The sequence below is a fragment of the Watersipora subatra genome, chromosome 9 (assembly GCF_963576615.1).
Source record: "Watersipora subatra chromosome 9, tzWatSuba1.1, whole genome shotgun sequence".
Lineage (NCBI taxonomy): Eukaryota > Metazoa > Bryozoa > Gymnolaemata > Cheilostomatida > Watersiporidae > Watersipora > Watersipora subatra.
In genome coordinates, this window is record NC_088716.1 from 25,353,036 (window position 1) to 25,480,237 (window position 127,202).

The 127,202-nt window shown below is 34.2% G+C and overlaps 2 protein-coding genes across 2 annotated transcripts; both read left to right on the forward strand.

The window, feature by feature from the left end:
- Positions 1-7,470: 7,470 nt before the first annotated feature.
- On the forward strand, positions 7,471-103,398 carry LOC137404931 (uncharacterized). Its single transcript, XM_068091159.1, has 10 exons — positions 7,471-7,500; positions 9,048-9,236; positions 9,388-9,477; positions 11,115-11,373; positions 12,877-13,040; positions 20,874-21,062; positions 21,214-21,303; positions 22,947-23,069; positions 102,768-102,903; positions 103,214-103,398. Exons 1-10 carry the CDS (start codon positions 7,480-7,482, stop codon positions 103,396-103,398), a joined length of 1,446 nt encoding a protein of 481 aa, XP_067947260.1. The 5' UTR covers positions 7,471-7,479.
- Positions 103,399-117,445: 14,047 nt separating this feature from the next.
- Positions 117,446-121,512, forward strand: LOC137404932 (uncharacterized). The gene is made up of 5 exons (XM_068091160.1): positions 117,446-117,520; positions 118,912-119,100; positions 119,252-119,341; positions 120,735-120,993; positions 121,304-121,512. Exons 1-5 carry the CDS (start codon positions 117,500-117,502, stop codon positions 121,510-121,512), a joined length of 768 nt encoding a protein of 255 aa, XP_067947261.1. The 5' UTR covers positions 117,446-117,499.
- Positions 121,513-127,202: the final 5,690 nt, after the last annotated feature.

A 127,202-nucleotide genomic window follows, 5' to 3' on the forward strand; every position in this document is an offset into this window, starting at 1 on the left:
TAGAAATATTTTACAGATTAGGCTATAGAACAAGCATAAAACAAAAAAGGCAACAGTTAGCCACTAAAATCAAATAAATAGTTTACCATGAAAATTATAGTGTTTAAAATACCTATCTCTGCTAAGAGAACAGATATTAGGTGGAAAAGTGCTAAAGCAGCTAGCAATGATATTTTCAAAATAGTTATCAAGTATGTTGAAATGATTTGAAAAACTTTAACTGCTCTGTAAAAAACGAGGACACAAACCATGAAAGATCATGACCTACATCTTGACACCTGTATAAAACATTTATTTTATTCAAAGATTGTTCTTTTGAACATTTTCATTATATATATACTAATATATGATATATATTATTATACTTATTATGACATTTTATTAAATATAGGATGCTCTATTATGTATATAAAATAAAATTTACCATCCTATATTTTATTAAAATGTAGGATTTATATTATAATTTTTATATAATATATATTTTATTAAAATATTTTGTTTTATATTTTATTTTAACCTATATTTCATTAAAATACATGATGCTTTAAATTAAAAAAAGTAGTTTAAAAAATACACAAACCTAGGAACCTTGATAAAAAGGTGGGATTTTCTGGACTAAAAGATTTTGACGTCATTGCATAATTTAATCGTGAACCAAATATTTTCTTTTCATGTCATATTCTTTGTCTAAATAGTTTCTTTCAATTTGATCGTGTTTCAACATTTGATCGTTTATCAAATTACAAATAAAAAAGTCTCTTCTTTCAACATGGTATTTTTATAGTGTTCGTGCCCACAGCACTAAAGATGGCAATCATAAGCAATCAAAATGGAAGGCAATAAAAGCAGTCTAGACACTTCATGCAATCAAATACAGAGTTAATTGTTGTGTTGTGTTTAGTTTGATATTTATGTTCTGCAATACTCTTCTTTGTGTCTGAAAATACATACACTGTAAAAAGTCATGTGTAAAGTATAAACCTGGTGGGCTCTTTCAAACATGTTATTATTAATGTCGTTATTATAATTGTTGTTATTATAATTGTTATTATTACAGCATGTAGTTATTGTAATAATTATTATCATTACTTATCTCACTGTTGTCAAAAGTCAGTGCAATAATATAGGTATTTTTTATAAAGATAATAAAGTTGTTTAACAAAGCAGTGAAATAACTATCCGGCTTCAAGTAATAAAACCATAGATTTTAGTATGAATGAAGATAAATGATATCATAAATAATAAGAAAACAAGATTAGATAATTTCAGGAAACAGGAATTATAAAGTAAAGTGTGTCTCATTGTAATATTCTAATCAATGAGTGACTAGTTTTAATATAATAACAACAATAAACATTAAATAAGCCATTGAATATATACTACGCTAACTTCTCATACACTTCATTCAACACCTATCAAGTATTCAGTCTCTTTTACAGGGAATTCGTATCATCAGGGCACCAGGGAACAAGGTTTGTTACGTGATTCCTGTAGGAGTCAATTCAAACTCTCATCAAGGGTTTGAGTCTTTTCTCTATAATTCCAACCACAGAGCAGTTCAGGTTAATGGCTCAGTAGAAACTGATGTTGAAATTTTACCTGGAAAGATTGAGGACACCAGTTTCATACCTGATGGAGCTCATGATGAGTGTACCAATGGCTACCGGTGGATGGTCATAACAAGTTCTGCATCAGCTGGTAAGTAAGTACCTTGTGTTCGTGCCTTTTGGGTAGTGACTACTCTCACCTGTATTGTCTTTTCAGCCTTATATTACACTGTTGTCTCATTCAGTACTTTTTTAATGATTTAACCTGGTTCGACTTTTCCCACGACCAAACGAGCGGAGCAAAGTGGGGGAGTTTTTATGATAAATGCATGTGCACACAACTTACGAAAATTATTCATCAACAATGACACGAACCCTTGTCAAGAAATTTCATCAACAAATTTAAGCATCGGAATGTAAAGTCGTTAAAGTATAATAACGTTACAAAACATATTTAAACCTATTTAAATATGTTACCAAGTCTTTGTAAACCTTCGATAATATCTTAAAACTTACCCATCTGATCGGATTATACACAAATAGACAGATTAATTTGGACGAATATCGCCACAAAACGCTTGGAAAGCTTGGTTTAATAAAAGTTAAGACCGGAAATTGAAACGCCGAGCGACAGATAAAAGAACGATAAAGTCTTGCGCATTTCACGAAAAAATAACGTGCAATTTTCACCAGTCTATAGCATTGTCGAATTGCCGAAGGTTTTGGCAATTAACATAGGAGTACAGAAATCGTTTCATTTTTGCCGATTTCAACTTTTTCATTTTCATTTGCCGACACATTTGAATACTTTCCCATTCTAACTGATGTCCAACGCAGTATAAGTAAAGCAAATGACGATGATATTTTTTAACGTTTCTTATGAGATTATTACAATAATTAATTATAAGTTTGGATGACTACAGAACAATGACTACGTAGTACAGACTTTCTAAAAATCTAACGCAGTGCAGTGTAAGTAAAGGCATGACGATGATATTTTTTCTAACGGTTCCAATGAGATTATTGCAATAATTGATTATAAGTTTGGATGACTACAGGACAATGACTACGTAATACAAATTTTCTAAAAATTTATATAAATATCACAACTTCGTGATATTGTTAGCTATGCCGTTTTGAAATTTAAACAAAATTGTGCATTGATTTTTTATTATTACTATAGGGCCTATAAATAATATTGGTCATTCTAATAATATCAGTGCATTTTACTTCTAATATTGGCCAATATTGCATTTCTTTTTTTACAGGAGGAGAGATATAAACATATAATCTTTTTCTTTCATTATTGCTATTTGTTGTATATAATAACACCCACACCCAGTACATTACAGCTACCATTGCAGTTATCCTATTTGACTGCTAATATTGCATTTCTCAACCATCAGTACCATTTCTTCTTTCCAATATCACTTTGGTCGTGGGCTGTATGACAGGGGAATTTCTAGTCTATAATCAATCTTTTTTTCTTTTTCTTAAAGTTTCTCCTTCTCATGGTTATGCAGCTTAAATGCTTCCAATAATAATAATTCTCCATATTGTCGGCTAGTTATTTTTAATACTTGAAATCATGATTTTAGTTTCTACATTCTAATTTAGATTTCTATTAAGTTTGCTTCACTATTTAAGAGTTAAATCTTTTTGCAGATAATGGCAAGGTAAAGAGGGAAGCCGAAGATGGACTTGAATGCACATACTGCTATCTTTTTCTTTCCTACGCACTAGGCAATGGCTTATACGAAAGCTGCTTCGAAATCGCCGAATTTGACTTTTGTTATCGTGTCTACCTAGAAGGTGACCGACCGGACTGGGTAGTTGATTCTCAAGATGAATCCTAACCATTGGCATGTCATCTAAGAATAGTTGATTGTCAAACCATAACAACTATTTGATTTACGTTGTGAGGAGATACCATATTATTTTGCTAATACTAATCAACATCAATTTTTGCATCCAAATATGCTTTGACACTTTTCATCTGATATTTTCTTATAATGTTTAACTTTTATTTAAGCTTGTGATAAAATGCATGGTTTCATTGCATGACCGGTTCACAATATAAAATGACAAATTTAACTGTCATACAGTAATCAGAGTTTCATAACTGATGGATAATTTTAAATAAATAGTTATTCTTGAAATATGTTGCGTATTGGCAGGGCTGAGCATTAATGCTAGCAATCACTGTGAAACAAATTGGTTGAATACAAACTTAGATTTTATCGGATGCAATAGAAGTTGGCTGTGTATTATCAGATACTGTAACTGTTGACTATATCTCCTTATTTACACTAACAATTGACTTTATCTCATCATATACTGTAACAATTGAGTTTATCTCATAATATACTGTAACAATTGACTTTATCCCATCATATGCTGTAACAATTGACTTTGTCTCATCATACTCTGTCCCACTTGACTAGGTCTCATCATATACTGTAACACTTGACAATATCTCATCATTACCGTTACAGATTACTATATCTTATCATATACTGTAACCCTTGACTATGTCTTATCATATACTGTAAAACTTGATTATCTCTGATCGTATAATGTAGCACTTGACTATATTTCATCATATACTGTAACACTTGACTATATCTCATCAAACCCTGTAACACTTGATTAAATCTTATCATATACTGTACACTTATCTTGATATCATCATAGATTGTACTCTTGACTATGTCTTATCGTATACTGTAAAACCTGATTATCTCTGATCGTATAATGTAGCAATTGACTATATTTCATCATATACTGTCACACTTGACTATATCTCATCAAACCCTGTAACACTTGACTATATCTTATCATTTACTGTACACTTATCTTGATATCATCATAGATTGTACTCTTGACTATGTCTCATCATATACTGTAACACTTGGTTATATCTTATTATAAAATGTAACACTTGGCTATGTCTTATCCCATCTGAACACTCTTTTTAAGCAACAGCATTGCTTTTCAGGCTAAAAATCTTACATCTTGACATCACTCAAAATATTGTCATGTCACTCAGTATTTACAACAGCTTTTGCGCTGACACTATTCATGGTAAGAATATGGTGCTATCATGTCTTGTTTCAGGTGTCCATGTTTAGTGTAGCTAAAGCGCCATTGTCAACCTGCAGAGTCAGCAAATTGCCATTCATGACCACAATTCAACTTCCTTAATTAAAGCAAAGAATAAATAAGAGTGTGTCTAGAAAACATGGCAATTTGCAGCCGTTAATACTGCAAAACAGCTATTCTGTGCAGACAGCTGTGTTCACCTTATAATAAACCATGCTACGTGACTGCAAATTGTACAGTCATGTACATGATCTATGTTGTACAGTCATGTTCACGGCTGTATAACCATATACATTGACACACACATTTATGTACATGCACATTTATGAACATGCACATATATGTACATGCACATACATGTACATGCATGCACATATACGTCGACTTTTGTCAAGAGGAGATCGTGACTGGAGTCCAAATTTCTCGTATGTGCGTCTAATATGTAGGCTCACGGAGTCGAGCATTTGAAAGCACTTTTACTGAACATCCAGTTGGGCATCAATATAATATCATCAATATTCTAAAATCAAAATGGGCTTCAAAAATGGTAAAGTTAGCAAGGTTCACAGCAAAGTCCAATATGACAGGAACATGTAGATGTTTACGCCAAGTTGCAAGTGTAAACATTTGCACCATGGAGTAAACATGTAGATATTCAGGCTGAAAGATACCATCTTGAAGAGTATGGTCAGCTCCAAAATTGCTGCTGTGTTAGGCAAAGAACTGAGCTTGGTGCAAGTCAATGGGTTTGGCATATAAGAGGAAACTTTCAGCAGCCGTCCAGGAGTGAGTCACCATTTGCCTCACCTGATGTCTAAGGTTTGCAAGCTGCCAATAAAAATAAATCATGGTTATGAGCAGGGTTGGAAAAAAACACGGTTTATATGAAAAAACCGCAAAAACCAGGTTTTTTTGGTTTAAACTAGTTTTTACGGTTTAAACCGGTTTTTATGGTTTTTATAATTTTACCAAGGTTTTTTGCAATTTTAAGTCTAATTAACATCACTTACTATAGCTGCATGATTGAGTATTGAACATACTCAATTTCCATCCAAGAGGTGGATGGAAATGGCTCCTTTTAGCTGATTATTAGCTGAATGGCTGACTTTTTGACGTTTTACGGCAGATTATTTGAGCAGGTAACACTTGTGACAGTTTTTTGCTTATGAAATAAATATTTTATTCCTATGCACAGAATACCAAATCACTCTTATGTGTTAGCTATAACTTATCATTTGTCAACTTAAGGCCCGTTTTACTCTTTGTAGGTTCGAGCACCACCTGAGACTGTCATGAGTATAACTTTCTAAAATAGGAACTATGATGTGACAACTCCTTTGGTTCTTCGAGTTCGCATGACCTCACCACGCACTTGCCCAACATTTTAGTAAATTCTATCAGAAGGTATTGTTACTTTTGTATCATTTGTGATTGTTTTTGATGTTTGAGATTATCTGATTGCCGGGATGTTTCAAGAATAAAATCGATAAAATTTGGTCGAAATTAAAACGCTCAAATCAAGTTAAAGTGTGATTATTAAATCTATATTTGCAAAGAGACTGACAGAATAAAGACTTGTAATGCTGCAACTTGAACATAATAGCTGATATCAACTAAAGCGCAAGTTCCTAACCTGAGGTACAAGTATCCCTGGAGGTGCATTTCAGAAATCTAGGGGTACAATACAAGTTATAAGCCTCATGAACTTTGGGTTTGTTTGGCTTCCATTATTAATAACTTTGTTGAAACCACTACTATATAGCTACTATTGGTATCATTTTTAAAGCCAATTAGTTTTGCCATTCAGACAAACTTAGGCAGGAATTATACGTTACTTATTACGATTGTAAGTAGACAGAGCCGGCTCAGCTGGTAGAGCTTTGTGTCATGGCAAAACGTCTAGCTGGTAGAGCTTTGTGTCATGACATAATGTCTAGCTGGTAGAGCTTTGTGTCATGACATAATGTCTAGCTGGTAGAGCTTTGTGTCATGACATAATGTCTAGCTTGTAGAGCTTTGGTATGATTTTTCCTTCTGAGTGTTTTAACTGCGATGAAGTTTTGTCAATTTGATTTTTGATATCCTGGCAGTCAGATCACCTCACAAATCACAATATATCATATAGATATATATTTATATATGTATATATATATATATATATTTATATAAATTATATTAAGAACTGAAAACTTTTAAAACATTTTACAACTTAAAGTTTCATGGTTGCTACCATTCATCAGGTAAAATTAAAATGATTTGAAGCTCATATGGCTGATATGAGTTATGACTACTTTATGACTACTCATGTCTGTATAAGTTCGAGTGTTATATCGGTAGGATGTAGTTCTGTCATGACTAATTTTATTAGTGTTTATAAAGCACTATCAAAACTCTGACAGAGAGAGCTGTCTGATTGAGGTGTTCTTCTTGATGAACTTGGAGAGCAAAAGATTCTTCTTGTTGAGAAACTTGGTATGATAAAAAAAATGTATTACTCTAATAACTTTAACTGGCATAATGAGGTAAGGGATACTTATTTGACTTTTTTTAGTCAACTGTTCTGGTTATGTAGAGGTCTCTGATTATATACACAGTAAATTAAAAATACCTACTAATGAGATAATGCGCTTGACAAGAGAAGAAGACTGTCAGTAAAACCTGATGTAAGCTCCAGCCAATCGGATGGGAGTCCAAGTAGCATAATAAGCATAAATCATTATCCAGTATTAACATGCCATATATAGTAGAGCCAATCTGGTTGAGTCCTTCAGGAGTATAAAATTGTAGGTCATTTGATCACTGTTCAGTTTTGTGGTAAACAGCCTGCAGGATGGATGGTGAAAAAAACTTAGTGAGTATTCATATACTATTTTATTGGCAATAAATTTATTTCAAAAAGAAATGTTTACCAAATTAGTTTGCAGAGCAATCAAAAAAGGGCAACAGCTAACCAATCAAATAAATGATTCATCCCATCGGACATAATCAGCGCGAAGTCTCAGATTTTAGCCTTCCACAGTAAAAATTTTGTTACTTGTTGTTTGCGCGGTGTTTAAATGAAAATAATAAAGTTGTTATGATATTGCCTCATGTTTGTTATGCTTCTGATTACGTGTTCAGAGGTTTCTTTTCAACATACTTATTTATGTATAAACTATGTATTATGCAAAATAGATTTATAAGTGAAAACTAATGAAGCCAACAATAGTCTTAGAAAAATAAGTAAATAAATTCAATATGTTTAAATGTATTTATTTGTTACCTTGTAAAAATCTTTTTTAAAGCACATGAATTATATAACTTTTTTATTAAATAGGTCAATACATCAGCGCCTTGGCTTTCAAATGAGCCTATATTCAATACACAAAGAATAATAGAACTATGAAAAACAGGCTGTCAAAAGTATGTCCTGCAATAAAAAAACACATGGTTGCGGTTCCAACAATGTGATGACATAATTATTATTTAGCCTTAGGTAGTCAATCTCTTTCGCTGCCACCGAGGCTGAACTTTTCTGTGACAATCGGTGCTGTTAAACCCAAAGAGCACTAGTAATAAATTAGGATTCTAAATAATCAACAATGCTCGGGGATCATGCTAACGCCCGACCAATACAAACACATATCTGAGTTAATTAATTATGCTTCAATAAGTATACTGTCTTTGATAAAGGTAATGACATCACATTGATGAAATTGTAACCTGCAGTTGCGTGGCCCTAGGACTATATGTCAATCACACTTTTGCGAGATCTTGCAATGCTTGAAATTAATTAGTCTGAATCGTGCCCCTCAACATCACAGTAAAAAGAGAGGGCTAGTGCATAATATCATCGGTAAAACATAGTATGGTGCTTGGAATCTGAGTTATTTATCATAGAAATAATATGTACATGGAAAGCTAATAACACTGATTCATTTTCATTGGTTTGGTGAGGTTCAATCGGACCATACAATTTCATTTCATCTTAGCCTGCAAAAAGAGGCTTTTGTTTCATTGTTATATATCATACTTTATTTTATTAATAAAGAGTTCATCGTTATCCTCATCTGGACTTTTCCTACCTTCGCCTGCTACCACCGTCATTATCGTAGTTGATAAATATAAGCGGTAAGCAATAAAATTAGCGGTAAGAGCACACAACATCGAATATGAAAATTGTGGCGTCACAAACTTTGACCCTATACCATTGAACATTTATGCGGTAAAGCTCTGGGGAAATCATATAAACATCAACTAATGTCTGTCTCCCCATCTTAAACAATCGCTCATTCGAAAGCCTAGACTCTTATGTATTAAAACATATGATAAAAATATTATGTAATTTATGTGCTTTAACATAGAATAATGGTATCGATTTGTGAGCTGAAGAAATAAGCACATGCATATTGTCTTTAGATGGCGTCACAGAGGAGCAAGTTTTCCTTCCAAGGTTTGGCTTTGCTAGTACTAAGTTTTCTACTAGCTGGCACAGTGGGTGGTCTGATCTACTTATCTATCCACGGCCAAGCTAGTTGCCAGCCTCAGCAAAAGGCTAAAACTGTAGACATAGAAGCTGATGTGACAGTAACATCTGGAAGCAATGAGGTAATCAATACTTGAAAGATGTACAATATGACTTCACAATCTCAGTATTTCACACTAAAACTAAGCATAGATTAAGTTATATGTTGTAACAACTATTTTGAGTGCAAATGCTTCTGAAACTTTATTCTAAATGAAGAGTTACACTTGTCAGAAAGAAGAACACATCAGTTACGACCAAAACTCCAGAGTTGCTTACTACAAGGGAGCTGATGGCTCTTTCGAAGTTGATGACTTTAACAAGGTAAGTTTTTAATTAAGATCAATTATTTGATATATATTGATAGGTAACTTTATTGACAGTAATTTCACTTCAAATAGAAATGTTTTACAGATTATGCTATAGAACAATCATAAAACAAAAAAGGCAACAGTTAGCCACTAAAATCAAATAAATAATTTACCATGAACATTATAGTGTTTAAAATACCTATCTCTGCTAAGAGAACAGATATTAGGTGGAAAAGTGTTAAAGCAGCTAGCAATGATATTTTCCAAATAGTTATCAAGTATATTAAGCCGGGAGTATATATTAAGCTGGGAGTGGTGGTGCACTTATGTAGTCCAACTACTCGGAAGCTAGGTTTGGTGGTTTATAGTTATAGTTTGAGCAGTTATATTTTCAAAATAGTTATCAAGTATGTTGAAATGATTTGAAAAACTTTAACTGCTCTGTAAAAAACGAGGACACAAACCATGAAAGATCATGACCTACATCTTGACACCTGTATAAAACATTTATTTTATTCAAAGATTGTTCTTTTGAACATTTTCATTATATATATACTAATATATGATATATATTATTATACTTATTATAACATTTTATTAAATATAGGATGCTATATTATGTATATAAAATAAAATTTACCATCCTATATTTTATTAAAATGTAGGATTTATATTATAATTTTTATATAATATATATTTTATTAAAATATTTTGTTTTATATTTTATTTTAACCTATATTTCATTAAAATACATGATACTTTAAATTAAAAAAAGTAGTTTAAAAAAATACACAAACCTAGGAACCTTGATAAAAAGGTGGGATTTTTTTGACTAAAAGATTTTGACGTCATTGCATAATTTAATCGTGAACCAAATATTTTCTTTTCATGTCATTTGCTTTGTCTAAATAGTTTCTTTCAATTTGATCGTGTTTCAACATTTGATCGTTTATCAAATTACAAATAAAAAAGTCTCTTTTTTTAACATGGTATTTTTATAGTGTTCGTGCCCACAGCACTAAAGATGGCAATCATAAGCAATCAAAATGAAAAGCAATAAAAGCAGTCTAGACACTTCATGCAATCAAATACAGAGTTAATTGTTGTGTTGTGTTTAGTTTGATATTTATGTTCTGCAATACTCTTCTTTGTGTCTGAAAATACATACACTGTAAAAAGTCATGTGAAAAGTATAAACCTGGTGGGCTCTTTCAAACATGTTATTATTAATGTCGTTATTATAATTGTTGTTATTATAATTGTTATTATTACAGCATGTAGTTATTGTAATAATTATTATCATTACTTATCTCACTGTTGTCAAAAGTCAGTGCAATAATATAGGTATTTTTTTATAAAGATAATAAAGTTGTTTAACAAAGCAGTGAAATAACTATCCGGCTTCAAGTAATAAAACCATAGATGTTAGTATGAATGAAGATAAATCATATCATAAATAATAAGAAAACAAGATTAGATAATTTCAGGAAACAGGAATTATAAAGTAGTGTGTCTCAATGTAATATTCTAATCAATGAGTGACTAGTTTTAATATAATAACAACAATAAACATTAAATAAGCCATTGACTATACTACGCCTTCTCATACACTTCATTCAACATGTTTTAAGTATTCAGTCTCTTCTACAGGGAATTCATATCATCAGGGCACCAGGGAACAAGGTTTGTTACGTGATTCCTGTAGGAGTCAATTCAAACTCTCATCAAGGGTTTGAGTCTTTTCTCTATAATTCCAACCACAGAGCAGTTCAGGTTAATGGCTCGATAGAAACTGATGTTGAAATTTTACCTGGAAAGATTGAGGACACCAGTTTCATACCTGATGGAGCTCATGATGAGTGTACCAATGGCTACCGGTGGATGGTCATAACAAGTTCTGCATCAGCTGGTAAGTAAGTACCTTGTGTTCGTGCCTTTTGGGTAGTGACTACTCTCACCTGTATTGTCTTTTCAGCCTTATATTACACTGTTGTCTCATTCAGTACTTTTTTAATGATTTAACCTGGTTCGACTTTTTCCATGACCAAACGAGCGGAGCAAAGTGGGGGAGTTTTTATGATAAATGCATGTGCACACAACTTACGAAAATTATTCATCAACAATGACACGAACCCTTGTCAAGAAATTTCATCAACAAATTTAAGCATCGGAATGTAAAGTCGTTAAAGTATAATAACGTTACAAAACATATTTAAACCTATTTAAATATGTTACCAAGTCTTTGTAAACCTTCGATAATATCTTAAAACTTACCCATCTGATCGGATTATACACAAATAGACAGATTAATTTGGACGAATATCGCCACAAAACGCTTGAAAAGCTTGGTTTAATAAAAGTTAAGACCGGAAATTGAAACGCCGAGCGACAGATAAAAGAACGATAAAGTCTTGCGCATTTCACGAAAAAATAACGTGCAATTTTCACCAGTCTATAGCATTGTCGAATTGCCGAAGGTTTTGGCAATTAACATAGGAGTACAGAAATCGTTTCATTTTTGCCGATTTCAACTTTTTCATTTTCATTTGCCGACACATTTGAATACTTTCCCATTCTAACTGATGTCCAACGCAGTATAAGTAAAGCAAATGACGATGATATTTTTTAACGTTTCTTATGAGATTATTACAATAATTAATTATAAGTTTGGATGACTACAGAACAATGACTACGTAGTACAGACTTTCTAAAAATCTAACGCAGTGTAAGTAAAGGCATGACGATGATATTTTTTCTAACGGTTCCAATGAGATTATTGCAATAATTGATTATAAGTTTGGATGACTACAGAACAATGACTACGTAGTACAGATTTTCTAAAAATTTATATAAATATCACAACTTCGTGATATTGTTAGCTATGCCGTTTTGAAATTTAAACAAAATTGTGCATTGGTGTTTTATTATTACTATATAAATAATATTGGTCATTCTAATAATATCAGTGCATTTTACTTCTAATATTGGCCAATATTGCATTTCTTTTTTTTACAGGAGGAGAGATATAAACATATAATCTTTTTCTTTCATTATTGCTATTTGTTGTATATAATAACACCCACACCCAGTACATTACAGCTACCATTGCAGTTATCCTATTTGACTGCTAATATTGCATTTCTCAACCATCAGTACCATTTCTTCTTTCCAATATCACTTTGGTCGTGGGCTGTATGACAGGGGAATTTCTAGTCTATAATCAATCTTTTTTTCTTTTTCTTAAAGTTTCTCCTTCTCATGGTTATGCAGCTTAAATGCTTCCAATAATAATAATTCTCCATATTGTCGGCTAGTTATTTTTAATACTTGAAATCATGATTTTAGTTTCTACATTCTAATTTAGATTTCTATTAAGTTTGCTTCACTATTTAAGAGTTAAATCTTTTTGCAGATAATGGCAAGGTAAAGAGGGAAGCCGAAGATGGACTTGAATGCACATACTGCTATCTTTTTCTTTCCTACGCACTAGGCAATGGCTTATACGAAAGCTGCTTCGAAATCGCCGAATTTGACTTTTGTTATCGTGTCTACCTAGAAGGTGACCGACCGGACTGGGTAGTTGATTCTCAAGATGAATCCTAACCATTGGCATGTCATCTAAGAATAGTTGATTGTCAAACCATAACAACTATTTGATTTACGTTGTGAGGAGATACCATATTATTTTGCTAATACTAATCAACATCAATTTTTGCATCCAAATATGCTTTGACACTTTTCATCTGATATTTTCTTATAATGTTTAACTTTTATTTAAGCTTGTGATAAAATGCATGGTTTCATTGCATGACCGGTTCACAATATAAAATGACAAATTTAACTGTCATACAGTAATCAGAGTTTCATAACTGATGGATAATTTTAAATAAATAGTTATTCTTGAAATATGTTGCGTATTGGCAGGGCTGAGCATTAATGCTAGCAATCACTGTGAAACAAATTGGTTGAATACAAACTTAGATTTTATCGGATGCAATAGAAGTTGGCTGTGTATTATCAGATACTGTAACTGTTGACTATATCTCCTTATTTACACTAACAATTGACTTTATCTCATCATATACTGTAACACTTGACTTTATCTCATCATACTCTGTCCCACTTGACTAGGTCTCATCATATACTGTAACACTTGACAATATCTCATCATTACCGTTACAGATTACTATATCTTATCATATACTGTAACCCTTGACTATGTCTTATCGTATACTGTAAAACTTGATTATCTCTGATCGTATAATGTAGCACTTGACTATATTTCATCATATACTGTAACACTTGACTATATCTCATCAAACCCTGTAACACTTGATTATATCTTATCATATACTGTACACTTATCTTGATATCATCATAGATTGTACTCTTGACTATGTCTTATCGTATACTGTAAAACTTGATTATCTCTGATCGTATAATGTAGCAATTGACTATATTTCATCATATACTGTCACACTTGACTATATCTCATCAAACCCTGTAACACTTGACTATATCTTATCATATACTGTACACTTATCTTGATATCATCATAGATTGTACTCTTGACTATGTCTCATCATATACTGTAACACTTGGTTGTATCTTATTATAAAATGTAACACTTGACTATGTCTTATCCCATCTGAACACTCTTTTTAAGCAACAGCATTGCTTTTCAGGCTAAAAATCTTACATCTTGACATCACTCAAAATATTGTCATGTCACTCAGTATTTACAACAGCTTTTGCGCTGACACTATTCATGGTAAGAATATGGTGCTATCATGTCTTGTTTCAGGTGTCCATGTTTAGTGTAGCTAAAGCGCCATTGTCAACCTGCAGAGTCAGCAAATTGCCATTCATGACCACAATTCAACTTCCTTAATTAAAGCAAAGAATAAATAAGAGTGTGTCTAGAAAACATGGCAATTTGCAGCCGTTAATACTGCAAAACAGCTATTCTGTGCAGACAGCTGTGTTCACCTTATAATAAACCATGCTACGTGACTGCAAATTGTACAGTCATGTACATGATCTATGTTGTACAGTCATGTTCACGGCTGTATAACCATATACATTGACACACACATTTATGTACATGCACATTTATGAACATGCACATATATGTACATGCACATACATGTACATGCATGCACATATACGTCGACTTTTGTCAAGAGGAGATCGTGACTGGAGTCCAAATTTCTCGTATGTGCGTCTAATATGTAGGCTCACGGAGCCGAGCATTTGAAAGCACTTTTACTGAACATCCAGTTGGGCATCAATATAATATCATCAATATTCTAAAATCAAAATGGGCTTCAAAAATGGTAAAGTTAGCAAGGTTCACAGCAAAGTCCAATATGACAGGAACATGTAGATGTTTACGCCAAGTTGCAAGTGTAAACATTTGCACCATGGAGTAAACATGTAGATATTCAGGCTGAAAGATACCATCTTGAAGAGTATGGTCAGCTCCAAAATTGCTGCTGTGTTAGGCAAAGAACTGAGCTTGGTGCAAGTCAATGGGTTTGGCATATAAGAGGAAACTTTCAGCAGCCGTCCAGGAGTGAGTCACCATTTGCCTCACCTGATGTCTAAGGTTTGCAAGCTGCCAATAAAAATAAATCATGGTTATGAGCAGGGTTGGAAAAAAACACGGTTTATATGAAAAAACCGCAAAAACCAGGTTTTTTTGGTTTAAACTAGTTTTTACGGTTTAAACCAGTTTTTATGGTTTTTATAATTTTACCAAGGTTTTTTGCAATTTTAAGTCTAATTAACATCACTTACTATAGCTGCATGATTGAGTATTGAACATACATATTAATTTTGGAATCATCTGTTAAAAATGGTACTGTGGGAGTTGTTAAGGGAAAAAAGAGAGAAAACATATAGAAATTTCAGAATGAGTCTTAAATCAAACATGATCGATGAAATACAGAGCAGAAGTCTTATCACATAAAGTGAATATTGTACATACAGCTCTATGTATTAGTAGGAACTTTAATCCCAGTGATTAGTCATGTGGTAGTGTAGAGCAGAGCATAATGCAGATGCATTGCTAGTGTTTGGAGCAGTGGCAGATGACTCAACTTCTATCACCTGAGTACTAGCATCACTGTCTGAATTGGTGTTTTCAGCTTGACATTTTGCTACGTGAGCTTTAAGCCTATCTGCGTGATCTCGCATTGCGACAGCACACCTATTAGTTTGCCTTAAAACCTTTGTCTTTCAAAACACAACAAACTCGTTAAACTGAATTCTAACAATCCAACGACTTTGGCTAGTGCCCAATAAATGAAATATTAGTTTGCAAACTTAAAGCTTTTGCCCAAAAGGACTTTATTGTTTTAATTTCTAATTATAAGCAATCCTTTTTCACTGGCCAAACTTAAGAAAGTATTCATTCATTATTAGATATGATGTTTGGATTATTAAAATTTACATGGTTTTTATATTTCATCAGTAAAGAGATCATCATATCACTTGATAAAACCAATTGAAAATGAAATCCGCTAATTCATTGTTGTGCCTGGATTTCATGTAGTTTCAACTTGAGCTCTACCATCAATTTACTACTATGTCCTAAATAAACTTCCACAGCTGATAATTACATATAATTGCATTTCTACTGCACATGAACCACTGGGAGCTTAAAATATTATGTTTTTCACAAAAAATAGTAAAAATACCGAAAATCATAAAAACCGGTTTTTTCGGGCTGGTTTAAACCGGGTTTAAACCACTCGGTTTAAACAATTGGTTTAAACCGTGTGGTTTAAACCATTTGTTTAAGCCAACCCACTGGTTATGAGGCAAAATTACATTGGAAAAGATGAATACCTTGAGAATAGCTAGTTTATTGTACATGAAAAACTCTAATTGCTTAAAGCTATTTATGGGTAACATATAGTTGATAATAAATTTCTTTAAAATTCAAAAAAGACCACTGCTGTTGACCTTCAAAACAGGTCTGCTACAATTTACAAGTGTCACCTAGTTCTTTGACACAAATAGGGAAGTTCTCCTTTCAGTGTGTGACTTTAGCGTTTTTAAGCTTACTACTACTAGTTGGCAGTGTGGGTAGTCTGAGCTACTCAAATATAGATTAGATCACCTGCATTGACGTATATATCCAGAAATTGTCAAATGGCCAGATAGCTTAGGCTGTGGGCGCAGAGCCTGGTTTGACTGTTTTTGCCAGTCAGGAAAGCACTAAGCCTTGACATTGGCATTGTTGGCTAGACATTAAGCAAAGATAATAGATTGGTGTATTTCTAACTGTAAAAACTTGAAAAATCTTATACCCACGGTCTTCGTAGACACCATTTTTTTTTGACTGTGTAGTAAGCAATTACAGTAAAGTACGTTAAGTGATTAAATTGATAATTTATATTATAAAAAGAGCCAACTGTCTGCTTGTCTGTCTCTCTGTCTGTCTGTCCGAAGCCCTGATTGGATGTTTGGTAAAAGGATTAAGCTAATTAAGGAAATAGTAATTGTATTTGTACACTCAACTATCAGCTTCGTACACTGAAATGGTAACTGGTATACCAATTGTTCACCAAGAACATGCACTAGCACTTTAGTGTCCCCACGCCTCGTGAAAATTTGTCATGTGTAATAATTATGTACAAACTTATTCTTAGTTTGGAAAGATTGTTGTGTGGTAAAGATGGTAACACACTTTGCTTAAAGCTGAGCATTGCGGTTTGATTTTAGGAGACTGCAATCTTTTTTTACAATGCTTTTAACGTGGCTTCCAAGAGGTGGATGGAAATGGCTCCTTTTAGCTGATTATTAGCTGAATGGCTGACTTTTTGACGTTTTACGGCAGATTATTTGAGCAGGTAACACTTGTGACAGTTTTTTGCTCATGAAATAAATATTTTATTCCTATGCACAGAATACCAAATTACTCTTATGTGTTAGCTATAACTTATCATTTGTCAACTTAAGGCCCGTTTTACTCTTTGTAGGTTCGAGCACCACCTGAGACTGTCATGGGTATAACTTTCTAAAATAGGAACTATGATGTGACAACTCCTTTGGTTCTTCGAGTTCGCATGACCTCACCACGCACTTGCCCGGCATTTTAGTAAATTCTATCTGAAGGTATTGTTACTTTTGTATCATTTGTGATTGTTTTTGATGTTTGAGATTATCTGATTGCCGGGATGTTTCAAGAATAAAATCGATAAAATTTGGTCGAAATTAAAACGCTCAAATCAAGTTAAAGTGTGATTATTAAATATATATTTGCAAAGAGACTGACAGAATAAAGACTTGTAATGCTGCAACTTGAACATAATAGCTGATATCAACTAAAGCGCAAGTTCCTAACCTGAGGTACAAGTATCCCTGGAGGTGCATTTCAGAAATCTAGGGGTACAATACAAGTTATATGCCTCATGAACTTTGGGTTTGTTTGGCTTCCATTATTAATAACTTTGTTGAAACCACTACTATATAGCTACTATTGGTATCATTTTAAAGCCAATTAGTTTTGCCATTCAGACAAACTTAGGCAGGAATTATACGTTACTTATTACGATTGTAAGTAGACAGAGCCGGCTCAGCTGGTAGAGCTTTGTGTTATGGCAAAACGTCTAGCTGGTAGAGCTTTGTGTCATGACATAATGTCTAGCTGGTAGAGCTTTGTGTCATGACATAATGTCTAGCTGGTAGAGCTTTGTGTCATGACATAATGTCTAGCTGGTAGAGCTTTGGTATGATTTTTCCTTCTGAGTGTTTTAACTGCGATGAAGTTTTGTCAATTTGATTTTTGATATCCTGGCAGTCAGATCACCTCACAAATCACAATATATCATATAGATATATATTTATATATGTATATATATATATATATATATATAAATTATATTAAGAACTGAAAACTTTTAAAACATTTTACAACTTAAAGTTTCATGGTTGCTACCATTCATCAGGTAAAATTAAAATGATTTGAAGCTCATATGGCTGATATGAGCTTCAAATCATTTTAATTTTACCTGATGAATGGTAGCAACCATGAAACTTTAAGTTGTAAAATGTTTTAAAAGTTTTCAGTTCTTAATATAATTTATATAAATGCTCTATTTTAATATTGAGCACTCTCTTCTAGTGAACTGCAACCTTCTTCTTCATCAGTATATATATATACACTGATGAAGAAGAAGGTTGCAGTTCACTAGAAGAGAGTGCTCAATATTAAAATAGAGCATTTATATAAATTATATTATATATATATATATATATATATATATATATGGGTACATAATTCAAACACCCTTATGACCCTTATGACTACTCATGTCTGTATAAGTTTGAATGTTATATCGGTAGTTCTGTCATGACTAATTTTATTAGTGTTTATAAAGCACTATCAAAACTCTGACAGAGAGAGCTGTCTGATTGAGGTGTTCTTCTTGATGAACTTGGAGAGCAAAAGATTCTTCTTGTTGAGAAACTTGGTATGATAAAAAAAATGTATTACTCTAATAACTTTAACTGGCATAATGAGGTAAGGGATACTTATTTGACTTTTTTTAGTCAACTGTCCTGGTTATGTAGAGGTCTCTGATTATATACACAGTAAATTAAAAATACCTACTAATGAGATAATGCGCTTGACAAGAGAAGAAGACTGTCAGTAAAACCTGATGTAAGCTCCAGCCAATCGGATGGGAGTCCAAGTAGCATAATAAGCATAAATCATTATCCAGTATTAACATGCCATATATAGTAGAGCCAATCTGGTTGAGTCCTTCAGGAGTATAAAATTGTAGGCCATTTGATCACTGTTCAGTTTTGTGGTAAACAGCCTGCAGGATGGATGGTGAAAAAAACTTAGTGAGTATTCATATACTATTTTATTGGCAATAAATTTATTTCAAAAAGAAATGTTTACCAAATTAATTTGCAGAGCAATCAAAAAAAGGGCAACAGCTAACCAATCAAATAAATGATTCATCCCATCGGACATAATCAGCGCGAAGTCTCAGATTTTAGCCTTCCACAGTAAAAATTTTGTTACTTGTTGTTTGCGCGGTGTTTAAATGAAAATAATAAAGTTGTTATGATATTGCCTCATGTTTGTTATGCTTCTGATTACGTGTTCAGAGGTTTCTTTTCAACATACTTATTTATGTATAAACTATGTATTATGCAAAATAGATTTATAAGTGAAAACTAATGAAGCCAACAATAGTCTTAGAAAAATAAGTAAATAAATTCAATATGTTTAAATGTATTTATTTGTTACCTTGTAAAAATCTTTTTTAAAGCACATGAATTATATAACTTTTTTATTAAATAGGTCAATACATCAGCGCCTTGGCTTTCAAATGAGCCTATATTCAATACACAAAGAATAATAGAACTATGAAAAACAGGCTGTCAAAAGTATGTCCTGCAATAAAAAAACACATGGTTGCGGTTCCAACAATGTGATGTCATAATTATTATTTAGCCTTAGGTAGTCAATCTCTTTCGCTGCCACCGAGGCTGCACTTTTCTGTGACAATGGGTGCTGTTAAACCCAAAGAGCACTTGTAATAAATTAGGATTCTAGATAATCAACAATGCCGGGGATCATGCTAACGCCCGACCAATACAAACATATGTTCCGGGTTAGTTAATTATGCTTTAATAAGTGTACTGTCTTTGATAAAGGTAATGACATCACATTGATGAAATTGTAACCTGCAGTTGCGTGGCCCTAGGACTATATGTCAATCACACTTTTGCGAGATCTTGCAATGCTTGAAATTAATTAGTCTGAATCGTGCCCCTCAACATCACAGTAAAAAGAGAGGGCTAGTGCATAATATCATCGGTAAAACATAGTATTGTGCTTGGAATCTGAGTTATTTATCATAGAAATAATATGTACATGGAAAGCTAATAACACTGATTCATTTTCATTGGTTTGGTGAGGTTCAATCGGACCATACAATTTCATTTCATCTTAGCCTGCAAAAAGAGGCTTTTGTTTCATTGTTATATATCATACTTTATTTTATTAACAAAGAGTTCATCGTTATCCTCATCTGGACTTTTCCTACCTTCGCCTGCTACCACCGTCATTATCGTAGTTGATAAATATAAGCGGTAAGCAATAAAATTAGCGGTAAGAGCACACAACATCGAATATGAAAATTGTGGCGTCACAAACTTTGACCCTATACCATTGAACATTTATGCGGTAAAGCTCTGGGGAAATCATATAAACATCAACTAATGTCTGTCTCCCCATCTTAAACAATCGCTCATTCGAAAGCCTAGACTCTTATGTATTAAAACATATGATAAAAATATTATGTAATTTATGTGCTTTAACATAGAATAATGGTGTCGATTTGTGAGCTGAAGAAATAAGCACATGCATATTGTCTTTAGATGGCGTCACAGAGGAGCAAGTTTTCCTTCCAAGGTTTGGCTTGGCTAGTACTAAGTTTTCTACTAACTGGCACAGTGGGTTGTCTGATCTACTTATCTATCCATGGCCAAGCTAGTTGCCAGCCTCAGCAAAAGGCTAAAACTGTAGACATAGAAGCTGATGTGACAGTAACATCTGGAAGCAATGAGGTAATCAATACTTGAAAGATGTACAATATGACTTCACAATCTCAGTATTTCACACTAAAACTAAGCATAGATTAAGTTATATGTTGTAACAACTATTTTGAGTGCAAATGCTTCTGAAACTTTATTCTAAATGAAGAGTTACACTTGTCAGAAAGAAGAACACATCAGTTACGACCAAAACTCCAGAGTTGCTTACTACAAGGGAGCTGATGGCTCTTTCGAAGTTGATGACTTTAACAAGGTAAGTTTTTAATTAAGATCAATAATTTGATATATATTGATAGGTAACTTTATTGACAGTAATTTCACTTCAAATAGAAATGTTTTACAGATTATGCTATAGAACAATCATAAAACAAAAAAGGCAACAGTTAGCCACTAAAATCAAATAAATAATTTACCATGAACATTATAGTGTTTAAAATACCTATCTCTGCTAAGAGAACAGATATTAGGTGGAAAAGTGTTAAAGCAGCTAGCAATGATATTTTCCAAATAGTTATCAAGTATATTAAGCCGGGAGTATATATTAAGCTGGGAGTGGTGGTGCACTCTTGTAGTCCAACTACTCGGAAGCTAGGTTTGGTGGTTTATAGTTATAGTTTGAGCAGTTATATTTTCAAAATAGTTATCAAGTATGTTGAAATGATTTGAAAAACTTTAACTGCTCTGTAAAAAACGAGGACACAAACCATGAAAGATCATGACCTACATCTTGACACCTGTATAAAACATTTATTTTATTCAAAGATTGTTCTTCTGAACATTTTCATTATATATATACTAATATATGATATATATTATTATACTTATTATAACCGTTTATTAAATATAGGATGCTATATTATGTATATAAAATAAAATTTACCATCCTATATTTTATTAAAATGTAGGATTTATATTATAATTTTTATATAATATATATTTTATTAAAATATTTTGTTTTATATTTTATTTTAACCTATATTTCATTAAAATACATGATGCTTTAAATTAAAAAAAGTAGTTTAAAAAAATACACAAACCTAGGAACCTTGATAAAAAGGTGGGATTTTCTTGACTAAAAGATTTTGACGTCATTGCATAATTTAATTGTGAACCAAATATTTTCTTTTCATGTCATTTGCTTTGTCTAAATAGTTTCTTTCAATTTGATCGTGTTTCAACATGTGATCGTTTATCAAAGTACAAATAAAAAAGTCTCTTCTTTCAACATGGTATTTTTATAGTGTTCGTGCCCACAGCACTAAAGATGGCAATCATAAGCAATCAAAATGAAAAGCAATAAAAGCAGTCTAGACACTTCATGCAATCAAATACAGAGTTAATTGTTGTGTTGTGTTTAGTTTGATATTTATGTTCTGCAATACTCTTCTTTGTGTCTGAAAATACATACACTGTAAAAAGTCATGTGAAAAGTATAAACCTGGTGGGCTCTTTCAAACATGTTATTTTTAATGTCACTAACATAATTGTTGTTATTATTATGTTATTACAGCATGTAGTTATTGTTATAATTATCATCATTAATTATCTCACTTTTGTCAAAAGTCAGTGCAATAATCTAGGTATTTTTTATAAAGATAACAAAGTTGTTTAACAAAGTAGTGAAATAACTATCAGGCATCAAATATAAAAACCATAGATGTTAGTATGAATGAAGATAAATGATATTATAAATAATAAGAAAACTATATTAGATAACTTCAAATAACAGGAATTATAAAGTAAAGTGTGTCTCGTTGTAGTATTCTAATCAATGAGTGACTAGTTTTAATATAATAACAGCAGTAAACATTAAATAAGCCATTGACTATAATTATACTACACCAACTTTTCATACACTTCATTCAACACGTATTAAGCATTTAGTCTCTTTTACAGGGAATTCATATCATCAGGGCACCAGGGAACAAGGTTTGTTACGTGATTCCTGTAGGAGTCAATTCAAACTCTAATCAAGGGTTTGAGTCTTTTCTCTATAATTCCAACCACAGAGCAGTTCAGGTTGATGGCACAGTAGAAACTAATATTGAAATTTTACCTGAAAAGATTGAGGACACCGGTTTCATACCTGATGGAGCTCATGAAGAGTGTACCAATGGCTACCAGTGGATGGTCATAACAAGTTCTGCATCAACATGTAAGTAACTTGCATTCATGCCTTTTGGGTAATGGCTATTCTCACCTGAATTGTAATTTCAGCCTTATATTACGCTGTTGTGTCATTCAGTACTCTTTTAATGATTTAACCTGGTTCGACTTTTTTATAATCAATATTTTTTCTTTTTCTTAAAGTTTCTCCTTCTCATGGTTATGCAGCCTAAATGCTTCCAATAATAATAATTCTCCATATTGTCGGCTAGTTATTTTTAATACTTGAAATCATGATTTTAGTTTCTACATTCTAATTTAGATTTCTATTATGTTTGCTTCACTATTTAAGAGTTAAATCATTTTGCAGATAATGGTAAGGTAAAGAGGCAAGCCAAAGATGGACTTGATAGATATGATTGTGAATACTGCTATCTTTCCTACGTAGTAGGTGATGGCCTATACGAAAACTGCTTCGCAATCACATGGCTTGATTTTTGTCCTACTCTCTACCAAGAAGGTGACCGACCCGACTGGGTAGTTGATTCTCAAGATGAATCCTAACCATTGGCATGTCATCTAAGAATACTTGATTATCAAACCATAACAACTATTTGATTTACGTCGTGAGAAGACACCATATTATTTTGCTAACACTAGTCAACATCAATTATGCATCCAAATATGCTTTGACACTTTTTATCTGATATTTTCTTAAAATGTTTAACTTTTATTTAAGCTTGTGATAAAATGCATGGTTTCATTACATGACCGGTTCACAATATAAAATGACAAATTTAACCGTCATACAGTATTCAGAGTTTCATAACTGCTTGATAATTTCAAATAAATAGTTATTCATTGAAATAGTTTGTGCATTGGCAGGGCTGAGCATTAATGTTAGCAATCACTGTGAAACAAATCGGTCGAATACCACCTTAGATTTTACCGGATGCAGTAGAAGTAGTTGGCTGTGTATTATCAGATACTGTAACTGTTGACTATATCTCCTTATTTACACTAACAATTGACTTTATCTCATCATATACTGTAACAATTGAGTTTATCTCATCCTATACTGTAACAAATGACTTTATCCCATCATATGCTGTAACAATTGACTTTGTCTCATCATACTCTGTCCCACTTGACTAGGTCTCATCATATACTGTAACACTTGACAATATCTCATCATTACCGTTACAGGTTACTATTTCTTATCATATACTGTAACCCTTGACTATGTCTTATCGTATACTGTAAAACCTGATTATCTCTGATCGTATAATGTAGCAATTGACTATATTTCATCATATACTGTCATACTTGACTATATCTCATCAAACCCTGTAACACTTGACTATATCTTATCATATACTGTACACTTATCTTGATATCATCATAGATTGTACTCTTGACTATGTCTCATCATATACTGTAACACTTGGTTATATCTTATTATAAAATGTAACACTTGGCTATGTCTTATCCCATCTGAACACTCTTTTTAAGCAACAGCATTGCTTTTCAGGCTAAAAATCTTACATCTTGACATCACTCAAAATATTGTCATGTCACTCAGTATTTACAACAGATTTTGCGCTGACACTATTCATGTTAAGAATATGGTGCTATCATGTCTTGTGTCAAGTGTCCATGTTTAGTGTAGCTAAAGCGCCATTGTCAACTTGCAGAGTCAGCAAACTGCTATTCATGACCACAAATCGACTTCCTTAATTAAAGCAAAGAATAAATAAGAGTGTGTCTAGAAAACATGGCAATTTGCAGCCGTTAATACTGCAAAACAGCTATTCTGTGCAGACAGCTGTGTTCACCTTATAGTAAACCATGCTACGTGACTGCAAATTGTACAGTCATGTACATGATCTATGTTGTACAGTCATGTTCACGGCTGTATAACCATATACATTGACACACACATTTATGTATATGCACATTTATGAACATGCACATATATGTACATGCACATATATGTACATGCATGCACATATACATCGACTTTTGTCAAGAGGAGATCGTGACTGGAGTCCAAATTTCTCGTATGTACATCGAACATGCATCCTCATGGAGTCGAGCATTTTAAAGCACTTTTACTGAACATCCAGTTGGGCATCGATATAATATCATCAATATTCTAAAATCAATATGGGCTTCAAAAATGGTAAAGTTTGCAAGGTTTACAGCAAAGTCCAATATGACAGGAACATGTAGATGTTTACGCCAAGTTGCAAGTGTAAACATTTGCAGCATGGCGTAAACATGTAGATATTCAGGCTGAAAGATACCATCTTGAAGAGTATGGCCAGCTCTAAAAAGCTGGAAAAAATCGCGGTTTATATGAAAAAATCGCAAAAACCAAGTTTTTTTGGTTTAAACTGGTTTTTATGGTTCAAACCGGTTTTTATGGTTTTTATAATTTTACCAAGGTTTTTTTGCAATTTTAAGTCTAATTAACATCACTTACTATAGCTGCATGATTGTGTATTGAACATACATATTTGGAATCATCTGTTAAAGATGGTACTGTGGGAGTTGTTAAGGGAAAAAAGTGAGATAACATATAGAAATCTCAGAATGAGTCTTAAGTCAAACATGAACGATGAAATACAGAGCAGAAGTCTTATCACATAAAGTGAATATTTTACATACAGCTCTATGTATAAGTAGGAACTTTAATCCCAGTGATTAGTCATGTGGTAGTGTAGAGCAGAGCATAATGCAGATGCATTGCTAGTGTTTGGAGCAGTGGCAGATGACTCAACTTATATCACCTGAATACTAGCATCACTGTCTGAATTGGTGTTTTCAGCTTGACATTTTGCTACGTGAGCTTTAAGCCTATCTGCGTGACCTCGCATTGCGACAGCACACCTATTAGTTTGCTTTAAAACCTTTGTCTTTCAAAACACAACAAACTTGTTAAACTGAATTCTAACAATCCAACGACTTTGGCTAGTGCCCAATAAATGAAATATTAGTTTGCAAACTTTAGGCTTTTGCCCAAAAGGACTTTATTGTTTTAATTTCTAATTATAAGCAATCCATTCTCACTGGCCAAACTTAAGAAAGTATTCATTCATTATTAGAGATGATGATTGGATTAGTAAAATTTACATGGTTTTTATATTTCATCAGTAAAGAGATCATCATATCACTTGATAAAACCAATTGAAAATGAAATTCACTAATTCATTGTTGTGCTTGGATTTCATGTAGTTTCAACTTGAGCTCTACCATCAATTTACTACTGTGTCCTAAATAAACTTCCACAGCTGATAATTACATAGAATTGCATTTCTACCGCACATGAACCACTAGGAGCTTAAGATATTATGTTTTTCACCAAACAAAAATGAAAAAACCGAAAAAAAAAACCATAAAAACCGGTTTTTTCGGGCTGGTTTAAACCATCGGTTTAAACCATCGGTTTAAACCATTGATTTAAACCAACCCACAGGTTATGAGGCAAAACTACATTGAAAAAGATGAATGCTTTGAGAATAGCTAGCTTATTGTACATGAAAAACTCTAATTGCTAAAAGCTATTTATGGGTAACATATAGTTGATGATAAATTTCTTTAAAATTAGAGAGAAGACCACTGTTTTTGACCTTCAATGTAGGCCTGCTACAATTTACAAGTGTCTCTAGTTCTTTGACGCAAATAGGGAAGTTCTCCTTTCAGTGTGTGGCTTTAGCTTTTTTAAGCTTACTACTACTAGTTGACATTGGGGTTGGTCTGAGCTACACGAATATAGATCAGGTCAATTGGCCAGATAGCCACGGCTGTGGACGCAGAGCCTGGTTTGACTGTTTTTGCCAGTCAGGAAATCACTAAGTATTGACATTGGCATTGTTGGCTAGCCAATAAGCAAAGATAATAGATTGGTGCATTTCTACCTGTAAAAACTTGAAAAATCTTATACCAACTGTCTTCTTAGACACCATTGCAATTTGTTTTAGACTGTGTAGTAAGCAATTACAGTAAAGCAGGTTAAATTGATAATTTGTATTATAAAAAGAGTCATTTGCCCGTTTCTCTGTCTGTCTGTCTGTCCAGCTGTCTGTCCAAAGCCATGATTTGATGTTGGGTAAAAGGATTAAGCTGATTAAGGAAATAGTAAGTGGATTTGTACACTCAACCATCAGCTTCGTAGATTGAAATGGTAACTGTATACCAATTGTTCCCCAAGAACATGTATTAGCACTTTGGCAGCACCATTCCTCGTGAAAGGTTGTCATGTATAATAACTATGTACAAACGTATTCTTAATTCGGAAAGATTGTTGCGGGGTGAAGATGGTAGCGTGCTTTGTTGAGAGCTGAGTATTGCTGAAAGCTTAGCATTGCGGTTTGATTTTAGGAAAATGCAATCTTTTTTTACAATATTTTTAACGTGGCTTCAGGGAAGTGGATGGAAATGGCTCTTTTTAGCTGATTTTTAGCTGAATGGCTGATTTTTTGTTGTTTTATGGCAGATTATTTGAGCAGGAAAAACTTGTGACAGTTTTTACTCATACAAAAATATTTTTTAAACTCTGCACAGAATGCCAAATCACACTTATGTACTAGCTATAACTTATCATTTGTCAACTTAAAGCCTGTTTTACTCTTTGTAGACTGAGACTGTCACTGGTATGATGTTCTAAAATTAGAACCTATGGTGTGACAACTCCTTTGGTTCTTCGATTTTGCATGACTTAAAGATGCACTTGCCCAACATTTTAGTGAATTCTATCAGAAGGTATTGTTACTTTTTATCATTTGTGATTGTTTTTGATGTTTGAGGTTATCTGATTGCCAGGATGTTTCAAGGTGAAATCGGTAAAACTTGGTCGCAATTAAAACGCACAGATCAAGCGAAAATGTGATTATGACATTTATAGTTGCAAGAGACCGACAGAATAGAGACTTGTAATACTGCAACTTAAACACAAAAGCTGATATCAACTAAAGCATGAGTTCCAAACCTGGGGTACAAGTACCCCTGGGAGTACACTAGAAATCTAAATGGTACAATACAAGTTATAAGCCTTATAAACCTTTGGTTTGTTTGGCTTTATTTATTAATAACTTTGCTGAAACCACTGCGATAGAGCTATTATTGGTATCATTTTAAAGCCAATTAGCTTTGTCATTCAGACAAACTTAGGCATGAATGATACAATGCTTATTATTAGAGCTGCACAACGATTATAAAAATTAATTGCGATTAATAACTGGTCTGAACCAGTTAATCTTCGATTAATCTTACAATTATTCTAGCAAAAGGCTGTATATTCGAAAACAAATACTACAACGATATATAAATTAATTATATTTCAGACAATTATTGTTAACAGGATAACATGTTATGTACAATGTACCTAAGTTACAATGCCATAACTATTCTGCGTATGAAAATAGTCTAAGAGAGTCTATAATTAAGCCAGCCAAGAGTTGAGGCAGCACAATTTAGCCTATTCATGCTATCCGACTGAAGAGATGCCCTCTTTGTACATACAGTAGTAGTAGTTATTGTCTGCGGCAGCTGGTGATGACTTCTGAGCGGTAGGATGAGAATTAGTTCAATGATATTTTAATGATGATGTGCTGTGGTGGTAGGCAAGTTCTTTCTGGCATACATTGCACTTCACTTTCTTGTTATGCTTCCAACCACATATGAAATTGCGTTACCTAGTATGAAAGACATCTTTCTGCTTTCATGTTCCATTAAAGTGTCAATCTTATATTACTATCATTCTAAAGCTGAAATATTAAATTGTGATTTCTTTAAAAAATGAAGATACATGTATAATTCACATTAACAAGTTTTTAAATATAAACAAAAACAGGTTGTAAAGTATTAAATAATACTGAAATCACTTTTGCTGCTATTACATAGAAACATGTGCAAACAGCTAACAACATGGCCGCTTACAACTGGACTGACACGCGCTCGCGTTTTTGTATTGTATAAACAAGTTTTATGTTAGTGACTCACTTCATGTTTTCATAGTTGAGTGCAAAATAATTGTGGTTCTCTCTAATTGGTAAAAAAGTGTTGCTTGTCATAATATTTATTTGTGAGTAAATTCAATGGTAATAACCTGCTATGTTAATGTTATATTGTGGCGGACACTGGGCCACGAATTTATTTCTTATATTTTGCATACTCACATATAATTACTTCCATATATCGCATGTTTTCTCAGTTTTATTATGGGTTTTACTTGCATATAATTACTCTTATATATATTTTGCATATTGTGGTTGTTTTATTATGTGTCTTATCGCTAATACTTTGTTAGTTTGGCCATAATTAACCCAACGTGTTAGCGAGTCTATTATTCATTTATTCTTTTATGGTTTCTTACCTGGTTCCATTAGACAGTTTAGAGAAAATATATTTATATAGAGAGAGTGCTCTCGCAACGAGAGCAGAGTAGTCACAGCTCCACAACTAATAGAAATTGCTTCGGAATAAAACAAACGAAAAACCTTACTCACTTCTCTTCATGTTCATGTTAAAGTAGAGCCTCTAAACCGCCCCGACGCAGAAGGGAAGACCATCAGAATCAATTGGTAAAAAATTGTTAAATTCTAAGTTCGAGAGTGGTTCTCAGTATAAAACTATTTAAAAATTTATCACGGTTACTAGAAATAGTCAAAGGTTGTCCCTTGGATTTGGCCCGTGTTTGTGGGCAATCATCGTTAAGACTAGTGTCAATAAAGTCGTTTAATTCCTTCAATAATGGGTCTGTTGATCTTATAATAGTATGTAAAGTTTTAACCTTTTGGACCTGTCTATGTTCTTCTAAAGTCACAAGACCCAACTGTTTTTTTTCTTATGTGACTCCCTCCCTTCTCCTCAAATTACTTATGAAACGTGTTACCTTGTTCTGGACCATTTCAAGCAATTGTACATATTTCTTTTTGCTCGGGTCCCATACCTCAAGAGCAAACTCAATTTTTGGTTGACATAAGGTCTTATATGCTATTAATTTGATTTGAGTTGGTGCTGATGAGATACTTTGTCTGAGCATGCCGAGAGTCTGAACAGCCTCTTAATGTTTTTTGACTATGTGCTCACTCCAATTAAAATTATTTGTAATTGTAACTCTTAAATAGTTGACTCTGTTTACAGTGTTTAAAACTACATTGTTTAATCTATATTTTAAATCTTGGATATTAACAGCTTTGGTATTTCCAAAAACAATTATTGAACACTTCGAAGTATTAAAAGACATTTGCTATTTACCTGCCCATCTCTCCAGGCTATCCAAGTCCTTCTGAGAATCTTCCACAGAAGATGAATTAGTAATCGGGCAGTGTAGTAATGCGTCATCCGCATACAATCGTATCGTGGATGTCAGAGCAAGCCCTATGTTATTGATATACAATAAAAACAGAGCTGGCCTGAGGACCGAGTCCTGGGGGACTCCTGAAGTTACCGTTTCAACATCTAAAAAAATTCCATTTAAAACTACTCTCTGGCTTCTGCCCGATAAAAAGTCTAGTATCCAAGGAAGAATATCACTTGAAAATCTAAAATAAAAACGCTTGCTCATCAGTAGTGAATGAGAGACCTTGTCGAAAGCCTTAGAAAAATCTAAAACTGCTGCCTGCGCACATCCTCCCAAATCAACTTTCCTCATGATGGACTTGGTGGTGGACAAAAGTTGGCTGGTGCAAGACAGTCCCTTTCTAAAATCATGTTGTTGTGGTAATAAAATATAATTTGATTTGGAGCTCATATTATGTAAGATAATATGTTCTAGCATCTTGGAACATATGCATGTGAGTGACACAGGTCGATAGTTTGCAGCTGACTGTTTACTACCCGATTTAAATTTTGGGACAACATTTGCCCTTGTTCATTTTATTGGAAGCCTGCCAATATTTAGAGAATACTGGAAAACAACGGTCAAGATTGAGGACACCTTGTCAATGGCCAAACAGAGATCTTTTTTCTCAAAGCCATCTGGACCAGGTGCCTTTCTTAATTTTAACTCACTGAGTAAATTTTTAATTCCATCTTTAGTGACCTTGTTTGTGGAACAAGAAAAAAACAGGATAGGGAGTATTGCTAAGACTTGGGTTAAAAACATTTTTAAAATATTGTTTCAATTCGTCCGCTATTTCTTTCGGGTGTTTTAAACTCAAACCAGGTTGATTACTGCTATTTAAGGATTTAGTATTGTTAGATTTACCCAACTTAGCTGTTAAAACGATAAAAACACTTGCTGTCTCTCTTGGCCATAGGAGCAGAAAGACGATTGTTGAGATAGTCATTGTGTAGTATCCGTAGTGCCTTTTTGGAATTTCTCCTAAACAGTTTATATTGCTGGAGATGGAGTTCTTTCCCTGATTTCTTGTATTTGTTGTATATTTGCCTTTGTTTAATGACTAGTGTTAGATTGCCATCATAAAGCTTAAGTCAAGCTAACTTTGCGCTATCTATTCTAATATAGCTAAATATTCTAATACAAGTAATGCTTTTGTTTAGCTATTTATTACATAGCCATAGCTCAGGCTTATATAAACTAGGTCTGGAAGGGAACAGTGCAATACATACTATGAGAGTGAATAAACCACATATTGTGCTATTATTCATACAGGTAACATTTATTACTGTTATACTTTCCTTGTTGAGTGCTAAGAGCAAGCTTTTTCTGACTGTTCGGTCCCAGGGGGATTTGGTTGTATGCATCAGCTAGATGAATTTCAGTATATCCGTATCCTCCTCTTAACTTGTTTATCAGGTCTTCGGGTAGAGGTATAGGCTGTCGGTGAGTCTCTAATTGTGAATTGACTGTTTGCGAGTAGTCTCCACATACTCTGATAGATTTTTGATGACTGTTAGAAAGTTGCGCTTTCCTGACAGGAACTACAGGCGTACCATATTGATTAAACTGTACTGGTTTCCAAATTCCTCTTTGAATTCCAGGTTCGTAGGCTAGATTTAATTCATCTTGAATAGCAAATGGCACAGGTCGAGCTTTGTGAAACACTGGTTCTGCATCTGCTTTGAATCTTATTTCTAGCTCGTAATCCTTTAGACAGCCTAGATCATTGTTAAATAGATCAAGAAATTCATTGCAGAGTTGCTCGCAAAATTGTTGTAGACTTTTGTCAGCTGTTTCCTGGTCTACTACTTTACAAGTCATAGTAGTTTGTTGAGCGAGCAGGTTGTCAATTGATATCCCCAATAGTTTGATTGTTCCTCTTCCTATCAGGTTGAGATTTGGAACCCGGCTAACTACGAAGTTTAAAACAATATGATTTCCCTTTACGGTTTTAGTATTCAGCTGGCACTGTCCAATTACTTCAATCGGTTGTTTTGAAGCAGATTTGTAGTTTGTCGTTGTTGTAGAGAGTACAGGTTTTTCAAGTTTACACCAGACTTCCTCAGTGATGAAGTTGTCACAGGCTCCTGTATCTAACTCCATTTCTACGATCTGTTCTTCTATCTCAATACTCTTTTGAAGTTGTTCCATATGTATTCTTCTAATAGTTTTAAGCTTTTGTTTTGGTGTAGATTTCTGTGCTATAGGCCTTTTATTAGTAGTTGCTTTTCTTTTTCGGCAGGCAACTCCTAGATGTCTTAACTTCTGGCAAGAATTACATGTAGCAGATCTGTATGGACATTCCTTAGCAGTATGTGTAGTTTATTGCATCTGTACCAGTTGAAAGTTCTCTGTCTTGCTTCTTTGTAGTTTGAAGTTCCTGTTGGTGTCTTAGTTCTATGCTCTGGTTGAATCTTGTTGACTTTTTGTTGCTTTCCATATACGGTCTCCTTGGCTATCTTGGCTGCATCCTCTGTTTCTGTCGTAATTTCAATAGCTCTTTTAAAAGATAGCTCAGTTTCTTTTAACTTTGAACAGTGCTTTGAGAACTGCTTCATTATTTACTGAGCAGACAAACCGTGTTCTCATAGCTTCATTTAATGGATAATCAATATTAGAAAAGTCACATGTGGTCGCTTCCTGTCTAATTCTATTCGCTAATTCATAAATAGTTTCTCCAGGTTTCCTTTTTGTAGTACTCCAGAATTTATAACGCTCGTGTACTAAAAATCGTATGGGTTCATATTGTTCTTTTAAGAAGTTATCTATTTCTTCCATGGTAACTTCATTTATAAGTTTTGAAGTCTCCAGTTGGCCAGCCATGTTGCTGATCTGTTTGTAGAAAACAGGTGACTGATTAATTAAGAACACATTAGCTTTTCTCTCTTAAGGTATTGAGTGAGCTGCTACAAAAGTGTCATTTCGATTCACGTAATCGGTCAATAGTTCGGTCGCTGGATCATACTCTGAAAACTTGGGTAAGGCTGCCGATGGTGCTAGCTTAGCTGCTGTATCGGTTTGACCTTTCACCAGTAGTTCCATGAGTTTCTTATTTTCTTCCAGATAAGCTTGTTGTTGTTCTTGATGAGCTTTTTGTTGCTCCTCCATCTTTTGGTTTTGAGCTGTTATTACTTCAATTAACTTATCCACTTCCAAAGACAATACTTGTATACACTGAGAATGTTGTATAAGTTCTGGGTTATATTCTTGTAAGAATCTCAGTTGTACTGCTCAAGAATGTCCCATCCTTGTCGCCAATAACTTATGTTATGTTCCTGTATGAATAATAGCACAAGATGTGGTTTATTCACTCTCGTAGTATGTATTGCACTGTTCCCTTCCAGACCTAGTTTATATAAGCCTGAGCTATGGCTATGTAATAAATAGCTAAACAAAAGCATTACTTGTATTAGAATATTTAGCTATATTAGAATAGATAGCGCAAAGTTAGCTTGACTTAAGCTTTATGATGGCAATCTAACAAGGAAGGAACAGGAAAGACTGTAGTATGTATTGCACTGTTGTCTGGAAGGCAACAGTGCATTACATACTATGAGAGTGAATATACCACATCTTGTGCTATTATTCATACAGGAACAACAACAACTAGCTTTCCGGCAGTTTTACTGAACCAGTAAGGTTCCCCATCTCTCCTAGGTCTGATTGTGATCATCACGACATGCATGTATTCCACACCTTGTCAATACCCTCTTCCTTATCAATTAAGTCTCTAATCTGTTTCTCCGTGTGTTCTAAAGCCACTGCGATCTTACCTGTATCCGCATTTTTATACAACTTGATGGTCTGTGGCGCTCTATTTGTATCTACTAGTTTAAAGTGAAAGCTAAGATCAATCTCAATCATATAATGGTCACTCAGCCCCGGATTTATTACAGAAGGGAAAAATTCACCTTGATCAGAAATTACAAATATCAAATCAAGTGAGTTACCCCCAATGTGAGTTGAATTGGAAATTAGTTAATGGAAACCAAATTCGTTTAAACAATTGATAAAATTTTGATGTAGGCTCTTTCTAATGCTGCTTCTTTTAACAGTTCCATTTGTCCATTCAATGTCGGGCATGTTAAAATCTCCTGTGATATATATCTTGGCATCTCGATACTTTTGCGTAAGCATTGAAAACATGTCGAACAATGGATCTATAGCATGGTGTGAAACACTAGGTGGGATATATACGCAAACTAGTACCATGTCAGTATTTACTGAATTCTGTTTAGGAATGAAAACAATCACAACCTCCAGCGGAAAGATCGAGAAGTCCTCTAAGTCAAAAGTCAACGCCGAATGAAAAAAACTTATTTGAAACTGCAACCAAAACACCTCCACCACAAAAGGGCGGATCATTTATGTAAATATCAAAAAGTCTAGAGTCCAACAGTTCTCCATTGTTGACTGAGGCATCCAAATGGTTCTCAGTAAGACAAAAAAAGAGAAAAATTAGGTGCCAGAGTATTCAATTCCAAGATCTCTCCTTTCACCGAACGAACATTTGCTATCAATACTTTGTGGGCTATGGGTCTATTTTCTTTATTTGGTTTCTGATAATTCTGTACACTTCTCCTGGGTTCTCCTCTCTCAATTTCTTTAACTCGGTTCGCAACTGAAAATACGCCTCCCTCTCCTCTTTGTTGAGGTCAGGCTTAGCGAAAACACTGTGTGGAGTTTTAACCCATTTATTCGTTTGAGAGTATCCCATTTTTGTTCTCTTGATTCTGTGCACAGTTTCAGAGGTCGAGAAACTTTGGCACCCTGGTCATTAGTCTTGATATTTTCGAATTTTCCGGGTCTGAAAAGATCTTGCTTTTTGACTTTAGTTGTAAGATGGCAATATCGCATGATCTTTTGAACTTTATCAACGGTTTCTTGTTTTGTGCTACCTTGTTCCACTCCAAAAATTATCATGTTCTTATCTCTACTTTCTTTTTGGTCTTGTTCTGTCTGTTTTATAGATTTTTGGGCAGCACCTGCCAGGACTGTACAATTTATGCAATATGATTGCAATCTAGATCGTGCCTGAGTAACAGCCGGCAAATTGCTTTACAACATATTAAACAATACAAAGGAGTCACATCATGATCATCACCTCGGTTGCAATTTATTTGAAGGTTAATTGGCTCAACTCAGTCAATCGCGTATTTGTATTGATCGTGTTAATCTTTTAAATAACGCGATCATTGTGCAGCTCTACTTATTATGGTTGTAAGTAGACAGGACCAGCTCAGCGGGTAGAGCTTTGTGTCATGACATAACGTCTAGCCAGTAGAGAGTTTTTCTCCTGGTGATCAGTGAGTTTACTAACAGCTCTGGCCTTTCACTAGTGGTAATGTTGTTACATTCCATTGAACCAAACTCAATGTTTACCAGCAGTTTTAATTTTTGTATTCAAATTGAAGATCTTAATACAAATCATATTATATTATTTCAAAGTATATTATAGTATAAGATTAAAATCGATAAAATTTGGTCGAAATTAAAACGCTCAGATTGAGTGAAAGTGCAATTATGACATCTATAGTTGCAAAGAGACTGACAGAATAGAGACTTGTAATACTGCAAATTGAACATAATAACTGATATCAACTAAACCAACGATAACAACTAGTCACCTCGTTTCGCATGAACTCTTCTTCTAAGCATTTTAATTGTGATGAAGTTTTGTCAACTTCAATCTTGAAATCCTGGCTGTCAGATCACCTCACAAATCAAAAACAATCTCAAATGATAAAAAATATCGATGCTTTCTGAAAAAATCTGCTAACAGTTTGTGAAAGTTCATCTCTAACTTGAGACAAAGTATATAGTTTTCTGTTCAGGTTGTGTATAGGTTTATTTGTATTATATATAGATCTAATTATATGTATGTTAGATGGTACTGTTGTTCTTATATCTTCCACTTTCTATTCTTCTATGCTAGTGGGAAATACTTTACTTCTTTTTTCTTTTCCCTGCTGGCTATGGTGTAGTCATTGCGGTATATAGACATACCAAAATAAGTAGATATTCAAACTCTTTCTACTATTGCATGTATATATACATATTTATATATACATTTATTTATATCAATATAAATATATACATGTATATCTATGTATATAAAAAAAATTGTTTCCTCACCCCGGTTAACCCGTATGGGTAGTAATTTCTGCTGTAACTCGGGTCTCCCACCGGAGACCTGGGTGTTTGATCACTCGCCTCAAAATCTTAGCTGTTCCCAATAGCGCACTTTTCTGCAACTCACCTGCGTTGATTGCTGTTGGTGTCTGGGCAAGCCAGATTTATGCACCGGTTTTATTGCGCCCAGTACCCCAATAACTACTGGAATTACAGTTGTTTTTACTTTTCAGCATTTTTCAATCTTTTCTCCAAGAGGGAGATGTTTCTCTACCTTTTCTTTTTCTTTGCTGGCTATATTGTATTCATTGAGTACTGCTATATCTATTATAGTAGCCCTCTCGTTTTCCTTAACCACCACGACTATATCTGGTTGGTTGGCTTGTCAGTCCGGATGTAGAAGTCCCAGAGGATCTTAGCGCGGTCATTTTCATTTATGTATGAAAATATACAGGTATATATACATGTACATATATATGTACATATATATATATGAAAGTAAGTATGCATATATATATATATACGTATATATATATATATATATATATATATATATATATATATATATATATATATATATATATTTATGTATACAGATATATATATATATATATTTATGTATACAGATATATATATATATTTATATATAAATAACATATACAAACATGTAAATATTTATATATATATTTATGAATAAATATTTATATATATATCAATTAATATATATATATATATATATATTAGTATAAAGTAGCTGATCTGGACCAGAATTTTCGCCCTGGCAATTTTTGTTTAAAGATGTCTAAAAATCTAGATTTTACAAAGTTTTCAAAATCCTTGGGATTTTGAAAAATGGAGAATATTAAAAATTTATACGGAGAGAAAGTCCGGCTGCCAAAGAGCACGCGACTGCAGGACCTAAGTGCTGGTCACGCTTGCCATTTGTACAATCTCCTTTGTTATACAAAATTCTTTAAACCTCTGATTGTCTATTTATTATACGCTTGACTGAACATTAGGTCATTTGATGTAAGCTTAAAGCAATAATCATATAATAAATGGAGAATGTGAAAAATTTATACGGAAAAGGGAATAAGAGTTGGCTTCGACAAGATGCCAAGCGAAGCGGTGTAAAAGGATATAGCCAGATGAGCAAGGCTGAGCTGGCGTATCACGCTGGCGATTAATCCAATGTAATTGGTAAAACCAGCAAGGGTATACCAATAGTGGTAGACGGTACTTACAAAAAGCCACACCCGGATGATGCCCTCCGCAATGTGAGAAACCTGTACAGAGACTCTACCTCCAGTCAGATGAGAGAGGAGGCGAAGCGTATGGGGTTTGGGAAGGATATTGTCGATGGCAAGAAACGTCTTACAGTGGATGACTTGAGTATGAAAGATCTAAAATCTTTAGCTCGAGCCAGAGATATAACAGTTGGGCCGCGGGTGGAGATAAGAAGCATTTTTGTAGATTAGGTCACCAACAAATCTACTATAGATGTATCCAGTTTTTAATCAGCCAACATAGACTTTGTATGGAATCACGCCAAACCCGTCATTATAGGTAGGATTAATGATGCGTTTAACCGAACTAAAAAATTTCGCGTAAGTGCTGAAGTTGCATTCTCCCATCTGGAGCGTGTTACTATAATCACTCGATTCTGGGGTACCCCTAGAGAAGGCGCCGTACCAATCCTAGCATCAACCAATCTGGATGAAGAATTAAACAGACAGCTAGCGAATATAATCAGAAAAATTGATGAATTTACGAACAACGGTTCGGGGTGGATTTTGGAGCGAGTATCAAGATTTTATTTGGAAATTTATCGGTGGAAACCTCTAAGAGGTGGAACATACAAACCAACCCCTAAAGCTTTAGCAAACAAAAATACCGTCATAAACGTCAACAATGGAGGTCCCAAAACAATGGCAGAGATAAAACGGGTTGCAAAATCTCTGGACATTGCTTTTACTACCAAAACCAAGAAATCAGCGTTAGTTAAAAAAGTAAAAGAGATCAATCCCGAAGCTGTAGATGACAACAAGTGCTTTTTGTGGGCGGTGCTATCATGCTTACATCCATCATCGGATCACGTAGACAGGTTATCAAAATACATCCCCTATAAAAATGCCCTAAAAACTAAAATGTTAAAGTATCCGGTGACGGTTGCGGAAGATCAGATACAAAGGTTTGCCTACAAAAACAATATGGTCGTGAATGTGTTTGAGTGGATTGAATTTAAAGGGAGAAGGCAGCAAGAGCAGGAGCGGGTTGGAGATTGTCCACACGGATAACCGGTTGTATACTGAAGAGGCGGAAGGTCTCCCCAAGGTTAACCTGCTTTTCTACAAGGATCATTGCATGTGGATTAAAAGCGTGTCAGCATTAATGCGCAAGCAAACTGATATGACCGGTGGTCGTAGCAACTATACCTGCCTACGATGTCTCCACCACTCAACGTGCAAGAGAACATTTAAGGACCACATCAAAGGGTGCCTAGCCGCTCACGATGGTACTTGCGCCATCAAGATGCCCAAACCTGGATCGGTCATGAAGTTTAAGAACATTAAAAATATGAAAAGGTGCCTTACACCGTCTACGCGGACTTTGAGTCTATTATAGACAAAGATACCAAAGTCCATACAGCGTGTGGCTACGGCGTAAACCTGGTGAACAGCTTAGGAAAGTCATTGAGGTTTGAAACTTACAGGGGTGAGGATTGCATAGAGAGATTCTTTGCAGAGCTGGATAGAATAGAAGAGTTGATAGATAGCATTCCAATCGCGAAAATAGTAATCACTCCAGAGCAAGAGCAAGAATTTAAAACTGCGACAGAGTGCTACATGTGTGGGTGCGAGGCTACGGAAGAAGATTGGCTAGTTAGAGATCATGATCATGTCTCTGGGTCGTACCGAGGCCCCGTGCACAATAGCTGCAATCTCAAGCACAGACAGACAAAAAAGATTAACGTGATATTTCACAACCTCAAGGGGTACGACAAACATTTAATTGTCAAGGCTTATGAGGGGTACAAGGGCATCGATGTTATAGCGAACACGGATGAAAAGTACATGTCAATGAGAATAGATCACTTTAAGTTTATCGACAGCATGCAACACCTCAACAGTTCTCTGGCCAAACTAGTGGAAGGACTAGACGATCTCCCGCACTTGAAACAGGAGTTTCCGGAACACTACGGCTTGCTGGCGAGAAAGGGCGTGTATCCGTATATGGATTCTCATGAGCGATTTGAAGAAAAGCAACTTCCAAAGATTATGCACTTTAGCTCATCGTTAGACAATCATGCGGGCTTGCAACCAGGTGACTACATGCATGCTCAAAAAGTGTGGAGAGAGCTCGGATGTAGAAATTTGAGTGACTACCATGACCTATATCTAAAGAGTGGTGTGCTACTCTTGACGGATGTCTTTGAGAGTTATAGAGAATTAGCCATGGTGAATTATGGCCTCGATGCATGCCACTACATCTCTGCACCCTCATTGACATTGGATGCTTGCTTAAAAATAACGAAGCAAGAACTGGAGCTCATCATCGATGTAGATATGTATAATTTCTATGAGAGAGGCATGAGAGGTGGCATGTCTACCTGCGGTAGTTTGCGGTATGCCAAGGCAAACAATCCGTATGTAAAGGACTACGATCCGAGTAAGCCAATTACCTTCATTATATTACTGGATGCCAACAGTCTGTACGCTGCGATAATGTTGAAAAAACTACCGACTGGTGGTTTTGAGTGGATAGAAGATGGCAAACTGCCCAATGTTAGCGAGGATGAAGGGTATGTCGTGGATGTGGATTTTGAGTATCCAACCGAGTTGCATGATGAGTACAACGACTATCCATTCACACCCGAACCAACAAAACCTGATCAATGGTCGAAATATATGCGATCCGTTGGTGAAGTGAAGCTCGGAGAGCCTTGCTACGCAAAATTGCCCAAGCTAGTGCCCAATTTTAGAGATAAGTGCAATTATGTTGTACATCACAAAACTCGAGAGTATTATATCAAAAAAGGTCTGCGTGTGATCAAAGTGCACCGCGCTCTCAAGTTTAAAGAGAGCGCATGGATGGAGCCGTACATTTGACTAAATACTCAACTTCGAAAGGAAGCTAAGACAGATTTTGGTAAAGATTTTTTCAAGCTTATGATGAATGCGCTATTTGGCAAGACGATGGAGGATGTTCGCAAACGGATTGAGGTTGAACTGACTACTAACACGAAACGCCAACAGAAGCTCATCAACAGACCACGGTTCAAGTGTAAAGAAGAGTTTAATGATAAACTGTCAGCCGTGTCAATGAACAAAACGACGGTAACATTAAACAAGCCAATCTACGTTGGTCAAGCCATCTTGGATCTATCGAAGATGCACATGTACGATTTATTTTATGATGTCATCAGAAAGCAGTATCCCAATGCCCGAATGATGTACACTGACTCGGACAGTCTTGTGCTCCTGATCGAGACTGAAGATTTTTATAAAGAGATGCCACTACACCTGTACGACACGAGCAATTACCCAAAAGATCACTCATGCTATAGTGACAAAAACAAAAAGGTGCCAGGCATCATGAAAGATGAGGGTGGTGGTAAGGCGATATCAGAGTTTGTGGCTTTGCGAGCCAAGTCATACTGCGTAGAGGGTGAGGGTTGGGGACTGACAAAATGCAAAGGAGTGAAAAAGTGTATAACCAAAAACCTAAAAATTGATACCTACAAACAATGCCTGGATAGTGGAGATCCGGCTCCGAATGCCACCATGACGACACTCCAGTCCAAGCTACACGAGATAAAAAATTGGACATTCAGCAAAAAGACTCTATCAGCCTTTGACGACAAACGCTATTACCTAGATTCAATAAATAGCTTGGCACACGGACATTACAGAATAAATGACATTACAGAATAACTGAAATTACAGAATAAATGACATTAACAATGCCGCACTTCTTGAATAGGAAAGCAAAAGAAAGTCTAGATGAATTGAGTCAAAGATGGATCAATGCGATGGAGTTGTTTGATCTCGTCCGACCCCCTGTGTATGATAAATATAAAGAGTCTACTGAGAATATACACTTCGAGGTAGACCCATACCTAGGTATGAGAATAGAATGCGTGTCAAGGTACCCGAACTCAAAAAGCTGGCCAAGGCACAAGGTATACCCGGGTACAAAACGATGAAAAAGGCGGCTCTACAAGCCGCATTGTCATAATTTTATATGGTCGTATAAAATTACATCATGGAATAAGCTATACCCGCGATGACTATTATTAGTGCCGCCAATTAACAATTTATTTCCTTTGTGAACGTTGCCCTCGGATGGCGGTGACAATTCTGTTGGTGGCTTTACAGAAGGGGCAGGTTTTGGTGAAAATAATTCTGTAGGAATTATAGATGGCTTTACAGAAGGAGTTGATTTTAGTCTCGGTGCTGGAGGCTGCTTTAGTGGTGCAGGTTTGGGTTTCGGTGGCTGTTTTAGCGTCAGTTTTGGCTGTTGTAGTGGCACAGGTTTTGGTTGTTTTAGTGGCAAAGGTTTGGGTGCAGGTTGCACAGGTTTTGGCTGTTGCGTGGGTTTTGGTGAAGGCTTTAGCGGTGTGGGTTTTGGTTTCGGTGGTGGAGGTTTTATTCCTACGCTATCAAACGCTTGGGCTATTTTAATTTTATCATTAAATCCTTTTACACTTTGTCCTAAAGCGTTCAAGTTAAAGTCTGACGGTATCATGTACAGACCTTTGGCTATAACATAATTTGTTTGCCCGCGAGTTTTAGTGAGGGCGTCCTCAATGTTTGATATAGAATCTTGGAGAGATTGCTTTTTCATGATCAAGTCATTGGCCATAACTAAAAATTTTTGTTGAGACTCGAGGGAGGAACCCGCTTGTCTAGCTTGCACCTGAGCTCCCAGTAAACAGTAGACGTAAGCTCTAATACTATCATTAAGTCGAACTATTCCGGGGGATGTGAATGACTTACTATGGTCGGGCACTACCCTTTTGTAGTCAAATGGGTCTTGAGTTACCGAAACCATTTTAGTACCCGCACTCGAATTTTGGATACGGTTTGTGATGCCTGCTTAGATCAGCCAACTGTTTTTGTAGAGAACCTACTTTACTACCACCGTCTTGTATGATAAATCTGAGACCTCTGGCTGGTTGATCAATCTCAAAAATATCTTTAGCGGTTACTCTAAACTCATTGAGCAATTTGCAGTACTCAGTTTTGTTGTAAGGATTGTTGTACGGATCAAAATCTCGATCTCCGGGATTTCTAATTTCCATTTGCGCCAACATCTTTTTAGTTTGGTACATAACGTGAAAGTTTAAAATAGCTTTTGTAAGAGGTAGACCTCGTGTCAGCTGATCTTTACACACACCGCTCAAAGCAGTCGCGCAGTATAAGGCAAACTTATATTGCTGAAAATAATACAACATGGGGTCATCATTCCATCGATTGACATCATCAAAGCTTTTTATCACTACCGGTGCTGGTGAGATTTCGACAAACTTTTTGACAAAGCTATACGATATTTTGTTATGTTCGTCTATCGCTACGACGACAGTTAAGTTGTAAAAATCTATGGGATAACCGCTAGATAGTTGTCCAGTCATTTATTAATAAATGACCTCTTTGACAATAAACAAAACCGGTCGCATTGAGCTCGATCGATCCGTGAAGGCAACCGGTATTAGCCTTAAGACAATTACGTTATATTTATTTTTTTACAATTTGACCGAGGTGACCAGTTACAAGTACAACGGTAGAACGACTACTATTCAGCCGGGGTATTACACATACGAACAGCTCCTTTTTAAATTACCAGGCTCATTTAAAGTTTATCAAAACACTTTAAAGGTTAGTACTGACGCGACGATTACGGGTGGACTAGCCAAACTGATAGAGAATGAATATTTATATTTGACCCCATTGTGTTTGTATTTATACATCGATGGAATAGACACGTCTAAAAATTTATGGAACGGTAAACGATCAAATCTCCTTTCAATTATTCCCATAGGCAAAACTGATGTGGGAGAAATAATACAACACCATCCTACCAATAATTACAAATCCATGCTCACCAATGAGCTCAACAGCTTAAACGTGTCAATATTGGATGAACGAGGTAATGCCTATCTTGGCAAGTTTGTTGCTGAGATTGAGTTGTCGTATAATAAATGTATGGCAGATCAAAATCAAAATCCGTGACTGTGCATCAAGCCAGGCTAAAGCGGATAAGTGTTTCTGATAAAAAAGTCTTGTTTCAGCTAATTATTCCTCGAGGTGGAAATATCAAAGATATTATTCTCTACTGGTCATACTCATCCGTTGTGGGGTTAGATGTACAATTTTTTAATGACAAATCCGAAATTGTTACATATTCCGGGGTGGTAACTAATAAACTACACACGATCAATCTTCAGGTAGACGGAATTGTGACCTGTGTTGTATCCAGTACTGATATAAAAGAGCTTATAGTATTTTATGATATATAATAAATGGCTAGTATCGCGATTATGGTAGTGGGAGCCGTCGTAAACTCTTTAGCGTTTGCCGGTGGAAATTATCTTTTTTCAAAGATTGATAAAAATGGAGCTCAGGAAGAAGCCAAGAGACATAATGCGGCGCTAGATAATTTAAACGCTGAACAAGCGGATTACAACATCAAACGAGCCAAAAACCAAGATTGGCTAAACGAGCAAAATGCTCGAAAGCAGGAGGCTACCGATGAAATATACTCGGTAAATTCGGCCTTTGATACTTATGAAAAGCTCTACGGTGAAAAGCCTACACTACCTCACCCTAATATAAAAGCGCCTTCTTTAGACTACACGCCTAGCTCTGAACAAAAAAATATGAGCAAGTTTTTGTAGGCGTTGCCATGGCTGCGAGTGTAGGAGGTTTTGCGCTAATACAATAAGGTAAAAATCTTTGTAACAATCTTTGTAACAATCTTTGTAACAATCTTTGTAACAATCTTTGTAACAATCTTTGCAATCTTTGTAACAATCTTTGTAACAATCTTTGCAAACCTAAACAACAATCTTTGTAACAATCTTTGTAACAATCTTTGTAACAATCTTTGTAACAATCTTTGTAACAATCTTTGTAACAATCTTTGTAACCATCTTTGTAACAATCTTTGTAACAATCTTTGTAACAATCTTTGTAACAATCTTTGTAACAAACTTTGTAACAATCTTTGCAAACCTAAACAACAATTTTTGTAATAATCTTTGTAACAATCTTTGCAAACCTAAACAACAATTTTTGTAAAAATCTTTTATGGCGTCATAAAAGATTTATCTGTGCTTATTTCATACGCTAACAAAGTTAATGCCGCGGCGATGATTATCCAGAAGTTGCTTTCGAGATAATCTACAGCATTTTCCATCATGTGCCAAAATGCTTGTACTGCGCCGGAAGTGTTTAGATATCTGTCATGAAAGTACGCGGCCAAGTCTTCCAGATTTTTCTTGATAATTTTGCCAATGCCGTTTTCGATAATATCCTTCGGATCGGTAGATTTAGGAATAAGATCTTTTACCGCATCAGATCCCAACGCATTCGCTACCGCTTCGAATATGGCCGTTAATATTCCTCCAGCGGCTAACCCACCACCAATGCCTAAAATTAGGTTGCGCTGCTTTCGCATCTTTGCTGTATTATCCGAAAGGTCTCCTTTTAGATCGCTGATTAAACCATTTTGCGCATCCAACTCATCTTTTAGTTGTTGCAACTTTGCGAGTTCATTAGGAGATTTGTCCTCTTTAGCATCGAGTTGTTGTATCTGCTCTGTCAGGTCTGCAGCTTTTGACACAGCCACTGATATTTGTCCTTCTATAGTTTGAAATTTTTGATCAATAGCTACTAACTCTCGTTCCGGTAACCTTCCCGTTATATCACTCATTTCAAATTCTTCGCGATAATTAAACTCTGAGGTCTTTCTGTTACTTCTGAGCCGATCTACGAATTTTTTTGCTCAGTCTTTTACTGTGTCTCCCTGTTTAGATAGCCATGACTTGAAGTCAGTCAAATTGCCTTGATCCGCATCCACTTCTTCATCCACCGGAGCGATGGTTCTAGCATTGGCTTTTTCTACTCTTTTCATGTATTCGTCTTTGTCCAAGCCAAAAAGTCTTTGATATTCCGCGGTTGGGATCTTTGGATTCTTGACAAAAAGCTCGGGGTTACGCACATAAGTCAACATTTGCGAGCCTTTGCTCGTTTTTACCGCGAGGCCACTGTCGTCCATCGGAACAAACTTGGAATGATCTATACCAGAGTATATATCCAGCTTGGATAGTTTTACACCGATTGTATTTTGCGTGTGCGTGTCTACACCCGGCGTATTAATGGAAGGATTAGGTACACTATCTATAGAAGAGGCGAGATAGCTATCAATTTCTTCTCGCGTAAGAAACCTTTTACTAACAAAGTCATCATAAGTACCTCCGCACCGCGAGTATTCGTCATAAATCTTTATAGCCGCATTTATTCCATCAACATCTCGAGGTTTTAGGACTTCAACAATAGCCGAAAACAATCGTTTATCTACAACCCTACCGTTCCCCTTTTTTAAAATTATTTCATCAATGCTGGGCAAGTCAGCTTGAGCGAGCCAATTATTCGCCTTGGATATCGCATCATTTTGTTCATGAATGCGCGGCTCGGTAAATGATGATGCGGGCTCGATAAATGATTTCATCGAAATCGGGGTTAAAGTCTTTACCTTCCAATTCCATGTTTATTATAATAATAAATGTATACAGGAGAATTAAACCATAACGTGTCCGCGAGAGACAGGCAGGGTTTAAAAGAGCACAAGTTGCGGGCGCGAGTCGTGCACAATTCATCTACAGCGAGTCCTGGCGATGAGCTAGTAATTAAACTGCCCCAGCTAACGCCCAATACAGTTCTTTACCCCGAATCGCTTAATCTAACCTACAATTTCAAAACTAGCCAGCGATGGAACTGAAGCGGATATTCCCGATCACCTTACATCGGCGATCGTAGAAAAGTTTAAGATGACCATAAATGGTCAAACTATATCCGACATATCCAACTATGCTTATCTAGCGATATATAGAGAGTTTTGGCATTCGAAGCAAAAGTGTACTTACGATCTTACGCATAGAGATATTCAGTCTACGGCGACTAAAAAGAAACGACATTCGATAAACGGCGCAGCTGAAGACATTCTCGCAAAGATTCACGATGAGAGATATTCTTTTCACCTAGGATCATTTTTGACTGACACCACCTTTACTCCGCAGGCAATCCAAAACAATGTAGAGTTTCATATCAAATTCGCCGCGGGTAAGTATACGCTGACCAACCTCTGCTTAGAATATGACTACATTTTAGAACCCAGTTTGGCTGAAGGTATTAAACAAAAATATTCTAATCATAGTCACATTATCAACGATTACAAATCTCACACGACCTAGGATATACAAAAAGAAGAGTCCGAGTTTGAAATAAACATAAACGCGAGCTATCAAAGTCTTCGAGCGATCTTGGTGTTTTTCAAGTTGGATAACTCTGTTGACACTACTTATATTAATCCGATGCTAAAAGATGTCAAAATGGATATAGACGGCGCGACAAACCAGCAATTTACATCAAATTACTTAGCTGCCTACTCGTATCAGGACGCGGTCAAGTACTTTGGTGATGGATGAGAAGCGTTCATCAACCAAGAAAAATTTTACACGGACAAGTTTGGTTTAACTCTAGATATGAGGACTTCGAATGATGAAAGATCGAGTGGGACGGGTCGACAGATCAAAGACTATGTCAAGCTTAAGCTATCAAAATATGTACCGCCATCCGATGGCAAAGCTATTGTATTTCTAGTGACTGACAAACGCGTATCTTTTGTAAATAACCAACTGAGTAATATCGAACAATAAATGGACAATTTACTTCCAAAGCATCCGCACAACGCAATCATTTGCGGACGAACAAACTCAGGTAAGACTTATCACGTGCTAAATGTAATTGAAAGGTATTACCTTCATGCTTTTGATCACATTTTTATCATCTGTCCCACATTCCATGACAACAAGACTTACAATCGTCCTTGGCTGAATAGGTGCACAGTTTTGTGCAACGGTAATTTGGTTGACAACCTAGAAAGCCTGATCAAGCGACACTCCAAAGGCGGCCAACTGTCCGGTAAAAAGTCGCTCATCATCATTGACGACTGCAGCGCGGAAAAGGACCTCAACAAACACCGCACATCACTCAGCAAGATCGCTTTTAGCAGGCGCCATGCCAGCCTAACTACTTGGTTCATAATGCAGCGCTACGTTTCGGCTCCCAAAGATTTTAGAGAAAATATTCATTGAGTCTTGGTAACCAAAAACACTTGTAAAAAGTCTTTTGAGACTCTTACCAGCGAGAACGACATTATCCCGTCAGAGCGCCACGCTGAGATAAAGGCTGGACTAGTAAATACTTTGATGCTGTTTGTCAACACTGACCTCGGACAGTATTTGATCCTTAACAAATGATTGAACAAATATTCTACGTGAAGGGTTCACTCTGCTTTTCTCTCGGGAGCTTTATAATCATCAACTGCTACCTGGCATGGAAACGGTTGTATAATAAAATAGAACCGATAATTTCACTACCGGAGCCTCAGGCTAAAACATCAGTCGACTACCGACAGAAACTAGTCAAGGCGCGCGTCAAGACTGAGGAAGATCTCGGCAAAATGCCAGATGAAAATGTTAAAAAGCTATCTCTCAAACACGAGCAAAGCGTAGTCGATGCCGCTAAGCATCAAGTGACCAAGTGGTTTGCCAAAATCTGGACAAAATCTGTGTGTCGGCTACTACCTGTAGATAATGAAGCTGAGCTAGAATCCAACTTGAACAAAGACATTTTTGTTGAGGCATTCCTCAAAGAATACTTTGCACCGTTTTACTACGGCTATGGAATGTACTTGGCCCCTCTTTCGGTATTGGCTACTACTGCCACCCATGTTGACTATACACGAGTAGGAAATTCTCTAGAAATAAATGACAGCGGTCAAGAAGAACCCCAAGAGGATGACACCAATGCAGACTCCTCTAGAACCTCTGAGCGACATTAGCGATGAGCTCTCTGCACACATTAGCGATGAGCTCTCTGCAAAAACCCAGGAAACTGAACACGCGTGGACAACCGTTGGTCTCGGTATAGCTTTACTGGTGATAGGTTGGCAATGGTACACAAAGCCAGAGCCAAAACCGGAGCCAAAGCCAAAACCGGAGCCAAAGCCAAAACCGGAGCCTATTCCGAAATCCATCTCGCCAGCGAAAAAAAGAATATTCTAGTATAATAAATGGCGCAGATGAACAACACTCTCAAAGATATTGGTAACGCGCTGGAGCTCGCGAGCGCGCGCGAGCGCGCTGGAGCGCGCTCGAGCTCGCGACGAACGGCATTGTATTCATTCACAATGTCCTCAAACTCCGCGTCATTAATAAAGTTATCATCCAACACGCGTAAGATCTTTTTGTTTAGCACGGATATGCCAATGCACAGAATGGCGTGCTTCTTGGCGTGCTTGACCTTTTTCTTGGCGCAGTGCTTCGCTATGGGTGTCAGTACCGCAGCCATCAGACCTGACGCAACACCTAGACCCGTTAGTACCACACCAATGGGCAGCCCTACTATAGTAAGGGATGTAGCGATACCAGCTGTCGATTCCACGGCGGCCAGTGATGATAGAGTTATTTGAGCATTCTGTAGACCGCTTACCGCCTTGCTGTATTTCTTGTAATAACCATTCCGATTGTCTCTCAGAACCTGCAGCTCATTGCGAATGTCGCGCACTCTGTTGTACCGCTCAAAACCTCCATCTGGAGGCGCTGTCGGCAGTTGGGATATATTTTTTCCGTCATTTATTGTATATCTAATCTCTTCGTATCGGGTGGTACAACTTGCAGCTGCTCTGCAGTAAACGTTTGGTCATCAATGCCTTGGAGCGTGTACACGGATGGTTGATTCTCAGCTGAACGAATCTCATCTATGGTGTATACGTCTACTGACCAAATGGCATCAGTGGCTCTGTACCGCGTGTCATTGTGCTCTTCTCCGGGTTTGTACAAATACCACACCAATGAGTCTATTGGCAAGTCTTCAGTGACCTCGTAATACTCGGGTTGTGTTACACTGTCAAGTTTTATAGCATCCACCGGTTTCATATTTATCATACTAGTTTCTTCATCATTTATCGCACACACTACACCCGGCAACCTCTTTACCCACTCTCGGTTGGTCTTATCAGTTTTAATTTCCTCAGCGTACTGGTGAGCAAACAACCTTTCAGCTAATGTTCTATTAAAACGCTCTACAAGCGCTTGCTTTTTCTTATTAAGGCTTCTAGATATCTTTGTACCGTGCTCATTCATCAACTCGATAAAACGCTGCTCATTCATCAACTTAATAAAATCTTCGTCTTCCATTAACTCTGTTAAAATTTTCTCTACGGTCAGATTGATAAAACCACAGTCATTCATCAACTCGATGAAAGCTTGATCCTTCAACAGCTCAGTAAAAGTATGCTCTTTAATATGCTCTGTAAACTCACCCATAAACTCACGACCCTTGTCACACATAATCATTTTTGGGTAGTCGAGTGGTGACCTATTATATATACATTTAATAGCCTCAACCGTATCAGCCGCTGTTTTCTTTTTGAGTGGCTCCGCCTTTTTGTACCTAGAAGCGATGTCCACCACTGTCAGTGCGTACTTGTACCCCTTGTCAACGGGAAGACTCAACAAATCAATCTGGTGAGTATGGTTAGGCTTATCTTGGGTGTAATACGGAAAATTCACACCCTTGGGCTTTGGTTTATAAATTTGATAGACCGGCTGTCGGTCATGCCAGTGCTGGATCTGGCTTTGCTTTAACTCGGGAATTTTTGTACGCAATTTCTTCGCGGCAGTCTTACCACGCTAATAGCCAGGCAGCGAAAAATATAGTTTCTTTAGCTTGTCCACTTATTTTACATTGACGGATTATTTTTTATGTCAACGGATTTTATTTTATGTTGACGGATTATTTTTTATGTCGACGGATTTTATTTTATGTCGACAGATTTTATAATTTAATTTAATTAAATTATAATTTAATTTAATTTAATTTTAATTTATAGAAAAGCTTTAAAGATCCTTTTTAAAGTCAACAGACTTTTAAAATGATTGTCAGTCGCACTATTTTTCTTAGTAAAAATGTTTTAAATTCAAATTTACTCTAGCCATTCTACGCAGTGATATGAGTGCCCACTACCATCAGTTTTCTTTACAAGCCCGCAGTAGACAAACTCCCTATCTGGTAGAGCACTATCAGCTGCATATTCTGGCATATACACTTTGTATTCTTCCTCAGTATCCATATTAATTACACTGACTATATATGTGCCAAACCTTGTTGGTTTTGATTCTTTTCTTAAACACATATGCGGTATCTCCTTTGGTATTTCACTAATCTTGCGCACCACAGCGTGTGAAGCTTTGTATGTTTTTCCTCTGATTGTAATTGGCATTGTTATTTATTATACAGTTTTCTTTAAGCCTACATCAAACTGAGCACTGCATACGCCTGTCATATCACAAAATCATTCAAGCGCTATATACTTGCAAGTGCTATGCACAGGAAGGATATTCACTTTGCGCATCTAACAACTAATAAACACATTTTTGTTATTAGGGATTATAATGACTAGTCATTATAATCCTACAGGCAATGGGTACACTAAGCGTTGTTCAGTCAAATCGATTGATGTAGGCTTAAAGAATTTTGTATAATAAATAGGCGCAAAAAGCAAGCGTGACCAGCACCGAAAGGTCTTGCAGTCGCGTGTCACCTAGGTGACAGCCGTGCCTGTTTCTAACTCTCTTTTCCATTTTATTTTTGAATTTTTAATATTCTCCATTTTTCAAAATCCCAAGGATTTTGAAAACTTTGTAAAATTCTAAATCTTTTAGACAAAAAATTCTGGTCCAGAATAGTTACTTTACATACTACTTCTCCGAGTTGAAACGAAGGGGAAGTCAGATTCAAAAGTGGCTTGACCGTCTACAAAAATGCTTCTTATCTCCAACCGCGGCCCAACTGTTATATTTCTGGCTCGAGCCAGAAATAAATATTTTAGATCTTTCATACTCAAGTCGTCCACTGTAAGACGTTTCTTCCCATCGGCTTTTTTTAGCTTCAGTTCTGTTCGCAGCCAATCTCGAAATTCTAAAGGCCCATATTTATCTAACAATAACCCATTATGTACCCATTTAATCACACTTTTGTTTTTTACAAACCATTTTTCATAATCATCTAAATTATCATAACCTTCAATGTCCAATTCTTTAACTTCAATCCTTTTCCATGCATTTTCTACAGCTTCCTTCAGCTCATCTTTGTTCATATTGTTGTGGTTTTCGATTTGTAGGAGTTTTGCATCTAACTTTAAACTTCTCTCCATTTATTATATGATTATTGTTTTAAGCCTACATCAAATGACCTAATGTTCAGTCAAGCCTATAATAAATAGACAATCAGAGGTTTAAAGAATTTTGTATAATAAAGGAGATTGTACAAATGGCAAGCGTGACCAGCACTTAGGTCCTGCAGTCGCGTGCTCTTTGGCAGCCGGACTTTCTCTCCGTATAAATTTTTAATATTCTCCATTTTTCAAAATCATAAGGATTTTGAAAACTTTGTAAAATCTAGATTTTTAGACATCTTTAGACAAAAATTGCCAGGGCGAAAATTCTGGTCCAGATCAGCTACTTTACATACTACTATATATATATATATATATATATATATATATATATATATATATATATATATATATATATATATATATATATATATATATAGATATATAGATATATTCATATAGATATATATCTATATTCATATATAGCTGGGGGCTGTAGGGCTGTATATCATTGGTCATAGCACCAATATCAAGACGTTGTGATATTTAATTAGATTTCTGTAATTATATCTAAAAACTATGCTGAATTTAAAAATCTAAACAGATTTTAGCTGGTTATCATAGAAATATGTATATCTATAAGAAAATGTAGGCCTATTATTTAATTTTGCGGATATTAAAACGGCTTGGCTGTACCGCAATATTGAACACAGTCGTAGTACCATCAACAAAATCTTTAGGAAATCAATAACAGTAACATATTGCACACCATCAGTCACTATCTACTTCGATCTTGTAAATTCGAATGATTATTCTTATAACTGATTCTTATAAAATCGAATAATAATTCTTACAATTAAATATTTTAACAATCTTATAGGGAATATTGTAAGAATCATTGGAAAATTATCATTTTCATTTCCTTAATTTTCACTGCTTTGGACATCAGTTGGAATATGAAGTACTCATTATTAGTGTCCAAAACGTCAGAGTCCCATAGAATCGGCAAAAAATAAACAATTAATTTTCAGTATTTTTATGTTAAGTACAGAAACCTTCGGCAATTAGACAATGCCAGTAGTATGTAGAGAGCAGATCTACACAAAAAAGTGACGGATCCAGCGGGGGGATAGAAAAAGGGGGTTGCGAATTAAATTGGCTAGGGGTGTAGATTGAATTGCGTGGAGTTGAATGAGATGTTGGGGTTTGGGGGAAATTGTGGTGTAGAATAGGGGGTTGAATTCAAGGGGGTATGGATCCGCTCCTGGCGTAATCGGTGGATTATCTGTGGATGAGTCATCCGATTAGTGGGGGATGAGTCATCCGATTAAACGTGGATTATCGCGGGATTAGTCGGGGGAATCGTTACGGATTAGTCGGCCGAATCGTCGCGGATTATCGGTGGATTAGTGGGGGTCAATATCTGGGACATCGAGGGCTGGTTGGTTTTCCGGAGTGGATCTCGCGGATTATCGAGGAGAGCGAGAGATTACCGGATGAGTGAGGGGGTTAATATCTGGGACACCGAGGGGTTGATTTTCCGGAGAATGTTATATATTTGGTTGAATGAGAGATAAGTTTTTATTATAAAATATAAACTATAAATGTTACAAAAAATTCAAAATCATTCTGTCATTCGTTTTAAAAAGGAAAGTTTTGGAATACATCTTTCATCAATTTCTGTGTCACATCGAAGAACTAAAATAAGAGTTGATTTTCCCAAAGAATTGAGAAACTGAACAGGAAGTAACAAATCTAATCCTTTATTATTTCCAATATTATCATATATGAAGGTATCTTTAGGTGTAGTAGAATTTGAAATAGGCTGAAGATTACAGATAAAGTCAATATCTTGAAAATTCGATCCTGGAGGACATTGCAACATTGAAAGAGTAGAGTTATATCCACATAATTCTCCTCTGTAGAATAATTTGAAATCAATTAGAATATCGATTGTGGAATTTTGAACTGAATATTCACATTCAGAATATGTTAGAACTTGCTCCGATGAAGCTGACACTATAGGATTAAGGTATAGGTTTTCTCCATCTGTTTCATCTTCATTTAGTAGTTCTTTACACGCAAATCTGTGATTGTCTGATAATGGATAACCACAATGAAAGTAGTCCGATGGAAATATTCTTCCGCATGTTTCATTATTCTTGTGATATAAAGTAGTTTCTTCGAATGGAAGTAGTAATGAAACTTCAAATTCATTGAGTGTTCTGCTTAAGCAGTTATTCGCATCGGTAACATATTGAATTCTTTGATTTCCATTTATTATTCCCGTAAACCGTAAAATGAGAAATATTATAATGTGCAAATTCATTATAGTCATAGTGTCTTTTTAAAATACTACTCTCTTGACTGAAGTAGGCAAAGAAAATGAATAAAAAGTATGTCAATATAATATATATAGTTCATTCTTCAAAATTATCTTGAAATACTATACAAAAAAGTTATTCAATTCTGTTTGATGACTCAATCCTTCTTGGATATGAAGTGATTAAATATAAAGAATTATGCAAAGTCTAAATGTGATGTTTATCAATTCTTCCCATTGATATGTAGGAGTTCACTGAAGTAATGATTCGTAGCTTGTTGATCATTGGTTTCTCCTCTCAAATATGGATAAAGTCTTGTTTCGGTTAATATTATGTTTGAAGGTGTGTTCCAATCAAGTGAGGATAGTAATGATAGTTGGACTTTGTCACTCCTTGGTCCGATTTGAGCAGATTCCAAACACGTTCCAATATCGAGTTCGGCAAAAGTCTCATGAAGTTCTTGTCGAGTCAATCCTTCATTTCCATATCGTACTTGCATTATTCTAATACAATATTGACATCCTCGAGCTCCCTCGAAGCATCCACACTGACTTTCTAAATATGTTATGAAGCGTTTATAGATATAGAATCCGATAACATAGTAAAAGGTTTCTTCAGTAACTCTTCTGATGAATTTTTTTGTGTTTTTCTTTACAACCACTCTTGATAATTGTCCATCCTTAAGATGTGCTGGAATAAACTCCTCTAGAAATATAACCGACATTGTTTCTGTTTTCTTCGTTTTTGGTTCCTTCACCGTCAGGGCTAAATTGAAGAATGGTGGAGAATTCTAGAGGAGTAGACTTAATAACATTCCGAATCTTTTTTTATTTTCATCCAACAGTTTTTTCATCTATAATTACATCATCAATTTCATGCTCGATTTCCTCTTCCAGTCTTTCTCCGATTAATGGAAATTGTGCTATATGAACGAGTCTTCTGAAGAGCAGTTGTTTCGTTTCATCACGTTGTGTAGGATGAGTCATGTAGTGCCGAATTCTATTCCAAAGCACGGTTTCAAAAATCTTTTCTTCCATCGTTTTAAAATCGATCGCGATAAATCTGTTAATCCATTCTAAATCAACCTCTTTTCCAATTTTACCTTCTCGAATGGTAGCTTCAAGATCAACCCATTCAAAGATCATCTTCAAATCTGAGGGTGTTATCGATATTTCTTTTACACATATTGTTGATTCCAAACATTCCCTGCATTCCAACGCACTGCAGACACAGTTGGACTTTAATCTTTTCAATGACACAACTTTTCTAAAAGCAGCTGTTCCTAGAATGTAGTATAAACATTCCTCGGTAAGATGTGTACGAATTTGTTCATTTTCGTCAAGTTGAACCAAGATGTTATCCGGGATTATTTCTGCAACCTCGAATGGAACAAAATCTTTAATCAGAATGTTTTGAGCCATGTTACTATGAGAAAGTCTACATTCGAAATGATTTTACATTGGATAGTATATTGAATTTATATGAGCTTAGTTAAATATTATTGATATTGTATATACGAAAAGAAGAGCCAATGAAGAAAATAAAATTTTATAGTAATAATACATCGAGGAGCAAAACTCTACTATCATATATACTTAGCAACAAAATCACTTCTAAAAATTATGCTAAAATATATTCTGTGCTCACTCCATCGTTACATACTCTTCTTTTTGAATAAAAATATGTTAATCCGGTTCTAAGTTGAGTGTATGAGAACACTCTATTGTCTTTTTTTACAAAGCCTTTGTTTATCCCTTCCTTAGGAAATCTTGATTGTAATACTTTTAAAAAAGTGTCTTTTGTAAAACTATTCGTAGTTTTACTTAATCCTTTACTGCTATGCTTTGTAGAATGAGTTTCATCATTCCAGCAAAAGTAAGTCTTAGAATTTAAGGCTACTATTCCATGACCTGAAAATTCTACTTTGAATAAACCGGGAGTCCTTATATCATATTGATATACTTCTTTGCAACAATTTTGTAATTCCCACGACTTTGTAGGATCAGATTTACAGAGTTGGAAATCATCCGCGTGTCGATCGCAATACATCCTAGGAAACCATTTTCCATATTCTTTGTAGTATATATCAGTGATCTCTTTTCTAACGATATTATCCATAGGTGCTGAAAGAGCCATGTAGGCACTATCTGTATCCATCGCCACATACTGGAAGTCCTTTCTGTCGAAGTATCTAAAATAAAAAAATTTCAATCCTTAATTCTTGTTATCTTAGTATTATAATACTCCCATTTCAAAAATTATCATTCAAATGTTTACCATTATACATATTTTTTCTAAAAGATACAAATGAGATTACTTACCTATCCATGAAGTCATAGTAGAACTCCAACATCCGAAGTTTAGCCAGTTGTAATATGGAGAATCCGATATGTACAGGTATATCCATCTTCATCTGAATAAATATATATACAGTCTTATTAGATTCCTTTACATATATTAGTTCAAGTAAATTTTTCATTATGATTCAATTATATCAATAAGATAATAAATATATACTACTAACCGAAGACTTGTGTTGAGTCAACTCATAGAAGCTATCATCGATTTCCTCCAAAGATTCAAATCTGTGTGATCGTATTCTCAAGGATGCTTCATAATCTCCTTGAATATACTTGACATTTCGATGTTTTAATTTCTCAGTGATTGTTTTCCCGTACGATGAATTTCCAATGAGTTTATTGGTTGTGGCTATCAACTCTTGGTCAGGATCTTTGTCACCAGCTCTTCTAGCATTTGAGACAGATTCTCCAAATGACTGGAAAACTCTTCTAGGGGTGTATTCTATGAGTTGATATATTTTGGTTATAATCAACCCATGATTAAGATACCATTTTGCTAAAGTGGTGAGTAGTAAAATTTTTTGTCTAAACATACTCCCCACCAAAGTTTGTTGTTCTTGAGGTAGCATTCCTTTCTTTTCAGCAAATTCTTTCATACTTTCACTAAGATGATTTCTATTCAAAGATGTATTTTTGAAAATGGGACTCATTTCTGAAAACTTTTCGTATAAGTTTTCAGGAACAGATATATTGCATTCAATGAATCCATATATCTCCCCTTTTATAATCTGCTGAATAATCTCATCCTCGGTGGCAAAGGAATTGGAAGGATAAAACTCTTCGTTGAAGATACTAATAAAGTTCTTAATTTCGGTGTTATCCTCAATCATCTTGTCCCATTCACACTCCCAGATTCTTACTAAACGATATCCAAGTTCTTTAACATATTCTTCCTTCTTTATCGTTTCCTCCAGAACTTCACTCATGGGTCGATTCTTATATGGATGTATACTTATTCCTTTGGTCTTGTTACAGTTATGTCCATGCCAGAAACATCCATGAAATTGAAACACTGTATTCGATTCTTCACAATATCCATCGACAGGAAGATTATGTTGTCCAATTCTAAATTCTTTATCATTGTTTTCATGTAAGATTTGAATATTGTCCTTCCAAGTCAAAAATTGTCACCATCCATGAGCAGCCTTGCTATTTTTTCGAGGATGAGTGTATGCAAATCCATTTTCGAATCGCCTTATTTTAGGGTTTCCAGTAGGCATTTCTTGCATCATACTCCACAAATATAATGCATTTGCATCAACTCCTAGAATAAGTTCACAAAGTTTGGATTCCTTTCCAAACTTTCTTTCTCGAATCAGTGTTTTCTTCGACTCATTTAGTCTGTGAAAAACAATGCTAGGTCCACCTACGATATTGTCCTTGATGGTAAAGTAAATATCTTTATCATTTTCCTTGATCAGACAGGTTGACAAGTTTTGAAATGATGTGATGAGATTGTCTGATGATGAGAACTCATAGGATGAGGAGGCGAATCTGAAAGTTTCAACATCCATTTTACTGCCAATCCAGGAAGTGAAATGGCGTCTTTCAACATATCGATTCCCATGGTTCTGTAAACTTCTTTTTTGTTTTTCTACAGCTTCAACAAATGGTACTACATCGAGATTGTTGTACCATACTAGAAAATCTTTTAACGTTTTCATCTTCTCTTGTTTCCAAATGTTTAAACAGATTTCATAATCAGCATCCGAAATATGTTCATCTCTCAAAGAACTGTAAAAGCATTCTTTAGGTGGTAGAAACGGTTGTTTCAACTTCTCAAGATCATCCATATATTCATAAGGTTGGAATCCTTTTTGTTGAGAGCATTTGAAAGCTTTGAGATACTTTGCATAGGAAAATCCTGGAGCAATGAAGTTGGAAATATCCAAGAATTTGAATCTTCTTGATTGAATACAGCTCATCTTGTTTGTTCTTTCACTACAAAATCAAAATCTTCGTCTTCTGTGTCTTGAAGACATCGAAGTAGAGGTCCTTTCATCACATTCAGGTCGTAGTTTTGTGAATTAAATCCTAGAATCGGAATACATGAGATGAATTTGTCGAAACGTTCAAATAAATGACGAAATCCCTCTCTTGAATGGTATACTCGAGGATTGGAAAATTTGCAGGATTTAAATCTTTCTTCAACTTTTCCTTGCTTTTCAGCTTTTGCCTTCATCAACTGTCTAATGTAGTAAAGTTTTTCTTCAAGGATATCCTGGGCTTCATCAGCAATTTGGGAAATATACTGAACAAAAAAAGATATACAAGAATCAGTATCTCCCTCACTTACAAAACACTTTGGATCCTTAAATCCGGGTACATTTGAACAAACTGATATACTCATCAATTCGTGTCTCGATGTGAATGTAACCGAATTGGAATTTGGTGGAAGGTCGGATTTTGGAAGATAACACTCGATATCATAGGTGATTAAAAAAGGATAATAAGTATCTTCCTCAGCCACGGATATTCCTATCTCTCGTTTCAGTTGTTCGAAAATTGTAAGTGTTGCCTTAAACTTTCCTCCTTCGAAAATGAAGTTTGTTACTGTTTCTTGACTACATTTATGTCTCTTGAAATTTCCTCTTTTTGTAAAGCTCACTTCACAGGAAGGACAACTAAACCTTTTAGTATAAGCATTAACATCCTTGATGAAACTGAAATGAGAGTTCTGCAAATCGAGGAAGAGTTCCTTTCCCTCTTTTTGGGTCGATGTCCAGATGACTGTTGAGGTTTCATCAGCATTCAGAGATAATACGGTTATACGGATGTCAAAACATTTCTCAAGAGAAATTAAGTCTCCTAATTCAATTCCAGGAAAATTCTTCATCAGATCTTTGGAGGATGAGGAAGAAGAAATGTGTTTCGAGTACTTTTGAAATAGCATCTTCACAAGTTGCTGTTTTGGTCTTTGTCTGGTGCAACTACATCGCTTTGAACACTCACACATCTCCTTCAATGCTAAACATCTGAAGAAACAGAGATTGTCTGTGTAAGGAGTGCAGCTCATAGTGATTACATGTCGATTGTTAAGAATGTGAGTCGGAAGATCTGAAGCCACTCCTATTTGCCCCATTCCAATCAATTTATAGAAATAGAATGAAATATTGGTAATTACATTCAATTTCCAAGCTGTATTCGGGCGTTCTCGAATCGCTATAGCAGCAAGATCTTGTCTTGTCAATTCTTCAAAGAAATTCTGTAGTTCCTGTCTTGTTGTAATCAGTTTTGCTTTTTTGAAAATTGTAGCATTATTCGATGAAGCATGAAAATATCTTAATTCTCCTGAAGCTTTATGTTCAAGAATGCATCCCACACTACAATTTAACTTAGCTCTTGTTTGTAACCCATTCCAAGTTGTCAACATCTCGTTCCATATTCTTTCCGAATGGTTTGGAGTTGGAAGTTCTGCTTGAGGAATATTTCCATTCCATAAATTTACGTTTAACGTTTCAACAACTCTTCCTCGTCGTCTTTTTGTTTTCATAGCATTCCAATATCTTCTTATTAACTCATCCCATGCCTCATCATCATTAACAGGAATGATATCCTGATTAACTTGTTCTCTTTCATTTTCGATAGGAACGATGGGCTCGACTCTATCATTAATACCAACTAAATTGTCATCATCAGCGTCCACTTCATTTTCGTTTCTTTCAATTTGTTTTGTAGGTTGATCAGATAAATATCTATTTTCTTCGATTTCATTTGTATTTTCTTCTTCTGATACATCTGATTAATCGGATTCATCATCAGCAAGATTTCGAGTAATAGGAGTTACTGTTATCTTAGATCGACTAGGATCTCCTCTTCCAATTTGAGTTGAAGCAGAACGAAATGAAGAATGATGAGAAACATTCTTTACTTTTTCGAAAATGAAAGGGGGATCGGAAACTTGTATAATAATCGAGGCATCATCATCATCATCATATTCGTGATATTGTTCCGAAGAATCATTAGTTGATGTTGTAAACGATTCTGAACTTTCATTCGTTTGGAGATGAATGTGTTTGACATGTCTTTTGAGGATTGATTTTTTGTTAAATGAAGTCGAACATTCTAAGCAGATATATTTATTAGCTGAAACGGATGATGCACTTCTTTCCCTACTTCTGCTTCTTTCTCTATTATAAATTGAAGTGGAAGGAGTAGAATTTTCCGATGAAATTAAATTATGCTCTCGTGAAAGCTTGAACATCTTTGAGGAAGAATTCCAGCTGCCAAGAATTAAAAATCTCATTTTACTATTCTCTCTACATTTATTCATTCATTAAAAATTTTTTTCCACCAATTATTGTAAATCAACTTACCTCATCAGATTTGCTCCAGTCTCCTTCTGAATGGGAAGTTGCCGGATACATTTCCTTGTTGTATTCAAATTTCGGAGATATATAATCCGGTGAAACAGAGATAATCCAAAGTTCTGAGAGAAGATTATACATAGATATCCAAATTGTAGAATTAATCCAAACTTTTGTGAGATATATAATCCAGTTAGTTCGGAGAAATATAATCCAGTGAAACAGAGATAATCCAAAGTTCTGAGAGAAGATTATACGTAGATATCCAAATTGTAGAATTAATCCAAACTTTTGTGAGATATATAATCCAGTTAGGTATAGAAATAGTTCAAAGTTCTCAGAATTTCATGTATAATAACTGCAGGAAAAAAAGTCTCGATAATGGTGAGCCCATCAAACTTGGCTGTATTTATACTAGTCAAGTTCAAGGAGGTGGAACCTGCACAAAAGCTATAAATCACTTCTAATCCAACTTGTCTCACTTAACTTTCGCGAAAATTGAATTTCGCGAAAGTGAATTTCGCGAAATTGGATTTCGCGAAATTACACATTATATATATATTATATAGTCAACTTTCGCGAAATTGAATTTCGCGAAAAGTGAATTTCGCGAAATTGGATTTCACGAAATTATATATTATAAATTTTATAGTCAACTTTCGCGAAATTGAGTTTCGCGAAAGTGAATTTCGCGAAATTGGATTTTGCGAAATTACACATTATATATATTATATAGTCAACTTTCGCGAAATTGAATTTCGCAAAATTCAATTTCGCGAAATTACACATTATATATATATTATATAGTCAACTTTCGCGAAATTGAATTTCGCGAAATTACACATTATATATATTATATAGTCAACTTTCGCGAAATTGAATTTCGTGATTTTCAATTTCGCGAAATTGGATTTCGCGAAATTGGATTTCGCGAAATTACACATTATATATATATTATATAGTCAACTTTCGCAAAATTGAATTTCGCGAAAGTGAATTTCGCGAAATCCAATTTCGCGAGATTACACATATATATTATATTGTCAACTTTCGCGAAATTGAATTTCGCAAAATTGGATTTCGCGAAATTATACATTATATATATTATATAGTCAACTTTCGCGAAATTGGATTTCGCGAAATTACACATTATATATATTATATAGTCAACTTTCGCGAAATTGAATTTCGTGATTTTCAATTTCGCGAAATTGGATTTCGCGAAATTACACATTATATATATATTATATAGTCAACTTTCGCGAAATTGAATTTCGCGAAAGTGAATTTCGCGAAATCCAATTTCGCGAAATTACACATATATATTATATTGTCAACTTTCGCGAAATTGAATTTCGCGAAAGTGAATTTCGCGAAATTACACATATATATTATATAGTCAACTTTCGCGAAATTGAATTTCGCGATTTTCAATTTCGCGAAAGTGAATTTTGCGAAATTATACATTATATATATTATATAGTCAACTTTCGCGAAATTGGATTTCGCGAAATTACACATTATATATATTATATAGTCAACTTTCGCGAAATTGAATTTCGCGATTTTCAATTTCGCGAAAAGTCTTCTGATATTATGGATGATGCAGCTAAATTTATCAAAACTCATTAATCATTTGATGAGGAGAATTGTATATAACCAGCAGAATTTTACTAAAACGATATCAGTTCTTCATTCAAAGTTGGAGAATTAACACACTACACAACTATGGAGGATAATACTCAATCTGGAGTGATAAAACCTGGATCGAATAGTTCAGTGAAGATCTCGAAAAAGAAAATTTCACCTGTAACTCTTTCTAACACGACTCCTCCAACGAAAAAGAAGAAATCCAACCAAATCGAAACGAATTTGGAGCAAAGGGCAAAAGATGTGGCAGACAAGTTAAGAACATTAAGTAAGGATACTTTAATGGAAGCAAAATCACTGCAGAGAATGACAGACCTTTCAGTAGGATTGATTATGGAGGTGACAAAAACGGAAGAAGCTCATTTGATCCATGGAGCGTGCTGTATCATTCACTTCAACTATGTGGAAAATGGGATTAGTAAATCTACTGCTGTATTTGCTCCAAAATGATTTCTAGATGGACCGCTGTCTTATCCAAGTATTATGGTATATCTTGGATTAAAACCTAAGAGTAATGGACAGGGAAGTTACCATGACTTAAGACGAGTAACAGAAGGAACCTCAACTCCCTCGGACATGAAACGCACTCTAGCCAATCTGAGAACGAAGAGACTTGAAAAACTTATACAACATTTCGAGACTCGTCATCTCAAGGAGTTCAAAGCACCATCTATTTTCTACTATCACAATGTTGGAGCAAGTGAATACAAAGATGCTGAAGGCAAGGTGGATGTGGTACCAACTGTAGCATTTTCAACCAAAGTTGATGGAGAGGAAGTTCAAGGAACTTTAACGATGCCTTCGAGATATGCCCTTTCGTTGAAAGAAAATTATCCGGGTATCATTATATACAAGGGGCTAGTAACATCTCACAATACTCGCGAATACTATGATGTAGTAGTCATGGGACATGAAGAAGCAAGCAGATTTTACGAGAGTTCGGCACAATGCAAAAAGGATCCTGCTATCATAACTATTTCCGATGACGATGAGTGATTGATGAACAACTCGATACAAACTTCGTTTTAAAGATTGTACATGAACATTTTCTTATATATATATTCAATGTTTCATTTATACTATATTATCTTTATTGTGACCTATCTACTTGAACATTTTCATATATTTCAAGTTAAACATAAACTATTTTATTTTTATTGAAACGAAATGATGATGGAAATAATGAATAATACATATAAATATATCTTTTAAAGTGAATAATTTTGTAATAAAACTGATCTTTCATTCAACATATTAATTTCTCCAACAAATTTCAATCTTACATATATACAAAAAAAAACCCGAAAATAAAATCCTTAAAATTCTTAACCATTCAAGAGCTTCAACATTACAAAAACATCAAATCTTCAAAAAAATAACTTTGTACATAAACACTTTCTCATATATATTCAATGTTTCAAATATATAACAATCTCCAGAAAATCAACCCCTCGGTGTCCCAGATATTAACCCCCTCACTCATCCGGTAATCTCTCGCTCTCCTCGATAATCCGCGAGATCCACTCCGGAAAACCAACCAGCCCTCGATGTCCCAGATATTCACCCCCACTAATCCACCGATAATCCGCGACGATTCGGCCGACTAATCCGCAACGATTCCCCCGACTAATCCCGCGATAATCCATGTTTAATCGGATGACTCATCCCCCACTAATCGGATGACTCATCCACAGATAATCCGCCGATTACGCCAGGAGCGAATCCATACCCCCTCGAATTCAACCCCCTACTCTACACCACAATTTCCCCCCAAACCCCAACATCTCATTCAACTCCACGCAATTCAATCTACACCCCTAGCCAATTTAATTCGCAACCCCCTTTTTCTATCCCCCCGCTGGATCCGTCACTTTTTTGTGTAGATCTGCTTTCTACATACTACTAATGCCATAGACTGGTGAAAAGTGCATGTTTTTCTTGTGAAATGCGCACGACTTAATAGTTCTACTATTTGTTGCCTGGACTTATTGGCGTTTTGTTGGCCGGTCCTAATTTTGATTAGAAAAAGCTTGTCAAGTTTTTATGGCGGTTTTTGGTGAAATTAATCTGTCTATTTATGTATAATCCGAGCAGATGAGTTATTTTTAGGATATTGAAGAAACTTTGCAAAGGCTTGGTAACACATTTAAATATGTTTATATGTGTTTTGTATCATTGTTATACTTAAACGGATCTACACAAAAATGGTTAAATTTTTGATGGGATTATTGTACAAGAGTTTGGTAACGAACGTTAACGGATAATTTTTTGGGAGTTGTGTGCACATATGCGTTTATCATAAAGCTCCCAAACATTCGCTTCGCTTGTATTTGGACGTGGGATAATGATTACACATAGTATTCATATATCTTCCAGCAACATGTGACAGACACAGTGTAATAAATGTACACTAGTACTGATGACAAAGCCCAATATAAAAATAGCAAACGCTGTTGTGCTGGCAAATTGCCAGGGCTAACTCTCTGTTAGACACAATGTTATTTTTCGTAGTTTTTTGTAATCTGAGATCAAATGATTGAATGAATCTTTGAATCATTATCAACTTATCTAAGGTTGTCGGTCTTTCTACAAAATAATGTGGTTGTTCAGTTAAATTGCATTCATTATCACCAAATGACATCATATGTCATGCCTTGGATGTTTTTTTATGTTTAAAGCAACTGTCTTTATTGATTATAAAATATAAAAGAAAGTTGCACAGCTAGTGAGTACAATAATAGTGTTACAGTAACATGATCATAAATTAAGTCACATTGCCTATGTGTTTTTGATGCTTGTGTGTTACATTTGTTTTGTTTGTTGATTTTATTTGGGACTGTAACTGTAAATAACATTGTAATCACTTGGTTTAGTGAAAGAACACTAAGGTGGAGGTTAACTGATTTCAATATTCGCTGAAGGAGTATATACTTTATGACGCTCAGCAGCTTAGATATTCATTGAGGTAGGTTTGTATAAAATGCCATTTTTTACCTGTCTTTACTTCTGTTTCATTTGGCACCCTATATGAGAGGAGCTAAATTTTAAAGGAAGAGCTTAACTCTCACCACAGTCCCCAGCTAGGTGTTCAACCCTAAACCTTTCAGATGTGTAAGGTCAAGGTAGTCGCTACCCAACCTCGACATATATGACAAATTCCGCACGCTAATAGTGACTTTGCTTTTGTTTATAGCATGAGGTTGATACAACTGGAGCGGATATAGGTTACAGGGATATGCAAGTGAGATTGCAGCTATCCTATGGCATAACAGTTTCAAGGTAAACCAACGCAAATTTAATTGGTAAACTGTACTGTAGGCTGTAAGAATGTTGGCAGTGTCAGCAGATATATAACATGTTATATGGTTTAATCTACAGAACGGTAGTTCAGCAACAATTGCTGGAGGTGGATCCACAAGGTGTTGAGCTTTGAAGGCGGGGAACCCTGTGTCGTAAGGTATATGTCAACAAAGGCCCCAACTACTTAATTCACGTAGATGGCTATGACAAGTTGAAACACTATATGGACTTTGCATTCATGGTGCTATAGACAGGTAATATTTTTGAATTCAAGTACCACTAGGTCAGAAAAAAAATCTTTTTTATGTGGACAAAACTATATAAGATAAGCATTAGCATATAAGCAAGCACTGATTTCTTTTTCATATGCTAATGAACTTCCAAAGGTTACTACGGATTATCTGGCACAATACTATTAGCAATGGTGGAGTCGGTTTCACCTGTAATTGCATTTTATTATTTTAAAACATCTAAATTTTAAAGATCTTTTACTGATCCCTCAAGTTGTAGTTACTTAAAATTTTTATTGTACATGTAGCTATCTCTTAGGAAAATTTGTCTCATTCGTAATAAAATAAAGTTTACAAACATAACATTTGTTCTGTCATGTGTTAAATATGAAAATAAGAGTTGCATTTTGCGTCTTTGGTTAAATTACATAGTCATATAGGCTGCCTATAATGGTCTTTCGCCATCCCTTCCCCTTGTTATATATATTTATTTGCTACTCTATTTCTTGTGCTTTCACATAGATATTTTGGCATATGTTTCAATGAAAGCCGAAGAAAGTAAATTAATTAGCAGGTATATGCCTACCAAAAAAGGAGGAAGTTGTATGAAATTTTATTGGTATAGAAGGAAATCAGTTATTGTTATTGGGTTTATTTGACGCGAATAGTGTGTTACTTGCAAAGGGGCAACCAAAATATTACTGGTTGTGGTGTTATTTTACAGCTATTCTAAGAAGCTTCTCTCGCTGGACGTGGGACATTCAAATAATGATCCTAAATATGTAGCTTACAACTTTACCCAATACATAACTGCATCAAAGGTAGTAAAGAATATTATTGGTTCTTAGCAGATTGTGGGATCTTTATGTAGTCACTCTAGCAGCTATAGTTGATTGTTTAAGTAGATTGCTTGAACTTATCAGTAGCACAATGTTTTACAAAAAAATATTTTAAAACCTATTACCGTTTTATAAATTTCATTTATATTAGTCACTTGGCAACATTAATTATTGAAATTATTGAAATATATTAATTAGTTTTGCTGCGCTGTAAATAGAACAGTTTTTCATCTTATATCTATGCGCTAGGTGTTCCAAGGTGTATTAGAATAGATCGAGGAACAGAAAATACCTTAATTGAAGACATTCAGGCCACTATTAGAGAATGTCATACCGATGATATGGCCAGCAACTCAGTATTGTACGGTTCTTCTACACATAACAAGGTGCGTTGGAGAAATTGTTAAAACTACTTAAATGTAAAACTGTTATCAGTGCTAATTAGTTTTTTATTCAGTGCTAGAAACTACGTCTTTGTATAAACATTCCTAGAATGTTATAGGATTTTATTGCATTGTAAAAACATTATGGATTCTGCAAAATACATGTATACGCTTGTTGTTTTCTAGCCTATAGAAAGGTGGTGACGAAGTGCTCGCCAGCTTAGCCTGCAATATTACCTCAATTACTTCAAAGATTTAGAGATAGCTGGGGACTTTGAGACTGTTAATCATAAAGATGTGTACATTAGACATGCTATATTAGAGAGCCTTATTAACTTAACACAGAACTGCGTAAACAAAACATACAACTTTTACCCATGATCGTTTTAAAATTACGTTTTTGACTAAGCCCGTGTAGTTTAGTCGAGTTATTTTTTACATGTTGCCTTTCTTTACGTACTCTATTAATTCATAGTTTGTCAGATCTATGCTAGTGGTCAGTAGCAAAGTATAAAAAAGGTAGAGTGCAATTGCTTCACTAACGCAAGCGTTTTGTTATAACTGTTGGTTTTTTCCGCTAAAGCAACCGTTTTGTTATAAACTATGGTTCCTGCTTTCAATGCTATTATTGGTCATGTGAGCATTAAAAAATAGAGTCACGCTGCAGAAATTTTATTAAATTTGCAACTCGATTTTAGTCATAAGATGGCTATAAATTTTAAAAGATATTTTGTTCTAAAACTTTCATTTGGTGACAAAGCATAAATTATAAAAATGTTTAGGAGAGAAGACAACTTGACTGTATTTGTTGTATTTTGTTTTAAAACTTGTTAGCCAGTTTACAGCCAACTAAGCACATCTGAATAATACCTTTCCTTACCAGCCTGTCGTGCATAAATGACTGTAACCCATTTTTCATTCATATTGTGAGTGTTTACAATTTGTATGTTAGTGTATTATAGGTCTTTTCACTTATATATTGTACTAATATAGATTAGAAAATATACAGGTGAAATGGCTTATTTTTGGATGCTACATTTAAGAAGGTAGTAGTTTACCTTTATGTTACATCTGTTGTTGTGAGTGTTGAAAACAATCAATAATTGATAGCTATATTTTAAGTCAATACCTGTACTTAACATTATCAAAAAGCCATTATTTTGGAGTATGTGTCTCAGATATTGCTTCATGCATATTGTCGAACAAAAACTTCATGAATTCATGATGGAGTAGAATACAAGAAGATCAACTGGCGATAGTTTAAGTGGCATTCCTAATGTCTTGTACAGGCATCCCGAACTACAAGGTGATTCTAAAAATTTTAGTGTCATATGTTAGCCTTGATAACCATGCTGCACATTATTTCACTCATAGTATATACATGTACTGCAAGATATGCGGCATTTCGGAACGCATCATTGCTTGTCAGTCCGATTAGGAAAAACCTGGGGCTAGTTATTCAAATTGCTTGCAGTTAATTTTTTATCAATTTTTTAGGTCGCATAGATCATAAACTCATGGTTGAACAGCAAGATATAGATGAGGTTATTACTCTATGCATGCCATCAAAACAACTTGGTGTTGACGAAGATGAGAGGGAAAATTTAGACAACTTATTGCAAGACCTTAATGGCCAATTCAATATTTCTTGCTTTATTGAGGCAGCCAAAGACTTGTATATACAGCTGCAACTGTTCCTCTAAGGAAATACGTAAAATAATTTAAAGACATGTTCGTATCTGTGCATCTATCTATTTGAAATCTCACATATAAAACAATTGAGCGTATTGCAGAGCTGCTAAATTTTGTTTGCAGTTGCGACCAAATAGCTTACACGGCTTTAAACTTTGTAACTGTTCAACTAATTTTATAAGACAGGGTAGACATTTCTAGCGGAAAGTTTTTATTGGTAACATTGCTTGGTGATGGTAACTTCAGTTAGTGCATCTTCAGTGACTATATGTTCTATGGTTTTTAAAGCATCATCACCAAATTCGGAATGGTTGAGGTTGACTCAGGGTACTGCGGTATTCAGTCAGTTGCGATGACTTGTAAGATGTTACATTAGGCATATGTGGCATCAGCATTCACCAGTTGATTCAGGTGACATTACAATATATACAATGCATAATTATCTACCCAATCAGTATCTCAGTAGCTAAAATTGTTTTCCATGTTATGTCCTATTTGAAGAATATAACAGCATAATACACAGAATACACACCATGCCTTGTATTTAATGTCCTGCAATTAATCCATATTGCCGTATAACAAGCACCCAGTCGTAGAAAAAATGCTATGTTCATAAACTTTATTTTATTACTAATAAAAAATATCATGTAAAAAGTATACAAAAGAAGGTGGCATGTAATATATACATGTGCTATGCGAGACCATGTAGCATTATAGAAGTACTACGAGAGTAGGTTACAATGGGTTGTTAGCAGTTGAATAAAACTCCCTAGTAGAAAAAAAACACTCATTCTGCAAAAATGTAACAACATGTAAATATAGTTTACAAAAGATTGTGGCATGGAATATATATAGATGTGATACAGTGCTACGCAATACCATGTAGCACAATAGAAGTATTATAACAGTAGGTTACAATGGGTCGTTAGCAATACAGCACTGAGGAAAATTTTCAAATATGTCTAGGCATTAAAGAAGAGACACCCAACTTTAAAGAATACGGTGGTCAATGTTGCAAAGAATTGTTCAAATTCTACCCCAACTGGCAAATGGAGTAAGTTTGCACAAGTGTTGGCATAAGGTATATTTCTTTCATGCACATTTACCACGCCTTCCGGATAGGTGAAACATATTTCAAGTGGGGGATTTAAGCCTAGAGGTGGTATATCCTTCAGGCCTGTGATATAGGCCAATACCATAGGTAGTTGATTTCCTAAGAAAGTAGCAAATACAAAGTTAGCACATTCAAGTTAATTTTTATGTTGTTTTGGTATTACGAATATTATAGAGAAATGCTATAAAACTCTAGGTTTTGCATGCTGTATTAATAATGTGTAGCTAAATAAATTTAATTTTTTGACAACTAACCCATATGCACAGCAAATCATTAATTAAAACGTGAGCTAAGAGTAAAAAAATGTGTGTAGCCTTAGATATTATTTTTGCAGCCGTTGCAGCAGTGTAGTATTGAGGCGGTTGGTAAGTTCCTAGCTGATTTATGAAACAGCCATGAGAACTTGGGCTTTTCAGCAATACGATAGACTGGTCTTTTCATTGGCTATATCCTACCTGGTTGGGATCTCAACCAGTCAGGATCTGGCCTGTGGGATAGCTACATTATCTAAGGTGGCTTCAATTTCTTTTATACTACTTTGATTTAATAAATGCAGGCTATCAGACTATAACTATCCTGTAATCTTCCAGTGCACAGTCCAAGAAAACTTAGTTCATAGCCAGCCAGTGCATTGATTTGCTTGTGACGTGAAGCCGTTTGTATGATCATTGCTATATTTTTAAGGTTGTAGACCTAGTTGTAAGTGAAATATAATCAAGATCTGACCAAAATTCAACAGCCAACCAATATAATCAGTTAGCTGCACAGATGGATTTTTTTATAATCTAACTGAGAACATAAGAATAAAATTAAAAAAGACTACAAAAGGCATACAAAAACCTCACAAGTTTAATTTCGGTGATTCAACAGTCAGCCTGTAGGTAGCTGGCTGTCTTAGGAAAACTTTCCATAACCTCAACCAACTGATACCAAACCAAGACTATATTATATTCAACTATTCCGTCTTGCTAAATTATTATTAAATGGTAATAATTAAAATAAAACAAAAAATGAAAATGTAAAGTATGACGGGACCTTTTATTTAGTATACATTTTTGTGGGTGTACCCACCCACATTTACCAAGTAATTGTATTTTTCTATTAACGCCCATCCATATATCGTACAAAACCTTGGAAGACCCATGCCATTGAAAACTAATAAATAAAATATGTTATTAGTTTTAATACGAAGTCAGAATTTCCGACAGCCATATATACCGCTTATTCAGACAGGAAAAACCAATAGTAAACAATGCATGCCATTAGTCATTGAGTAGTTTTAAGTTACCAATAGTATAATATTTAACAAAATAAGGGCGAGGAAACGAGGACAAGCTGCACAGCCCGGTGTCTACTCCAATGTCTACTCGACATCAACCCGATGTCGCCTTTTCTTAGACACCGCGGGTTCGTGACCCCGAGATTATGGAAACCGCGGGCGAGGTTTTCATAATCTCGGGTCGCCAAGCCGCGGTTTCAAATGGCCGCAATCGGCCACCATAGGAAGGAGAACTTCCCCATTTGTGCCAAAGAACTAGGTGACACTTGTAAATTGTACCAGGCCTATATTGAAGGTAAAAATGCCACAATGCCAACTAGTAGTAACAAGCTTAAAAAAGCTAAAGCCACACACTAGAAGGAGAACTTCCCCATTTGCATCAAAGAACTAGGTGACACTTGTAAATTGTAGCAGGCCTATAATAGTGAAGGTCAAAATCAGTGGTCTTTTCTCGAATTTTAAAGAAATTTATCGTCAACTATATGTTACCCATAAATAGCTTTTAGCAATTGGATTTTTTCATGTACAATAAACTAGCTATTCTCAAGGCATTCATATTTTCCAATGTAGTTTTGCCTAATAATTAAGAATTATTTTCACCGGCAGCTTGCAAACCTTAGACCTCAGGTGAGGCAAATGATGACTCACTCCAGGAAGGCTGCTGAAAGTTTTTTCTCATATACCAAACCCATTGACTTGGACCAAGATCAGTGGTTTGCCCAACCCCGCAGCAAGTTTGGAGCTGGACATTCTATTCAAGATGGGATATTTCAGTCTGAGTATTTACATGTTCACGCCATGCTGCAAGTGTTTACACTTGCAGCATGGCATAAACATTTACATGTTTATGTCATTTTGGACTTGGCTGTGAACTTTGCAAAATTTACCATTTTTGAAGCCCATTTAGATTTTGCAATGTTGATGATAGTTATATTGATGCCAAACTGGATGTTCAGTAAAAGTGCTTTCAAATGCTCGACTCCGTGAGGCTACATATTCGATGTACATACGAGACATTTGGCATCCAGTCACGAGATCCTCTTAGCAAAAGTCAACATATATGTACATACTTGTACATATATGTGCATGTATATAAAGGTGCATGTCAATGTACATGGTTATACAGTCATGAGCATAACTGCACAACATACAATCATTTTACTACATACAGTTGTACAATTATACAGTCATGTACATGACTGTATAATGGGCAGTCATGTAGCATGGTTTATTATAAGGTGAACATAGCTGCCTGAACGAAATAGTTGTTTTGCAGTATAAATGGCTGCAGATTACAATGTTTTCTTTACACACTCTTATTAATTCTTTGCTTTAATTAAGGAAGTTGAATTGTGGTCATGAATGGCAATTTGCTGACTCTGCAGGTTGACAATGGCGCTTTAACTACACTAAACATGGACACCTGACACAAGACATGTTAGCACCATATTCTTACTATGAGTAGTGTCAGTGCAAAAAGCTGTTGTAAATACTGAGTTACAAGACAATGTTGTGAGTGATGTCAACATATAAGGTTTCTGGTATTTGTTTTAGGTCTTGTTCATAGATATATAAACCTAGATTGGCCAATAGGGAAAAAGCCTGTCAGACTTAAATAGCATGACGTAACGTCATTGTATTGTAGCTCAGGCTTAACTGCACTGTTATTAACAATGGAGCTAATCAAGAGAAGGTGACAAAAATACATTTATTTTCACATAAAACCCTTCTTGGATACATAATCTAGTAAACTAAAGCAATTTTGTGATAATATCTGATAACCACCATAGATTAAAAGTATAAAAACTATAAAATGTTGCACACAAATCATGAGCCATCAGAGCTTTATTTGCCACCCTCTCCTATCCCTATTCTCTCTTTTCCCCTTCTCCAAAGAAGAAGTGAGAAGGAGAAAAGAGAGAAAGGAGAAGTGAGAAGGGGAAAAGAGAGAAAGGGGAAAGGAAAGGGGGCAAATAGCCCACCCACCCGAAGCGCCAGACCCTGGCTAGGTGAATAGACTAATATCATGCTGAACTAAACATGACTAAATATGATGAGCCTGTGAAGTTTTGATCTGATCAGGGAAATGTCATCAATGGCTTTCTTAGCTAGAGCTGAAACGAGACCAAGGAATGCAGGGTTGGACCAGACTCAGGGTCAGCAATGAGGGCCGAGATCGAGTTGGACCGGGTCAGCACGTGCAATTTTTTATTCATTCAAGGTTAAGAGATAGTTCTATTACAGCCTAATGTTGTTACATAAATAAACTAAGATAAAAGAAACCATTATCACACCAATCATTATATTTTGTGGCTTGGTTTATAAATGCATTCTACAATTTATGGCTGGACATTGGTGGATCAATGCTATTCAATGGGTGATAGATTAATGGCATGATTTGGCTAGTGTTTTTATTACAGATTTTATTTTCAACTGTTACTATAATCAAAAAGAGATTAGTTAAGAAATACTTTACAAATATAGATAACCCAGCATAGTGGAAAGCAAAAATCGATCACTTCCCTAAAACATCTGGTATTAGTGAAAGAAACTAAAAATAAAATAAATTTGCTAGATTGAGGGTTCTTAGACGCGCTTTTAAGTTCCTCAGGATGCCCTCGTTGTAAATGCCTCAATAGTATTGAGGCGGACCCTTCTTTGTAGCTTAAAGGTTGACTTGCAACAAAATTCACATTACAGTTATTTGGTATCAAAAGATTTACCATGTCTTACTCTGTTGTGTTGTAGGTGCCAAATACGTGAAAATGTGATTACAAGCTCTTAAAAGCTCAAAAATGAAAGCCGCCGTAGATTGGAATCTGTTAATTTATCTGACGTAACCATTACAGTTTGGTTATCGTCTTGTCACGTGATGTTCTCACATGAATTGAAAAGCCAATAAAAAGCTCAATATAAAACTTATCGTAGAACTAGTTTATGACAAACACTTTGGGTTTTACCGAATACCCCGTATCAAATATAGATGCTCGCTACTTTATAGTTTGTTTTGGCATTATTCAATCGTGATGTCGTAATCTGATCACGTGACCCAATACTTCGAAAATAATTTTGACAGCACTTTTCGATTATCACAGGTGACCAACAGGCTCGTCATAATTATTAGACAATGATATGTACTCCTTCGAGCTAAGGTTAAAAAGTTTAACAATTTTTTACGGTAAGTTATAAGATATCAGTGCTAAAAGTGACAGCATTACAATGACGATAAAACAGACGCGTAAGAACAATAGACATGGTTTTGTCGAATGCGTGAAGTATATTTGTAAAAATATTTCGACGAATCAGGTTGCATGAAAGTGTAAACAGAAACCATCCTGAAACAACTACGTCCCATTTGAGCCGTTTTGGAAAGCGAATCCAAACTACGGCGCTTTCGTGTGGCTGCGATTAACTGTTCGTTTTTTAGCTTTTAAGAACTTGTAATCACATTCCCATATATTTCACACCTACAACACAACTGAGTAAGACATGGTGAATCTTATGATACCAAATAACTGTAATGTGAATTTTGTTGCAAGTCAACCTTTAACTTGCTTTTGCATATTGTACAAATAACTTGGTATTTTCCGTTCATGACTGGCTTCTTCATGAACTCCCAGGCCACCGACATGTTGATTATTTCTTGCCGAAAAACGTTGTCAAACCTATAGTCCAAAGACTATTGTTGCAGATGTAAAAATATAGTTTTGACTCACCTTGTTTTATTTCGCCTGGTCTTTCCGCTCTAGGACTATATGCGACTCAATTTCAATCGCACTTAAAAAGCGATATACAACCACTGTTGTTTAGCCATAAACCTACCCGTGTCTTTGTATAAGAAGACCTGAGTGTCGGGTGGCCCAACCCGGGCACTTCTGACCCGGTGGGTCAAGACCAAACGAGCTACCCGTGCCAGCTCTATTCTTAGCTTCATAATGCGCCCTAATCGGAATATATCTCTTTGCTATCTCACGAGCTAGGCTACTAGCTTGATGATTACACTTAAACAATAGCATGATGTTGAATCTCAACAACTTCTCTATGGTGGTAATTAGTGCTAGCCTGGGAAATTTTTTCACCAATCCAGCACTACTAAGCAAGATTCTCACTGTGGTTGCAAACCTCAATCACCACAGGCGAAGACAAAGTCAAGCCACTACGATTCTTAACTGTGATTAGGGAATTTGTTGCTTGGTTTACATCTTAGTTGGTAACATCCACGATGCTAGTGAAACAATCATTACACTTCAGCTTTGGTGGCCTAGCCAGCTACATAGCCAGCTGTAAAATAATAATTCTGTCTCACTTTTGACCTAAGACATACTTGCATACTCATCATATTTAGTCATGTTTAGTTAAGCAAGATATAGGTCTATTAACCTAGTCAGGGTCTGGCTCTTTGTGTGGGTGGGCTATTTGCCGCCCCCTCTCCTTTCCCCCTTTCTCTCTTTTTCCCTTCTCACTTCTTCTTAGGAGAAGGGAAAAAGAGAGAATGGGGATAGGAGAGGGTGGCAAATAGAGCTCTGATGGCTCATAATTTGTGTGCAACAATTCATAGCTTTTTTAGTTTTAATCTATGGTGGTTATCAGATATTATCACATAATTGCTTTAGTTTACTGGATTATGTATCCAAAAAGGTTTTTATGTGGAAATAAATGTGATTTTGTCACCTTCTCTTGATTAGCTCCATTGTTAATAACAGTGCAGTCAAGCATGAGGTACAATACAATGATGTTGTTGCGCCATGCTATTTAAGTCTGACAAGGCAACCGATGGGAATAGCTATTATTGGCCAATCTAGGTTTATATATTTATGGTCTTTTTAGATATCATGAAAACTTGTTATATATATATATATGATAAATATGATATATATATGATATATGTGTATACAAGATATGTATATATACATATATATATATATATATATATATATATATATATATATATATATATATATATATATATATATATATATATGCCAGCACATTGATTTTCTTAAAGTCTGTGAGGCAACCTAGTTGTTTCATGGCAGGAAATCAACTCTCATTGGTAATGGGATTTGTGTCCCTTGCCTAAGCTCTGAGCTGCACTGATGAGGCTTCAATAGCCGAAACAGTACTGTCTGTAGCATGAGTATATACAATGTATATATGTATATATATATATATATACATATATATATATATATATCAAAAGATTATACACTTGTAAGATTTATTTAGCCTGAAAGGCAATGCTGTTGCTTAAAAAGAGTGTTCAGATTTGATAAGAGTCGAGTGTTACATTATATAATAAGATATAACCAAGTGTTACAGTATATGTTCAGATAAAATCAAGTGTTACAGTATATGATAAGACATAGTCAAGTGCTACATTATATGATAAGACTAGCTGTGCCACCCGACGTTGCCCGTGTAATAGAAGAGTGTTTGGACAAAAAATTGATTTGTATTTAACATATTACAACATTTTCCATTCTAACTTTCAAATTACATATCATAAGAAAAGTTTTTTGTCTTATAAACAATGAGAAGTAGTGAGAGTTTTGTTATTAGCCAGTTTGATAATGTGAACGAACAGCTTCTCGTGACGTTATGCTATGACCCGCGTCATACGTAAAGCAGTTAGGTATAGCTATGATATAATGCCTTATATTGGTTTGCCAGCAACTTCGATTTCCATAGTCCAGTGGGCTAGACGTAAGACCTGTGAACGGCTTGGTGTAAGATCGAATCCTCATCGGTACATAATATTTATTCAAGGTTTTAAGGTCTATAGTTGGATTTCCAATGAACATATAACATACGAGACATGGCCTTTGAGAAATATATATAGATATAGTCAAGTGTTACAGTATGTGATGAGATAAAGTCAATTGTTACTGTATATGAGGAGAAAAAGTAAATTGTTACAATATATGAGGAGATAATATCAACTGTACAGTATATGATAAGACATAGTCAAGTGTTACATAAGAAAATAGAACCAAGTGTTACAGTATATGAAGACACATAGTCAAGTGCTACAGTATATGATGAGATATAGTCAAGTGTTACAGTATATGATAAGATATAGTCAAGTGTTACAGTATATGAGGAGATATACTTAGGTGTGACAGTATATGATGAGACCTAGTCAAGTGTCACATTATATGATCAGGTATAATAGAGTGTTACAGTATATGATGGGACCTGGTCAAGTGTCACATTATATGATCAGGTATAATAAAGTGTTACAGTATATGATGGGACCTGGTCAAGTGGGATAGGCTATGATGAGACAAAGTCAAGTGTAACAGTATATGATGAGATAAAGTCAAGTGTTGCAGTATATGATGAGATAAAGTGAATTGTTACAGTATATGATGAGATAATATCAACTGTTACAGCATATGATGAGACATAGTCAAGTGTTACAGTATATGATAAGATATAGCCAGGTGTTACAGTGGTTGATTAGATATAGTCAAGTGTTACAGTATATGAGGAGATATACTCAAGTGTGACAGTATATGATGAGATAAAGTCAATTGTTACTGTATATGAGGAGAAAAAGTCAAGTGTTACAATATATGATGAGATAAAGTCAAATTTTACTGTATATGAGGAGAAAAAGTTAGTTGTTACAGTATATGATGAGATAATATCAACTGTACAGTATATGATGGGATATAGTCAAGTGTTACAGTATATGATGAGATATTGTCAAGTGTTACAGTATATGATGAGATACAGTCAATTGTTACTGTATATGATGAGATATAGGCAAGTGTTACAGTATCTGATAATACACAACCAACTTCTACTGCTTATGATAACATCTATGGCTGTATTTAACCAATTTGTTTCACAGTGATTGCTAGCATTAATGCTTAGCCCCTGCAAATACACAACATATTTTAATAAATGACTTTTTTATTTAAAATTATCAATCAGCTATGTAACTCTGAATACTCTATGACGGTTTAAATTGTCATTTTACATTGTGAAACGGTCATGTTTGTCTTGTAATGAAATTGTGTATATTATTACATACATTTTATCACAAGCTAAAATAAAAGTTAACCAACAAAAGAAAATATCAGATGAAAAGTGTCAAAGCATACTTGGATGCATAATTGATGTTAATTAGTGTTAGCAAAATAATATGGTATCTCTACGCCACGTAAATCAAAACGCTGTTACGGTTTGATTCATATTGTATGGTTCAAATAGAAGCCTAACTAGCCACTCCGGTCGTTCACCTTCTGGGTAGGCAACATGACAGTAATGAAACAAAGTGATTACGAAGCAGCTTTCATATATGCCATCGTCTTCGTAGGTAAGATAGCAGTAAGTGCATTCAAGTCCATTTTGGGCTTCCCTCTTTACCTTGCCATTATCTGCAAAAAATTCAACTCCTAAATAGTGATGCAAACTTAATATAAATATAATATAGAATGCAAAAACTAAAATCATGAATTTAATAATTAAAAAAACTAGCCGACAACATGGAGAGGTATTATTATTGGAACCGTTTAGGCTGCATAACCAAAAGAGAAAAAAAAATTGATTATAACAAAGTAGAACTGGGTCAAGTCTTTAAAAAAGTAATGAATGAGGCAAAAGTGTAATATAAGGCTGAAAATACAATACAGGTGAGAGTAGTCATTACCTAAAAGGCCCGAATGCAAGGTACTTACCAGCTGATGCAGAACTTGTTATGACCATCCACTGGTAGCCATTGGTACACTCTTCATGGGCTCCATCAGGTATGAAACTGGTGTCCTCAATCTTTCCAGGTAAAATTTCAACATTAGTTTCTACTGTGCCATCAACCTGAATAGTTCTGTGGTTGGAATTATAGAGAAAAGACTCAAACCCTTGATAGGAGTTTGAATTGGCTCCTACAGGAATCAGGTAACAAACCTTGTTCCCTGGTGCCCTGATGATATGGATTCCCTGTAAAAGAGACTAAATACTTAAAACATGTTGAAAGAATTGTATGAGAAATCAGCGTAGTATATAGTCAACGGTTTTATGTAATGTTTACAAAATTTTATGGTTTTTCTACTTGAAGCCTAATAGCTATTTCACTACTTTGTTAAACAGCTTTGTTATCTTTATGAAAAATACCTACATTATTGCACCGACTTTTGACAAAAGTGAGATAGGTAATGATGATAATTATAACAATAACTACATGCTATAATAACATAATAATAACAACAAGTATAAAAAAAACATTAATCTCACGACCAAACGAACGGTAGCGAAGTGTGGGAGTTTTTATGATAAATGCATGTGCACACAACTTACGAAAATTATTCATCAACAATGAGACGAACCCTCGTCAACAAATTTCATCAACAAATTTAAGCATCGTTATGTAAAGTCGTTGAAGTTTAATAACGATACAAAACACATTTAAACCTATTTAAATATGTTACCAAGTCTTTGTAAACCGTCGGAATTATCTTAAAACTTACCCATCTGATTGGATTATACACAAATAGACAGATTAACTTCAACGAAAATCGCCACTAAACACTTGAAAAGCTTGGTTTAATGAAAGTTAAGACCGAAAATTGAAACGCCAAGGGACAGATAATAGAACGATGAAGTTTTGCGCATTTCACGAAAAAATAACGTGCACTTTTTACCAGTCTATAGCATTGTCGAATTGCCGAAGGTTTTGGCAATTAACATAGGAGTACAGAAATCGTTTCATTTTTGCCGATTTCAGTTTTTTCATTTTCATTTGTCGACACATTTGAATACTTTCCCATTCTAATGGATGTCCAACGCAGTATAAGTAAAGCAAATGACGATGATATTTTTTAACGTTTCTTATGAGATTATTACAATAATTAATTATAAGTTTGGATGACTACAGAACAATGACTACGTAGTACAGATTTTCTAAAAATCTAACGATATGTAAGTAAAGGCATTGATGATGATATTTTTCTAACGGTTCTAATGAGATTATTGCAATAATTAATTATAAGTTTGGATGACTACAGGACAATGACTACGTAGTAAAGATTTTCTAAAAATCTGTATAAATATCACAACTTCGTGATATTGTTAGCTATGCCGTTTTGAAATGTAAACAAAATTGTGCATTGGTTTTTTATAATTACTAAATAAATAATATTGGTTATTCTAATAATATGAGTGCATTTTACTTCTAACATTGGCCAATATTGCATTTCTTTTTTTGCAGGAGGAGAGATATAAACATATAATATTTTCCTTTCATTATTGCTATTTGTTGCATATAATAACACCCATTACATTACAGCTACCATTGCAGTTATCCTATTTGACTGCTAATATTGCATTTCTCAACCATCAATACCCTTTCTTTTTTCCAATATCACTTTGGTCGTGGGCTGTATGACAGTGGAATTTCTAGTAATAACATGTTTGAAAGAGCCCATCAGGTTTATACTTTCCACATTATTTTTTACAGTGTATGTACTATTAGACACAAAAAGAGTATTGTAGAACATAAATATCAAACTGAAGACAACACAACAATTAACTCTGTATTAGATTGCATAAAGTGTCTAGACTGCTTTTATTGCCTTCCATTTTGATTGCTGATGATTGTCATCTTGTGTGCTGTTAGCACGATATGTTAACATTGTTAACACATCGTGCTAACACTATGAAAATACCATGATGAAAATTGTACATTGCTACCATGTTGAAAGAAGAAAATTTTTTATCGCTAGATTAAATGTTGAAACACAAACAAATTAAAAAAACTATTTACCCAAAGGGCATGACATGAAATGATAACATTTGGTTCGCAATTAAATTCTGCAATGACGTCAAAATCTTTTAGTCAAGATAATCACAACTTTTTATCAAAGTTCTTAGTTTTTGTGTTTTTTTACTAACTTTTTTAATTTTAAGCATCCTATATTTTAATAAAACACAGGATAAAATAAAATATCAAACAAAATATATCAATAAAACATATGTTATACATAATTATAATATAAATTATATATTTTAATAAAATATAGGATGTTTTATTTTGTATAATATATAAATTATAACATTCTATATTTAATAAAATGTTGTAATTAATATAATAATATATATTATAAATTAATATATATTTAATGAAAATCTTCCTCAAAGAACAATCTTTGAATAAAATTAATGTTTTATAGGTCTCAAGATCTTTCATGGTTTGTGTCCTCATTTTCACAAGACAGTTACAAGTTTTCAAATCATTTCAACTTACTTGATGTGAAATAATTGCATACAACATCTAGCAGCTATTTTGAAAATATTATTGCTATCTGCTATAACACTTTTCCACCTAATATCCGTTTTCTCAGCAGAGAAAGGTATTTTAAACATTATAATTTTTATGTTAAATTATTTATTTGATTTTAGTGGCCAACTGTTGCCTTTTTTGTTTTATGATTGTTCTATAGCATAATATGTAAAAGATTTCTAGAAGTGAAATTACTGCCAATAAAGTTACATATCAATATATATAAAATGATTGATCGTAATTAAAAACTTGCCTTGCTAAAGTCATCAACTTCGAAAGAGCCATCAGCTCCCTTGTAGTAAGCAACTCTTGAGTTCCTGTCGTAACTGATGTGTTCTTCTTTCTGACAAGTGTAAGACCGCACTTAGAATAAAGTTTCAGAAGCATTTGCACTCTAAATAGTTGTTACATGTAACTTAATCTATGCTTAGTTTTAGTGTGAAATACTGAGATTGTGAAGTCATATTGTACATCTTTAAATTATTGATTACCTCATTGCTTCCAGATGTTACTGTCACATCAGCTTCTATGTCTACAGTTTTAACTTTTTGCTGAGGCTGGCAACTAGCTTGTCCATGCATAGATAAGTAGATCAGACCACCCACTGTGCCAGCTAGTAGAAAACTTAGTACTAGCAAAGCCAACCCTTGAAAGGGAAACTTGCTCCTCTGTGACGTCATCTAAAGACAATATGCATGCGCTTATTTCTTCAGCTCACAAATCGATACCATTATTCCACACGTAGTTCTACAAGTTCTACTGTATGTTAGAGCGCATAACTTATATAATTTTTTTATCATATATTTCAATACATCAGAGTCTTGGCTTTTGAATGAGCAATTGTTTAACATGGGGAGACAGACATTGGTTGGTGTTTATATAGTTTTCCCAGAGCTCCACAGCATGAATGTTCAATGGTATAGGCTCTAAGTTTGTGACGAGGGGCCGACTGAGATTAATAAATTTCAAGCATTGCATGATCTCGCAAAAGTGCGGTTGACATATAGTCTTAGGGCCACGCAACTGCAAGTCACAATTTAATCGATGTGATTTGAAAACTTTTTTCAGCGACAGTATACTTATTAAAGCATAATTAATTAACCCAGAACATGTGTTTGTACTGGTCGGGCGTTAGCATGATCCCCGGGCATTGTTGGTTATCTAAAATCCTAGCTTAATACTAGTGCTCTCTGGGTTTAACAGCACCGATTGTCACAGAAAAGTGCAGCCTCGATCGCTGCAAAAGGGATTGACTACCTAAAGCTAAATAATAACTATGACATCACATTGTTGAAACCGCAACCATGTGTTTTTTTTAATTGCAGGACTCACTTTTGACACCATGTTTTTCATAGTTCTATTATTCTTTGTGTATTGAATATAAGCTCATTTGAAAACCAAGATGCTGATGTATTGACCTATTTAATAAAAAAATTATATAGTTTATGAGCTTTAAATTTTTTGTTACGAAGTAACAAACAATTACATTTAAACATATTGACTTTATTTACTAAATTTCCTAAAACGATTGTTGGCTTCATTAGTTCTCACTTATAAATCTATTTTTCATAATACATAGCTTTGTTTAAAAGAAACATCTGAACACGTATTCACAATAATAAAAAAACATGAGGCTATATCATAACAACTTTATTATTTTCGTGTAAACACTACGCAAACAGCACGTAACAAAATCTTTACTGTGGAAGGCTAAAATTCGAAGCTTTGCGCTGAATATTTCTGATGCAATGAACCACTTATTTGATTGGTTAGATGTTTCCCTTTTCTGATTGCTCTGCAAAATAATTTGGGAAACATTTCTGTTTGAAATAAAATTCTTGCTAATAAAATAGTATATGAATACTCACCAAACTTTTTTCACCATCCATCCTGCAGGCTGTTTACCACAAAACTGCCTGGTGATCAAATGGCCTACAATTTTATAGTCCTAGAGAACTCAACCACATTGGCTCTAATATATATCACGTGTTGATACTGGATAATGATTTATGCTTATTATGCTTCTTGGAATCTCATCCGATTGGCTGGAGATTATGTCAAGTTTAACCGAGAGTCTTCTTCTCTTGTAAAGCGCATTATCTCATTAGTAGGTATTTTTAATTCACTGTGTATATAATCAGAGATCTCTACACAGCCAGGATAGTTGACTGAAAAAATTCAAATAATAAGCCCTTACCTCATTATGCTAGTTAAAGCTATTAGAGTAATAAAAATAATCTTTTTTCATGATTCAAAGTTCCTTAACAAGAAAAATTTCAAAGCCGTCACAGTTGTTTATTTTTAGTCCTAATTCATTTGAACTGCACAAAAACACCTTTTGCCATGACATGGAGTTTTAAAGTTTGAATTGTAAATGTTGTACATGTCAAAAGAGAATTAATTTTCTGTACAAAGTCCTTTTTATTACTCAGGCAATGTCGGGCATTCAGCAAGTATATATATGAATATATATATTGATAAGAGTTTGAACATATGCAAATCAGAAATACATTTATTTATACATGAATATATATATATATTCATACATATAAACATGTATTCATAAAAAATAGATATACAGATATATATTGCGGTATGTTCGTATATATTATTTATATATAAATATATATGTATATTGATATACATATTTTTTATATATAAAAATGTATATATATGGATATATATATATATATTCATACAGTAGTAGAAAGAGTTTGAATAACTATTTATTTTTGTATGTCTATATACTGCAGTGACTACACCATAACCAGAAAGTGTAAAGGAAAAGGAAAAGGGGAAAAGGAAAAAGCAGTAAAGTATATACCACTAGCATAGAATAATAAAAAGTGGAAGATATAAGAACAACAGTGCCATCTAACATACATATAATTAGATCTATAGATAATACAAATAAACCTATCCACAACCTGAACAGAAAACTATATACTTTGTCTTAAGTTGAGATGAACTTTCACAAACTGTTAGCTGATTTTATTAGAAAGCATCAATATTTTCTTTAGCATTTGCTATTATTTTTCATTTGTGAGGTGATTTAACTGCCAGGATTTCAAGATTAAAATTAACAAAACTTCATTGCAATTAAAACCCTCAGAAGAAAAATTCATGTGAAATGAGGTGACTAGTTGTTATCATTGCTTTACTTGATATCAGCTATTATGTTCAAGCTGCAGTATTACAAGTCTCTATTCTGTCAGTCTCTTTGCAATTATAGATGTCATAATCACACATTCACTTGATCTGAGCGTTTTATTGCGAAAATTTTTATCGATTTTAATCTTTTACTACATTATACTTTGGGATACTACAATATAATTTGTATTAAAATCTTCAATTTGAATACAAAAACTAAAACTGCTGGTAAATATTGTGAGTTGGGTTCAATAGAATATAACAACATAACCACTAGTGAAAAGCCAGAGCTGTTAGTAAACTCACTGATCACCAAGAGGTAAACTCTCAGCCTATCACTTGTAGGGTGTAACTTGATAAGCACCTGGGCGTTATGTCATGACACAAAGCTCTACCAGCTAGACGCTATGCCATGACACAAAGCTCTACCAGCTAGACTTTATGTCACAACACAAAGACCAGCTTAACATTATGTGATGACACAAAGCTTTACCAGCTAGCCGTTATGTCATGACACAAAGCTCTACCAGCTAGCTGTTATGTCATGACACAAAGCTCAACCGGCTAGACGTTATGTCCTAACACAAAGACCAGCTTAACGTTATGCCATGACACAAATTTCTACCCGCTGAGCCGGCCCTGTCTACTTACAATCATAATAAGCATTGTATCATTCATGCCTAAATTTGTCTGAATGGCAAAACTAAGTGGCTTTAGAATGATACCAATAGTAGCTCTATCGCAGTGGGTTGGCAAAGTTATTAATAATTAATATTTCAATCAAACAGACCAAAAATTTATCAAGCTTATAACTTGATTGCACCCCCTAGATGTCTTAAATGTACCACCAGGGGTGCTTGTCCACCAGGTAGGAAACTCCTGCTTTACTTAATATCAACTATTGCGAACAAGTTGCAGTTTTCTGCGTCTTTATTCTGTCAGTCTCTTTGTAACTAAAGATGTCATATTCACACTTTCGCTTGATCTGGCCGTTTTAATTGCGACCGAAGTTTGTTAATTTTAATCTTGAAACATCTCGGCAATCAGATAACCTCAAACATCAAAAACAATCACAAATAATAAAAAAGTAATAATACCTTCTGATCGAATTTACTAAAATGTTGTGCAAGTTCATCTTTAAATCATGCAAAATCAAAGTACTAAAGGAGTTGTCATATCATAGGTTCTATTTTTAGAAAGTCATACCTGTGACAGTCTCAGGTGGTGGTCGACCCTACAAAGAGTAAAACAGTCTTTAAGGTAACAAATGATAGGTTATAGCTAACAAATAAGAGTGATTTAACATTCTGTGCAAAACTATAAAAAAATGTTGTGTATGCAAAAAACTATCACAGGTTTTTCCTGCTCACCTAATCTGCCATAAAACGTCAAAAAAATCAGAAGAATGCTAGCATTTCATTCCTTATGAGAAAAACCACTGTAAAATATATGCTGTGAGATATGTCATAAATTTAACGGTTTGTCTACATTTTATGGCTTCAGCTAGTGGGCTCCCCCAATGTCAACCAGGAAATATGAAAAGTAGCTGGGTTTTTTTAAAACAACTGAGGTTTTTTAAAGCAACTGGCTCTTTAAAGGTTTTGATATGAAAAGATTCACCATGTCTTACTCTGTTGTGTAGTAGGTGCAAAATATGTGGAAAAGTGATTACAAGCTCTTAAAAGCTCAAAAACGAAGAAGAAAATCGCAGCCACACGAGACCGCCGTAGTTTGGATTTCCTTTCCAAAACGGCTCAAATGTGATGTAGTTGTGAGAGATGGTTTCTGTTTACACTTTCTTGCAACCTTATTCATCGAAATATTTTCACAAATATACTTCACGCATTCAACAAAACTATGTCTATTGTTCTTACGCGCCCATTTCATCGTCATCGTAATGTTGTGACTTTTAGCATTGATATCTTATAACTTACCATACAAAATCGTTAAACTTTTTAACCTTAGCTCGAAGGAGTACATATCATTATCTGATAAGCATGACGAGCCTGTTGGTCACCTATGATAATCGAAAAGTGCTGCAAAAATTATTTGCCAAGTATTGGGTCACATGATCATATTACGACTTGACGATTGAATAATGCCGAAACAAAACTGTCAAGTAGCGAGCATCTATATTTGATATGGGTCTTCGGTAAAACCCGAAGTGTTTGTCATAAACTAGTACTACGATAAGTTTTATATTGAGCTTTGTATTGGTCTTTCAATTCATGTGAGAACATAGGCGACAAGACAATAACCAAATTTCGTGATTACGTCATCGAAACAAAGAGATTCCAATTTACGGCGGTTTTTCGTTTTTGAGCTTTTAAGAGCTTGTAATCACATTTTCACATATTTAGCACTTACAACACAACAGAGTAAGACATGGTGAATATTTTGATACTACATAGCTGTAATGTGGCTTTTGTTGCAAGTCAACCTTTAAGGTGCTGTTAGATTCCACATGTACCACAGAGAATATGTAATAGGGATTTCAGTCTTAAAAGTACCTATAAATATGGAGTTATCCTTTACATGAAGCTTCCAGCAGCATGGTAGTACAGACAGTGTAGTGATAATATTTACTCTAATATTTATAGGGGCCTTGTTCCAAAGCCACACTAAAAACATTAAAAAAACAGACTATCTCACACATGAATTGAACCAGTAGACACAAGTTTTGCAGTCAAGCGCACTACCAGCTGCACCATTGGACTACTTTGCACTAACAAGGAATAATTATATACATAATGATTACACATAGTAATCATACATCTTCCAGCAACATGTGACAGACACAGTGTAATAAAAGTACAATACTATAGATGAAAAAGCCAATATAAAAATAACAAGCGGCTGTGCTGGCGAATTGCCAGGGCTGACTCTCTGTTAGACACAATGTTTTTTTTTTGTTTTTTTGTCATCTGACATCTGTCATCTGAGATCGAATGATTGAATGAATCTTTGAAACATTGTCAAAGCTGTCCGTAAATAGACTTGTTATTGATGATCTGGTTTTGAAGAGCTGCTACAGTATGTAGTTATCTGTTTCTTTCTCCATGTTAGCCTACATGTACATGCATACAAACATTACTATAACATTTACTTTAATAAGAGCCATTTCTATCCACCTCTCTGAAGCCGCGCTAAAAACATTGTAAAATAAGATTGCAGTGTTCTAAAATCAAACCACAAATGCTCAGCTTTCAGCGAAGCACACTACCATCTTCACTACACAACAATCTTTCCAAACTAAGAATAAGTATATACATAGTTATTACACATGACAACCTTTCACGAGGGGCTGCCAAAGTGCTAGTACATGTTCTTGGTGAACAATTGGTATACCAGTTACCATTTCAGTCTACGAAGCTGATGGTTGAGTGTACAAATACAATTAATATTTCCTTAAATAGCTTAATACTTTTATCAAATCACCTTTCATCCTTTCATCCAATCATGACTTTGGACGGGCAGACAGACAGATGGTTCTTTTTTTACTATACAAATTATCATTGTAACCTACTTTACTGTAATTGCTTACTACACAGTTTCAAAATAAATTGCAACGGTGTCTATAAAGACCGTCGGTATAAAATATTTTTCTAGTTTTACAGGTTATAATAAACCAATCTATTATCTTTGCTTATTGGCTAGCCAACAATGCCAATGTCAAGAGTTAGTGCTTTTCTGGCTGGCAGGAACAGTCAAACCAGGCTCCGTGTCCACACTTTAAACTATCTGGCCATTTGACCATTTTTGGATATATACGTCAATGTAGGTGATCTAATCTACATATATTCAATTAGCTCAGACCACCCACATTGCCAACTTGTATTAGCAAGCTTAAAGGTTGCTTTGCAACAAAATTCACATTACAGTTATTTGGTATCAAAAGCTTTACCATGTCTTACTCTGTTGTGTTGTAGGTGCCAAATATGTGGAAATGTGATTACAAGCTCTTAAAACCTCAAAATCAAAAAGCTGCTGTAGATGGGAATGTGTTTATTTCTTTGACGTAGTCATTTCAGTTTGGTTACTTATTGTCTTTACATGCAACGTGATGTTCTCACATGAAATTAAAAGCCATTAAAAAGCTCAAGTTAAAACTTATCGTAGCCCTAATCTATGACAAACACTTCGGGTTTTACCGAAGACCCGTATCAAATATAGATGCTCGCTATCTTAGAGTTTTGTTTCGGCTTGAACTAATCGTCAAGTCGTAATCTGCATGTGACCAAATACTTTGCAAATAGTTTTTGCAGCACTTTTCAATTTTCGCAGGTGACCAACAGGCTCGTCTTGATTATCAGACAGCGATATGTACTCTTTCAAGGTAAAGTTATTAAATTAAATGAATTTTTACAGTAAGTTGTAAGATATCACTGCTAAAAGTGACAGCATTACAATGACGATAAAACATACGCGTAAGAACAATAGACATCATTTTATTGAATGCGTGAAGTGTATTTGTAAAAATATTTTGTCGAATAAGGTTGCATGAAAGTGTAAACAGAAACCATCCCCACAACTACGTCACATTTGAGCCGTTTTGGAAAGAGAATCCGAACTACGGCAGTCTCGTGCGGCTGCAAATGACTGTTGGTTTTTTAGCTTTCAAGAGCTTGCATTTTTGAGAATTTTGCAAGTGAACCTTTAAAAAAGGTAAAGTCACACACTGAAAGGAGAACTTCCTCAGTTGAGTCAAATAACTAGGTGTTACTTGTAAATGGTAGCAGGCCTATATTGAAGGTCAAAAACAAGGGTCTTTTCAAGAACTTAAATAAATTTATCATCAACTATATATGTTAACCAAAATAGCTTTTAGCAATTAGATTTTTTCATGTACAATGAACTAGCTATTCTCAAGGCATTCATCTTTTCCAATGGAGTTTTGCCTCATAACCACAATTTATTTTCACTGGCAGCTTGCAAACCTTAGACATCAGGTGAGGCAAATGGTGACTCACTCCAGGAAGGCCGCTGAAAGTTTTTTTTATATGCCAAACCCATTGCCTTGCACCGAGCTCAGTGGCTTGCCCAACGCCGCAGCAATTTTGGAGTTGGCCATACTCTTCAAGATGGTATCTTTCAGCCTGAATATCTACACATTTACGCCATGCTGCAAGTGTTTACATGTGCAACATGACATAAGCATCTACATGTTCACGTCATATTGGACTTTGCTGTGAACCTTGCAAACTTTACCATTTTTGAAGCCCATTTTAATTTTAGAATATTGATGATATTATATTGATGCCCAAATGGATGTTCAGTAAAAGTGCTTTCAAATGCTCGACTCCGTGAGGCTACATACTTGATGTACATACGAGACATTTGGACTCCATTCACGATCTCCTCTTAACAAAAGTCGTAGTATATGTACACACATGTACATATACTAGACTATATAGAGTCGCTATACTGTACAGAGTCGCTACTCATGGCAGCCCAGGAGCAAGTGCTCCCAACAAGGCAACCCCAAACAAAAATCTATCACACTAGAGACGATCCTAGATGCAGACTATGCCAAGATGTGTCTGAGACCATCCAACACATCATCAGTGGATACAAGCAGCTACCCAACTAACAATTTTATGTTCCCAGAACGTTCCAGGGATGTTCCGGAAAGTCACAGAAACGTTTCATCGTAACGTTGTCACAAGGTTATTTGTAGACACATTTTCAATGTTCCAGCAACGTTGTGGGAAATACATTGCTGGAACGTAACTCTCACAACGTTCCAGCAATGTTGTGGAAAATACTTTGCTGGAACGTATTTCCCATAATGTCCCTACAACGTTGTGGGAAATACGTCGCTGGAACGTATTTCCCACAACGTCCCAGCATTGTTGTGGGAAATACGTTGCTGGAATGTTAGCGAATGATCTCGCATAAAATTCCCACAATATTGGGAGAACATTGCGTAATATTCCACGAACATTTCTTCCATAAGATTGTCTCAAGGCTATTAGCTAACATCCCAGAAAAGTTACGCATAGAACATATAGAACATATATACACACACATATATATCACATATATATGTAATGCATATAATATATATAATATATGTATGTATAAAATATAAATATATATATTATTCATATGTGTATATATATATATGTGATATATATGCATAATATATAATTTATGTATTTATATAACATGTATATATAATTCATATATATTATATATAAATTATATATACATATGTATAAAGTGTTCAGATATGGAAGGCATAGTCACGTGTTATGGTATATGAAAAGCTATAACCAAGTGTATGATAAGATATAGTCAAGTGTTACAGTCTATGATAAGGTATAGTCGAGTGTACAGTCTATGATGAGACATAGTCAAGTCTTAAAGTGTATCAGAAGTTATATACAAGTGTAACAGTAAATGATAAGACATAGTCAAGTGTTACATTATATGATCAGATATAGTCAATTGTTACAGTATATGATGAGACATAGTCAGTTGTTACAGTATATGATGAGACAAAGTCAAGTGTTACAGCATATGATAAGATAACGCCAAGTGTTACAGTATATGATGAGACAAAATTGTGTGTTACAGTATATGATGAGATATAGTCAAGTGTTACACTATATGATGAGAGAAATTCAATCGTTACAGCATATGATGAAATAAAGTCAACTGTTACTGTACTTGAGAAGATAAAGTCAAGTGTTACAGCATATGATGAGATAACATCAAGTGTTACAGTATATGATGAGACAGTCAATTGTTACAGTATATGATGAGACAAAGTCAAGTGTGACAGTATATGATGAGGTAAAGTCAAGTGTGACAGTATATGATGAGGTAAAGTCAAGTGTTACAGTATATGATGAGATAGAGTCAATTTTTACTGTATTTGATGAGATATACGCAACTGTTACAGTATCTGATAATACACAGCCAACTTTTACTACGTCTGACATCATATGAGGCTGTATTGAACCGATTTGGTTCACAGTGATTGCTAGCATTAATGCTTAGCCTCTGCCAATACACAAAATATGTCAAAGAATAAATATTTATTTAAATCTATCACACAATTATAGAATTCTGATTACTGTATGACAGTTAAATTTGCTATCTTAAATATTGAACCGGTCATGTTTATCTTGTAATGAACTCATGCATATTATCACAAGCTAAAATAACAATTAACCATTAAAATAAAATATCAGATGAAAAGTGTCAAAGCATATTTGGATGCGTAGTTGATGTTGATTAGTGTTAGCAAATTAATATGGTATCTTCTTACAACATAAATCAAATAGTTCTTATGGTTTGATAATCAACTAATCTTAGATGATATGCTAATAGTCAGGATTCAATTATAAGATCAACTAGCCAGTCGGGTCGTTCACCTTCTCGGTAGAGAATATGACAAAAATCAAACCAGGTGATTTCGAACCGGCTTTCGTATAAGCCATCATCGTCTACGTAGAAACGATAGCATTATGTTCAATCAAGTCTATCTTCGGCTTTCCTCTTTACATTCCATTATCTGCAAAAAGACTTAACTCCTAAATAATGATGCAAACTTAATATAAATCTAAAATAGAATGTAAAAACTAAAATCATGATTTCAAGTATTAAAAAAAGCTAGCCGATAATATGGAGAAGTATTATTATTGGAAGCGTTTAAGCTACATAACTATGAGAGAAAAAAGATCGATTATAAAAAAATTATAATGACAAAAAAGGATTGATTGTTAAAAAATTAAACCGGGTTGTCATTAAAAAAGTACTGAATGAGGCAACAGTGTAATATAAGGCTGAAAATACAATACAGGTGAGAGTAGCCACTACCCAAAAGGCATGAACACACGGTACTTACCAGCTGATGCAGAACTTGTTATGACCATCCACCGGTAGCCATTGGTACACGCTTCATGGGCTCCATCAGGTGTGAAACTGGTGTCCTCAATCTTTCCAGGTAAAATTTCAACATTAGTTTCTACTGAGCCATTAACCTGAACTGCTCTGTAGTTGGAATTATAGAGAAAAGACTCAAACCCTTGATAAGAGTTTGATTTGGCTCCTACAGGAACCAATCCACCAGTTCCCTTGTAGTAAGCAACTCTTGAGTTCTGGTCGTAACTGATGTGTTCTTCTTTCTGACAGAAGTAACACTTCACTTAGAATAAAGTTTCAGAAGCATTTGCACTCTAAATAGTTGTCACAACATGTAACTTAATTTATGCTTAGTTTTAGTGTGAAATACTGAGATTATTTGCACTTTAAACAGTTGTTACAAATTGTAAATTATTCTATTTTTAGTTTCAGTGTGAAATACTGAGATTGTGAAATCATATTGTACATCTTTAAAGTATTGATTATCTCATTGTTTCTAGATGTTACTGTCACATCAGCTTCTATGTCTACAGTTTTAACATTTTGCTGAGGCTGGCAATTATCTTGGCCATGAATAGATAAGTAGATCAGACCACCCACTGTGACAGTTAGTTGATAACTTATTACTAGCAAAGCCAAACTTTAGAAAGGAAACTTGCTCCTCTGTGACGCCATCTAAAAACAATATGCATGTGCTTATTTCTTCAGCTCATAGATCGACACCATTATTCTACTTTAAAAGTTTTTTGTGACAAGGAAACAAACAAATACATTTAAACATATTGAATTTATTTACTAAATTTTTAAAGACTATGGTTGGCTTCAATAGTTCTCACTTACAAATCTATTTTTCATAATACATAGTTTTGTTTTAAAGAAACCTGTGAATACGTATTCACAATCATAATAAACATGAGGCTATGCTACAGTATAACAACTTTATTATTTTCATTTAAACACTACGGAAACCGAACGTAACAAAACTTTTATTGTGGAAGGCTAAAATCTCATCTCTGAAGAAATCCATCTCTCTCGAATATCGAATATTTCTGATGGGATGAACCATTTATTTGATTGGTTAGCTGTTGCCCTTTTCTGATTACTTTGCAAAATAATTTGACAAAAATTTCTGTTCGAACTAAAATTATTGCCAATAAAATAGTATATGAATACTCACTAAGCTTTTTTCACCATCCATTCTGCAGGCTGTTTACCATAAAACTGAACTGTGATCAGATGGCCAACAATTTTATATTCCTGGAGGACGCAACCAGATTGGCTCTACTATATTTGTGGTGTTAATACCGGATAATGATTTATGCCTATTCTGTTTCTTGGAAGCTCATCCGATTGGTTGGAGGTTATATCAGGTTTCACTGAGAGTCTTCTTCTTTTGTCAAGCACATGAACTCATCAGTCGGTATTTTTAATTCACTGTGTATATAAATCAGAGACCTCTACGCAACCAGGAAAGTTGACTGAAAAAATTCAAATAAGTAGGCCTTACCTCATTATGCCAGTTAAAGTTATTAGAGTAATAAAACAAGTTTTTTGTATCATTCAAAGTTCGTAAACAAGAAAAATCTTTCTTTTTGCTAAGTTCATCAGGAAGATATCTGCCAAACACTTCAACCAGACAAGTTTGTCTGTCAGAAGTTTGATAGTGCTTTTTAAAAACTAATAAAATTGGTCATTACAGAACTACATCTTACCGGAATAACTCTCCAACTTATACAGACATGAGTAGTCATAAAGGGGTGTCTGAATTATGTACACATGAAATACAATACACGAACACTGGTGGCATGATAGAGTTTTAGGTCAGAAAAAAGACTCAACAAGCAAATAGCCTACCCTAGGACACTTATGTATTCGCGGCATCTAACTTTCGCGTTTTCGCGGTGTCATCCTCTCGCGAAAATTAAATGAGCGAAACTAAACTATCATAACGAACGAGCGAAAACGCGAAGTTAAATAGCTTTGTTCATTGATATCCACAATAAAATCGTCGTATTAGAAATGCAGGCAATTTTCGTCTGTGGTTGGGATCAATGGGAAATTTCTGGTAAACTCATTATAGCTAATACACCGACTGAGCAGCATGGCAAAGCAAATTATGATTATATCAGTTTAGTCACCGAATTTGTAACTGATGAAGATGAAAATCTGGTAGGTGAAGTCATAAAATTGCAGAATAATTATTGTAGTGATGAATTCTATTACCAACCAAAAACAATATCAACCCTCATCAGGTCCATCCACATTATCTCTTCCACTGCCAGCCATGTACAAATTCACTACCGGCCTAGTGCCAGCCATTTTACCGAAATTGCCGATATTGCTTCATGATATGTATACAGTTTTTTTTCAAGTTTTACTTTAATTATCTGTATAACCACGAAAATCTAAATTGGCTATTATTTCATCAACAACTAATTACCTGTTTTATGACTTGCGCGGAGTAGTTAATGAATTCACAGAAAAATGTTCGTTTTTAGATTAGAAATTCTCAAACAAAAGTTTAAAATTGCTTCGTTGTTTTAGGCTGATTTTATAGAGAAATCTTCGGACAACACAGTCAATTTCATAATACACTTAAAGACCGTGGGTTATGTGGTCAACAAATAATAAAATCAGGTTACCAGACAATTGCTGAGAAAGTCAAAAAATGCGTTTATGGCAGTGGCCCCTAGAAAACGCATAAATGCGTTTATGGCAGCGTAAGGGTTATACAGTTTTGGTTGTGAAGTTGGTTGTTACCTATCTATTTTCTTCTTCTTGAGATTCGAGTGTGAAAGTCACGGCGGGAGGGACCTAGACGTCATTGATAGTCTAAGAAACAAATGGCAGCAAGTGATCAAATTGAATTGCCGATCTCACCCACACATTTCAACCTGTGGTTTACAAATACGAACTAGTCCCAAATTGAATTTTTTTCATATTAGCAAACTGGACCTGAGGAATGTAATCTGTTTTTTCCACTGCATTTATTTTCACATCGCTATATTTTTGCACTCATCAGAGCCGCGAAAGTAAGTTGCAGCGAAATTTTACTCTGTGTGCTACTCACGAAACTAAATACTAGCGAAATATAAGTGTCCTAGGGTAAGACATGGTAAAATGTACTCTAATATGTGTTAATATTGTGTATTGTGCGAGAGGAAGAAACATAAATATACAACTCTAAAAATTCCTACAATATAACATTAGGCAATGACTACTGTGTCTCTGAAAAGAGTAACTAACTTAACTCAACCTTGACCAGCACCTATAAACAAGTAACCTTAAACACACCAACTTGGTATCTGCCAGATTATACTTTGGTAACTTTTAGCATGAATTTGATGTTTATAAAAAATGAACCAAAATTATAAGACTACGATAGTATATAATATAATATGATATAATATTGTTAAAATTATTATAGTATGTAGTTATGTAAATTTGTATATAAAAATATGTATATAAATCTCAAAGTTTTATATGTCTGTGAATCAGTCTGAGTGGTCATTGCCATTAAATACTTTGAATGAAATGCTCGCCTAGTGTTGAATTTGAACTCACAGGGATTGCAACTACAGGTTTCTAACTACACATTTAACCACTGAGCTACACAGCCCTTACAATTGTGTTGCTCTTATCACATACCATATGCCACTTTTTCGATTGCAAACGCTAAGGGGTGTATTAATTGCTACATTGCACCTGCCGGCTACGATGCCATTGTTATAAAATATTTTGGACCTGACTATGAAAAACGATGCTTTTTTTTCTCAGCTTTTTAGGGCAAATACGTTTGCCGCCATACGATATCAACAATAATTTATCTAGATATTAAGTTTTGGCTATTGTTATGCATTATCTGTTTGCAAATATATTATAGTTAAAACGGATTCACAAACAGATAAATGATAAAGTTTTGGTTAAAAGTTTACCAAAATACATACTAAAACTTTCTTCAAGTATGTTTTAGTAAGCTCAATTTATTTAAGTTAGATTCAGTGTTTATGTTAGACGTCTGTCTTGAAGGTAAGAACTCTGCACGTAATACAGCGTAATATTACATTTTTTTGCAGATTTACCTTACAAAATGCACCAAAACATATTTTAGGCAGCTATAGTTAGTAAGGTTAACATTTTGGATTGCTACTATTTTGTAATATTATGCTTTTGATGCTTTTTACCAGGAAGTGAATGCATTAGATAATTACTGTGGGTTTATATACCACTTTATATGATATTTTCCCCTTGTGATACCAAATCTGAAACGAACTAAAATTATATAATTTTATACCAAATAATTTTCTTTGTTATAGTACCAAAACAGACTATATTCAGCCATTATTTGCTAATGGTTTCACAGTTACAATTAAACTAGAGATGCCCCAATTATGACATCACCAGCCGTTTCAAATACTGATCCGATATACCGATTTTCATTAAAAAATAATCTGATTCAGATACCGATTCAGATATCTTGTGTTGCATAGATAAGTGTTGATTTTATTATAGAAAACATAAATATTAATGTGTTTATTTGTTTGTATTTGATTATGAAAAAATATATATACATATATTTACATACTGACACAGCGTGCATGTAGTAACAAAACAGATCATGATTTTTGGAATTTGTAAGCAATAAGAGTAGTTTGTATTTAAATTAACAAAAATAATTGTTGTTTTTGTTGTTGTCAACAAAAAACAACAAAGTTTCCAGTACCTGTGAAAGAACAGCGGTTTTTCAATTTATATTAAGTCTTACAATAGTTTACTCACAAGAGCCAGCTCATCAAATGATTTATAGGAACATGATTATTTAAAAAAACCTAATCTGTAAATAAATAAAACAAAAGAGAGAAACAAATTATATTAAAAAACTAAACCAGACGAGAATAACCCAACAAACCAGCTATGTATCGTCAGGATCAAGAAAGCATTAGATAACTTTATGCATCGGCTGCTCAAATTATTTTTGTAATTCTAGTGAATAGAAATATTACCCTGCATTCTTGTTTCTTTTCTTTGTTATCTTATTCGTGATTGGCTGCAATAAACCCCATCGCTACAATAGAGAAATACCACATTTTGTAATAACGTCCTGACTAAAGCAAAAAGCTTCCTCAGCTGTGTTGATGTTAATCAGGCTATAGACATGAAAAAATAGAGTGACAGGCTCAAAACTCATTAGGTAAGAGTAAGAAACTTGCAGCTAATGATCTTTATTATTTTAGCAGGATAAAATGCTGTTTTTTGCTAAATAATTGATCTGTTAAAATTATCTGAAGTTTCAGACTTTTAAGAAAAGATTGGCCGAAAACGATTCAATTACTTAACACCCATATCGGCACCGATACCGATTCCGATGCCAAAATCGGGGCAACTCTTACTTTACGCTGGGGCAATACACCTTAGCAGCTGTATTTTTTCTCTTAATTTATTTCAACAAAATACTTCTTTTATGATATAAGATTTAAAAGTTAAAGTCGTTTGAAAAGGATTCAAAGTCTTCACAGTTGTTTTCTTTTCAGTCTTAATTCATTTGCACAAAAACACCTTTGCCATGATATGGAGTTTAAAAGTTAGAATTGTAAATGTTGTATATGTCAAATAAGAATTAATTTGCTTTCCAAAGACTTTTGTATTACTCAGGCAATGTTGGGCATTCAGCAAGTATAAATATGTGAATATATATTGATAAATATATAAACATACCTAAATTGATATATACATATAAATGTATATATATATACATACATACATATATATATATATATATTTTTATATATATATATATATATATATATATATATATATATATATACATATACATATACATATACATATACATATACATATACATACATATACATACATATATATATATATATACATATACATATACATCTACATATACATATCTATCTATTCATAAAAGCTCTACAAAAACTTTGATAGATTCTGGTTGGCGTCTGGAGGTGTTTGGCAGATATCCTTCTGATGAATTTATAGTAAATAAAATTTACTTGTTAAGGAACTTTGAATCGTAAAAGAAATTTTTTTTTATTACTGTAATCACTTTAACTGGCATAATAAGCTAAATGGTAATTATTTGAATTTTTTAGGTCAACTATCCTGGTTGTGTAGAGGTCTCTGATTTATATACACAGTGAAATAAGAATACCTACTAATGAGTTAACGCGCTTGACAAGAGATGAAAACTCTTAGTAAAACCTGACGTAAGCTCTAGCAAATTGGATGAGATTCCACGAAGCAAAACAAGCATAAATCATTAACCAGTAATCATTAACATGTGATATATAGTACAACCAATGTGGTCAAACCTTCCAAGAGTATAAAATTGTAGGCCATCTTATCACTGGTCAGTTTTGTGGTGAACAGCTTGCAGGATGGATGGTGAAAAAAGCTTAGTGAGTATTCATATAGAGTATACTATTTTATTGGCAATAATTTTATTTTAAACAAAAATGTTTGCCAAACTATTTTGTAGAGCAGTCAAACAAGGGCAACAGCTAACCAATCAAACAAATGATTCGTCACATCAGAACTATTCAGCAAAAAGCCACAGATTTTAGCCTTCCACAGTAATGAAAATAATAAAGTTGTTATGATACAGCCTCATACTTGTTATGTTTGTGAATACGTGTTCAGAGGTTTCTTTTAAACAAACCTACGCACATGTATTATGAAAAATAGATTTGTAAGTGGAAACTAATGAAGCCAACATTAGTCTTAGAAGCTTTAGTAAATGAATTCAATATATTTCAATATATTTATTTGTTTGCTTGTCACAAAAAATTTTTAAAGCACCTAAATTATAAAAATTTGTTATTATATAATTAAATACATCAGAGTATTGACTTTCGAATTAGCCTATATTCAATAGACAAAGAATAATAGAACTATGAAAAACAGGGTGCCAAAAGTATGTCCTGCAATAAAAAAGACTTGGTTGCGGTTCCCACAACGTGATGTCATAATTATTATTCAGCTTTACGTAGTCAATCCCTTTTGCTGCCATTGAGGCTGCGCTTTTCTGTGACAATCAGTGCTGTTAAACCCAGAGAGTGCTAATAATAAACTAGAATTCTCGACAATCAACAATGCCCGGGATCGTGCTAACGCCCGACCAATACAAACACATATCTGGGTTAATTATGCTTTAATAAGTATACTGTCTTTGATAAAGGTAATGACATCAAATTGATGAAGTTGCAACCTGCAGTTGCATGGCCCTAGGACTACATGTATATGTCAATCACACTTTTGCGAGATCTTGCAATGCTTGAAATTAATTAGTCTGAATCGTGCCCTTCAACATCACAGTAAAAAGAAAGGGCTAGTGCATAATATCATCGGGAAAACATAGTATGGTGCTTCGAATCTGAGTTATTTATCATAGAAATAATATGTACTTGGAGAGCTAATGACACTGATTCCTTTGTCATCTTCGTTGGTTTTCTGGAGTTATCTTACTTTCGCCTGCCAGTAGCGTCATTATCGTACGTAGTTCATAAATATAAGCGGTAAGCAATAAAATAAGCGGTAAGAGCACACAACACCGAATATGAAAGCTGTATCGTCCCAATTTTCGAGCCTATAGGCTACCATTGAACATTTATGCAGTATAGCTATTTGAAAGTCTAATAAACATCAACCATTGTCTGTCTCACCATGTCAAACAATGGCTCATTCAAAAGCCAAAACTCTGATGCATTGAACTATATGATAAAAAATTATGTAATTTATGTCATTTAAAGCAGAATAAAGGTATCGATGTGTGAGATGAAGGAATAAGCACATGCATATTGTCTTTAGATGACGCCACAGAGGAGCAAGTTTCCCTTCCAAGGTTTGGCTTTGCTAGTACTAAGTTTTCTACTAGTTGGCACAGTGTGTGGTCTGATCTACTTGTCTATTCATGGCCAAGCTAGTTGCCAGCCTCAGCAAAAGGTTAAAACTGTAGACATAGAAGCTGATGTGACAGTAACATCTGGAAGCAATGAGGTAATCAATAATTTAAAGATGTACAATATGACTTCATAATCTCAGTATTTCACACTAAAACTAAGCATAGATTAAGTTACATGTTGTAACAACTATTTAGAGTGCAAATGCTTCTGAAACTTTATTCTAAGTAAAATGTTACTTTTTTCAGAAAGAAGAACACATCAGTTACGACCAGAACTCAAAAGTTGCTTACTACAAGGGAGCAGATGGCTCTTTCGAAGTTGATGATTTTAGCAAAGTAAGTTTTTAATTAAGATCAATCATTGAAAATATATTGATATGTAACTTTATTGGCAGTAATTTCATTCCAATTGGATAATTTTTACAGATTATGCTATAGAACAATCATAAAACAAAAAGGCAACAGTTAGCCACTAAAATTAAATAAGGAATTCAACAAAAAAGTAGTGTTCAAAATGCCTTTCTTTGCAAAGAGAACAGATATTAGGTGGAAAAGTGCTAAAGCAGCTAGCAAAGACATTTTCAAAATAGTTGCTAAGTATTGTATGCAAATTGTTCCCATCAAGTAAGTTGAAATGATTAGAAAACCTGTAACTGTCCTGTTAAAAATGAGAACATAAACCATGAAAGATCTTAAGACCTATAAAACATTTATTTTCTTGAAAGATTGTTCTTTAAAATATTTTTCATAAAATATAACAATATATAGTATATTCAAAATATATATTATTAAATTTATTATAACATTTTATTAAATAAAGGATGTTTCATTTTATATAATATGAAATACAACATCCTATATTTTCTTAAAATCTAGGACTCATATTATATTTATACATAATGGAAGCTACATGTATATACATTTTATTAAAAAATTTCATTTTATATTTTATTTAATCCTATAATTCATTAAAATATAGGATGCTTTAAATTAAAAAAATTAATTTAAAAATACTCAAAAACTAAGAACCTTGATGAAAAGGTGTGATTATCTTGACTAAAAGAATTTTATGTCATTGCAAGATTTAATTGTGAACCAAATATTATTCTTTCATGTCATGCGCTTTGTCTAAATAGGTTTTTTTAATTTATTCATTAATTTAACATTTGATCTAGCAATAAACAAAGCTTGTTAACAGCAATAAAGATGGCAATCATCAGCATTCAAAATGAAAGGCAATAAAAACAGCCTAGACACTTCCTCCAATCTAATAAAGAGTTCATTGTTTTCTTGTCTTTAATTTGATATATATGTTCTGCAATACTCTTCTTCGTGATTAAAAATACATAAAAGGTCATGTGAAAGTTATAAACCTGGTGGATTCTTAAACATGTTATTTTTAATGTCATTATTATAATTGTTTTTATTATTATATTATTATAGCATGTATTTATTGTAATAATTATCATCATTACCTACAATATCTCACTTTTGTAAAAATTCAGTGCATTAATGTAGGTATGTTTAATAAAAATAACAAAGTTGTTTAACAAAGTAGTGAAATAACTATCAGGCTTCAAGTAGAAAAACCATAGATTTTAGTATGAATGAAGATAAATGATGTCATAAATAGTAGGAAAACTGTATTAGATAATTTCAAAAAACAGGAACTACAAAGTAGAGTGTGTCTCATTGTAATATTTTAATCAACTAGTGACTACCTTTAATATAATAACAACAGTAAACATTAAATAGGTCTTTGACTATATACTACGCTGACTTCTCATACACTTCATTCAACACGTATCAAGTATTCTGTGTCTTTTATAGGAAATTCATATCATCAGGGCACCAGAAAACAAGGTTTGTTACGTGATTCCTGTAGGAGCCAATTCAAACTCTTATCAAGGGTTTGAGTTTTTTTCTCTATAATTCTAACCACGGAGTAGTTCAGGTTGATGGCTCAGTAGAAACTAATGTTGAAATTTTACCTGGAAAGATTGAGGACACCAGTTTCATACCTGATGGAGCTCATGAAGAGTATACCAATGGCTACCAGTGGATGGTCATAACAAGTTCTGCATCAGCTGGTAAGTACTTTGCATTCGTACCTTTTGGGTAGTGACTACTCTCACATGTATTGTAATTTCAGCCTTATAATACACTGTTGTCTCATTCAGTACCTTTTTAATGACATAAGCGGGTTCTATTTTAAAATCAATCTTTTTTCATTCAAGGTTATGTGGCTTGAACGCACAGCTTGAACGCTTCCAATAATAATATTTCTCCATATTATCGGCTAGTTTTTTTTAATACTTGAAATCATGATTTTAGTTTTTACATTCTATTTTATATTTTTATCAAGTTTGCATTATATTTAGAAGTTAAATCTTTTTGCAGATAATGGCAAGGTAAAGAGGGAAGCCGAAGATGGATTCGAATGCACATACTGCTATCTTTTCTACAGACTACGCGATAGCTTATACGAAAGCTGCTTCGACATCACCGGGTTTGATTTTTGCTATAAACTCTACCGAGAAAGTGAACGACCTGACTGGGTAGTTGATTATTCAGATGAATCCTAACCATCAGCATGTCATCTAAGAATAGTTGATTATCAAACCATAACAACTATTTGATTTACGTCATGAGAAGATACCATATTATTTTGCTAACACTAATCAACATCAATTATGCATCCAAATATGCTTTGACACTCTTCATCTGATATTTTCTTTTTATGGTTAACTTTTATTTTAGCTTGTGATAATATGCATGGGTTTATTACAAAACAAACATGACCGGTTCACAAAATAAAGTGACAAATTTAAACATCAGGCAGTAATCAAAGTTTTGCTAGAAATTCTTCTGTCATACAGCCCACGACCAAAGTTATATTGGAAAAAAGAAAGGGTACTGATGGTTAAGAAATGCAATATTAGCAGTCAAATGGCACTGCAGTGCAATAGGATAAATTCAATGGTAGCTGTAATGTACTGGACGTAGGTGTTATTATATACAACAAACAGCAAAAATGAAAGGAAAAGACTATATGATTATATTTTTCCCCCTGCAATAGGAGAAATGCAATATTGGCCAATATTAGAAGTTAAATGCACTGGTATTATTAGAATAACCAATATTATTAATATAGTAATAATAGAAAACCAATGTACAATTTTGTTTACATTTCAAAGCGTCATAGCTAACAATATCAAGAAGTTGTGATATTTGTATTTATATAGATTTTTAGATAATCTATTTAACAAAACTATTTACAAAAAATAATAACAGTAACATATTACCCATCATCGATGTTGTTAGTGTGACTATAACACTTCAACAGTCATCCAAACTTATAATTAAATATTGTAATAATTTCATAAGAATCATTAGAAAAAAATACCATCGTCATTTCCTTTACTTTCACTGCTTTGGGCATCAGCTAGAATACCAAAGCACTCAAAAGTTTCCAAAATGTCAGTTACTTTGAAATCGGCAAAAAAGAAACGATTTCTGTACTTCTACGTTAATTACAGAAACCTTCGGCAATTCTACAATCCTATAGACTGGTGAAATATGCACGTTATTTTTTTGTGAAATGCACCAGACTTAATGGTTCTATTCTCTGTCGCTCAGCGTTTTGTTTGCCAGTCTTAACTTTTATTGAACCATGCTTTTCAAGCGTTTTGTTACGATTTTCGGCCAAACTAATCTGTCCATTTGTGTATATCCCGATCAGATGGGTAAGTTTTAAGAGACTGTTGACAATTTACAAAGACTTGGTAACATATTTAAATAGGCTTATATGTGTTTTGTATCATTATTATACTTTAACGACTTTACAAAACGAAGGGTAAATTTGTTGATGAGATTTTGAAACAAGGGTTTGCGACGTTGTTGAAAAATAATTTTCGTAAGTGGTGTCCACATGCATTTATCATAAAAACTCTCCAACGTTCACTCCGCTCGTTTGGTATAATTGCTTGTTAATTTTAAACAAACAGTTTTTCTTTGAAAAATGTTGTGTATTGGCAGAGACTTAACATTAATGATAGCAATCACTGGGAAATAAATCAGGTGAATACAGGCCTTAGATGCTATCAGATGGAGTGAAAATTGGCTGTGTATAATCAGATACTGTAACACTTGGGTATATCTACTCTTATACAGTAACAATTGACTTTATATAATCATATACTGTAACAGTTGATTTTATTTCATCATATACCGCAACACGTGACTATGTCTCATCATATACTGTAACACTTGACTTTATCTCATCATATACTGTAACACTTGACTATATCTTATCATATACTGTACACTTGACTATATCTCATCATATACTGTAACATTTGACTTTATCTCATCATATACTGTAACACTTGACTATATCTTATCATATACTGTACACTTGACTATACCTCATCATATACTGTAACACTTGACTTTATCTCATCATATACTGTAACACTTGACTATATCTTATCATATACTGTACACTTGACTATACCTCATCATATACTGCAACACGACTATATCTTATCATATACTGTAACACTTGACTATGTCCTATCTCATCTGAATACTCTTTTTAAGCAACAGCATTGCCTTTCAGGCTAAATCAATCTTGAAAGTGTATAATCCTATGATGTATATATATACGCATAATTTATATATATATATATAATACATATAAATTATATAAATACATATTATAAATAAAAATTATAAATTTTGTATAAGAATATATCATATATACAGTCAAACATGGGTAACTCGCCCTCGGATAGCTCGAACACATGGTTAACTCGAGCGTTTTCTTTGGTCCGTTCCAACGTAATGATAAATTGCTTTAGATAACTCGACCTCAACTCTGTTAACTCGAACAGTTTTTTGCCCGACAGATACAAATCCCAACGGCTACCGAGACGGTTATTATCGCTTTTGAAAATCACTTTATTCGAAGCCATAGAGGTAAACCTCGACTTTTCGCTATTTATAGGCGTCGTTATTACAACCATCGGCAAAATATTTTTGTCAGTGACTTTTGTAAAGATTTGGTGAAATTTGATTTTTACCAAACATCCGCTTAGCGATGGTCTTTTGGAAGCAAGGAAAAGTGAAGTAACCTTCGCATAAACTTCAAGAAAAATCGGCAAAATTGATTTTGGTTAAAACGCTCAATAGAAAAAGATGTATTTTCTTCTGAGCATTTCAACAACGATCAAGTTTTGCCAATTTTAATCTAAAAAACGTCCTGACAATAACATCACTTCAAACAACAAACCAATCTCAGGGGATAAAAAATCTCCTATTCTTTTTAATAAAAAGGTTTTAAACTTTGCATTAGAAGACGCATTTAATTTGAAACAAGCCATTTATGCTTTTGATTTATAATTTAGTTTGTATATGTAGATGTATCTACTAATACAGAAATAAATACATGGACTTGTGTTAGTGCTCTGATAACTTGAACACCCTGATAACTCGAACACTTTCGCTCCGTCCCGTGAAGTTCGAGTTATCCATGTTTGACTGTATATAAATATAAATCATATATATATATATATACATATCATATATACGCATATATATATATATATCGTACAATTAAAACAAATTTTCATGCTATCTACAAAGACCTAAAATAAATACCAGAAATCTTATATCTTGACATCACTCAAAATATTGTCATGCAACTCAGTATTTACGACAGCTTTTTACACTGACACTACTCATGGTAAAAATATGGTGTTGCCATGTCTTGTGTCAGGTGTTCATGTCTGGTTCAGTTTAAGAGCCATTGTCAACTTGCAGAGTCAGCAAATTGCCATTCATGACCTCAAATCGACTTTTTTAATTAAAGGAAAAAAATTAGTGTGTTTCAAGAAAATAATGTAATCTGAAGCCATTGATACTGCAAAACTACTATTTTGTGCAGACAGCAATGTTCACCTCATAATAAACTATGCTACATGACTGCACATTGTACAGTCATGCGCATGATTGTACGTTGTAAAGTTATGTTCATGACTGTAAAACCATGTACATTTACGTGCACATTTATGTAAATTCACATATATGTACAGGTATGTACACATACAATGACTTTTGTTAAGAGGAGATCGTGACTGGAGACCAAATGTCTCGTATGATCGTCGAATATGTAGCCTCACGGAGTCAAGCATTTGAAAGCATTTTACTGAACATTCTGTTGGGCTTCAATATAACTATCTTCAATATTCTAAAATAATGATGGGCTTCAAACATGGTAAAGTTTGCAAGGTTCACAGCAAAGTCCAATATGACGTGAACATGTAGATGTTTACGCCCAGTTGCAAGTGTAAACACATGCAGCATGGCGTAAACATGTAGATATTCAGGCTGAAAGATAACATCTTGAAGAGTATGGCCAGGTCCAAAAATGCTATGGCGTTTGGCGGGCCACTGAGCTTGGTGCAAGTCAATGGGTTTGGCGCATAAAAAAAGACTTTCAGCAGCCTTCCTGGAGTGAGACACCAATTGTCTCACCTGATATCTAAGGTTTGCAGGTGAAAATAAATCAAGGTTATGAAGCAAAACTATATTGGAAAAGATGAATATTTTGAGAATAACTAGTTTATTGTACATAAAAAAATCTAATTGTGAAAAGCTATTTTTCGGTAACATATATTTGATGATAAATTTCTTTAAAATTTGAGAAAAGACCACTGTTTTTGACTTTCAATATAGGCCTGTTACCATTTAGAAGTGTCACCCAGTTCTTTGACACAAATAGGGAAGTTCTCTCAGTATGTGGCTTTAGCTTTTTGAAGCTTACTACTACTAGTTGGCATTGTGGGTGGTCTGAGCTACATGAATATAGATCAGATCACCTACATTGACATATATATCCAGAAATGGTTAAATGGTCAAATGGCCAGATAGCTTAGGCTGTGGACGGAGAGCGTGGTTTGACTGTTTCTGCCGGTCAAAAAAGCACCAAGTCCTGACATTGGCATTGTTGGCTAGCCAATAAACATAGATAATAGATTGGTTTATTTCTACCTGTAAAAACTCGAAAAACTTTATACCGACGGTCTTCATATAGACACCATTGCAATTTGTTTTTAAACTGTGTAGTAAGCAATTACAGTAAAGTAAGTTAAATTGATAATTTGTATTATAAAAAGAGCCATATGTCTGTCTGTCCGAAGCCATGATTTGATGTTGGGTAAAAGGATTGAGCTGATTAAGGAAATAGTAACTGGATTTGTACACTCAACAATCAGCTTCGTAGACTGAAATGGTAACTGGTATACCAATTTTTCACCAAGAACACATATTAGCACTTTGGCAGCCCCATGCCTCGTGAAAGGTTGCCATGTGTAATAGTTATGTACAAACTTATTCTTAGTTTGGAAAGATTGTTGTGTGGTGAAGATGGTAGTGGGCTTTGCTGAAAGCTGAGCATTTGCGGTTTGATTTTAGGACACACCAATTTTTTTACAGTCTTTTAGCGTGACTTCAGATAGGTGAATAGAAATGGCTCTTATTAGTTAATTTTTAGCCAAATGGCTGATTTTTTGACACTTTAAGGCAGATTAATTGAGCAGGAAAAACTCCTGACAGTTTTTTGCTCATAAAATAAATATTTTATACCCATGCACAGAATGCCAAATCACTCTTATGTGTTAGCTATAACTTATCTTTTGTCAACTTAAGGCCTGTTTTACTCTTTGTAGGTTCGAACACCGCCTGAGACTGTCATGGGTATGACTTTTAAAATTAGAACCTATGGTTTGACAACTCCTTTGGTTCTATGAGTTTGCATGACTTAAAGATGCACTTGTCCAACATTTTAGTAAATTCTATCAGAAAGTATTGTTACTTTTTTGGCCTTGTGATTTGTTTTTGATATTTGAGGTTATCTGATTGACGGGAGGTTTCAAGGTTAAGATCGGAAAAATTTGGTCGCAATTAAAACGCTCAAATCAAGTTAAAGTGTGATTATGACATTTATAGTTGCCAAGAGACTGACAGAATAGAAACTTGTAATACTGCAACTTGAATGCAATAGCTGATGTCAACTAAAGCACAAGTTCCTAACCTGGGGTACAAGTATCCCTGGGGGTAAATTTTAGAAATCTAGGGGGTACAATACAAGTTATAAGCCTTATAAACTTTTGGTTTGCTTGGCTTTAATTATTAGCAACTTTGCTGAAATCCCTTGCTATAGAGCTATTATTGGTATCATTTTGAAGCCAATAAGGTTTGCCATCCAAACAAACTTAGGCATAAATGATACAATGCTTATAATAATTATGATTGTAAGTAGACGGAGCCGGCTCAGCGGGTAGAGCTTTGTGTCATGACATAATGTCTAGCCGGTAGAGCTTTGTGTCATAACATAACATCTAGCCAGTAGACAGTTTATCTCCTGGTGATCTGTGAGTTTAGTAACAGCTCTGGCCTTTCACTAGTGGTAATGCTGTTTTATTTCATTGAACCCAACTCACAATAGTTACCAGCAGTTTAAATTTTGTATTAAAAGTAAAGAATTGAATACAAATTATATTATATTATCCAAAAGTATATTATAGTAGAAGACTAAAATCTATAAAATTTGGTCGAAATTAAAACGCTCAGATCAAGCGAAAGTGTGATTATGACATCTATAGTTGCAAAGAGACTGTCAGAATAGAAAATTAAATACTGCAACTTGAACATAATAGCTCATATCAACTAAAGCTGCGAAAACAACTAGTCGCCTCATAGTGACTTCATTTCGCATGAACTCTTTTTCTGAGCGTTTTAATTGCGATGAAGTTTTGTCAATTTTAATCTTGAAATCCTGGCTGTCAGATCACCTCACAAATCAAAAACAATCTCAAATGATAAAAAATATCGATGCTTTCTGATAAAATCAGCTAACAGTTTGTGAAAGTTCATCTCTAACTTGAGACAAAGTTTATAGTTTTCTGTTCAGGTTGTTGATAGGTTTATTTGTAATATCTATAGATCTAATTATATGTATGTTAGATAGTAATGTTGTTCTTATATCGTCCACGTTCTATTATTCTATGCTAGTAGGATATACTTTACTTCTTTTTTCTTTTCCCTGCTGGTTATAGTGTAGTCATTGCGGTATATAGACATACCAAATAAGTAGATGTTCAAACTTTTTATACTACTGTATGTATATATATATATATATATATATATATATATATATATATATATGTATATATATATCATATATACATAAATATTATCTATTGTATATATCATGTATACATACATGTATATATATATATATATAACAAATATTTATGCTGTCTAAGAAGGCCTAAAACAAATACCAGAAACTTATATTTTGACATCACTCAAAATATTGTCATGTAACTCAGTATTTACAGCAGCTTTTTGCACTGCCACTCCTCCTGGTAAAAATTTGGTGCTATCATGTCTTGTGTCAGGTGTCCATGTCTAGTTTAGCTAAAGCGCCATTGTCAACTTGCAGATTCAGAAAATCGCTATTCGTGACCACAAATCGACTTCCTTTATTAAAGCAAAGAACTAATAAGCACGAGTCAAAAAAAAAACATTGTAATCTGCAGCCATTAATACTGCAAAACAACTATTTTGTGCAGACAACTACGTTCACCTCATAATAAACCATGCTACATGACTGCACATTGTACAGTCATGTACATGATTATATGTTGTACAGTTACTTTAAATGACTGTATAACCATGTACATTGACATGCACATTTATGAACATGCACATATCTGTACAGGTATGTACATATACATTGACTTTTTTAAGAGAAGATCATGACTGGAGACCAAATGCTTCGTATCCACATCGAATATGTAGCCTCACGGAGTCGAGCATTTGAAAGCACTTTTACTGAACATCCAGCTGGGCATCAATATAATATCATCAATATTCTAAAATCAAAATGGGCTTCAAACATGGTAAAGTTTGCAAGGTTCACAGCAAAGTCCAATATGACAGGAACATGTAGATGTTTACGCCATGCTGCAAGTGTAAACACTTGCGGCATGGCGTAAACATGTAGATATTCAGAGTGAAACATACCCTCTTGAAGAGTAAGGTCAGCTCCAAAATTGCTGCGGCGTTAGGCAAAGAACTGAGCTTGGTGCAAGTCAATTGGTTTGGCATATAATAACAAACTTTCAGCAGCCTTCCTGGAGTGAAGTCACCATTTGCCTCACCTGATGTCTAAGGTTTGCAAGCTGCCAGTGAAAATTAATCTTGGTTATGAGGCAAAAATATATTGGAAAAGATGAATACCTTGAAAATAGCTAGTTTATTGTACATGAAAAAATCTAATTGCTAAAAGCTATTTATGGGTAAGATATAGTAGATGATAAATTTCTTTAAAATTCGAGAAAAGTCGACTATTTTCGACATCAATATAGGCCTGCTACAATTTAGAAGTGTCACCTAGTTCTTTGACACAAATGGGGAAGTTCTCCTTTGTGTGTGGGGCTTTAGCTTCTGTAAGCTTGATACTACTAGTTGGCATTGTGGGTCGTCTGAGCTACACGAATATAGATTAGATCACCTACATTGACATATATACCCAGAAATTGTCAAATGGCCAGATAGCTTAGGCTTTTGACGCAGAGCGTGGTTTGACTATTTCTGCCAGTTAAAATGCACTAAGTCTTTAAGGAAAACTCCTATACCGACGGTCTGCTTAGACACCATTGTTTTTAAACATTTGATTTTAATCGGTGTAGTAAGCAATTACAGTAAAGTAGATTAAATTGATAATCTCTATATATATATTTCTCAAAGTCCGTCGGTCAGAAATCCGGCTATAGATTTTAAAATCTTGGAATTTGAGGATTCAATCTTGAACCAAGCTGTTCACCAGTGTTACACCTAGCCCACTAGATTATGGAAGTCGAAGTGCTAACCAGCCAATATAAGTCGTTATCTCAGAGCAAAACATAACTGCTTTACGTTTGACTCGGGTCATAGCATAACGTCACGAGAAGCTGTTCGCTCACATTATTAAACTGGCGAATAGCAAAACTCTCACCACTACTTCTCATTGTTTATGAGAAAAAAACTTTGTTCTTGATATGTAATGTAGTTTGAAAGTTAGAATGGCAAATGTTGTAATATGTTAAATACAAATCAATTTTCTGTCCAAATACTCTTCTATTACACGGGCAACGCTAGGTGGCACAGCAAATTTGTATTATAAAAAGAGCCATCTGTCTGTTTGTCTGTCTGTCTGAAGCCATGATTTGATGTTGGGTAAAAGGATTAAGCTGATTAAGGAAATAGTAATTTTATTTGTACAATCAACCATCAACTTCGTTGACTGAAATGATAATCGGTATACCAATTGTTCACCAAGAACATGTATTAGCATTCTGGCAGCCCCTCGTGAAAGGTTGTCGTGTATAATAACTATGTACAAACTTATTCTTAATTTGGAAAGATTATTCTGTGGTGAAGATGGTAGTGTGCTTTGCTGAAAGCTGAGTACAGTCAAACATGGATAACTCGTCCACGGATAGCTCGAACACATGGTTAATTCGAACGGTTTCTTTGGTCCGTTCCCACGTAATGATAAATTGCTATAGATAACTCGAACTCAACACTGTTAATTCGACCTGTTTCTTTGCCCAACGGCTACCGAAACGGTTGTTATCGCTTTAGAAACTCACTTTATTTAAAGCCATAGAGGTAAACCTCATCTTTTCGTAATTCATAAGCGTTGTTATTACCACCATTGGCAAAATACTTTTGTCAACGAATTTTCTAAAGGTTTGGTCAAATTTGATTTATACTGCTACACGATGAATAGCACGGGCTTGCCGGGTCACGCGCGCAAGGATTTTTGCCACGCACATACAAAACAAAAGCAGCATGTTGTTTTGTATGTGCGTGGCAAAAATCCTTGAGTGCGTGACCCGGCTAGCCCGTGAGGAATAGTTTTCCGACGTTGATTCTGTGTTGAATCAACGTCGGAATGTTGAATGTTTAAAACGTCTTAAAAATTGTTGTAATCAAACGTATACGTTGTCTTAGCTAAAAAAACTATTCATCGTTTGACCTAAACACAGAATACGTGTGTACATTCAATAAGTGTCCATTCAAAAAGCGTGAGTGACATACAATGTACCGTAAAACCTCGTAAAACTTTTAATTGAACTGCCTCGGAGTGTTGCTCTTTACGAATCCCAGGTAAAATAAGGTAATCTTTGCATAAACTTCTAGAAAAATCGGCAAAATTGATCGTGGGTAAAACGCTCAAAAGAAAAAGATGTCTTTTATTTTGAGCATTTCAACAACGATCAAGTTTTGCCAATGTCAATCTAAAAAACGTCCTGGCAATAACATCACCTCAAGCAACAAACCAATCTCAAGTGATAGAAAAATCTCTATACTTTTTGATAAAAACGTTTTAAACTTTACATTAGAAGCATTTAATTTGAAACAAGCCATTTTTGCTTTTGATTTATATTATATTCTGCATATGTACATGTATCTACTAATAAATAAGTAAATACATGGACTTGTGACAGTGCTCTGATAACTTGAATTCTCTGATAATTCGAACGCTTTTGCTCGGTCCCGTGAAGTTCGAGTTATCCATGTTTGACTGTATTTGTAGTTTGATTTTAGGACACTGCAATCTTTTTTTACAATTTTTTAGCATGACTTCACAGATGTGAAAGTAAATGGCTCTTATTAAATTATTATTACCAGAATGGCTGATTTTTTGACGTCTTATGGCAGATTATCTAAGCAGGAAAAACCTGTGACAGTTTTTTGTTCATAGAATAAATATTTTATACTTATGCACAAAATGCCAAATCTCCCTCATGTGTTAGCTATAACTTATCATGTGTTAACTTAAGGCCTTTTTTACTCTTTGTAGGTTCAAACACCGTCTGAAACTGTCATACATGTAGGTATGACTTTCTAAAATTAGAACCTATGGTGTGACAACTCCTTTGGTTCTTCGATTTCTGATGACTTAAAGATGAACTTGCTTAACATTTTAGTAAATTCTACCAGAAGGTATTTTTACTTTTTATCATTTGTGATTGTTTTTGATGTGTGAGGTTGTCTGATTGCCGGGATGTTTCAAGATTAAAATCGATAAAATTTGGTCGCAATGAAACGCTCAGATCAAGCGAAAGTGTGATTATGACATCTATAGTTGCAAGAGACTGACAGAATAATGACGCGTAATACTGCAACTTGAACGCAATAGCTGATATCAACTAAAGCACAAGTTCCTAACCTGGGGTACAAGTATCCCTGGCGGCAAATTTTAGAAATCTAGGGGTACAATACAAGTTATAAGCCTTATAAACTTTTCGTTTGTTTGGCTTCAGTTATTATTAACTTAGCTAAAACCACTGCTATAGAGCTATTATTGGTACCATTTTGAAGCCAATTAAGTTTGCCATTCAGACAAACATAGGCATGAATGATACAATGCTTATTATGATTGTAAGTAGACGGAGCCAGCTCAGCGGGTAGAGCTTTGTGTCATGACATAATGTCTAGCGGGTAGAGCTTTGTGTCATGACATAACATCTAGCCAGTAGACAGTTTATCTCCTGGTGATCAGTTGGTTTAATAACATCTCTGTCCTTTCACTAGTGGTGATGTTGTTACATTTTATTGAATCCAACTCACAATATTTACCAGCAGGTTTAGTTTGTGTATTACAATTAAAGATTTTAATACAAATTATATTATAGTACCCTAAAGTATATAGATTATATTACAGTATCCCAAAGTATATTATAGAATAAGATTAAAATCGATAAAATTTGGTCTCAGTTAAATCAGCCTCATCAACATCAACACAGCTGAGGAACGGTTTTGCTTTAGTTATCACAAAGTGCGGGATTTTTCAATTGTAGCAATAGGATTTATTGCAGCCGATCACGAATAAGATAAAAAAGAAAGGAAACAAGAACGCAATGTAATATTTCTATTTACTAGCATTACGAAAGTAATATGAGCAGTCGATGCATAAACATATCTATCGCTTTCTTGATCCTGGCGATACGTAGCTTGTTTGTTGGGCTGTTCTCGTTTGGTTTAGTTTTTTTTTTAATTTAATTTGTTTCTCTTTCTTATTTTATTTATTCCAACCATAGGCTTTCAAGTTTTTTCTAAATAATAATGGTCCTACAGATCATTCGATGAGCTGGCTCTTGTGACGAAACTATTCTAGGACTTAATATAAATTAAAAACCCGCTGTTTTTTCACAGCTACTGGTAACATTGTTTTTGTTGACAACTAAACAAACAACAATTACTTTAATTAATTACAAAACAAATTACTATTATTACTTACAAATTACAAGAAACATGAACTGCTTTGTTACTACATGCAAGGTGTGTCAGTATGGGAATACATATCTCTGTTTATATCATATATATATAAGTTTATATATATATACACTTTGTGTATATATATACTTATGTACGTATATACGGTGTGTCAGTATGTGAACACATACATTTTTCTATACATAAATCAATACAAACAAATAAACACACCAATATTTATATTTTTTATAATAAAATGAACAATTATCTATGCAACACAAAAGATCTGAATCGGCTTCTGAATCAGATTATTTTTTAATAAGAAATGGTATATCGGATCAGTATTTGAATCGACTGGTGATGTCAGAATTGGGGCATCTTTAGTGTAACTCTAACTGTGAAACCATTAGCGAATAATGGCTAAAAATAGTTTGTTTTGCTACTATAACACAAAGCATTATTTGCTATAAATTTATATGATTTTAGTTCATTTCAGTGCTGAATTCATAAGGCGGCAATATCGTATAAAGTGGTATAGAAACCCATAGTAATTATCTAATGCAATCACTTCTTTGTAAAAAGCATCAAAAGCATCATCAGTGAAAAATAGTAGCAACCGAATATATTAACCTGTTAATATGGTAACTATGTTAATATGTTAACTTAGTAACTAAAGTTACGTACAATATCTTTAGTGCATTTTGTAGTCTAAATCTGAAAAAAAATTTAATATTACACAGTACTATGTGCAGAGTTTTTACCTTTGAGACAGACAGACGTCTAACAAGACAGACGTCTAACATAATCACTGAATCTAACTTAAATAAATTTAACTTACTAAAAACATACTTGAAGAAAGTTTTAGTAGGTATTTTACAAAATTTTTAACTAAAATTTGATCATTTATCTGTTTGCAAATCTGTTTTTACTATAACGGATTTGTAAACAGATAATGCATAACAATCGCCAAAGCTTAATTTCGTAAGAAATTATTGTTGATATCGTATGGCGGCAAACGTATTTGCCCTGGTAAGGTGAGAACAAAAAAGCATCGTTTTTTATAGTCAGGTGGAAAATATTTTATAACATGGGTATCATAACCGCTGGCATTATATGGTAATTAATACGTCATTTAGCGTTTGCAGTCGAAAAAGTGGCATAAGGTACGTGATGAAAGCAACGGAGTTGTAAGGGCCGTGTAGCTCAGTGGTTAAATGTGTAGTTAGAAATTTGTGGTCGCAATCCCTGGGAGTTCAAATTCAACACTAGGCGAGCATTTCATTGAAAGTATTTAATGGCAATAACCACTCAGACTGATTCACAGACATATAAAACTTTGAGATTTATATACATATTTTTATATACAAATTTACATAACTACATACTATAATAATTTTAACAATATTATATCATATTATATTATATACTATCGTAGTCTTATAATTTCAGCTCATTTTTCATAAACATCAAAGTCATGCTAAAAGTTTCCAAAATATAGTCTGGCAGATACCAAGTTGGTGTGCTTAAAGTTACTTGTTTATAGGTGCTGGTCAAGGTTGAGTTAAGTTAGTTACTCTTTTCAGAGACACAATAGTCGTTGCCTTAATGTTATATTGTAGGAATTTTTAGAGTTGTATAACAACTATGTACTTTCGGCCTGCACAATACACAATATAAATACTTATCAGAATACATTTTGCAATGCCTTAGGCTATTCGCTTATTGAGTTTTTTTTTAACTGAGATTCTATCATGCCACCACTGTTTGTGTATTATATTTCGTGTGTACATAGTTCAAATACCCCTTTATGACGACTCATGTCTGCATAAGTTGGAGTGTTATATCGGTAGGATGTAGTTCTGTCATGACCAATTTTATTAGTGTTCAAAAAAGCACTATCAAAATTCTGACAGAGAGAGCTGTCTGATTGAGGTGTTCGGCAGACATCTTACTGATGAACTTAGAGAGAAAAAGATTTGTGTTGCTAATGAACTTTGAATCATATAAAAAAAATTATTTATATTACTCTAATAATTTAACTGGCTTAACGAGGTAAGAGCTACTTATTTGAATTTTTTCAGTTGTGTAGAAGTCTCTGATTTATATACACAGTGAATTAAAAATACCTACTAATGAGTTAATGCGCTTGACAAGAGAAGAAGACTCTCAGTAAAACTTGGCGTAAGCTCAAGCTAATCGGATGAGATTCCAAGAAGCATAATAAGCATACATCATTAACCAGTAATCATTAACACGTGATATATAGTACAGCCAATCTGGTTGAGTCTTCCTGGAGTATAAAATTGTAAGCCATCTGATCACCGGTCAGTTTTGTGGTAAACAGCCTGCAGGATGGATGGTGAAAAAATCTTAGTGAGTATTCATATACTATTTTATTGGCAATAGTTTTATCTCAAACAGAATGTTTACCAAATTATTTTGCAAGACAATCAAAAAAGAGCAGGTAGCTAACCAATCAAAGAATTGGTTCAGCACATCAGAAATATTCAGCGCAAAGCCTCGGATTTTAGCCTTCCACAGTAAAGGTTTTGTTACATGCTGTTCGCGTAGTGTTGAAATGTAAATAATAAAGTTGTTATGATATAGCCTCATGTTTGTTATGATTTAGAATACGTGTGCAGAGTTTCATTTTAAACAAACCTGTGTATTATGAAAAATATATTTGTAAGTGAAAACTAATGAAGCCAACATTAGTTTTAGAAAAATTTGTAAATAACTTCAATGCGTTTAAGTGTATTTATTTGTTTTCTTGTCACAAAAAACTTTTAAAGCGCATTAATTATAGAATTTTTCTATTATATAAATCAATACGTCAGTCTTGGCATTCGAATGAGCCTATATTTAATACAAAAAGAATAATAGTACTATGAAAACAGGGTGTCAAAAGTGTGGCCTGCAATATAAAGACACTCGGTTGTGGTTCCCACAATAGATATCATAATTCATATTTAGCCTTAGGTAGTCAATCCGTTTCGCTGCCATCAAAACTGCGCTTTTTTTGTGACAACCGGTGTTGTTAAACCCAGAGAGTGCTAAAAATAAACTAGGATTCTAAATATCCAATAATGCCCAGGATCGTGCTAACGCCAATACAAACACATGTTCTGGATTAATTAATTATGCTTCAATAAGTGTACTGTTATTGATCAAGGTGAAATCACATTGATTAAATTGTGGCCTACTGCAGTTGTTGGGCCATAGGACTATATGTCAATCACACTTTCGGCAAGATCACGCAATGCTTGACATTAATTACTCTCAGTTGTGCCCCTCAACATCACAAAAAGGGAAGGCTAGTGCATAATATCTTCGAGGAAAGATAGTTTGGTGCTTGGAAGCTGAGTTATTTATTATAGAAATAATCTGTACGTGGAGAGCTAATGACACTGATTCTTTTGTCATCTTAATTGGTTCTCTGGAGTTGCCCTACTTTTGCCTGCCACTAGCGTCATTATCGTAGTTGATAAATATAAACGTTAAATATAGAACATGAAAATTGTGTCATCATAATTGTCGAGCCTAAACCATTGAACATTTATTCGGTACAGCTCCAGGGAAATCTTATAAACACCAACTAATGTCTGTCTCACCATGTCAAACAATGGCTCATTCGAAAGCCAAGACTCTAAGGTATTGAAATATAATTATGATAAAAATTATGTAATTTGTGTGCTTTAAAGTAGAATAATGGTATCGATTTGTGAGCTGAAGAAATAAGCACATGCATTGTATATTGTCTTTAGATGTCGTCACAGAAGAGCAAGTTTCCCTTCCAAGGGTTGGCTTTGCTAGTACTAAGTTTTCTACTAACTGGCACAGTGGGTGGTCTGATCTACTTATCTATCCATGGCCAAGCTAGTTGCCAGCCTCAGCAAAAGGTTAAAACTGTAGACATAGAAGCTGATGTGACAGTAACATCTGGAAACAATGAGGTAATTAATACTTTAAAGATGTACAATATGACTTCACAATCTCAGTATTTCACACTAAAACTAAGCATAGATTAAGTTACGTGTTGTAACAACTATTTAGAGTGCAAATGCTTCTGAAACTTTATTGTAAGTGCAGTGTTACTTTTGTCAGAAAGAAGAACACATCAGTTACGACCAGAACTCAAGAGTTGCTTACTACAAGGGAGCTGATGGCTCTTTCGAAGTTGATGACTTTAGCAAGGTAAGTTTTTAATTGCGATCAATCATTTGATATATATTGATATGTAATTTTATTGGCAGTAATTTCACTTCAATTAGAAATCTTTTACAGATTATGCTATAGAACAATCATAAAACAAAAAGGCAACAGTCAGCAACTAAAATCAAATAAATAATTTAACTTAATTTAAAATACCTTTTTTTGCTCAGAGAACAGATATTAGGTGGGAAAGTGCTAAAGCAGCTAACAAAGATGTTTTCAAAATGGTTGCTAGGTATTGTATGCAAAATGGTTGCTAGGTATTGTATGCAAATTGTTCCCATCAAGTAAGGTGAAATGATTAGAAAACCGGTAACTGTCCTGTTAAAAATGAGAACACAAACCATGAAAGACTTTGAGACCTATAAAACGTTTATTTTTCTAAAAGATTTTACTTTAGAATACTTTTCATAAAACAAAATAATATATCTGGTATTTATAATATATATTATTATGTTTATTATAACAGTTTATTAAATATAGGATTTTATATATAATATGAAATTTAAAATGCTATATTTTTATTGAAACATAGGATTTGTAGAATGTGAAATTTCTAGTATAAAATATAATAGGACTCATATTATATTCATACATAATGGAGGCTACATACATTTTATTAAAATACTTCATTTTATATTTTATTTAATCCCATAATTCATTAAAATATAGGATGCTTTAAATTAAATAATTAATTTTAAAAATACTCAAAAACTGAGAACCTTGATGAAAAGTTGTGATTATCTTGACTAAAAGATTTTCATGTCATTGCAGAATTTGATTGCGCACCAAATATTAACTTTTCCTGTCATGCACTTTGTGTAAATGTTTTTTTTAATTTGTTTGTGTTTTAAAATTGACCTACAGATTAAAAAATATTTTCTTTCAACACGGTACCAAGGTACTTTCATAGTGTTAACAGTGTTAACATATCATGCTAACAGCCCAAAAGATGGCAATCAGTTATTGTGAAGTGGCAAAATTAAGTGTAAAGATAGTGTAAAGTTATTGTAATATTTATCATCATTACTTATTTCACTTTTGTCAAAAATCAGTGCATTAATGTAAGTATTCTTTATAAAGATAACAAAGTTGGTTAACAAAGTAGTGAAATAACTATCAGGCTTCAAGTAGAAAAACCATAGATTTTAGTATGAATGAAGATAAATGATATCATAAATAGTAGGAAAACTGTATTAGATAATTTCGAAAAACAGGAATTATAAAGAAAAGTGTGTTTCGTTGTAATATTCTAATCAATGAGTGACTAGTTTTAATATAATAACAACAGTAAACATTAAATTAGCAATTGACTATACTACGCCTTCTCATACACGTCTTTCAACACGTATTAAGGATTTAGTCTTTTGTATAGGGAATTCATATCATCAGGGCACCAGGGAACAAGGTTTGTTACGTGATTCCTGTAGGAGCCAATTCAAACTCTCATCAAGGATTTGAGTCTTTTCTCAAAAATTCCAACCACGGAGCGGTTCAGGTTGACGGCTCAGTAGAGAATGAAGTTCAAATTTTACCTGGAAAGATTGAGGACACCAGTTTCATACCTGATGGAGCCCATGAAGAGTGTACCAATGGCTACCGGTGGATGGTTGTAACAAGTTCTGCATCAGCTGGTAAGTACCTTGCATTCGGGCCTTTTGGGTAATGACTACTCTCACCTGTATTGTATTGCCAGCCTTATATTACACTTTTATCTCATTCATTACTTTTTTAATGACTTAACCCGGTTCTACTTTTTCATAATCAAAGTGTTTTTTTTTAAAGTTAAGCAGCTTAATTGCTTTCAACAATAATAATTCTCCATATTATCAGCTAGTTTTTTAATACTTGAAATCATGATTTTAGTTTTTTCATTTTAATTTAGATTTCTATTAAGTTTGCATCACTATTTAGGAGTTACAATCTTTTTAAATCATTTTGCAGATAACGGCAAGGTAAAGAGGGAAGCTGAAGATGAACTTGATACTGGATGCAAATACTGCTATCATTTCAACAAAGATGACGGTAGCTTATACGAAAGCTGCTTCGTAATCGCCGAATTTGATTTTTGTTATCGTGTCTACCTAGAAGGTGACCGACCCGACTGGGTAGTTGATTCTCATTCTCAAAATGAATCAACTATCAAACCATAACAACTATGTGATATATGTCGTGAGAAGATACCATATTACTTTGTTAACATTAATCAGCATCAATTATCCATCCAAATATGCTTTGACACTTTTCATCTGATATTTTCTTTTAATTGTTAACTTTTATTTTAACTTGTGATAATATGCATGGGCTCATTACAAGACAAACTTGACTGGTATACAATATAAAATGACAAATTTAACTGTCATACAGTAATTAAAGTTTCATAACTGTTTGATAATTTTAAATAATTAGTTATTCATTGTAATGTTTTGTGCATTGGCAGAAGCTAAGCATTAATGCTCGTAATCACTGTGAAATAAATCAGTTGAATACGGCCGAAGATGTTATCAGATGCAGTAAAAATTGGCGGTGTATTATCATATACTGTAACACTTGACTTTATCTCATCATATGCTGTAACACTTGACTTTATCTCATCACATACTGTAACACTTGACTATATCTCATCATATGCTGTAACACTTGATTATATCTTATCATATACTGTAACCCTTGACTAAATCTTATCATATACTGTAACATTTGAGTATATCTTCTCATATACCGTAATGCTTGACTATATATAATCATATACTGTAACACTTGACTATGTCTTATCCCATCTGAACTCTGTTTTTAAGCAACAACATCGCCTTTCAGGCTAAAACAATCTTTTGAGTGTATAATCTCATGATGTATATATATAACGTATATATAATATATTTATATAAGCTATATATACATATTATATATATTTGTTATATAAACATACTAAATATCATTTATATTTATATATTTATTTATATACCTACATATATGATATATTATATTATAGCTGAATGGCCATTGTCAACATGCATAGTCAGAAATTGCCATTCATGACCAAAAAATGCACAAATCGACTTCCTTATTTAAAGCAAAGAATAAATAAAAGTGTTTGTAATCTTTTTGTAATCTGCAGCCATTAATACTGCAAAATGACTATTTTGTGCAGACAGCTATGTTCACCTTATAATAAACCATGATACATGACTGCACATTGTACAGTCACGTACATGATTTTATGTTGTACAGTTATGTTCTTGACTGTATAATCATGTACATTGACATGCACATTTATGTACATGTACATATATGTACAGGTATGTACATATAGATTGACCTTTGTTGAGAGAAGATCGTGACTGAAGTATAAATGTCTCGTATATACGTGGAATACGCAGCCTCACGGAGTCAAACGTTTGAAAGCACTTTTACTGAACATCCAGTTGGACTTTCTAAAATAAAAGTTGGCTTCAAACATAGGAAAGTTTGCAAGATTCCTTGCAAAGTCCAATGTGAGGTGAAAATGTAGATTTTTACGTCATGTTGCAAATGTAAACACTTGCAACATGACATAAACATGTAGATATTCAGGCTGAAAGACACCATTTCGAAGAGTATGGCCAGCTCCACAATTGCTGCTGCGTTGGGCAAGCAACTGAGCGTTGCGCAAGTTAATGGGTTTGGCATATAAGAAAAAACTTTCAGCAGCCTTCCTGGAGTGAGTCATCATTTGCCTCACCTGATGTCTAAGGTTTGCAAGCTGCCAGTGAAAATAAATCGTGGGAATGAGGCAAAACTACATTGGAAAAGATGAATACCTTGAGATTAGCTAGTTTATTGTACATGAAAAAATCTAATTGCTAAAAGCTATTTATGGGTAACATATAAATGATGATAAACTTCTTTAAAATTAGAGGAAAGACCACTGTTTTTGACCTTCAATATAGGCCTGCTACAATTTACAAGTGTCACCCATTTCTTTGACACAAATGGGGAAGTTCTCCTTCCAGTGTGTGGCTTTAGCTTTTTTAAGCTTCCTACTACTAGTAGGCATTGTGGGTGGTCTGAACTACACGAATATAGAATAGATCACCTACATTGACATATATATCCAGAAATGGTCAAATGGTCAACTGACCAGGTAGCTTAGCCTTTGGACGCAGGGCCTGGTTTGACTGTTTCTGCCACAGAAAAGTGCTAAGTCTTGACATTGGCATTGTTGGCTAGCCAACTAGCGAAGATAATAGATTGGTTTAATTCTACCTGTAAAACTCGAAAAATCTAATACTGACGGTCTTTATGGACACCATTGCAATTTTTTAAGCTGTGTATTAAGCATTTACAGTAAAGTATGTTAAATTGATAATTTGTATTATGAAAAGAGCCATCTGTCTGTCTGTCTGTCTGAAGCCATGATTGGATTTTAGATAAAAGTATTAAGCTGATTAAGGAAATAGTAATTGTATTTGTACACTCACTATCAGCTTCGTAGACTGATATGGTAACTGGTACACCAATTGTTCACCAAGAACATGTATTAGCACTTTGACAGCTCCATGCCTCGTGAAAGGTTGTCATGTGTAATAACTATGTACAAACTTATTCTTTTTTTGGAAATATTGTTGCATGGTGAAGATGGTAGCATGCTTAGCTGAAAGCTGAGCATTGTGGTTTGATTTTAGGACACTGCAATCTTTTTTACAATTTTTTAGCATGACTTCACAGATGTGAATGTAAATGGCTCTTATTAAATTATTATTACCGGAATGGCTGATTTTTTGACGTCTTATGGCAGATTATCTGAGCAGGAAAAGCCCGTGACAGTTTTTTGTTCATATAATAAATATTTTATACTTATGCACAGAATACCAAATCTCTCTCATGTGTTAGCTATAACTTATCATGTGTCTACTTAAGGTCTGTTTTACTCGTTGTAGGTTCGAACATCGTCTGAGACTGTTACGAGTATGACTTTCTAAAATTAGAACCTATGGTGTGACAACTCCTTTGGTTCTATGATTTTGCATGACTTAAAGATGCACTTGCACAATATTTTAGTAAATTATATCAGAAGGTATTTTTACTTTTGTATCATTTGTGATTGTTTTTGATGTTTGAGGTTATCTGATTGCCGGGATGTTTCAAGATTAAAATCGATAAAATTTGGTCGCAATAAAACGCTCAGATCAAGTGAAAGTATGATTATGACATCTATAGTTGCAAGATACCGACAGAATAGAGACGTGTATTACTGCAACTTGAATACAATAGCTGATATCAACTAAAGCACAAGTTCCTAACCTGGGGTACAAGTATCCCTAGCGGCAAATTTTAGAAATCTAGGGGTACAATACAAGTTATAAGCCTTATAAACTTTTCATTTGTTTGGCTTTAGTTATTATTAACTTTGCTGAAATCCCTGATATATAGCTACTATTGGTACCATTTTGAAGCCAATTACGTTTGCCATTCAGACAAGCATAGGCATGAATGATACAATGCTTATTATGATTGTAAGTAGATGGAGCCAGCTCAGCAGGTAGAGCTTTGTGTCATGACATAACGTCTAGGGGGTAGAGCTTTGTGTCATGACATAACATCTAGCCAGTAGACAGTTTATCTCCTGGTGATCAGTTGGTTTAATAACAGCTCTGTCCTTTCACTAGTGGTGATGTTGTTACATTTTATTGAATCCAACTCACAATATTTACCAGCAGTTCTAGTTTGTGTATTACAATTGAAGATTTTAATACAAATTATATTATAGTATCCTAAAGTATATAGATTATATTATAGTATCCCAAAGTATATTATAGAATAAGATTAAAATTGATAAAATTTGGTCTCAATTAAATCAGCCTCATCAACATCAACACAGCTGAGGAACGGTTTAGCTTTAGTTATCACAAAGTGCGGATTTTTCAATTGTAGCAATAGGATTTATTGCAGCCGATCACGAATAAGATAACAAAGAAAGGAAACAAGAACGCAATGTAATATTTCTATTTACTAGCATTACGAAAGTAATATGAGCAGTCGATGCATAAACATATCTATCGCTTTCTTGATCCTGGCGATACGTAGCTTGTTTGTTGGGCTGTTCTCGTTTGGTTTAGTTTTTTTTAATTTAATTTGTTTCTCTTTCTTATTTTATTTATTCCCACCATAGGCTTTCAAGTTTTCTAAATAATAATGGTCCTACAGATCATTCGATGAGCTGGCTCTTGTGACGAAGCTATTGTAGGACTTAATATAAATTAAAAACCCGCTGTTTTTTCACAGCTACTGGTAACATTGTTTTTGTTGACAACTAAACAAACAACAATTACTTTTATTATTTACAAAACAAATTACTATTATTACTTACAAATTACAAGAAACATGAACTGCTTTGTTACTACATGCAAGGTATGTCAGTATGTGAACACATACACTTTTCTTTTAATAAATCAATACAAACAAATAAACACACCAATATTTATATTTTTTATAATAAAATGAACAATTATCTATGCAACACAAAGGATCTGAATCGGCTTCTGAATCAGATTATTTTTCAATAAGAACTGGTATATCGGATCAGTATTTGAATCGACTGGTGATGTCAGAATTGGGGCATCTTTAGTGTAACTCTAACTGTGAAATCATTAGCGAATAATGGCTGAAAACAGTCTGTTTGGCTACTATAACACAAAGCATTATTTGCTGTAAATTAATATGATTTTAGTTCATTTCAGTGATGGATTCATAAGGCGGAAATATCGTATAAAGTGGTATATAAACCCACAGTAATTATCTAATGCAATCACTTCTTTGTAAAAAGCATCAAAAGCATCATCAGTAAAAATAGTAACAACCGAATATGTTAACCTGTTAATATGTTAACTATGTTAATATGTTAACTATGTTAATATGTTAACTTAGTAACTAAAGTTACGTACAATATCTTTAGTGCATTTTGTAATCTAAATCTGAAAAAAGATTTAATTTTACACTGTACTATGTTCAGAGTTTTTACCTTCAAGACAGTCATCTAACATAACCACTGAATCTAACTTAAATAAATTTAGCTTACTAAAAACATACTTGAAGAAAGTTTTAGTATGTATTTTAGTGAATTTTTAACTAAAATTTGATCATTTATCTGTTTGCAAATCTGTTTTTACTATAACGGATTTGTAGACAGATAACGCATAACAATCGCTAGAGCTTAATTTCGAAAGAAATTATTGTTGATATCGTATGGCGGAAAACGTATTTGCCCTGGTAAGGTGAGAACAAAAAAAGCATCGTTTTTTATAGTCAGGTGGAAAATATTTTATAACATGGGTATTGTAACCCGCTGGCGTAATATGGTAATTAATACGTCATTTAGCGTTTGCAGTTGAAAAAGTGGCATAAGGTACGTGATACAAGCAATGGAGTTGTAAGGGCTGTGTAGCTCAGTGGTTAAATGTGTAGTTAGAAACTTGTGGTCGCAATCCCTGGGAGTTCAAATTCAGCACTAGGCGAGCATTTCATTCAAAGTATTTAATCGCAATAACCACTCAGACTGATTCACAGACATATAAAACTTTGAGATTTATATACATATTTTTATATACAAATTTACATAACTACATACTATAATAATTTTAACAATATTATATCATATTATATTATATACTATCGTAGTCTTATAATTTCAGCTCATTTTTCATAAATATCAAAGTCATGCTAAAAGTTTCCAAAATATAGTCTGGCAGATACCAAGTTGGTGTGCTTAAAGTTACTTGTTTATAGGTGCTGGTCAAGGTTGAGTTAAGTTAGTTACTCTTTTCAGAGACACAATAGTCGTTGCCTTAATGTTATATTGTAGGAA

Excerpts from the sequence above, each read along its gene's own strand:
- LOC137404931 (XM_068091159.1), top strand. The coding sequence starts at position 7,480 with ATGGATGGTGAAAAAAACTTA. Across the intron at positions 11,374-12,876 it reads AACAAGTTCTGCATCAGCTG|ATAATGGCAAGGTAAAGAGG; the intron begins GTAAGTAAGTAC and ends ATCTTTTTGCAG. Across the intron at positions 21,063-21,213 it reads TAACATCTGGAAGCAATGAG|AAAGAAGAACACATCAGTTA; the intron begins GTAATCAATACT and ends TACACTTGTCAG.
- LOC137404932 (XM_068091160.1), top strand. The coding sequence starts at position 117,500 with ATGGATGGTGAAAAAATCTTA. Across the intron at positions 117,521-118,911 it reads TGGATGGTGAAAAAATCTTA|ATGTCGTCACAGAAGAGCAA; the intron begins GTGAGTATTCAT and ends TATTGTCTTTAG. Across the intron at positions 120,994-121,303 it reads AACAAGTTCTGCATCAGCTG|ATAACGGCAAGGTAAAGAGG; the intron begins GTAAGTACCTTG and ends ATCATTTTGCAG.